Here is a 143,349-nt window from a genome sequence, read left to right as displayed (position 1 = left end):
AATGTTTCAGGTAATTGATGAAAACTACCTCAACTTTAAATAAACTATGCAAATGTCCTGGTGTGGACCAAGGCACTCTCCTCATTCACTGGTGCTTCAAACCGTCTGCACTACCCAACCGCCTCCAAGACCGGCTTCTGTACTGGGATCCTTGATACACACACACGCACACGCACGCACGCACACACACCCTCATACACTAACCACCACTATGGTCACCTTGAGTAGAATTCATAGGCACTGGTCATGTTTATGTGTGGTGTATTAAAATGTTGGTTTAAAGATTTTACAATCTGGAAATCAGTGCTATCTGCTTTAACTTTAAGGTGCTCTACATTATCACAGTGTGTCACAATTATAGCAAAAAAAAAAAATGTAATCATTTAATAACAGACTGAAGCACACAGTCCACCTTTTTGTAGCCCAATCTCAACAGGTGTCATTCATTTCCTACCAAGGATCACTTCACTTCGTGTGTGTGTGTGTGTGTGTGTGTGTGTGTGTGTGAGAGAGCGTGAGAGAGTGTGTGTGAGAGTGTGTGTGTGTGTGTGTGTGTGTGTGTGTGTGTGAGTGTGTGTGACAGTTCAATGAACTCTGCTCAGATGTCATGCAGCTTTGCTTCTCTGCATGCATGCTTTCTTATCTGTTTACTTCCCTGAAATGAAATGAAGTTTTTGTTGCAAAATGTCAGACTATGAAACAACATGGGGATCTTACACTTGTGGTCTATCTTCACACTGGATAGTGAGATGCAGTTACTTGTGTAGCAGAAGATGTACAAGTCCTGACTGGTTACTTGACACCCCTGTTATGATTTGCTATATTCTTATATTTAAGAGAACGCAACAGTTGGATGAGCTGCTGTTATGTGACATGAATTCAAAGGCAAGTGTTAAATCAGATTTGATCTAATTCAGCTCGTTTCTGGCCGCTCCTGGCTCACAAGCCAATAGCTCCTTGGCTTTGCTACTAACTGGAGCAATAACAATTGAGTTCTCTTGAAGTGCGGCGACATTCAGTGTATATCTTTCTAATATTTAACATATCAGTGGAAGTTAGTTTACTTTGTGACGGTGATCAGGCAGATTGCACCTTCTTTAAATCAATAGACCAAAGGATGAAGAACATGGAGGGACATCAGTGGATCTTCCAGCTCATGAAAATGTTTTGTTTCATTTTGAAAATAAGGTGAATTAGCAACATTTCCAGGGGTGGCAGTAATGATGAGCAGAGCCAAGTATATTTTCATTTAACAAAAAAAAAAAAAAAAAAAGATAACCCCAGATTATATGAAATATATGAGATGGTGCTCTGTGTAAACATTGTTAGCCCCAAAGAATTGTGGCCACAGTGTTAACGTTTAGTGAAGCTGAATCCAGATGTAAAAAAAAAAAAAAAAAAAAAAAAATAATCACAGTAAAACAACAGAAGATTGAACCAGTGTCTGTATTTATGAACATTTTCCTCTTCAGTTTGGTAAATCACACTACTATTTGGGCCGCAGCAGAAATATTCTTATAGCAGGATTTTTGAAACTCTTCAGCTAAATTTTTTTTCCTATTTATCTTTGCTGTTAGGAAAATGCAGGTTTACGCAAATGTGGACGTGTATGTGGAATTATACTGCATTTAGTCGTTTAATACAGACACACATACACAGTCATGCATGCAAATCCTCACACTGGGAAAACATAATGAATCATAACCACAACAAACTACTGGACTCTTTTCACACCTTTTCGTTTGCTTTCTAATTGTGTAATTTGGATTTATTTTTTTTTTATTTTTTTTTTGTAAACAATGTTTGTACTGTGAATGTGATTCATTCTCACTGTATAGTTGTGGATAATTTAGATTATTATATTTATGCTGTCAGCCTTTCCATTTACCTTGTTTTTGTGGCTTTTTTTTTTTTTTTTTTAAATCCTAAATTGTGTTGACATTGTACAATGCAATTGTGTGTGTACTTGACTCGGTCTGAAAACAATGGTGCTCTTATTTATTCTCAAATGAAAACATCAAAAAAAAAAAAGTCGAATACTTGGTGCTCTACACAGGGACATTTGCGATGCCAGTTTTTGGCATTTCCTTTCTCATATTTAATATGCTATTATCTTTGAATGCCTCGTGTACAACTCTAGACGCCACCTTTCGATGAGAGTGCTCTCCAGCAGCTGGCTCGGCGTGAACAGGTGTGACAGCCTCCGCTGGTGTTTCCCACGCAGCTGTTTTAGACATACATCGGCCCGCTTTGCTGTCACAAGTGAGCTGCTTATCCGTTAGTGAACAAGACACACTGTTTTTGTACATAAGTTTTCGTTGTTCTTCAATGTACATGTCCATCATAAACAGAAAGGTATATAAAATATGTATCTATATACAGTCTATATATAGATATATAGATATAGATATATGAGTAAATCTATATATAAGTGAAAAGGGGGGTGTTTTGGTGCTGGCATTGTGACCCTTAAATTCAACCTGTTAAACAGGAGGCTTGAAGCCGAGCAGAGCGAAGCATTGCCACCACAGGACCTTAATACATGGCGCCTAACAACACGGCGGCGCAGCAGCACCTGAATCCCTGTTTTGTTTTTTGTTTTTTTAATATGTATATGTATATGTATATGTATATATATATATATATATATATATATATATATATATATATACACACGCACACACACATCTAGAAACTCAGAAGCTGTGTGTCTTTCACACAGAGGTGCTGTGGCTTGAACACGACCAGATTCCAGCGCTCAAACTGTTCTGACTTTTATCAGATGTTTTCATGTCTTTGTGTTTTTTTTGGTTGTTTTTTTTTAACCAACCAAGATCCTGCAGGAAATACGGTGCTTCTGTTTCCAAACCATGGTGATTTCGATTTTACAAACTTGAGTCTTTCCTGGTGCATACAAGAACTACGTGTCAGCATCTTTACACGCACACACACACACACACACACACACACACGGCCTGTCTTTAGATGTCTCGAGGCCGGCCGTTCCTTGTCATGTGAGCGTATTGTGTAATTGCAGGAGATGTAAAACACTTGTCTTTGTGTCTGAGTGAGAGCAGTCAAGCTTCCTTTTTCTCTGCTACACAGCTCAGTTCGTGCGCGTGCTATCCCCACCTACCGCCCCCCCCACCACCACCACCACCACCACCAACAACAACAACAACTTGCCAGTGCATATCTAAGGGAAGATTAGACTAATATTCAAAGCTTTATTGTAAAAACCTCCTGTCCTGTGCACTCCCTCTGTAAACACGTGTGCTTCTCACCTGCGAGTGTTCCAGTAAAAAAAGAAACAAGTCATTTTAGAAGGTATTTAGAGTCTAGTCAATTTGTTACCAGCACTGAGAGGTATTTTGTAATTATTGTTGATGCTGTTTTGATTTTCTTATTCTTGATGTTTGATACAATTGCAGTTACATGTTATGCTTTTAACTGTCTTCTTATCAGTTTTTAATACTACTAGTCAGACAGACAACACGGTGCTCTCCTTCACTTAAAACAAGGAAATTGCAGCTATAGATAAATACTACTCTTCTCCTGTTGTGCTGCAGGGTTTTATGGTTTGATAATCTTCAACACAAGCTCTCCTGGTGGCTTTTCTGACGGTCGGTCTAACCTTTGGAATGCTCTCTGATCCGGAGGAGATGGTGTGGTGTATGTGCAAGTAAGAGCAGTTTGTGGAAATGGCAATTGTTACAGATTTCAACCAGTTTTGTTGTTCCATGTGTGAACAGTTAAAGGGATTTTGTCCTTTGGGGTTACGAGCATGATTTGAACTTAAAGCTTCTATGCAGTTCTCCAGCCTCCTGCATCCTGGTACATTATTGGTAGAAAATCTGAGAGCTTTGCAGTCTAGGCTGTTTACTCTAAATCCTGCCAAAGGTCTTAACTCAGGAACTTTCCAGATTGCTTGAAATAATGTTAACAATTTTGTATCAACTACTGCATGCGACATTTACTTACCATCCTGTGGCATGACGAAGTCCCTCTCCAACCCAACTCAGGACCAGGACCACCCCTCAGTAAGCATATTTCAAGTTTAAAAAAATATTTCAGATCTCCTCAGATTCCTTCCTACTGGCACATACATCCAGCCTCTTCAGTGAAATCAAGCTTTATGAGTCGGTCTGATCTCGAGAAGCTGTGAAATGGCTACAACTTTCAGCATCTTCCTCATCTCACAAACGCCTCTGTCTAGATTTGTGTCTCCAAGAGGGAGGGTCAGTGTCCTTTGTTGGGGCCCCTTACATTACCTGTGTGTGGGGGGGAAACTAACTGTTAAGGACAGACATGGCCTACAGTGTGTGTACAGTGATCTCTGATTGATGAAGCCAGGGCAGGTTTGAGGTGCAATAATGGCAAACCTACTTTCCAAAAGGCCCTGGGTTTTTCATGGAAAAATTGTTACTGTTTGATGTTGGTGCTTTTATCCTAAGATGTTATAATGAAACAAATGGAATTAATGTTTTGTTTTTTTTCTGCGTTTTATGATAATTAATAAAAATGTTTCATATAATGTTGAATTCATTTTGTTGTGTATAGTAAAGTTTGTCCGATTTGGTTCCGTTTTCCGTAATTGGCAATAAGAAGATCATGCTGAGGTTTAAACATCATGACTTCGATTTTGAAAGAAAGAAATGATACAATCCCATTTCCAAAAAAGTTAGGACAAAGTGTAAAATGTAGATAAAAACAAAATGCAATGATTTGCAAATCGTGGAAAGTCATATTTAACTTTATATAACTTGGACAGAGTCAATAAAAAGACTGGAAAAGTTGTGTAACGCTAAAGGAAAAGGCAGTTCGAACATCTCACAACTATTAGTGTTAACTGGCAACTGGTCAGTATCCCAGGGAGGCAGAATATTGTTCCCCAACTTTAAAATGCTAAGAATTTGGGGATTTTAATCATCTAGCGTACATAATAGCATTAAACTATTCAGAGAATGTGGAGAAATCTCTGTACACGAGGGCCAAGGCCAAAAAACAATATTGGATGGCCCTGATCTTTGGGCCCAGGCAGCATTGCATTAAAAACAGACACGATTCTGTAGTGGAAATCATTGCATGGGCTCAGGAACACTTCCGAAATCCATTTTCTGTGAACACAGTTCTTCGCTGCATCCACAAATGCGGTTAAAACTCTTATCATCTAAAGAAGAAACCATAAGTAAATGTGATCCAGAAACGGTGCCGCCTTCTCTGGGCCCGAGCTCATTTAAGATGGCCTAGTGCGAGGTGGGAAACTTTCCTGTGGTCCAGTAACTGGTCTCCTCAAGTTTCCAAACAAGCTCACTTTGGGCGGCCGATGAGATTTGGGAGATGCTCAGAAACAGTCGTCTAGTCATCACAATCAACAGATAGAGACGGACGGAAAGAAAGCCTGTTCACGCTCTCATTCAAGGCAATTTGTAGAATCACCAATTAACCTGAGATGCATGTTTTTTTTGGACGGTGGGAGGAAGCCAGAGTACCCGGAGAGAACCCATGCAGGCACAGAGAACATGCAAACTCCACACAGGCCCGGATTCGAACCCTGTGCTGCCCCCTTAAAATTCAAAATTAGCAAATATTTCCCCCAAAATACAAAAAAAAAAAAAATTCTCTGTCAATATATGTTGTTTTTGTTCTACTTTCAATTCAGTATAGGTTTACATGTTTTGTAAATCAACACATTCTGTTGTATTTACATTTTACATAGCGTCCCAACTTTTTTGGAAATGGGGTTGTAGTTAAGTAGTGTTAGGTTATAGGTATTTTATTTGTCAAAAACCGTCTCCTGTGTCTTTAAATCATGCCGATTATAGCTATGTACAGTATCGGGCTGAAAATAATATTTGTGAAACAGTTTGTAATGAAATGCTGCTGCATTTTGGCCTTTTCACAACAAATCTCCAAGTATTACAATTCTGAGGAGGGTGACCTTGTCTTGGGCCAAAATGTTTTTAATCTCTCAAAGAAATCCACCCATTAAGCCTGCACATTGAAGCTTTCAACCTGAAACTGTTTGTTTCCAGATTGTTGGGCTTGTCTAACATGGTGTCCCACAGTATGCAGATGAAACTAACGGACTGGGATGAACACTTCAGGAATAGAAATATGTAGACGTGTCCAAAGGCGTATCCCATCAGACTGTAGATGTTCACTACGTTTTCACTAAAATGTGGTTGAATCCGAGCCCCGATTTCAACAGGATAGACATACAGAAAGAATTTGATGTCCGCAATAAACAAATCTCAAGACAATGTTTTGGTACCTGCCCAGAAATGTTTAAAAACAGGTTGCAGCCATTAAGGAATCTTTGACAATTCCTGTCATTCCTCCCTAAAGATTTGTGATGCACAAGAATGAGCCTTGGCTTCACCTCTTGAGACACACAGCTGCTAATCAGCTCGGAGACCTTGACTGTCTACAAAACAAGACCGAAGCTCTATAGTGAAGGAGTAGTGGCTCTCTGAAAGGAAGCAGACCTTTCCGAGATCTTTTGGCGTGAATAGTACCGGACAACCTGCACACATCCCTGCCCCACTCGTCAGTGAGCTTTGGGTGTCTGTGACCCTATCAGTGGTCCATCAGTTACCCTTCATTGGACCACTTGTGGCAAGTATTATCCACTCAATACCGGACACACCCCACAAGACCGGCCATTTTGGAGATGCTCAGAAACAGTTGTCTGATCATCACAATCTGACACTTGTCAAAGTCACTCAGAGGCATAGCTTAATTGAAATGGAACGTTTGTGAGACTGTTTTTGATGAAGTGCTGCTGCATTTTGTCTTTTTCACTATTAAAAAAAAAAAAAAAAAACTCCCGGCACAACAGTGCAACCTCGTCCTATGCCAAACTGCTCACGATGTCTCGGTAAGCCTGATGGAAGATTTCAACCTGAACCAATTTATTTGACGACAATCAGGAGTAGAAAAGTATAGAGATGTCCGAAACAAGTCTTACATTAGATTTGAGATCTTTTTAGATGAATAGAATGATTAACGCCTGATTCCCACAGAAAAGACTTGAAATATTTGCTGTGAAGTTGAAGCTATTAGAGAATCATTGACAATTCCTGTCATTCCTCCCTAAAGATTTGTGATGCACAAGAATGAGCCTTGGCTTCACCTCTCGAGACACACAGCTGCTAATCAGTTCGGAGACCTTGACTGTCCACAAAACAAGACCGAAGCTGTGAGAATGGCGAAAGGAGTAGCGGCTCTCTGAAAGGAATCAGATCTCTTTCTGAGAGCAAAATTTAGTTCTACGTTTCCACCACCATACCAGACAATCTGCACACACGCCTGCTCTGAATTAAGCCGTTGCATTCAGCTCTTGTCACGACCTCTTTAGGTGACGTTCATCCAAATGCCGCTGAGTTTTTGAGCGGGCTAAATATTTCGATGGGACAAATTAACGTGTTACCTTTACAGAGTCATTAGAGCCCACAAAGCAGAAATGTTGCCGTTAACAATGAATCGGGCCTCTTAATTCCTAACAGCTCAAAGAATTTATGACTGACTATTTACTGTGAAATATTTCTACTGAAGGAATAGCTCGATGCTCAATGTCTTTCCAAAGTGACAGATTTCATTCATTAGACTGCTACTCACACACCTGTCCATCGAGTATGCAGCTGCAAGCAGCAGCACATTACCTCTGCTTAGCTCACAGACTCAAAACAGGGGCAAACGGGTAGCCGAGCACTTTTTAAAGGGTGAAAATACATGTTGCTGAGCTACTAAAGCTTTATTTTAACCGTACAAAACCCAAAGTATAAAGACGTTGTTGTTCTTTGGAGTGTTAGGAGCAGGACTATCTTCCGACTAAGCCCAGCTTGAGAAGCTGCTGTACATTTCCCGATCTCTTTCTGCACAAAGAATTTTACACAGATGAGATAAAGAAGAGGTAACAGCTCAAGTGGTCAAATTTAAAGATGGTTAAACGTTCTTTTTATTTTCTACCATTAGCCAGGCTGGCTGTTTCCTTTCTTTATGCCGTGCTGAGCTAACTGTTTTCCTGACTTTAGCTAGGACACGTCCGTGATGTGTGACCTCACGCCCCATTAGACTGATTCTACAAATAGGAAGTGTCAAATCCACAAAGCCATTTTCTGTTTGGATTTCACTCCCTTTGTTTGTCTTACTGAGTGTGACCTCCTCTCTGGTGAGAGTACCGCATTTCTGTGCAATAAACATCTTAAATAGAATCCACAAAATCAACAAGGACATGTAGTATTATTGTTTTGGCAGCCTGTCCCACAGATGGTGAGAAGGGAAGGCGGGAGGATGCCTCTGGAGCTTGACCCATATAAAAAAAGCGGTTGAGAGAGGTCTGACAGACAGTGAGGTATGTTGCCTCTGGTTGTTTTCTACACCGGAGCATTGATGCTCTGCTGGACCAGGCTCTGTGAGGTCCTGCAGGTCTCATGTGGACAGCAGCTGATCCCGGCCCACGACCCCGCCGAAACAGGTCAGACTCTGCACAGCTGAGTCATGCAGCTTTGCGCAGCGCCTTTTCATTTTATGTAGTGGTGTGTGGCATGTTTGCACGTTATCCCCGCTTCTTGCATTAATTTGTTCTTCAGAGTGTAATGCAAGTACTTTTTTTTTTTTTTTCCAATTCAGAGTACACCTTCCCATCAACAAAGACCTCGTCAGCCTCCGCGGTCCCTCACCTCGCACCGTGCTTTGTGGATGACTTGTTCGCATTGCTGCGTGAAGATGTGGGGAATGGCGGTGAACTCACAAACAGCAGTTGGACCTTGTTTGGAATCTGCACGGCGTCTGATTCATCGGGACCAGTCTTATCAGAGCTCGCTAAGGAAGTAAGGAGAACTCTGAGAGATGGACTGGAAGTCTTGCATCCAACTAAAGGTATCAGTGCTCTCTGATATGCGATGTTTTGTTTGAATGTTTCAGATTTTTGCTCTCTCAGCATGTCTTGCTTTCTCCTTTAGTCCTCGTGTCGGAGGAAGACGAGCGAGGAACGCACACGATAACCTTTGACCTCCCACAGTCTCCTTTGCTTAAGCTGAACCCCGTGCTGCTGCTGGCGTTTGAAGGTTCCCTCACAGGAGGGGACCTGGACGTCGCTTTCACCAGTCAGTCTCTGCAGCCTAACACACAGGTAAAGAAACGCCTTGTGGGAATATTGCATGAATTGTGTTCTTAGATATGTCGTGAAAATGTTCAAATTCGTTTTAGAATTTACAATATTTCTGGAGCGCAATGATAGGTAAAACACCAAAGTATTGCAGATATGAGTTGCCCACTAACCCTGATTTGTCCCATTGTTGTCTTTTCTAGTCGGTGTGCATTTCAGGAGAAACACAGTACATACTATTGACAGGAAAATCCTCAGAGGACGATGTTCCCCAGAAATGGAAGATTTCTGTTGAGACAAAATCCCCCGATACAAGTGGGAAATCATCTTCTCTTGTTTTCATTTTTTTGTTTTGTTTCGTGTGCACCATCCTCACATTTCCTCTGATTGCAGAGCAAAGCCTGAAAGACATCCTCAGTGGTGGAGAATCAGGAAGGAACATCCGCATGACGCCGCTTCTGCTTTTCTCTGGAGAAACAGGAACTGATACAAGGTTTTGTTTTGCTTTAATGTTCCCTATTGACATTGACTCAAGTCAGACTGGTGATCAGTAAAAAAAAAAAAAAAAAAAAAAAATGTTGCTCTCTTTCCCAGACTCACACAAGTTTTAGGTTCATCCTCGGCCTCTTTGCAGACGTCCTTCCTCTGCGAGCTGAAGCGGTTCCTGGGTGCTGTCCAGCCTCAGGACCACCCTGCCCCCCCTGTGCTCCAGCTGGACTCCTTGGAGTCCCTGCCTCCCCTGCCTCTCGGCCTATCCTCAAGCGAGACCCTGCTGGCTGGATTGATCAACTCCTCGGCCCCCACCGTCTTCTCCCTCAGTAGATGGTGCTCCATATTTCCAGAGCATTACGGAGAGCTGGCCATGTCCCCTGCGCTGTCGGAGGAACTCAGGCAGAGGCTGGAGCACACTGTGGTCCAGATAATGGAGATAATAAGGGAGGGAATGGTAGCTCACAGAGCCACAGAGAGGCTGGGGAGGCTCCAAGAACTGTGTGCATTTCCAAAGAAGGAACCAGCAGCAGGTGAAGTGCACATGAAAACAGTCTCATAACACAGTGTCAACTTTTCACTCCTGGCTGAACTCTCACGGTTCCTTTAGGTGGAGTGATCTTAACGGAGATGCACATTTCAACAGATCTCATTGTGGACAGTCTATGGACTGTTTCCTCAGCAGAAAATAGATTCCCATTCCTATTTAGCGTCATTGTTTTGGTCGCCGATTCTGAAAAACGGATTTTTGAATTTTAAGAGTTTAAAAAAAAATGCTGTCAAACTGCATGATGAATGAAACTCATGAGCAATCCTACAAAGTCTGGGCAAAAAAATAATAATTCTAGGAGGCTGTAAACAACCAGAGGTTAGTGAGAAAATGGGTACATGCGTGTGTCTCATGACAAAAAGCGTGATAGTTGGACCCACCTGTCATTTTCCAAATGTGTTCACTTTAAACATGATTAAACTATTTTAACCTTTATATTTGTTTACACAATTGGTATGTCAGTTGTTAGCTTAGCCTGGGTTTGTTTCCGTGCTACTATGAAGTGTGGATGTTTCTCACATTTGTCCATTTTTCATCCATTTAATTCATTCATTTTGATCAATTTCAGTTGTTTAGCCATTACTTTCTAAAATGCTAACTGTTGCTAACTGTTCACGCACTCATATCACACATTGTTGTATTTCGGTGTAATACCCGACTCACTATTTTTGAAATGAAACCCTTCTATTATATGACATTACTTCACAACCTCCAGAAAGTATTACCCCTTGTTGAACCGACAAAAAGCCCGTAGATTGTATTTGCGCGATCTTTGAGGCCTCCTTACATCACCGAACGTGTCTTTGGTATAAAGGTGATGTGCTGCCACTGATGTTTCCGTTTTTGTCTTGTGTTGAACAGGAGAGAGTCAGTACTGCGCATTTATTCTGCTGAAGGCCCTGCAGACGGTGGCTCATGCAAATAGCATGCAGAGAAGCCTGCGGGCCACCAGAGCAGACTCCGGCGCCTCGCAGAGGGGCGATGAATGCAGCTTGAGGAGCTTCACCGTGTCCCTTGAAAAGCTCGTCGTGGGTCCAAACACCGCCAACATCAACAATTGTCAAGGCTCTTGTACTGTCCCTCTGACCAATCCGAACAACCACGCCGTCTTGATCAACTCCCTCCTGCGGGAGCCGTGCTGTGTGCCTGTGGACTACGATTCCCTGCAGGTGGTGAATTTTGAGGAGCACGGGACCTCCATCTCTACGAAGCCAGATATGATAGCAAAGACGTGTGGATGCCGCTGATGCCGTTTTCATATGCTGTTGTGACGGCATGTGGCAAACACGTGTCACACTTGTGTTAACGTGTCTCGTGTGGAAAACATGGGAAACGCATGTGTTTTGGAAGTATTCATGTTCATCGAGTCAAAAATAACTGTATTGCAAGAGCCAAGAGATACAAAAATCAATGTCGTCCTCCACTGTTTCTAAAAATAATAAATAATATACGGCACATTTACAAACTATAAATATGATTTCAAGTAATTATTTGAATAAAAAAAAAACATTGTTTAATCAAAGCAAGCTTCTTATTTTTTCCAAGACCTCTTTTGTGTTTATTTACCATCATTAAAAAAGGATAAAATATTTCCCTAGAGTGACCAAATTGTTGATTAGTTGATGACTCCTGCTAATTACAATATATATTACAGCGTGTTTGTAAATTGGTATTTCAAAATTAGGCATACTAAAATTAAGGTCTGATTCTGCGATTTTAACACATTTATTGAACATTTCTGTTCTAAATGTTTCTGAATAAGGCATGTCCAGATAGACCAATTAAACGGTGTTCTCAACAATACAAAACAAAATGGATTAAATGGAACATCCTCAGCCTTGATATTAAGACTTTTTGTGTTCCTTATTGAAAAACATGCCGTTATAACCGTTTGTTGACCAGTTATGTTGGTCTCAGCAGCTGTGTGTGGTATCATTCTTTAGTTTTGGGCTTCAGGATTACTCTGCTGCCCATTGGCTTTTTTCTTCTTCTTATCACGCCAACTTCTTCAGAGCCCCACCACCACATGAAACTGTCCCATATGGAAATCTGGAGGCAGACAACAAGAAACAACGCGGTGTAATTCACACAGTAGTGGCCCAAACACACACAATAAAACAGGAAAGATGGAAACGTTTGAATAAATCCACTCTCTCACTGCGCATTTACCTTTCGTGATTAACTGTAGAGTTTTGTTTTACTTGAAGGGAAATTACGTCATGAATAGAGCAGTAATCGAATGCTATTATTGCATTTCTTAGAAGACATTTTACTGGGCAGCAAAGAGACAAGACAGCAGTGATAATGTCAAATCCTGGAGCTGATGAACAGATAGTACCAGAGGAAGCACCGCGATATGTCTTTAACACTGAAAAGTACATAATTTGAGATATACTACAGTAGTTTGATATGGTTAAATATAGCCACAATAAAGCTCACTCTTGACCTTATTCCTGATGTTATTTTAACACATTACAGAAAATTTAGAGCATAAATCAATCACAGTCTATTCACTCTTCATGAACTAGCAGCTTCGCTCAAAGGAAACAGTAACACCTTTACCAATGCAGAGTGTTTCATATGATGCACTCTTCCTATTGTTAATCTTGCATAATTTAACCTCAGTTTTGTCAGGAAGGAGAATGTACTCATTCAAAGTGCAGTAAACTTGTATACTGTTGTCAGGACTTCCTCCAACTCTCCACAAGCTTAGTGAGAAAAGGATTTAGTGATGCAATATTAGCTGTGTGCTGCAGCTGTTTTAGGAAATTAGGTGAAATATAGCCACTCTACAACACACCGCGGGAGATAAACAAAAACGGGACCGATTTGTACCGTTCTGTGCAGAGCTCCACAAAAACCTCACCAAAAGTTACCCCACACAGAAACCAATAGGCCTCGGCAACCTCCAGAAATTACAAGGAAAGACAGTACCTGAGGCAATGAACCACTTTGCAGACTTCCAACGAAAGACACGATGCCCGTCTCCTCAACAAAACTATCCAGAGCTTCTAGAAAACAGAATAATACGAAAGAGTCAGAAGGCCCGTGGACTTAAACAGAGCAGGAAGACAAAAAGGTTACACATACGCTCTGAGATGTTTAAACAATAAGATAATACAATACAAATTATACAAAGTACTGCCAGAAGAAGAAGTACAGCATCAATGTACCACATATATATACGTTATATGTTACTGCAGTAAGTCAGGAACAAACAGAGCAAAACCTTCTGTCATCATGTGCTAATTTCATCTGTGTTTCCTTACTGACTGACACGATTACTCACCATGCACTTCACTGACTCCTGAGCTCACAAGTAGCACAACCATTGCTAGCACTAAACAGCGGTTCATAGTGAATCCCTTCCATGGATTTGGGACATCATTTAAATTTTCAATGGACAGAATCCGATCATAAGACACTGCGGAGAGACACAAACAAGTCACGTACACTTACAGATGTTTGTTTTTTTTTTTATCTCCCTGATGGTTGTTTAAGGTGGACATTTTTCTTACTTGTGCTGTTTTCAGATGTCCCAGCTCTGGCTTCTAAAGTCCTGTAGGTTAAAGGTTGAGTGGAAAACTGGGTCCGGACTGAAGCTGTAAAATGAAGAATCAAGTTTTTCTCAAGTGTATTTTGCAACGTGCTTGTGCACTGCCATTTGCACAGTCTTTTCCAACTGCACTCTATGTCAGACTAATGAGACGGCTTAAAATAGGCCCATGCAGCTCCTTGGAAAAGAACAAGTAGGACTTGCTGAAGTTTAGTTTTACATTAACCTTGCGCAGAAAACGATAAACTTACCTGATATCCCCCCTCAGTTGGGGCTCACCGTAGACGTGAGAGTAAAGTAGTGTTGCTGGTGATTACTGTTTTGTTGCCCCCCCAGAGACAGTGTTATGCATGTCCTGCACTGTGCTCCTTTGCCTCTTGATTGACAGGCACAGATGACAGGAGGGGAAAGGGGGGGGGGGGGGTGCAAAATGACATTCATAGTGTTTACAAATACTGTGGATAGTTTCCAGGAGTTCGCCTAGAAGAGGACAAGAATGAGCAGCTTTAGCCTGGAGGGAGGAATAATTTGATGCCAGATGAGCTAAATATTAATCTCGCTCTGGTGGAAAATACGACAAAATAGCAAATATATCAGTGAAACCAGTCACTGTTAAAAAAATAATTTTAAAATGTTGCTTTCTATCATTCTATTATTATCTATTGCTTCCTGTATGCTGCTGTAGCGAAAAAAATGTCCCCTCGGGGATTAATAAAGTAACTACCTAACCTAACCTAATTTGATTAAATGCACTTTAAGGAACATAAATAACTTGAGGACATCGGTGTATACAGAACAATACAATATACCGCATATGTTAACACAACATTGTTGAAGATTAAAACGTCAAGCTCCACCTCACGTAAAAGCTCAGGCTACCAATTTAATGCATCACCAATAACCCAGTAATGAAATAAATACCAGCACGATCGACCCCTGACCGTCTCTCTACACTTCCTGCAAGTGTTTCTTTGATTCCCCAGTGTCTTTTAGTAAAAGTCGACACAGTCAGCCTCGTTGCGGTCCAGGCTAAATCACCAGACAACGCGCTCAGAGACACGCAACTTTAAATTTTAAATGCTCCGGTATTTAAGGGGGCTCAGTAAGCGCGTCACAGTCGGACAGGCGACGTCACCACCGAGAGGACACGCCCCCCTTTTAAATACCACAGCTCGCGAGCTCGGCATCAGGCGAAGAGGAGAGGAACGAGCGAGCTGCTGGTGCGGACGCTGGCCGGATGGTTAAATCTAACCTACAGACGATTTTGAATAGTCATTGTTTTGTTAGAGAAAAAGAGAGAAACCTGTCCGAGATGCCCGTTATTGAGCCATCCAGTAATAAACCCGAGAGTGAAAGGTACGTGGTGGTTGTAAGGCTCGAAGTTTAAACAGCCGCGGCCTGGTGTGTTTCCTGAAGCTCTTCACGCTCCTTGTTTACAACAACTACACTTTATTTTAACCTCACTCTGTCTGTTACGATATCATTAAACGTATTAGTTAAAAAAAAATAAAATAAAAACAGAATCGCTTTAAATCGGAGCATTGTGTCGCGACGGTAAAACGTTCACGGAAGGTTCGTATCCAGCAAATAGACCGAGCTAGTGCTAAGAGCTAATGCTAAGAGCTAACGCGTTAAACCCATAGACTGCAGTGTTAAACCATTAGCTAAATGCTAGCGGTAAATCGGCCCGGCTTTGCCACCGAGACAACGTTTTTACTCGTTTTTTTTTTTTTTTAACGCATCAAAAATAACAGATTGAATTAGTACCTCCTGATCATTTGGCGCGTGTTGGTTTAACTTCACACGCACGTCAAGCGTCGGGAAATGTGCTAGCCGCTAACAGCTAGCCGCTAGCTCGGTTACATCACGGATGTTTTCATGTTTTTGTCGCTGCGGTGTTTAAAAGTGTAAAAAAAAAACAACAACAAAAAAAAAAACACCGCGCTGCTCTTTGATTGTATTTCCTGGTGAATTTGACCGCAGTCTTGTGGGAAAAAAAAAAATAAAAAATACACGAGGCGCTTAAATATTCACACGTCGTTACGTAAAGTTAAACTTGAATTGATCATTTGCGGCTTGTTGTTTTTTGTTTTTTTTGTTTTGTCCCTCGAGCTCAAAGATCGAGTAACTTCTCGGAAAAAGATGAACCGATTGAGTTGGAGAGAAAAAAAACAACAACAACCTCGTGACGAGGTCAGATAGTTTAACGACGTGCAAAATAAGAATTGCGTGTTTTAATTAACAAAATTTGAGTATTACGTGAACCTCTGGTGGAGGTGGAGGAGGTGGAGGAGGTGGAGGAGGGCTCCCCCCCCCCCCAGTCAAGGCTTTTCAGGTTCACGTCCGATTTAATCGCTTGATTGTCTTGATTTGGAAATGTGGAGATCTGATGGCCGGGACATTTTATGGGTTATCGTTTCGAACAATTTGCGGAGCGATAAGCCCGACGGGTGGTGTTAGGGTGGTGTTGCCTCGAGTCGTGCCCCGACGAGCTTTCGGTCGACGCCGTTTTGTCTTGTTGTGTTGTGAAGGACTCGTAGGAAATTTCCACTGCACTGCGAAGGGGGGAGGAGGAGGGAGGGAGGGAGGGAGGTGGTGGTGGTGGTGGGGAGGAGGAGGAGGAGGAGGGGGGGGGTCCAGCGATGACATATTGCATACAGGAGCTATTCCTTTTTGTTTTAATAGGTGAACAATTGATTTAGTTTTTTCTCTTCACCCGGGTGATTTTTTTGTGTGTGTGTGTTTTTTTTGGCATTTATTGAAAGAGTACAAATGCATCTATTTAGTTGAGTTGGATTTTTTTTTTATTTTATTATTATTATTTGTTTTTATAGCACATCTAAACAAACGAGTAGACTTGAACACACAGAGGAAATAAGCACATATAAACAGTCAAATAACAACTTCAAAACAAAGCGAGGACGTAGGAGTATCGTCTGGAAAAGCCCGTGGAAATAAGAGTACACTACGTCGTTTTTAAACGGGATTTGAACGCCGGTCGGAGAAGTTGACGACCTGAGCCGGAGGAGAGGGGGGGGGGGGGGGGGGGGGGAGTTGTTCCAAAGTTTCGGAGCTGCCGGAGACAAAAATCCAGTCGGCACACTGACGGTCGGCAGAGTTGAAGGAACACGTAGGAACCGCTGGTCCGGTGACCTTAGCGAGCGACGCCGGGCGGGAACAGGTCGGACGGATAGACCGGGGGCTGCTCTGTTTGAGCACTTATACACAAGACATTAAGACTTTTAACATGAATCGCACGTATACGGCGTTGGATTAAACATTTTTGCTTCGGCTGATAACGCCAACGAGAAAGCCGTTTTTGAAAATCAGTTCCAGAGAATTAAACGCATTTTTTTTCCCTCTCTTCTCCTTCAGCCAACAGCAGGTGCTTTCATAAGCCGCTGACCCCGTCTGCTTTCCAAATGAAGCTGGTGTGTCGGCATGTTGTCGGTATGAAGCAACGACATCCCCCCCCCCCCCCCCCCCCCCCCCCCCCCCTTAACAATACTTACATTATGATATCCTCCGAGAGATGAGTGGTTCTTTACATGATATTAATACGCGGCGAGGCTGCTCTTATTCACAAAGAGTCTGGAGACACTCAGTCGCAGCTGTTTTTAAAAAAAAATTTTTTTTATCAAGACAACCGCGGGTGTGAATGCGCATCGCTGCCGTTTACACGGGTTTAAAAAAGAAAAAAAATGCTGACTGGAGAATCGGAAGAGCTCCTGCCGTATTGTTAGTTTTAGTTCAAAGAGTCACCGAGAGACGGTAATTGGCTGTTTTTCTTAATCCGCTTATCTGGATTTAGGGAGCAGCTGCGTTCGCGTACGTCTCGGATGCCGTTACGAGATCAGGCAGCGAGGCGGACGTGGACGGGGTTCGTTATGAGAACGACGCGGTTTCTCGTTTGGTTTTCGCGCATGTGCGCCACATATAGCACAGCAGCGGCGTTTGCGTAAGAGAGCGTCTGTCTGTGCGCGTGCGAGTGTGTGTGTGTGTGTGTGCGCGCGAGTGTGTGTGAGAGCGTTTGCGTCGCTCCGGTGCTGCTAATAGGTTTTGTTCCCAGTAGGAGGGGGATGCTCTGAGCGCAGGGCTGCTCTCCGACGCTGCAAACGCACGCAGAGACGCCCGACGTGAAGCGCCGGTCGGACCGCCGAATTAAAATGGCAGATGAACGGCGTCTGTCCGCCGCGGCGACGCAGCCGGCGAAGGACTAAAAGCAGGCCGATGGTCAGGCAAACGGCCCCCGTCCCCCGTCCCCCGTCCCGGATCAAAATGCTTGTTTCACGCAAATCAAATCCAAATCAGTTTATAACTTTTATGTGATGTGATTTTATGGATATTTTTTTTTTTTTTCAATATCCTGTCTCTCTGTTAAAATAAACCTAGCATTACAATTACAGACCGTTCATTTCTTTGTCAGGGGGGGCAAACGTACCAAAATCGGCAAAGGACCCAATCGTTATTCCCTTCACTGCACGCTGGTTTTGTTTGACGCGAGTTCATTAAAATGGTGACTTTTCCCACCGGGAACCGAAACGAGGATCTGAACAACGTCCTCGTGAGGAGAAAACGAAAATTTTGTGGTGACGATATCCGACTGAACGCTGACACTCTTTTAAAGTTGCGAAACCTGCACGGGGGCGCCGGTCGCGGACCGCTCCCGCTTCCCGTCCGTGGAGTTAATGTGTGCCGAGCGTCGCGTTCCCCCTCGCACGTCCGCTCTCCGGAGACGGTTACCGATTGAACCGCGGTCGCCCGTTCTTGCGAGACCCGCTCAGAATTGGCAAATGTTTCACCGTCATTTCAAAAAAAAAAAAAAAAAAAACCAAACCAAAATAAATAAATAAGTCACCGCGCGGCGTAACGCGTGCGAAGCCTGCCGTTTATATGGAGCGCCGGGTCCGCGTCCGGCCGCAGAGACTCGAGCGAAGCGCTCCGCTTTACGATGGCTCCGTCCGTGCGTGCGTCTGTGTCACTCTCCAGTATCTCCAGTCCCAGGAGGTGCTCCCGCTGTTGCAGCAACCCGTGTCCGGGGCCTCTGTGGTGCTCCTGATGCCCCCTCTCCCACCCCTGAAGATCCCAGGTGGGCGAGGGAATGACCAGCGGGATCGCAATCTTTCAGCTAAGCTGTTCTACTCTGTACGTTTTTATTTTTAAATTTTAAAAATGATTATTATTATTTATTTATTTAAAAAAAATTTTTTTTTTTTTTTTTTTTAAATTCAAACACCAGTCAAACCTCCGCGTTGTGGTTCTGTGTGCCTCTGAATTTTTTGATATCGTCTGAACGCCGTGTTTCCCCCCCCCCCCCCCCTCTCCCTCTCTCGTCCTCCCAGGATGCTCAGTTGCTGGTTCTCGAGGAGCCGCCTCCTGCGAACGGCAGAGTGCGCTTCTTGCTCTTTGAGCCCCCGCCGCTCTGACGGCAAGCACTGTGTCTGGAGGGCGGCGCTGAAAGGGGGGAACCTTTACATCGAAATCCCCCCTGGAGCTTTGCCCGAGGGCAGCAAAGACAGGTCAGTAAGGCAAAAAAAAACAACTTTTTTGGGGGGGTTTTTTTTGTCTGCGATTTTTCCAACGGGAAATCTTTTTAGTTTTTATTTCTATTTCTGTCGGGTACATTTTGAAATGCAAATAAATGAATTCCACGCTTTTGTGTTTTCTTGGTGTGTACAGGAGGCGAGCTATTGTAGTAAAAACGCAACAAAAACAAAAAAAAGTATTAATAATCTGATTGACGCTATGAGTGACTTTAAATGACGGGCCTCAAACCTTCGACTAACGTGGTGGTTTATGTCTGTATTTCTGGTTTGCGAGTGTGTTCCGAAGAAATGCACTTCGACCTTCATGCGTTTTAACATCCCCGGGATAAAACATTAACACTTTTTTTTTGTTGTTGTTGTTTGCTATGTTTCTTCAGTTTTGCTCTTCTGCTGGAATTCGCAGAAGAGCAGCTGCAGGTTGATCACGTGTTCATCTGTTTTCACAAGAGCCGTGACGATAGAGGTGAGACTTCTTTTCTTTTGTTTTTCTTCTTCTTCTTCCTCTGTCTGGGTTCGTTCAACCGTTATTGCTTAACTTGAAAACTGATATCGAGCCAGCAACGGAGCGAGACCATCTGAGACGCACTTAATTCACGCGCATTTACAATGGACAGCGTTTTGGGATTATTTTTCTTTCGTCTGAACAACCAGAGGGAATAGATTCCTCTTTTTTTTTTTTTTTTTTTAGGTTTAGCGATGGTCTGTTTTCTGAATCTGCGCCTTTCGAGCCTCTAATTCTCTTGACGAGTTGCATTATTTGTCGTGACGTTTTTTTTGTTTTTTTTCTGCCGTGTTGCGTCACTTGGTTTCATTTGTGAAGAAGACGGTTGGTGTAGGTTCTGACCGGGCCCAAAGTTCAGGGAGGTGTTTTTGGTGCAGCGAGTCTCCCGCCGACGCTCATGTCCTGACGCGTTGTCTCTCCTCAGCATCCCTGCTGCGTACATTCAGTTTCGTGGGCTTTGAGATTGTGAGACCGGGCCATCCCCTCGTCCCCTCCCGCCCCGACGCTTTCTTCATGGCTTACAGCATCGAGCGAGACTCTTCCGACGACGATTAAAATGACGCCGAGCAGTTACAAATGGTTTTTCTTCTTTCAGTCCACACCCACACATCTTTATCTTTTTAGAAATGAATATATTATCCAAGTACAGTATGGTTGAGGTTTCCTGTCAGAGGCTCCCTTTTTGTTTTGTTTTGTTTTGTTTTGTTTTTGGTTTTTTTTGCTTTACCTTTACCTACCACGTGCTGTGTTTCAATGATATTTGCACTAGGGTAAGATGTTAATATACCAGGAATGTAAAGCAAGCGCCTACATACTATCTGGGCAATGCGTCCTCACCACTGTATTACTCTCCATGATGTGTAGTGTTGACATCCTGTTCACCCGCTCTGAAACCCCTCTCCCTCCCTCCTTCCCTCCCTCCCTCCATCCATCCCCCTCTCACCCTCCCCCCCCCCCCCAGATCATCTCCTCAGTGTATTTATGATAAATTGAAATCTTACTCATGTAAGTAGCTATGTTTTCATGGTAATTATCAGTTGATTCTCCTGTTGATATATATATATTTTTTTTTTTAACGTGTGCATGATTTTAATTCGTTTTGATCCACTTGATAGAAATCTGCATGTTGTAACTGTACTAAATAAAAGTGCACACAGTAGAGAGGTGCCTCCGTGGTCTTGTCAATCATTCATACAGGCCTTTTAAAGAGCGAAGGTCTCGGCTGATAAGGTGAGCCATTTGATATTTTCGCCCGTCGGAAACGCTCGAGCCGACAAATTCTCTCCCAGGAAATCTGTTGTGCGCGTGTGGTCTTGATGTGATGAATTGGGAAGAAGGTTCCTCTCCTCCAGAGAAGTCTCCTCAAAGGCGCGCCCTGTGTCTACACGCGTATCTTAACGCTCAACATTTACATTAGGAATATTTATAAAAGTGTGTGCGTCACAATTAAGTTAAAGGTGGTGGGAAATGTTGCTCAAGTACTATATTTTCTAGACATCTTAATCGGCACACTGAAACGTGACAAATGAGAAGTACAAACATTTGATTAAAACAACCAAAACTGTCAAAAGGAAATAAGAAGTTTCTTCACGCAAGACTCAAATCATCTGAAGCAAGAAGCTGATGGAGAATAATAAAAATAAGTTGCCGAAAAGAAAAGTGTGGGGCTCCGGGTGACGTGTGCAGCATTTTTATTTGATCAAATTTTACAGGATGGAAGAGCAGTATATGAACATCCGAAGAAGGGACAGATGGATCATTTTTAGTCAAGTGTTCAGGGTGCGCCACAGCTGACTGGACACGTTCGCGACCGTCTCGGAGTCCGTGAATGACAGGTACTGCATCCGCATGCAGTCCTCCCAGTCCAGAACAAAATGATCCCGGATCAGTCCCCTCTCTGCCAACTTCATCACCAGCAGGGCTCGCCTGGTTGTCAGCCAGTTATGTACGGCGGCGGCTGTGGAGCCCGTGGGAGCGAGGAGAGGGGCGCGCGGGCCCCAGAGGAGCACCTGAAGCGTGGCCACTATGTCCGTCATTTGGGGCGCGCTGTCGCTCTGAATCACGGAGGACAGGTGAAGGAGCCCGCGTCGGTACGAGGACACGGGCGCAGTTGATCCCGGGCTCGCTTGCGCTTTGAGGCAGAACTGAATCACCGCTCCGATCTTGAATTTAACGGAGGAAAGAGACTGAGGTTCAGAAAGAGCGGAAGACTGCGGCACCAGCACGACACGAGGAGATCCTCGTGTCCTCCACAGCGTCTGGATCCTCCCTTTGTCCTCCGTCTCTTCCCACTCCCTTTCTTCTGTCTTCTCCTCGGAGGCGTCCTCGCGCAGCTCGTGTCCTCCCTTGCGCCTCGCCCTGCTGGGCCACACCAGCAGGATCTCCTGGGGTCTGAGCTCAGCTGCAGTGGCGTTGTTGTTGTACAGATGGCGAGAGCCCGTTAATATCTGCAGCAGCAGGACACAGACCTGTCGGTCATAATCCAAACGCTGCGTGCTCTTCAGCGAGCGGCTGTCCTCAACGAAGTCCTGCAGGGTGGCGTGTGGCAGGTCCCTCTCTACACTCACACAGTGTCCTCTGTGGAGGAAAAGCTGAACTGTGGGCGCACTCGTGGGCACAGTGGCGTACTCGGTGCTGCCACCTGGCGGCTTAGCAGGACTGTAGTCGGACTTCGACGGAATAGAGGCTGCTGTGGGGTCTTGAGTTTGCAATGTGCTGGTGTTATTTTTCTGGATTCTGCAGGATCGAAAATAGGCAACGCGATGCTGGACATTGACATGGGATAGTTGATGTTTGTTGTGAACCGAGGAGGCCTCCTCGGTGTGTTTGTGTACCTGCAAAGAAAGGAAATAAAACTCATGAAATCACCTGCACTGCTGCAGCATTCAGCCATATCGAAAATATATGCTACAGCTGTGACACCAGATGACAGTTTACAGGAAGTGCTTTTGGTACCGCAAGTTAGTATAACAGCTGCCAATGTAGATAAAGATCATGTTCGCAGAGCTGGTTGCTGTGTGCAATTCCCAGTGCAATGTAGCTGAGTGATATCAGTAGAACACATTTGAACTCTTAATATATAGCTCGAAGAACATGTTGTAAACAGTGTTGAGTGAGTAAAAGAGATGTAAGATCACCCTTAAACCGAGCACCCTCCCCGGGAACTCGGGACTGTGCAGGCTGTAGTATGTCATGTTTCCAATCTGCTTTGGCTTGCTGCCGTCACACAGCAGGAAATCCTGAAGCTGATAAGATCTGACATCGCCATCTGCACCCTCACCCGGCAGCAGGTTACGGGCCTCCACGTTCTGTGCCATGCTTCTAAGAAAGAGTAGTTGGCAATGCTGCATCCCCTGAGACACAACCCTCTGGTCGACAAAGCTGCTGAAGAGGTGGGCCAGATGTTCGTCTGGGGTGTCAAAAGACAGCTGGGAGAAGGGGAATAAGGGAACAGGGCTCCTTCTGGCTGGTTTAACTTCCTCTGCCTCCTCACAGATGTAAGTGTCACGTATGGGCGCCATCATGTACAGGGGGTTGTCAAAGTTTTGAGGGTGTCTTTGCAGAGGAGAGAAGGGAGACAGAGGAGAGAGCGGAGGGGCGTTGGTGCCAGGGAGGGAGAGGGTGCGAGCCAGCCTCTTCTTCGGCACAGGCGGCGGGACGCCATCGGAGAAAAATCTCTCCTGGTGTCTGGAAGAGTCTGAACGACACAGAGAGACAGAGAGAGACAAAGGGATTCAGGCTGAGTAATGAAGAGGCAACAGTTTAAACACAACATCTCCAGAGCAACAAAGTTAGTCTCACTTCCAAAAGCAGCCTGTTGGACTCGACTGCACAACGTATACTGTGTGAACATCGCATGCATTTTACTTGAGAAAGAGTTTCAGAAGGCGACTTCCTCTCTTCAGTTCCCACGAACTGAAAGGAGAACTGAGAAGAAAGAACCACACATTGTAGTGTGTCATGTTTTTTCCCCCATCACGCTGAGGTGCATACGTCAGTCACGAACCGTGGTAAATTAACATTTTACCGACTTTTAAACACTACCCCTCACGTAAACCCACCGTAGCGCTGGTGTATGGGGCACTGGGCTGCGTGACAGTCAGTGGGTTCAGCGAAGACATCATCGCAGGCAGAGTTACGACGGCAGAGTCCGACAGGGCTGAGCATAAGAAAGTCAGACTCCACACTTGACCGTCTAAAGGGGAGAATAACAAAAGCTTTTAGGATTTGAATTAGACTGAACGAGAAGCCAAGAAGAGAATCTTGTGAAAAGGATCCTAAGCCTCCGCTAAGATTAATAAGAGACAGACACAATATAGTGTTTGTGGGTCTTACCTGTGCTGTTTGACAGGCAGTGCTGGTGGCTGTTCCTCCACTCTGCTGCCACAACCAGACGCCATCAGGAAGCACACCTAACGCGCTCGTCCACCTCTTTCACAATATACTCCTGTCACTCAGTAGGGTGTATAAGGTCAGTGTCTCTCTGAGAGACGTCCCGCCTGTTTAAGTTACTCCCTCGGTCTCCCGTTCTCTGTCTCGTCAGTGAAGCACCTCGTTTCAGAGAGGGTTTTTTTTTTCTCTGCTTATCTGTTGCTTTTAATTATTTTCAGTTTGAGGTTGGCACAGGAAAAGTTGTGTCTGCTCTGAGGGTGAAGCTGTTAACCTCAACTTGACACAATGTGGAAGAGCAGCTGCAGCAGAGCGTTTTCTATTCACACCGGTTTTCTTCCTCCCCTTCTCTCTCTTAGTTTCCGTAGATCTACATTTGCCGTGTGTAACCCTCAGCATGAGGTTTTGGGTGATGCAGTTTGAGCCTTTATACATGCAATGCCCTCTTGAGGGGTTGCATGTGGGAGCTTTTGCTTTTACCGACTTTAAAGGAAAAGCAAAAAGATTTAAGACGGGTGTAAGAACAGATAACAGCCACCTGAAAGAATCCTGATGGTTAGATAGACAGACAGACAGACACTTTATTTATTCCCTCATTCATGTATTCAGTAGCTTACACATAAATCTAGGTTTAAAAGAACTGACAAAAACAGGCCTTATATACTAGAAATTCAGGTTTTGCATACAAATTCTATTCACTTCATGACCATTTTCTGTCTGTAGTCAATTTCAAATGTTTCTTTTGCAGTTTTCAAAACCCGAAGTTCACTATTAAAATATGTTTTTTTCTTTTTTCTTTTTACCAAACGAGAACAAGAGCCTGCAGCTGCAGTACAGCAGCTCTGTGAGGCTCTACCTAACCTGACATAGATATTATCAGCAGCATGGGGCGAACCTGCTAACAGCAACAAGGCTAACATGCTGATGTTTGGTTTTGCAGGTATTTAATAATAAATCAAAGTAATGGAACAAATGCAAACGTTGACGTGATGGTGGCACGTACAATTTAATGGTGGGACGAGAGAAAGTCAGGGGATCACGAGAATTCATCTTCTGTGAACATGATATGTACAAATTTAATCCCACCCCTAAGGCCCTGCTGCTAGCAGAGATGCACTGCTACTACAAATGGCGATGATGTGGGGAAAACTAGCATACTAAGCATCTTGAATATTAATTATGATTTGTATTAATATGTATGATAAACAAATCAGGTCTCACATCATGATGCATTTTATAGTACAGAGCGCGGTGTGAGAAATCCACAAATGAGTGATTCTGGTTGCCAATTTCGGATATGCTGACACCTGAGTGATGTCAGTGATACATATTACATGGCCTATGATATTTTAATATCTAAGTGCAGTCATTATCTGTGCTGTCGTGAGTGTATTCTTGGGCTGCTGAAGTACTCCCATCCCGGAGTGACTCACACATCCTCAGAGCTAAAGAGCTGTCGTCTCACAAACCCCTTTTTCAATATCAGTTATATTTATGCCATCTCATTGAAAAACAGGCTGAAAATTTGCAAACATGATGTGGCTGGCAATGAGGTGAACCTAAATGGAATACCAAATGCAGGGAGAATTTACACTTGAGTTTCAGGGTGGTGATGAAGCAGCACTTGAGTGTTGAATCTCCCCAGCCTTGTTTTTTTGTTTCTTTAAAATGAAAACTAGATTAATCACTTCCATCTCAGAGCAGAAACAGAGTCGGACGTTCACGCTGAGTCACCAGCTCTGCACCATTCTATTTATATAGCGCCAAACTACAACACGGGCTATTTCATGGCACTTAACACATTAAAGTCCTTACAGCAGAACTTTACAGTATTATACAGAGAAACCCAACAATTCAACAATTCCCACGTAAACTAGGAGGCAAAAACTCCTGGATACTTGATAAATCTGATTCATTTGAAAGTAACATAGAATAATAAAGGCAGGATGGACGATGGCTCGATGATGATGTCAGAAAGTGTGACAGAAAGGGAACCACTGAGCATCCAGTGATCATCAGTCATGTTTTTATTTCCTTTAGTTATGTAAATTTACAAAAGAAATATAATAATTCAATTATTGTACTTATTTATTATAATAATGCTATTTTATATGATTTATTTATTATGTCTAAAATTGCTAGCTCTATTTAAGGAACCATTACGGCATCAACTGGATCATCTGCAAAACCTCTGTCAAACCTTAGTCCTGAGAGTTCATCTGGACTCGCCTCTGGAAAACCACAAGTCTGGGCCAAAAACCAGAGTTATGGTCTTCCAGCAACGACCCGGGTATCAGGGTTTAATGAAAAGATTGAATATACCCTCAGTTTTCAGTTTATTAGGTACACCGAGCTAAAACTATTGCTGTCCAGTAAAAATGATCTGTAATAAATCTAAGAACTATAATGTTGTTGAAACTGTTTGAAATTGGTGTTGAATCAACTAGAATTGTATTGTTTCACCATGGGTGGTGTTATTTGGACTAATTTAGAAACTCCTGTCGGTATAAGATAATACATTTTGTGTGATCTCATGATTACAAACCCTTTTTTTTTTTTTTTTTTACTAACATCTACCTCAACTCAGGAGGGTTTTAAAGAGGCGGAATATCATTATAGCTGAAACCCTTTTTTTTAATGAGAGATCGCTTACATAACACTCATACATAATACACTTACTTGCATGTAAACAAACAACATGGCGAGCAATTATAAATTTAGATCTCCTTTATCTGTTATTGTGTTCAAGGACTCACTCTTGTGTTTTTCTGGCGCTCTGCTCTGAGCAGAGGGCGAGTGCGTAAACAATGATTTTTACCCACTAAATTTCAGTGTGGGAGAGTTATAGATGCCGGCTCCAAGGATGCATTAGGCGACCATCATCAAGGGCCTCTCCACTGCACCTCTTCATGTGTTAAATAGCAAGTGCTTGGGTTTCTCCGCCTGCGGGGCACCTCTGCTCGGGCAAACTATAAATCCGTATTCAATATGGCAGAGAATGGGAGCAGACAGCCAGAGACGGACTGACATTCAAGATCATAAAAGAGGGAGAAGAATTCATTAACCTTCAACACACGGGTGATGAGGGATCTTAAAGGTGACCCTCCACGCAAGAGTTTGATTTTACTGCAAAACAAGCCACTTAATTAACAGTAATTTATTATGAAATGTGTTTATAAAGGACTCAATACACACAATGTTGACATGATGACAAAAACGTGTACATTTTACTAGCCTTTACAGCATAATTAGACAAATATAATTGTCTTTTTTAAAAAAAATTTTTACACCAGATAAAAACTGTGTATTTCATAAAGAGATTCCTGGCAATTTGTTTTTGGCATTTTTTTTTTTTTTACAAGACTAAACGCACACTTAAAACCAGTCCTCCTTGACACTGTTGCAAGTCAGTCATACAAATTCATTCTAATGGCGGGAGATGAAGTGTTTCCTTATGACTTCATAGAAGCGACGTTTAAGCTTGGCATCTGGGTGCCTTGGTATAGAAGATGATGAAACTGAGGCTGCTGAGGCGTTGCTGGCGGAGGAAGCTTGTGACTCCCCCCTCACTAATCTCCCCTTCGTCTGTGAGTCAGTTGAGTCTTTGGATAGTTTCTTCTTGGCTCCTGACAGCTGAGAGGACGCGCCTTTGATGCTCTTTGCATTCGTCCCCGCAGATTTGCATGAAGTCTCGTCATCTATGTTCGAGCGGCGCAGCCCGGCTTGGCAGAGAAGAGCCTCCTCGCTCGCCCTCTGGGGGCTTTGGCTTAAAGTGACGAAGCCGTAAGGGGTGGTAACTTTGGTCAGGTGAGGCAGGGAGAGGGCGGCTTTGCTGGCGGGGTCCAGGCAGTGTTGGGCCTCCTTGGAAAAGCAAGAATAGTGCATCTCCCTCTAAAGGAGAGATCTCCTCTTGGTTAAAGGGTCGGAGAAGGTCCGCTCCGCTCTGCGGTCTGACACAACCAAGCCGGTGAAGCCGGTGGTGGATGCAGATGATGAGATGGTGGCAGGAGAAGCAGACGACTCCAGTTCTGTCCCAGGACTTCCCAGGCCTCCTTGTGAGCCTTCATCATTTCCCCCTGTCTCCTTGTCCAAGGTTCTTAAGCTGGTCTGCACAGACAGACTTGGTATAGTGAACTGAGGGATGCTGTCGGGTGTCAGGATGTTTGGAAAAATGTTCTCACGGCTTGTCTGGGAGTCTGTAGAACATCCCAAAGACTTTGCACTGCTGGTGGCCCACAGGAGGGCACGCATCCCTGCATTGCTGTGCTGGCGTTCTGTGGAGAAATCATCTGAAGCTTTGGTCCCGCTGCCGATAGCTCCAATGCTGAACGTCCTTGTGACTGCATTCTTATCCATTTCTAAATGCCTTCCACTCTCTTCGCACACAGGCTTGGTTCTAGTTTGGCAAGAGGAGTGGTGACAGGAAGTGTTTTATACTTGTCTACGTCCCACATTTTGTCCTCCACCAAAAGCATCAACAGATACGTAAATGTGACATAGCCAGAAATGGTTACCAAATAGGGAGCTTCTCCGGTATCGAAGCGTAATGATGGGCCTCTCTCTTTAACCTCTTCATATGCAAAGGAGCAGGCACAGCAGCAGCATCTTCCTGCCTCGCAGAGAGAATCATGAAGGATATGTGGTCTGAAGTTCACTTTTGGGAGGAAACCGTTTGACTATTTATGATGCAGGCTGCTTTTTTATGTGCAGTAGGGCTGCTGCTATTTCCCATTTTTACGACTGAGTGATATTCTGATCATGATCCTGAAATAAAACATTTGAATATAAGAAAATATTGAATAATGCCCCTTGCACTCTCCTAAACGTGATTACTTTAAAGTGTATGTTTTGTCCAACCAGCAGACAAAATCACAAAGACATGAGATGTAGTAGTGTTCATTACAATAAAGAAAAACAGCATATCTGCACTTTTGAGAAGGAAGGGAAGGATTTTGCTTGAAAAATGACTAAAAGTTGATGTTAAAATATATTTAGAGCAATATTCTTTTTATTAATTGAGCAATCATTTCAGCTCTTTCATGCAGCCTCATGGCCATGTCTAAATTTGGATGACAAATGTAAGATCTTACAATACTGCAGGATAAGTCGGAAATATTTAAACTGTTTCTGAATATCAAATAAAGAGCTGAAGCCCGAGTGTTTTCTGGAACAATTCACTGGAGTATGCACTCAGTTTCACGTTCATGTAAATAATTACTCGTCACTAACTTGAGTGCGTACAATACAAGAGCCCACTATTCAAGAATCCACATTAGTAAAAGGCCTCAATCGTCCAATGACAACATCATCGTGGGGAGTAGGTCTAATGGAGTCACAGGGATCAGATAAAGTAACTTTAGTTTGGTGGTTATAATCCCAACATTAGAAAATGATATCATTCTTTGCTGCAAAGTGTGGTTAATGTACAATTACCACTCTGGTTAGGCAGCACTTGGCATCTGTATAGGACTACACACGGTATTTATTATCCAGGCCAAAGTTTCTTTCATGAAAATTATTAGCCTACAACATTGAATTATCATGAAGTACTTTATATTTAGCTTCATTCACTAAAATGTTGTTACATGTTTAGTTGTAAAACAAGATACATGTTTGGTTTCAAATGTTTGTTTTCCTATTTGAATACGAGATCATTTTAAAAGCTATATCTTTTTCCTCCAGAGAAGTATAGTTAGACACACAGCAGCAACAGTGTTCAGTAAAAGCTTGTTTGAAAATGATTAGGAGTCCGGACCGTCCAAGGCCTTCCTCCCCCTGACGTAGATGAAAGTTAATTGGTTGGATTTGTTCATTGGTCAGCGCTGGTTGAACCACGTGCGTTAGTCTGCGTTGATTGGTTGCGCAGTGCTTAACTACCGGGTACATTTCACGCTCCAAAGCCTCCACCTGCTACTTACTGTCCGTGCACTCTCTCCACCACGTGCGGCCCGTCAGGTCCAGTTGATGGTCCGCAGCAGGATGCTCAGCAAAGAGTACGCAGCTGGCGAGGGGCTGGAGGAGGAGGCTGAAAACAAGGAGGTAATGGCACACGTCGAGTTGCGGTTCAACCCAAACCAGCTGCAACAATTCACCTCCGTGAGCAGGAAGGTAAAGTTATCCGGGGGCGGTTTTAACCGGTTGTGTGCCCTCACCTGCAGAACTCCGTTGTGAGACAAGTCGGTGTGCTCCCCTCCCTGCTGCGTGGCCTCTCCTGGCCCTTCCGCCTCATGGTGCGTAAAGCGGCTCGGTTCACGTCACCTTCTCACCTTCACAAGCAAACTAACACGGCCCCGACTTTCAGGTGCGTGCGTACCGCGGGTTTTGGTGGGTGGTGGGCTTCCGGCAGTCTCGGGAGAGAATCTTCCTCAGCCCCGCCGCTTCCCGCCCACCGGCGCCCGGCCTCGCACGCCACAGCCTCGCTGGCCGCAAGCGCCTTAACTGGGTCACCCGCCTGCTGCTGTGTATCGTGCCCCGCTGGGTGCAGGGCGCCCTGGGCTACCCGGTGTCGAGCAGCATCGGGCTCTCCTTGTCCCCAGGTACGGTTGTATTAAAAGTTTTTAGAATATTCTTTAGCTTGTCATTTACTTTTATCCGTGATTTGTCTTGGAGTGACCGAGTGCTAAAATGGCACTTACCGACAGCACTTTGTGGTTTGGCTTCAAGAAATTGTATTTTCTCGATTCCTGTTGTTCTGGGTTGCGAACCCTCATGGTTGAAACGCACTTATTGTAAGTGGCTTCGGGTAAAAGCGTCAGCTAAATGAAATGTAACGTGACAAGTGTCGGCAACAAGCTGATCTCCGCCGTCTTGTCTCGAGTCGCATGACCTCTGACTTGCTCGTATTTTTTTATTTAAGTATCGTATTTTTATTTAAGTATTTTGCAGCTGCCTCGCCTTATCCTGAAAATGAAACCGTCTGTATTTCAGAAATTAACATGTAGCCTTACGGCTTTAACCAGTTCAGGTGATTTAAAGACATTCTTTAATGTAATCTTGAAAAAACTACTTTTTCATACATTGTATAGTGTTTATTTATTTATTTATTTATTTTTTAAAATATATACCTGTTCTACTTCAGTTTTAACAGACACATTTAACACGTGGAGCAATTCATTTAAGTCAAAGCTGGACAATTTGCTTCGTTGATAGCACTGTTCCCCTCCCAGTGACTGGGTTCTGACCTCAGCCGGGACCTTTTATTTTATTTATTTATTTTTTTAAATTTAATTAATTTTTTTTGTGACTATTCTCTCCGTGCTTCTATTGATTTCTAGCTTCTTCCCTTCCTAGCCATCAAGAGTAAATTAATTGGTGGCTGGAAATTGCCTGTCGGTGTGAATGTTTGTTTATCTTCGTCTTTCTGTCCAGACCCTGTGACTGACTGGCAATCTGTTCACAGTTGTGGCAGCCCTATTTTATGCTTTGCCATGTCAATAATGGACAATTTGTGTCAGTTTTCAGAAGCATAATCTCCATCAAAGTGTAGTGATTAAATTTATGGCAACTGGTGCCAGCTCTTTGTCCTCTGCCAGGTGCAGCAGTTAACTAAGTGGATAACCAAACAGCCGGTCACATCCCCACGGTGTTCATTTTTTAAATTTATTTTTTTAAGTCAACTTTCACATCCTGTGAAAACATAGGTGACGGTATCAAAGAAACACCCAACTTCTGTCCATCAATGTATAACTTGTCTTTGCCATCAAAGTCTTTTTGTCTATTTTGATAGACCGATGATCATAACGCTTACATCCTGTGAACTTGCTTCCACACAGAAATGAGAATCTCTCCTACTAAACCGAGCGGAAAGGGCAGCAAGCGAAAACAGGATGAGCTAGATGAGGAAGATGAAGAGGAGGTGGACCCTCGGAGTTGGGTGGACGTGCTTAGCCAGGAGCTCTTTGTTGATGAAGGCCCTGAGGAGGATCCTGACTACGAGGTTGGTGCCGAGTTATCTTTGCTGTTCTGTTGGGTTTAATGCAGAGCTTCAACTTCCTTTTTTTTAAAGGTGGGGCATCACGATGTGCCAAAGGCCACTGGCTTAAACTCTTGTCTGAGGATTTCTAGTCTGTGCTCTACCACGTGTTCTAGTTTATATAACGCACAGACTCTAATGTACCAAAAAGCACCTGTATAAAGTGTAATTGGTGAAATTCAACCGTATCCTAAAAACATGGCAGCTGCTTCATGGGAAACGTCGGTCATTTCCCAGCCCAGTTCTGTAGAGACGGAGAGTGGAGAGTTCTGCTCGCACAGCACCACAGAAAGCGACGTTGATGTTTTGGGGGAAGACGCTGTCATTGAGGATCTGGACATGGGAAGAGTCATGGTGGCAAGTTTTTAAATGAGACTACTTTTTTTTTTTTCTTCTTCTTCTTCTTTTTCTTCCCCCATTATGACACGACCAATGCATTAACTCGACTGTTCTGTGTTTACAGGTTGATTCGACTGAAGTCCCTGATGTTTAATGTGTCATATTTTGTCATGTTTTTTTTTTTTTGTATGTTTATATATTTGCTAATTCAATAAAACTTTGCCCTCTGCCTTGACATGACTGTGACTTCTCACTAGATGGCAGTAATGCTTTTTCTATTCATTTGAATGAGCTGAAAGTATAAGGGCGTTCTGGTATGGAAAAATGCTTTTGGCACTCTGCATAAAGTTGGTTAAATACAGCTGCTATACACAAACCTGCACTTCCTTTACAACCTGTCCTTGTTTTAGCACAGTAACCATGGTGATAAAATTATCCAATGTGGTGCCTGTGAGGTTTGATTGCAAATGTACAGTTTTGATCCAAACCGTTAGATGTTTTATTCAAACTAGACTTGATCCTATTTATAAAAAAAACAAAACATTGTTCCAGCTGCTTGAAACTAGCTATGAAAGGGATATGGGTGAGACTTTGGGTTTTACAGTGTGATAATACTTAAAATACAAACCTATCTTCATAAAATCATGATTGAGAAAATGTTGAATCAAGCTAAATGTTGTCAAATCAGTTGCAATTTGGGAGAAATGCAGACTTACTTACTGAACCCTCCAGGAGCTTAATCATACTGAAAAATAATATATGCAAGTCTTAAATTATGCAATTAGCTTTTTATATGAATGGGAATTTTTTTTTTTTTTTTTTTTTTTTTTTTGTATTCATTCTACTCTCTGCACATGATTAATGCCCTTAGCTGTTTAATTGCCTCATTTCAGACTGAATAAGCCATAATGTGATGAGGCTGGTGTAAAAGCTTATGGCCTCTCAAATCTGTAATAAGGTCTTAGAGCCAGTATGACATTAAGTGTGTGAGATACTTTGGACTTGTCAGAGGAGAGCTGCTGTTGCTTCTAATGTACATGAAATCCTTGAACTTTTAAACCCTGCAAACATGGGAGGTCTCTGTCACATTTGTAATCTGCTGTGCCAGCATGAAATCTGCTTCATTTAACAAGAATGCATCATGTCACAAGAGGGCAGCATTACATTGAAAAGTATAAATCAAATGTGACACTTTTCAAATATGTTCCTTCCTGTCATCATACAAATATTAAGTGGTTGTGATGGCGGCACGGACAGCCAAAGACATGAAGTACGTTTTGCTAGATTTGTCAAGAATCTGAGGTTTTGCAATGTTTGTCTGTCGGCACTTTGACCCAAAAATATGGTTCCTACTCAAAGGATTGAGTTCATCCTTTGTGGAGGATTCTTTTGTATTTTGGTGTTCATTTACCAGGGAAACTGCCATAATTGTATTTCCCAGATGAAGAAATGGTTGTCTTTTTGCAGTAACGACATAGACTTTTCACAGAAGCTTTTTACTTCCTTACCTAAGAGAAGCTTAAAAAGTAGCACTCACTTTTTACAAATCGAGTCCACTAAAGAATAATGTAAAAAAAAAAAATATATATATACAGTGGGTACGGAAAGTATTCAGCCCCCTTTAAATTTTTCACTCTTTGTTTCATTGCAGCCATTTGCTAAAATCAAAAAAGTTCATTTTATTTCTCATTAATGTACACTCAGCACCCCATCTTGACAAAAAAACATGTAGAAATTTGTGCAAATTTATTAAAAAAGAAAAACTGAAATATCACATGGTCATAAGTATTCAGACCCTTTGCTCAGTATTGAGTAGAAGCACCCTTTTGAGCTAGTACAGCCATGAGTCTTCTTGGGAATGATGCAACAAGCTTTTCACACCTGGATTTGGGGATCCTCTGCCATTCTTCCTTGCAGATCCTCTCCAGTTCCGTCAGGTTGGATGGTGAACGTTGGTGGACAGCCATTTTCAGGTCTCTCCAGAGATGCTCAATTGGGTTTAGGTCAGGGCTCTGGCTGGGCCAGTCAAGAATGGTCGCAGAGTTGTTCCGAAGCCACTCCTTTGTTATTTTAGCTGTGTGCTTAGGGTCATTGTCTTGTTGGAAGGTGAACCTTCGGCCCAGTCTGAGGTCCAGAGCACTCTGGAAGAGGTTTTCTTCCAGGATATCTCTGTACTTGGCCGCATTCATCTTTCCTTCAATTGCAACCAGTCGTCCTGTCCCTGCAGCTGAAAAACACCCCCATAGCATGATGCTGCCACCACCATGTTTCACTGTTGGGATTGTATTGGGCAGGTGATGAGCAGTGCCTGGTTTTCTCCACACATACCGCTTAGAATTAACGCCAAAAAGTTCAATCTTGGTCTCATCAGACCAGAGAATCTTATTTCTCATAGTCTGGGAGTCCTTCATGTGTTTTTTGGCAAACTCTATGCGGGCTTTCATATGTCTTGCACCGAGGAGAGGCTTCCGTCGGGCCACTCTGCCATAAAGCCCCGACTGGTAGAGGGCTGCAGTGATAGTTGACTCTGTGGAACTTTCTCCCATCTCCCTACTGCATCTCTGGAGCTCAGCCACAGTGATCTTTGGGTTCTTCTTTACTTCTCTCACCAAGGCTCTTCTCCCACGATTGCTCAGTTTGGCTGGACGGCCAGGTCTAGGAAGAGTTCTGGTCGTCCCAAACTTCTTCCATTTAAGGATTATGGAGGCCACTGTGCTCTTAGGAACCTTGAGTGCTGCAGAAATTATTTTGTAACCTTGGCCAGATCTGTGCCTTGCCACAATTCTGTCTCTGAGCTCCTTGGACAGTTCCTTCAACCTCATGATTCTCATTTGCTCTGACATGCACTGTGAGCTGTAAGGTCTTATATATTAAAAAAAATATATATATTATTATTATTCTTTTACACTATTCTTTATAAATATATATATATTTTTTATATATGTATATATATATATATATATATATATATTCCATTAGAGGAGTCCCATTGTGACAGTGGATAAACCGCAGCTATTTTTGACTTTAAACATGTGACTTTCAGTCGTTTGACCCGAGTTCATTGGAGCAGAAGAAGAGTTGTCATCACCTGGCTCGCTGCTGCAGGTGAGTGGGAGGGCTGCTGCCGTGCGACGGCTCTCGTATGACTGGTGTCAGGAGGGGCTGTCAAGTTTGATTTTCTGCTGCCTACAGAGTCGTAGCTCCACCATCCATCTGCACACATGCAGTCTTTTCTGTTTACTGCCGTGTGCGAGCTGTACTGATGGGAGTAGGTGGCAGGCTGCTGTGAAGAGCCGCACAAACTTCTTGAAAAGGACTGAAACACCACTTGTCCTTGTTCGACAGTCAACAGCCGCTCTCCCACACACTGGATGAGTTGCTACCACTTTCTCCTTTTTCATTGTTACTGATGTTGGAGCAGAACAGATTGCTTTTGACAGACGATCTAATGTTGGAGTTTTGTTTCTTTGTGTCTGGCTTTTTGCTCTTTATCTGGTTTACACACAAAATGAATGTGAATTCAAGACTTCAGGAGGCACTTATAAAAGTACCAGTGTTGAACTGTTGTTAAGTTGGTACTTAAGGGGAACTCCGCATGTTTTCTTCATAAAGGTCAGTTTGGTAGTCAAATTTCCCAGCCAGTGAAAACGGGGGCTTTTTCAAAACTGAAACGTATTTGGAAACAAAAAAAAAAATGTAAGAAGGAGAACCTGAAAGTGTTACAAACTGAGGATGTAGCATTTTGCTTTTGGATAATTCTTGGCGAGCTAATGGAGAGGCTGTTGGTTGCACAGTGACAAATATGGGATCCACATTTCATAGTTTGACCCAGACTAAAAATCGGTGCATGTCGGCCTCTGCAGACTGTTCTTGTTTCAGTGTGTCTCTCGTGAACCCCTCCCCCCCACCCCTCCTTTGGACAATAGAAATATACCCGTTTAAGATCTGACAGCTGACAAATTGCTTCACCACAAAGTTTGTTTTGCAACTGCTTCTTTGCAGATGGAGTTTGCACAGTTGTAGAATTATTCATGTCATTTTTTTTTTTTGGACCACTTTAAGGACTTGTCATCCATGTTATCTGCTCCAGAGGTCAACAGAGAACTATATAATCCATCTGTATGAAGTATGAATATGAATAATTATGATACACATCCTTTGGCTCAGTTGGTACAGCTGGTTGCCCACTATTCCTAAGGTTCGATCCCCGGCTCCTCCTGTCCACATGCTGAAGTGTCCCCGGAAGAGACTGCTCCCGCTGGCGGGTTGCGTTGCATGGCAGCTCCGCAACCAGTAATGTGTGTTTGAGTGAATGGGTGGCAAACTGTAAAGTGCTTTGAGACGATAATGCATCTCCATTCCCTTGATAAACATCTTTCTGATGCTTATAACTTTTGTTCAGGCTGGTTGAAAGACCATAATTCAGGCTTATATCGTAGCTGCATGATGTCATGATTTATTTATTTTTTTACTAAAGAATAATTAATGTTGCTCGTTTTTCACTGCAACTGAGGTTAAATTCACTTAAAATTACCACAGCTTGGATGATTGTGTTGACGACTAATTAATAAGCTGCCGTAGGAGTCTGACGATCAGCACAATACGGGATTTTACAGAGATGCAAAGGAGCCAGATGCTTGCTGTTTATATTGCTGCCACATCTGTTGCGAAATCTGCTAAATTGATTTGGCAATGAGAGAAATCTAAAAAAAAAATGATGTGCAAAAAAACCAACAACAGGATAGTTAACATGTCTGACATCCTCAACAAACACAGAACATTATCAGGTTCATTAAACTTAACTGCAAAGCCGCATTGTCCGATCCTTCTATATTTGGGTGTTTCCACTGGCGCCACATTAACTTTAAAGGAGACACCAAATCCAGCATAAATGGGTTGTTGACACCAACATCCAGCTGCCTTCAATTCATTCTTGAAAACACTCGAGGTTTTTTTTTTTTTTTCTTTGACAGTGAACTTAGTGACTTCCTTTATTCTTTACCTCTGAGATGTTTCTCTGTTGCTGACGCTCAGGTGCAGAGGCAGCCGCCGCCGCCGCCTTACCGAAGCAGCAAAGCACACCGGTATGAATTAAACACTTTATGTTTGTGTTTGTAGGAAGGGCAGCGGCAGCGAGAGCTGGATTGGAGAACAGGATCTGATGGTCTCTGGGGGCTCCCATGGCTGTCTGAACTTTTGAAGGGCAGAGTGCTCAGCGCAGGCCGCGATGGAGAGCATCGACCTCTATCTGTAGCGTTTAGAGCCAGCTGGAGACCTGCTTTTAAACCAGGAGCTCCGTCTTTGCCTTTCGACTGCAAGGCGTCTGGAAGGAGGGCAATAACATTTCATGCACATATCCAAGTGTGCTACGGAAAGCGAGGCTGTTTGCCTCGTGCAGAGGGCGTCGTGTCGTCTTGTTCTGTGACGGATTGGCTGCTTGCAGAGTGATTTGTTGAGCTGATCAGTTTGGAATCCGAGTGGTTGTGTTGCAGGCAGCAGGCGCTTTCATATTATATCACAGGTTTATTTTTTGTATTGCTTTTTTATCTGAAACAAGTGAGCAACTCGAGTGTTGCACAGATGGTTATAAAACCTCTCTGACACACACGCACACACACACACACACACACACACACACACACACACACACACACACACACACACACACACACACACACAGCGTCAACTAGGACTTGTTGACATCGGCTTATTGTCACCTTGAATGAATGGCAGCCGGTGCCGGCTGCTCCCCAGGCCCCCAGTCTGACCTGCAGGCTATTATCTGCTGCATTACAATCTGACTCTGTAAAGTCAGCCAACAAAAGCACTCAAACTCACTCCCCTGCCTTTAACTTTTCCACTGTAATGCCGCCGCCCCCCCTCCCCCCTTCAGCACAGTCACACAGCGTGAATCACTTTACCTCCAGCCTAATGACCAGCTGTCCCCGTAGATTTCAAGAGCATCCATCATCTCCGGAGAAGTAGAGCAGGAAAAGAGGCATGAAAAATGAAGCGGACAGACGCAGTCTTCAGTTAGTCACACGCTTTGATGGCGAGGACAGTGAGGGTTCTCGGAAAATTTCAGAGGGAAAGAAAACTGCAGGTTTTGTGTAACTGATGTTGATCTAAACGCTATTGAGTGAGTGTCGAACCAACTGTTGGAGCAGCCGCCACCTCTCTCTCGAAATCAAGTTAAGTTTTTGGAAGAAGACAGAATCCAGTCGATTTGTTGGAAAGACGATGCGACACTGCAGAGCTTTTCTTTGTATATATCTTTTTATTTTTGTATTTGCTAATATGATGCTTTGAATTATCACCGACCTGGCAACATCACCTCAGCTTCTCTTATGGGTGTGTGTATTTGATGTCTCCCCGTGCTCCTTTATCAATGCAGCAGGACTGTTTTTGCTGCTCTCCTTGCTGTGGTTTTTCCTTGTTCGTCCGGAGCTCGGTTACACCTCCGAGTCGCAGCTGAGGTAGCCAGGAAACAGTGCAGGGCCCTCCAAGCGTGTGATGTCAGCCCCCTCCCTGATGGCAGTATGCAAATCCATTCACACATTTAGGATGCTATTCTGAGCCGCAGCGTAGAGGCTGATAAGATACGTAACAACTGATGGGGTGAGGGAGTGTGAAAACACAGAGAGAGAGAGGGGGGTGGTGTCAGTTGGACAACTTGTAAATCTTAATTCATAACCAGGAGCTGCAGTTCACTGACCTTCGGCAGCATTTTTTTTTTTTTTACTAAAAAATGTCTCACCAGCTGCAGGTATCCCGACACTTTCTGTTCACAGTCAACATAATGCGAATCCGAAAGGTCAAATGTCAGATCATATCCGGTTGTTCAAAACAAAAAGATGTCAAACTGGATGTGGAAAGAATCCCAAAATGGATTATTCAGAGGGTCATCTGTGCTTTGATTAAATGTTTTCAGAGTCAGGTCTGCACCCGTTTATAAATTAATAATTAATGCTGACGTGTGACTTGAGGCTCATTGTCGCCCTCTGGTGGAGTTGTAAAAAAAACGGACTGGAAACCTGCTGTTCTTTTGAACGAGACTTTTCAAAACTCGCCGAACGTTTTGGAGTATAAAGTATGATTCACATGAGTTTATGCTGTTGATTTCAACTGTTTCCATAACAGATGTGGTGTCATACATGCACTTTGGGTTCATTGAATATTTTGGACAAACTTTATTGGGACCATCCACAGGGGCAGGAGATCTAAAAAACATGTCCAACCTCAATAAATATGCTGTGTTTTTCCTTCACCATCTGGATGGATATCAAAAATATTTTGGATTTAAGCCTGTGACCTAAAAAAAGAAATGTAATAAAGACTAGATTTAAATGAAAATGTACACTGCAGATTTATTTGCAGTGTAGTAGTCCAGCACACAAGATTAACTCTTGAAGTAGCTCCTCTTTATTCTTATTCTATATTCTTTATTCTTAAAGCAAACAAATTAACCTGGATGACTCACGTTTACTTGATCTGTTAGCCTCTTCATCGTGAATACTGAGCAGCACTGTAAGCTGCTTTGGTTGAGAATGTCTGCCAAATGCTGCAAATGTAAAATAGCCTGCTTGATATTTAAATTAATATTGAGCAATTTTAGATAACAGATACTTTATTTCTTAAAGTTAGTTTTTTTTCCTCAAGAAATTATTTGATAGTCAGTTTTTGTCTGTTACCATCGAGTCTCATATTTTTTTGAAGAATACATACAAACAAATAAGAAGTATTAAATGCAATTAGTATCCCAGTAGTCTAAATATGCCCGGACCTGCACTGTGAAGTACTTTACAGTATGAAATTCACAGCACGTCAAGAGTGGGAGTGACAAACTGTCTCAAAGTCAAAGTTTGAACAGTATAAAATCTTCCAACCTGAGAAAAAAAAAAATCAAAGTGTCAACATCTCAAAGCTGTACTGACAGCAGGTACAGCTCTTGAATAAAGACACTTTGGCACTTTAAACCTTCTGTTATCTTCAACTCCAGCAGAGGTCGTGACTCCACATGTCCTCTCAGCTTCTAAATTTCCATCCCTCAGCAGGTTTTTAAACCCAAACTATCACTTCACCCACTCATTTCGCTGAGGGACACTGTACACACTTTCAGGAAGAGAGATGAGACTTTATCTGAAATTCAGTCACTCAGTTGTTCACAGCAAAAATGCACAAAATGGGAGTTTGGTGGTTTGAAATACACTTGAGAGAATTAGCTGCTGTCGTCCAAACATGGTTGGTTTGAAATGATTTTTTTCTTTTTCATATTTGTGGCCATATATGCAGTTTCTGTAGTGTGACTGCTATCCTTCTATCTACTCACCACAATGCTGCCAGTCAACCGTAGCGGTGGCATTTCCTGGTTTCAAGAAACAGACTCGAAGGCTTTATATTCCTCAAGTGACAACAAAAGGCAGCTGCTTCCTCCGACGTTGCCAACAGTGTGCCCACCTGTTCACATATTGTATACTCAGATGATTTTAACTGTTACTTTTAGATTGATTTATGAGTTTTCTGCAGTCCAAACACAGACCATCCTCTAAAGGCAAGAATTGTGTATCTATTAACATAAATATGCATAAATGCATTAAGTTGCTGAAAATTATTTGCATTGTTACAAATGCTTGCCCTGTCAGATATAGACTCTCTAAATATCTGATTTTGGCAGTCAGCAGATTATGTTGTGGTACCAGAGTTAAAAAAAAGTTTGATTGATTTATATTTTAAAATAGTTTGGCCAACACTGGTAACTACAGTTGTCAAATAAATGTAAATAAAGAAATGTAAATGAATGTCAATATTTCCCTCTGTAATGTGGTGGAGTAGAAGTATAAAGCAGCATAAAATGAAAAAGAATGAAAAGTGTGAAACTCCTGAAAAAGCCAAAAGGTCCTCTCTAGAAGCAGTGTAGAAACATGGTTTGCAACATATAAGAGGACCTGCTCCCTTATGTAAATATAAAGGGCTCATTCTAAGGTAAACACAAAAATTCTTAGATTTAGGTGATTATTTACTAATAAAAACATAATTATGCCAATAGATCCCCCCCAAATTGGACGCACTGGACCTTTCATGCAGGTTCGTGTTAAAGGAACATTTCACCTTGCTGTCAGACAGCTCTTTCCATTCGTAGCACTTCAGAATTACTACAAATAAGTGGACCAATGCCGTAAAACTGTCTGACAGCTAAGTAAACACTGAAAATATTCTAAATGTAGCGTGCATTTAAACTGATATATTTTTTTTCAATTTTATTTCAGACTGCGTCCACAGCAGTACATTACATTGCTTCGCTTTTTTAAGCCGGTACAGTTGCCTACTTTTCCAAATTATGGACCCCCATCTACTGCCAGTCATACACCAACTATGGATAAAGTACTTAATACAACCCCACTTAAAAAATGCCAACTATTGTTTTAATAAGCTTATTTACATTCTACCACTGCAGAACCGAGACGTATGCTGAAGGTAAAACACACACAAAACATGCAGTGAAAGACAGCAAAGTGATAGATAGCTTTTAAATGAAAAAAATAATAGCAGATTATGAGAAACTATTGTGTTGGACCTTGACATATTTAGTGTTTGAATACTTTTTATCTGAACCTTTTACTTTAAATTAAGAGACCCTGTGAAAACCATGGAAGGACCTACCTCGATCCCTGGTGGGAAATATTTTCTACTCCTGCTGTCTATGATCTCCGATTTTCAAATAAGCTCAACAGTGTCACCCTTCTTCTTCTTCTTCTTCTTCTTCTTCTTCTTTTTTTAAGATATAATAAAGGCAAGTGCAAAGACCAGCTGGGTTTTGATGTGCTGTTTTCATTGTGATGTTCTTCCCTTGTCTTTTCGTTTTGTTTTACTGTTCATCCTACAAGACTGTTTTTAAGCAGCCTGTCAACAGCTTGAGAGTCTCCCAAATGCCCCACTTTCCTGTTCCCACTGAAAACCGTCTGCGGCAGCAAAGAGACTAATACGCTCCAATTACCAGCTGTCTAATTAACCCATATTTCCCCACAGTTTCTTGTTCTCGTGGTAAAACCGTTTGCGTTGCAGGAGTAGAATGTACACTGATGATTCTAGTTGCAGAACTAGGACAGACAAATAAGAGGATGGAGGAACTGTGGAGGGAAAGACTTGGGCTGGGGGAGGCTGAACATCCACCTCACAGGATTTCTGCTTGAGCTTCCGTTTTTTTTTTTTTTTCTGGCTTATGAAAACAGTATTTATTTTGTGGTTAGATAACCTGATGTATCTTGGAGAAATTAAATTGTTTTTGTGCTGTCTCCTAGAAGTCGAAGCTGTTCCGTGGCGCTGGCGTCTGCGGTTCACTGTCTGCTGTCGTTTTGTTTGTCATTATGCTTTTCCCCGCAGCTCTCTGTAGTCCTGTGCTTTTTGAAAATGTGCCAGACTCAGCTGAGTGACAGTAGTGATAGCATGCAGAGTGAATGTTAAGCTTCCTCTTAGTCACAGGGAGACCTCGCAGACGCACACACACACACACACACACACTCACAAACTCACCCACTCACACGCGCGCGCACACACACACACACACACACACACACACACACACACACACACACACACACACACACACACACACAGATCGAGTCAAATCCTAAACCTGCATCTTTGATGTGGTCACTGGCACTAATGAGATTTGTCATCTTTTCAGACAGTATTACTACAGTCCTTATTCAGGGATTGTGTGTATTTCCGCGAACACACACACACACACTGAGGCACACACACAGCTCCCTGGCTGCAGCCTGAGTAACTGTTGTTTGTTGGGTGATTTCCAGTCTGTCATTTTTAATATTCCTTTATTAATGCAGTGTAGACTTTTGTGATAGGACACCCTGGATTCTTTATTTTAAATCATGTGCAAAGATGCAAACTGTAGATCTTGTTGCCTTCCTGTGTGTGTGTGTGTGTGTTATTGATTTAAGCAGTATATTAATGTATTGCTTCACCCTTAGACCTCCTCAGGCTCCTGTTGGCATCGATGATGTCTGTGATTGGTGAGGCAACAGGAAATGAAACCAGGAGGCAAGACCTCACGGGCCTCAACGTTAAGACTGAGACGACTCAAAGAGCCGCAGGCCACAGAAAAAAAACATTTCCACATAGGCTATGGTGTTTTTTGTACCATATTTCTTTACTGTCTGGAGACTTCAGCGTTTAATAGGTTTTCATTTCTCCTCACCTTGGCTGTCTGGCTACTTGTTATTGGCTGCATTGAGTTTATGCCTCCGATCCTTCAAAAGGTTTTTCAGCTGTGTGATTGATTTAACTGTGATGGGCCATGAAGGGGTGATAGCCCATTTGGTCTCTTCATTGCCTGTGCAGCCACACTGATGGAGCGTTAGAGGCAGCCGTCAGCTCTGCCGCTGTGTTTATTGTTTAAATATCAGTACTGTGTTGTGGAAATGAGGACAGAAGTGAGGCATGACAGACAAAAAAGACTGAAGTCTACAGGGGGAGCAGATACTTGTTAGGGGTGAGAGTGAGCTTTTTAAAAGCTGGCCCACAGAGACAGAGAGATGTTGCGTTGGAGAATGGTGTCAGAGTAGCTTTGTAGCAGGCACAGAACCTGGCAACTGTAGATGTGCTCCTTACATAACATAAAAAGCATGAAGAGAGTTAGCCAGAGGCATGCAAGCACAACTGATGAACTGCTGGGCAGGGAGCGCCCCTCTGATACCTGGAGGCACCAAAGCAGAGGCCATTTGACAGGTCTAAAAATAAGCCGGAGGTGAGAACAATGTGGTGACAGAGAGCGTGAGTGGGAACAATGGGAACACCTTTTTGGTTTTTTTTCTTCTTGTTTCCCATCTCCGTGAAATGAATTCAGGGACTGTGAGTAGACCAAACCAGCTCCTGTTGACTCATCAAGCTGAGTTTAGCTTGTCGCAGCCGCCTGCCTTCGATTGTACCTTTACACGTTGCATAACTTTTGATTTATAGGAGTGAGCTTCCCAATCTATTTCCACTCTGTAACTTCCCCCTCCCCCCCCATGCCCTCCACCCCCACCCCAACCTCACCCCTCTCTGTGCACTCTCTGTCTCTCCCACTCACTTCCTGACATTTGTGGTGATGTTTATGTGAGCTGTGTGCATCGCAGCGCTTGGCTTAACTCAACTGGCCACCCGGCCTAATCGGCTCTCCTGGCCTGAACTCTAACAAGCTTAAAGCAAAACGGAGCAGTGGTCAGCAAGAAATGTCAGCCAGTCACGGACATGTTCGCCCTGCCGTCGACCATTGGTGCTGTAATGTGTGTGCGGTATGCAAATGATAACGGTGCGTTAAATCCATTGTGTGTTTATGAATATTTCACCTGCCCCACAAGACATGCCGCATATAAATATCGCCGTATATTCATTGCAGCAGCAGCAGCAGCAGTACATTGTGTAAGTTATTAGTGAAGCAGCATAGGCCAAAGGTGGAACACGAACGCTCTGTTCTCTTCAAGTAATTTTAAACATCCAATTTCTGAAATGTACACTTACTGATAACAGTTTTTTTTTTCTCCCCAATCCAGCAAAGCCCAAGCATGAAAAATGTTTCCTTTTGTGAATGTCTAATTGGTTTTTATTGTATATACCCCGGTATATTCGCTTGTACCATCTGCAGTGATTTGGATTCTTCTTGTCTGCGCTGTTAAAACCGTCTGAAAACCACAGTAAAAGAGACACATAACCCCAGAGCTTTCTAATCCACCCACTATCCTCTGCTCTGCTGCAATCTGCATACGATGTGGGAGGCTATTGTGTGAACTCACTGATCTGATGCCACGTTAAACACGAGCAGCGCGCACACACATCTCACTCATATACCCACTTAGCATTTAATAAAGGTTCAAGAAATTTAATCAGATGAAGTGTGCAGGTGGAGATTTCTACATGTGTTTGCACAACCAATATTGTGCTTTTACTGCCTGCAGTTCAGTGTTTTCTTGGTATATGTGTGTTTAAATGTTCACAAACAGAAGCTTCTACTGTTATTGCAGAGATGAGGCGAATATGGCCTGAGGCTGAGGATGCCCTGGGGATGTTGATGTACTCTGATTTAGTTTTAGGGCAATGTTTGCTTGCTTTTCTTTTGACACAATGTGGTTATCTCAATAAGCCTAAATAGATGTCATAGAAAGGTGAGAGGAGACATTATAAGCAGTTGTTGCCTCTAAAGGTGCAGCTCTTTGTTAATGTCCAATTGTGGATGTGGCTTTATATCACGCTCGGTCTCACTCATTCAAATGTAAGCCAGAAAAATGCTGAGAGGGAAGGCCACAGTTGTGACAAAGCACCAGCTTTTCTCCCCAACTTTGACCTGTTTTCCCCCTTGCTGAGCATCTCAATGATTTCTAACTTACTGCGCAATATCACTATGACCAAGCTCCCATAATCCCCTCTGACACGTTCCAGAGGATGCATATTTTATATCTGAGTAGAAGTTATTTTTGTCTTGCCTAAGAAGTTGCAGAGAGTGACATCACGTCTGCCGCTGATTCCCTGAAAGAGAAAGCGCAGATGCCCAAGCCTGAAAAGATGCAGGAGTCTCCTCATAATAATCCACATTTAGCTCACGAGTTTCCACCAAGATGCATTTCAGTTTTATATACCGGATCTATATATTTTTGTTGGCTTACCCCTCTGCCTGCTGGCGTTAAGCAGTTTAAAGTCTCTCACTCTTTGTTTTTTTTTTTGTTGCAAAGGTGAAGGTGGAAATGAATTGCAGCAGAGCGGCACTCAGTAATCCTGCCCTCCATGCCTTCCAGCCACATACTCCTTATTTACTCCTGACAGCTTCAAATTGAAACTGTGATCACATTTTCCACACCGGTCCTCAGCCATGCTCACTTCTAGAGCCGACCAGCTTTTACACAGGGGAGGGGAGTTTTTTTTCCTCTCCTGTTTCTCCCTTTGCCTTTCCTTCCTGATATCTCTCTTTTCATCTAGCTTGCCCGCTGCCTTCATCAGCAGCTGACCCTGGCATTGTTTTATTTCCTGTGAGTCCTCCATCCTCCGTCTCTCTCTTGGCGGACAGGATAGTCCATTTGTTAGAATTGAGGACAAAACAGACGGAAGACTGGACATGAGATTGGATTAGGAGAACAGATGAGAGAAGAGGTGGATTAATCAAGGCCCATGTGTTTCACTGGGTGACAAGCTACAGACAGTTCTGTCATTACTGTCTGATAAGACGGGAGCAAAGGCTCTGGCCTGCTGAGTATTTATGGGCTGTTTGTCTGAACTCTCCCTGAGAACAATTTTGTTTGTACACTTTGGGTTAAAGGGGTTCTAGATTTAACATGAAATAGCCTCCAGAAAGAAGCACATACAGATTTATTGCAGAAGTTATTGAAAAAGTATTTGGCAAAAGCCACCCACATGTTCGACCTTTTAAATTGAATTCAGTTAGTTTTACTGGCACCGTTGCACATAATTTAACTTTGCAGAAGCAGATATTGTAAAACTCCAGAGTTGACAGTAAGAGTGGATAATACATTAAATCTATAGAGTGGAACAGATGGCTATGTCTGAACACACACACACACACACACACACACACACACACACACACACACACACACACACACACACACACACACACACACACTCTCGATGTGCACTAGCATCGAAACCCAAAAATAAGCTAAAACATAATCAATACTCTCCCTCTTGTTTACTCACTGTTAAATTCACAACAGATTTACTCAGTACACCCCAAACACACACACACACACACACACACACACACACACACACACATATACACAGAAGCTAAAACTCACACGCCCAAATGACACCCGTGTCCATTCACGTCCTCACTCTTAAAGGGATATAACAGACAGCCCACCCACAGCCTGCAGCCATACAAAACATTCACAGGGTGGCCGTGACAGTCCACCACTTTGTTCGTCCTGGCTTCGTGCCCAGACTCGGTCTGCCATGATGTCGTGGGCAGCAGATCGAGAGCTTGGCTGGACTTCACATTTCTCATTAGTTGCCCCACTGGCACATAGGCCAGTGAGCAAGGATGAACACGGGAACTCATGCTCAGGCCAAAGACTGCTCCCCTGCACATACACTCTACATGCCCATGTGTCTCTGTGAGGGTGTCCTTGAGACAGAGCATGAATACACACCAGGTCTTTAGTCTGTTATCAAGCCTGACCTCTGATGTTCCTGAGGAACCACAGAAGAGACATTTGTTTTAATCAGAACATGACACAAAACTGTTTTCAACCGAAACATCCAATCTGATGAATGCGCTCCTCCATCTGATACTCCCATCTAAATATTAGGTGATGCTTCTTTGAGAAAAACAAGTGGAGGTGCTAATCTCCAATTGTACGGTAGAGAGCCTGTCAAACCTCATGGAAAACCATGAGGAAAATTCAATGACAACAAGGCATATATATTTGAGTCGCTTACTAGTTTGAGGTACGTTGAAGAAGTGGTTGTGGTTCAGCTACTTTAGTATGACATGGTGCTGTAGTGTACTTTGGCTTCCACATACTTTTCCCTCACCTGTGTTGGATCAAGAGGCAGAGGATAAAGAATAAATACTTAAAGTAGACCTTAAAATACATGTTTCACATGTGCACATTCACATGCGTATGTGGTTGCACGAGTTTTTGCAGGACAGCAATCTGCCAAAGACAACTCACAAGCTACATTTTACATGACTAGCAGGGTAACATGCTTCCTAATACAAATCCGATTGGAAAAATGTCCGTACACCAAGTTCAGAATGGCTACATACATATATTCTTTCACTGTAACAAGATAACTAAAGAATAACACTGGGAGACAGCAGTACAACTTAGAAATGTTATTTTTCTATTTACCTTGTCTTTAATGTTGTTATTGTACTATGACCTCTTTCATTACATACGAATGTTGATGCTTGTCTGTCTGTCCTGGAGCCATGTCGTCTGTTCTGCCTTCTGATGTTTCTTTATTTGATTCCTGTTAATACGTTTTGGTGTTTTTCTCGTCCGCATCAGTAATCTAAGGGGTGTGTGTACATATTATATGGCCCTCTGAGACCCTCAGCTCTGAGACAGCGCAGATTTTATTGGATATAAATTTCAGTCATGGCCATCAGCTCATAAAATGAAACAACAACATCTCTAGAGCAACCAATCAAAAGTAGAGCCAAATGTTAAATACATAAATAATGCATGAAAATATCTTTAAAACAAGAAAACATCTGAGCCATAGAATACAAATGAAAATAAAGTCAGAATTCGGATGAACAATTTGTCTCAACAAAATAAGTTGAGATGGGGGACGGGCCAACTGGAAGTAATGTATCTGTAATAAGCTCACTGCTGACAGCGTGCATGTATTTTGGTGTACAAAAAAGAATTGACTTGACATCTTTCTCTGCTGACAGCAGGTAGCACGGACACAGTGTCTGCAGGGGTTACAAATGGCAAGTGTAATTATAGTGTGTATTCAACTGCAGAGGTGGCGTGTAAATCTCTGTGGAAAGCCTGTGTGCCTTGGGTATCAGCAAGAACAGATGGTGCAAATAACAATACAGCAGTGGAGTGTTTGAATTGACATGCTGAGGAGAGCAAGCATCTCAATTTCACATCATTTAAAAAAAAACCAAAAAAACCTGAGGTCAGCGGGCAAGATGTATAGTAGCTGTATATAGGCAAAAACCAACAGGCATGTGGAAAATAAGAGTCTGTAACCAACACTTGATTTACATTCAATGTTTGTCCTGCCAACTTCAGCCTTTAATATTCAATCACTGTAGGCAGCGAGAGACACACGACACTGCTTCAGTCACTTTTAGCTGAATGTCAAGCTTGTTGCTTTAATAACAGCGGGGGCTTGTGTTGCCACGGGCAAAATAATCATTGTTTCATGCATTCCCTGCAAAATGTGCATGGCAAACATGTCCTCCACTCCAAAGAGCCGAGCTTTGTGCATCCAAGTAGCTCTGAAATTAAAGTGAACACTCCACCTCTCTGATTTAATATGATCCAAGATTTCATGTAGCTCGGAAATAAACATCCAGCTGTGCGTTGTTGGTGAGTTAGCGTGATGCAGTTTTCTCTGCAGTCAAAAGAAAATCATTTCTTTGGGCTTTTTCCACCTCTTCAATAATCTGAGCCATTCTAATACACATAAATGCCATGGCTGTAAGCTACTGTGTGTGTGTCTGTGTGTGTGTGTGTGTGTGCGCGCGTGCGCGCGTGCGTGCGTGCGTGTGTTTATTTGTATGCGAGAGGGAGAACAACAAGGATGATGATGACCTGGAGCTGCCCGTCTGTTACAGCACTGGACAAATTGTTTTTGACATCATATAATTAAATATTAATGTCCTATCTGTTCAGGCTGTTTATTCTGTTGCTTCCATGATCTCAAAGTGGAATTTTCACCACTGCGATGCTGATGTCCACTCAGTGTTGATGGTTAATGTGGTCAATTAAAGTAATAGATTCCTCAGTGCATGATGTAATGATTGAGAGAGCTGAGGTTTTCCTGCTAGCGGAGCCGTGATGGCAGTGCCTACATATACCAGGAAGCGTTGCACGTGAGCTTCTGATACGTAACCCCCGAATTGTTTGGTTTCTTTTGCCAAGTCTCTCCCCTTGCAGCACCCACAAACAATAAGCAGCCAGACGATGTTGCTTCCAGAGAGCAAAGGGTGTGCAAAGAAGGTGCTTCATCATGAAGCTACTTGTACTGATCATATAGTTTAAGGCTGGCAGCCGTTGTAAACACAAACAACACAACATGTTGAGTAAACCACTTCTCCCCTGTTGCCATGTATTACAACCCTCGCCCAGTTTATTGGCCAGAAAAATAGCATAAGGTGACAACAATACTCACTAAAAGGTTGTCTGCAGTCTCGGCTCTGTTGGTTTTATTTGTCTTTTCAAGTGCATCATTGGCAGCTTGAAGAAGATCTCCAGCAACCTCTACCCAAGTGAGAAGAAAAGTTTCTTGGCGAGTAACACATACTGCTCTCTCTCGAATGGTGTCTGCCACAGCGTCCAACCAACAACTGCCCACGGAGAAGTTCGTTACAGCAGAATGACTAGGTTTCCGTTTTTATGGAGGGAAATTTGAGCAAAGACACCAGCAGTCGCTGTTAACTGTCAGAAGCTCCGTTTCTGGATGGTCCCTACTGGCGATAGACCGCCCGTAGACTTTTGGCTTGAATAAATATGTCTGAAATTATGACTCAACCAAAACCCTGTAAAATGTATCCTCTGCACCTACATTTTGAGATGCCATCTCCACAGTAGCATATGTAGCAAGCTGCAGTACAAGCGAAGAGATTTGGGTATGCAGAGCGACCTCTGGCCACCAAGACGGGTGAATTAGCCTGGAGTTAATCCAGCCACCAGCTACGTCTCCGGACACATCAAATGATAGTGCCAGAAGAAGATTTTTTTTTTTGTAGCTGCTTCTCAGAGACACAGGCAACATTCATTCATTTCAAGTGTTGTTGTTTTTCATATACCTAATTCGGATAAACATGAGGTTGAAAATCAGCAAATTGGTTTAATGGTCCTGCAGCCACTGTATGTTGCTTCCTCCTCCTCCGTTGCAGCTGCTCACCTCACTCAGTTCATTCCTGCCCACCTCAGCCTTATTGAGGCACAAATCTGTGACTGATTTCCACCTGCACTCTCATTTGCTACCTCAGCACATTCAGAGCAAAAAGCTTTTATTTGATGGATGATCTCACTGCATGCTATTCTTGAGCTGTGGCCATGTTTAGTGTACTATTTTGCTTCATTTATGTTACTGTTACCTGCAACAGTACAACCTTTGATTAGTGCTTTTTCCTATTCAGTATGATACATTTTAAACTCAGTCTCTCCCTGCGTCCTGCAGCACCACAGTATGTATTTCCATTTCTCTCGTACACACACACACACACACACACACACACACACACACACACACACACACATTTCCAAACCCCTCCCCATATTTGGCTTAAAATTAAACATTAATTTAACTTTATGACTGCATTATAAATAATTGTTGTGATTTAATTAGCTAACGTAGCAGGGGAATTTACTCAGGGGTTTGGTTTAGCCTTGATTTAATTAATTAATTCATATGCTGCCTAAGTCAGTATATGACTATATACTATGAGCAACATTCTCACACGCACACACACATGCTACTTTCTTATTGCCAGGCAACAATCAATTATTTAACATTTCATTGAGGCTGCCTGCATGGCTCTGGAGCTGTCAGGCTCAGCTCACAGTCCCGCTGTCAACTACACAGACTTGTGCAGTTATGCAGGAAAAACGAAATATTATATTTGTATGTCTGTGATTAATGAGAGATCTGTCACGATTGTGTCCTCGTGTCTCTCTCGGTTCCTCACCCTGCTGTCGCTGTGGGTGTTTGTATGCCCTCTGTGTCCCTGACATTGGCAGGAAGCTGCCGGGGTTTTTCATGTGACGCAGTGATGTGTGCAAGATTGGGGAGATATTCCGTATCGCTTTTGGGAGGCACTGACCCTCAACACTAAAGGCTAGGGACCGTCTCTCAAGTGCAGCGCCAACGTCTCGCTTTAACAAGACTGACATTGACCCAGAAACACACAGCCTGCAGTCTGTTTTATTTCACCATTTCTGTATGTATGTTGTAGTAAGAAAGAAAAAAGTGTGGGCAGGTCAGATTTCATCCTTGAATGGTTGGCCATTTTTATTTTATTTAAAATCTGAGAGAACGGAAACTGGGTTAGACAGACATCTTGACTTTCCAACACAAAGCATATTTATTACTGACTGAAGTCGGGTAATTTATGCTCATCCCGTTTAAATATAACAGGCCCTCCTCCATCCACAGGTGTACATACATATTTACATTTCTCCCTGCATATATAATGTACAGTATATAGCTTTTGAACACATACTTTGCTGTTTTATTTATTGTTTTAAATAGTTATAGTATCTTGTTCCTACTTCTTTAGGCTGTTCCTTAAACTGCTTCCTTCATTTACAAGAGCTTCTTTGAACATTTACATATATTTCATTGTAAGATGAAGTGCTGTTCCATAGTAGTTTTTTCCCACCAGCAGAAGCTCTAAATCCAGACCTGGAATGATCGGCACCCAGTTATATTACAAGGTTTTTAATAATGTGCAGCAACTGAAAAATCGACACCACTCGCAGTGTTGCAAGAAGTTGCATCTCAGGGGTGACCCTCACTAACCCTCATTAAAGGTCTTGACCTCCCTCCATCCAACTTATTAGATTTCTGAACTTATTTTTTTATCTTAAATTTTAGACCCCTTTCGTCTGCTACACCTAAAGCTCTATCTAGAGACCACTCTAATATGTTTTTTTTTATCGACCAACTATGAGTGTTTTCATTTGAGCTGCATTTTCATTATGTTTTTCTCTTGTAAGTGCATTTTAAAATGTGTGTTATTTAGCCTTTGGAGATAGTATGAAGTATTGTATTGAACTGCTCTTATATCAAAAGAGCAGCCTGCACTTATAGCTGAAATGTTTCATTTAAGTTTGCTTGGATTTTTTTTTCCATCGCAGGGCTGACTTTAAGAAAGCTTTTTGTATTAAAAAAAGACTTTCTGCAGTGATTGATCTCAAATTCGAAACAGCCAAACTGGTCAGTTCACAGTGACCATTAGGATGTAACTGCTCAGATGTGAAACTTTGACGAAAAGATTGCTGGTGTTTCTTCAACCCAGATAAATCTGAATCTACCAAGAAATCAAGATGAGCAAAATTAGTTGTACTATATTTGATATTCTTCTACATTTTCCAAAACTTAGCTTTTCTGTAAAAAGTGATAATAGTTTTTATTGACTGTACTGTTTTAAAGCCGTTCAGTAGCAAAGTTTTCACAGTGGTCACTTTCTGTCTTTGTGGATACAATATATTCTAACATTTAGCAGTATTTTGTCCAATAAATCCACACTTAGCTCCCAGGATGTTTCCCTCTCTTACATGTTAGAATGAGTTGCTTCAGGGCCAGTATTGGCGTGGGCATGTAAGTATCGAATTCCTTTAAAGGGACTCATCATTTAAGGCCTTGAAATCATTTTGGACGCCTTTACGGTTTCCTAAAACATTTGCACAACTTGCTTTTAAGTTTTCTTATTATAAGTTTGGACATTGGCTTCTTCTGGTCTTTACATCAAATAACAATCACCAGCTGTTGATGTGCATTACTTCATCAGAAACTCGCTCAGAAACACTTTAAAGCACCACTGGAGGTCAAAACTCCACAGGGTGCCTGAAAGATGATGTTTGGAGGCACAGAAAGTAAAGGAAGCAGTTTGTCTTTAATCACTGGTTATTCCCGGTGGAAACAGTTAAGCTGCATACCTTTCTACTTCGGGCTGTAATAATTTTGCAAAGCAAGAAGTCTGAAGCTGCTTGAGGCCAACAGCCACTGCAGCCCCCGGTTCTTGTTTATATAAACAGTGTTGTAAGAAAATAAAGTGTGTAATCACACACACACACACACACACACACACACAGATATATTCACAGAGCCCTCCAGTTGTCTTTGTATTTACTCGAGCAAATATGGTCCCCTGCCCACATCCAAAAGGAGTTTCTGTGTGTGTGTCTTCAGTCTCCAGGGTTCCTCCAAGCTGTCGCCGCTCTTCCTCCTTGCTGCTTCCTTCACAGTCCCCATGGGTGCTGCTTATCCTCCTCTTTTTGGTTTCTCGCTCCTTTATTTACTCTTTCATCCTTCCCTCCCTCCCCATAGGTCAGTCTTCAGGGGGAAGCAGACGTCTCCTCTTTGCCTCCTCCTCCCTCCACTCTCTGCTCACACATTTTTCCTCTCCCTTTGGGTGTTTGGGCTCCCGATAGACCTCCATCCCTCCATCCTTTCCCATCCTCCACCCTTTTCCTCTCTCCTCAGAGCCACCACTAATCCAGTATGGCTTCTCTCTTTATCACTTTGTTTTTCTTCCTGCTTCAGCTGAGCTCTGGTGAGTCACCAACCTTTGTCCAAGCCGGCGGATGTGGGACCGTCCAGCCCACGCACACACAAACACACACGCACAACACAGTGAAGCACCAGCACATTACTCACATTACTGGTTACAGCATGGAAATCCTTACTTTAAATCATCACATCATATTATTAAGTAAAGTTAAAAAGCCTTGTTAAGGCAGTGGTGAAGGATGAAGACATTACATCACAGGCTGGAAGTACAGGGCAGAGATGAAGACACAACTTTGGAGATAAATGTTAATATGTAGCCATCATATTTCATGACGTCATCTTTGTGTACTATATTTCCCTCATGTCTCATTTAGTTTCTGTCATTACTGTCCAAACATCTCTTCATCGCACCTCAGATAGAACAGAGGAGGAATCAGAAGCTCACACCAGCAGGTGTCTGCCATTTTGCGTGGTGTGTGCTTGTGTACATTCATGCCTATAGTGTGATGAATGTACTCGCTTCCTCAGTGTGTCTACACTGTTAGAGAAATACATGTGCCACCTCTGAGCTCGCCTCATCCGCAGGGAGCCCGAAGCAGAGAGACAAGCTGAGCAGCAGCGATTACTCACGCAGCTTTTTTCACGCCTGCACTGAAGATCCAACGCCGTGCTTGCATAGCTACTCATACACACACACACACACACACACACACACACACACACACACACACACACAGATGCAGCTAGTGCAAGTAGTGCGGTTGCTCTTCTCGTGAGTGCCACAGTGCGAGCGTGTGCTCGGCTGCCCGGCTGCTCAGAGTCCAGCAGCCAGAGGCCAGATGGGTTCTGCACGGCACTCAATGTAAGGCTGCAGAACACACTCCTGAACACATGCTGGTGTGCATGCAAAGCAGGTCTGACACATGGATGAACAAAATGATGCCTCATGTACATCATTTTTATGACTTACAGTTATATTGCATACTGTAGCGCAAGTACTGTTCATTATATCCAATGTATTTCTTGTGCTATATGTTGTTGCCTACTGAGAGAGAATGTGACTCCCTGGAAGAGAAATTCTCCTCCACGAATTATCCACATACTTTCAAAGCTAATACATAGAAATGTAAATGGATAAAATAAATATGCGTACTTTGCATTTCAGGAAATGTTAAGTAGGTCTGTTCCATCCCACTGCTGTGTCTCTTTTTGTCCTCCATTCACTGAAATCTGCATCGTTTGTCTTTGTTATGCATTTTGTTTTTAGTGAGTGGGCGTGTGTTAATGGGAAAAACAGCTTTAATTTGCCCAAGGCCATTAGTTTGTTGTTTGTCTGCATGAGTGTATGAGTTTTAACAATATAAATTTGTCAGAGGGGTTTGGTGAGTCTCTGCTAATGGCCTTCAGTCAAGGTGAGCTGTCGTCGTGGATATTTAAAGCTGGGAGAAATAATGCCTCGCAGCTCAGGATGCTTTTTTTCCCCTTTGTTTAGACTGATGTTGACACAGCTTGAGAGTAACTTTAAGGCTGTGATTTGTGGTGTTAAGCAAATAATCTGTCTTTTGGTCTTTTGGTCAGTGTTTGTAAGATCTCTAAGTCACCACAGTTTCTAATGCAGTTTGTCTTCTTGTGAGACAGTTAGATTCACCAGCAATTAAAAGTGCAATATATAAGATTTAAGTCTCATTAAGTAATGCCCCTTTGTACATTGGGAGGCAATAGTGCATCCAGGCAGTCTGCCTTCAGTCTAGCCTTCACAGTTTCTGCAGTCTGGTTGAATAGTTTGTGTTATAGCTTGCTCATTTAAAATTATTTTTTTTTACCAATAAAAGTTTGGTAGATAGCGAGATAAGGAGGTAATTGAGCTATAGTTACGTACATATTACACATATTACATGTACACGCATATTAACGTGATTAGTTACCTATAAGTTATTACAAAATAATCACCAATAGAATTATTAGCTGTTTACTTTGCAGTCTCGAGAAATTCTGCGAGTTTAGCCTCAAACCTCCTTCCTTTACTCATCAAGAGCTGTATCCAGTGTTGGAAAACAACACCTATGTTACCTCTTATTTTGCTTTTGTTTGCATGGAGTTTCAGTCATTGTTGTGTTTACTGTTCCGTTCATCATATCAAGAGGTTAGATATGCTATCTCCTTTTCCTCACATGTTTGACTGAGAGCAGACTGGAGGCTACAGTTACTCACCGTTGCCTTTTGTTGTGCAGGGTGGTAGTACGAGAGGTGGAGGATGATCGGGGGCCAGCTTGAAAAGACATCACCACAGTTCTTCACTTTCTGTTGATAATTTAAACGTTAAATGTTTTAAACTAAACATCTTACAAATGGCACCTTTAAGGCAAGCAGCTTCCCACTTCTAGTTCCCTTTGTGGTGACTCATTAACTAACATTAAAAAGTCATTTTTCACTGAGGGGGGAAACATAATGTTAATTACAATTCAACATAGCTGTCTTTGCAACTGTGATTAACTGTAGTTGCTGATGAAGGTCTTGGGGCCAAAAATATGCTTTAATAAAATGAGTACAAGTTAGCTAGCTTACAGTACTTTACTTTACTCACTTTATAAAAGTGATGTGTGTGAGACAGTACCATTACACTTAAGTGTTCTTAAGTACTATATTTAGATAGATAGATAGATAGATATATAGATAGATAGATAGATAGACAGATACATAGACAGATACATAGACAGATACATAGATAGATATACTTTATTAATCCCGCAAGGGGACATTTTTCTGCTACAGCAGCATGCAAGGATATAGGGTAAAAACAATAAAAATGACAGAATAATAGGGTAAAAATATAAAATATAATTAAAAAAAAAAAAGAACAGTATATACAAATAAAATAGAATAAAATTAAACAACAGTGCAATGGTCAGCAGTTTAGTGCAAAAGTTAACTGAACATGGTGATGTAATGGTGATTTCAGTAGAGTCTATTGAATCTATTGTCAATGATGTAAGATAGATTTGGCCAAAGGTGAGCCATTGTAAAGTCTTATTGTAGCGGGCAGGAATGATCTGCTGTATTGTTCTTTGTGATGTATATAAATGTACTAAAGTGTTTACATGTGTGTCTGAGCAGCACAGTTTGGAGGACCCCGACTGTGTTTTTGTGGTAACTCAGGTCCTCCCACCCGCACAGAGAAAGTGAGGGTAAGCAGTTCTTTCAATTTGACAAATGGGTGTAAAGTCCTGCAGCTGATGTACAGCCTTTTCAACCTGCTCAGCGGGCAGGTGCATTGCCTTCATGTTTTATGTATAACAGATTTATCAACACTCACCCCCTCAATACTTCAGCACTGCAGAAACTGTCAGAAAATATTCAGCTGGAAAAGCCTTGAGGAGGCTTGACTTCACCGCTGCCCTTAGGTATAAAGTCTGTGGGAGGTGTGGTGATTATTACTGATTATTACTGTGATTATGGTAAAGCTGCTACAGAGCGCTCAGCCAAGTGACATTGTATCCTTCACTTCACATCAAAGCTTTCACCGAAGCTTCCCAAGAAAATGTTTCTGTGGTAAATGACATTCATGAAGGTCACTGAACTGAACACTACTGCAGCACAGACATTTGGGCTTATAAATGCAATAACCAGTGGTCAGATTCTGCAACATAACATTTGGTTTTATGTACTTTTCGCCATGCACTATTGACACCATAGCATTAAGAGTCCACACATGCAAAGAGACCGAAGAGCCGATGGAACCAGCCCAGAAAAGCCACGTTGTGTCGGTTGAGGGCAGCAAAGCAGACTGCAGACAGGATGAAACATGACACAGCCTCCATTTTCACCAGGATATGACACTCCTGCACAGCCTCAGGCTCCGATTTATGCTCTGTTAAAAAGTGGCAGTGAAACGTAAAAGATGTGTGAGGATGCCTAAAGGAAGAATGCAGGAGTCTTCCCAGTCTCGTCGGCACCTGAGCCCTTTAAAGAGGAAGATGGAGCATTTTAAGAATGAATGGAGCGGGGAAGGTCAAGAGCCCAGTCTGCTTTAAACTTTAAATATATCTCTACATCTATGTAATTCTGAGCCATTTAATGTTGTAATGTGATAGCTCTGACAGTTTCAGTGGTGCATGTAGTATGGTACATAATAAGAAGGTTATTTTTTTTCATGTTTGAACATTTTTCTTTGAGTAATGTGTTGGATAACAGAGTAGGAGATTCAAACAATTATTTAGCATTCATCTCAAACAGCTTCCCCACCAACAATACCAGTAAAACCCAACTATTTTGAAGTGTTAACCTTGTTCACCACAGATTATGTGAAACAAGATTTCCTGGCACAGCTACAATATGGAGTTTAATTTGTCATTTCTTTTCTGAGATGTAAAACCTCATGTTTTAGCATCAGTCTTCTTGAGATTTTAAAAGCAGCAGCTTCATTCTGCACTCATCCTGAAATGAAATGAAATACTTCCCTAAACGCTTTATTGTATTTTCACGAGTTGGCACACCGTCCCTCTCTCCGCAGTCTCTGTGTCAGACAACAAACAACAGCTGTTGCTTGGTAAAGTAGGTTGGTGGTTTGCTGTTGTTTGATCTGCAGCTCTCAAAGCAAAACACTGAACCTATAACTTACTTCCTATGTGCATGTAGATTTTAAAAGTCAGCTAAATATACGCTGTGTAATTAACTATTGATATAACTCTGTTATATACAGTGTCCTGAAAAATCTTTTCTCTGATGGATATCAGAAACTGAAGTTGAACGGGAAGGTTGAGGAGAATGGGGGTTCAGCACTTATTAAACCTTCAATGATGTGTAACAGTGCGAGAGAATCAGAAAGTGGTTGTCCACATCAATATAAAGTCATGTTAATACAGTATGTGATGAAAATCCCTCATGTTGATAGTTTGATTAAAATAGACAAATAATTACCTTTACATGTGCCAAATGCATTTTTGTTAGAGTTGCTGCGGCCAGTAGACACATTTTCATGTTAAGCCACCAAAATAAAAGGAATGAATGTTGTGTGAGCCCAATAGTGATGGAACAATGGAAACGGTTGTCTCAAACGTAGAAAGACAAACAAAGTTATAATCATCCCCATAAATGACGCCTGACAGTTAGTTACACCTGTCTTGCTTCTTTACTTGAAAACATGGCAGACTTACGGATGTGTTCAAGTCTCCAAGATCTTCGTTTTGTTTGTCTTTGGCAGCACATATGGCAATTAGCGGTAAATGCAGCTGTTTTTTTGGACTTCAATTCCTCGAAGTCCAAACTGTCGCCTGTGTGACGTCAGTCAATTGGGAGTTGAAGAGTGAGCCTGGTAGCTCCGCCTATCATCTCGGACAGAACAACCACTGCATCACTAGCTTCCTCGTGATTTTTGTTCAGTTTGTAATATTGCAAATCCAAGGACTTTCATCAGAGTGCCACAGACTCCAGACCGTTGTGTTACCTCATCCGCCTTAACAGATGTGTATTTAAATTAAAGTGTTTTTTTTTTTTTTTTAATGTTTTAAATAATCTGTTATACATGAAGGAATAAAGACATCATCAGACTCGGTCATAAACCCCTCCCCCTGTCATTTTACTGATGCCTCACAAGAGATGTGTGAGAAGTTTTTAAATTATTTTATGAATAAGGTAAAGGAAATAAATCAACAAATTACCCCCCCCCAACCCGTGTTTTACATGCCAGTAGAAACATTCAAAGCTATTTTAGTAATTTTGAACCTGTATCGCTGTCCTTCTTATCCCAAATCATATCTCACATGAAACCATCCACATGTAGCCTTGATTTTATTCCCATTAAATTTCTCAAAGAGGTTATTGGCACTGTAGGGCCCAGTATTTTATTCAGAATCCAGAATCAAACCCATACTGTCACACTCTGACCTGGAAAAAGTAATTCATGCATTCATTTTCTCTCGACTCGACTACTGCAACTCCCTCCTTTCTGGCATGAACCAAAAATCTATCTCCCGCCTCCAACTAGTCCAGAATGCAGCAGCTCGGCTTCTTACTGGTTTTAACAGACGACATCACATTACTCCAGTTCTGGCCTCTCTCCACCGGCTCCCGGTTGGTTTTAGAATTGATTTTAAGATTTTGTTGATCACTTTTAAGGCCCGTCTGGGTCTGGCACCGAGCTACATTATTGAAATGTTAGCCGCATATGAGCCAACTCGCAGCCTTAGATCCTCCGGTGGGGCCCTTCTGGCCGTTCCAAAGTCGAGACTTAAATCAAAGGGTGACTGTGCTTTTGCCATTAGGGCCCCTTGACTTTGGAACGACCTACCTGAGGAGATAAGGCTTGCAGAATCATTGACTTCTTTTAAATCACTTCTTAAAACCCATTTTTATAAAATTGCTGTTAAATGATGTCGTCCTTTTATGCAGTTCTTTTGTTCACCTGTTTTTGTTTGTTTATTTTATTCATTTATTTGTTTGTTTTCTATTCCATTTGCTCGTTTTGGTTATTTGTTTGGTTTTGTCATATTCATTACCTTAATGGTATGGTCTTTTTTTTGCCTCCTGTTTTCTTAAATGTTTACCGGTATTGACGTTATGTTTGACTATGTTTTGCTTCTCTGTAGAGCACTTTGTAGACTCTGTTTTTAAAGGTGCTATATAAATAAAGTTATTATTATTATTATTATTCATAAAGTGAATTTACTGAGCATGTATCAAAAGCAATGTTTTGTCAAAACTCTGTAAAAGTATGACGTACCCATGTGATTTTTGGTGGTTCTAGTAGCCTGATTGTTGCATACTGTATGTGCAGTTAGACATTTCAGACTTGTATTCGCTCAGAAAATAGATGTTTTCTTTTGTGCTGGTTCTGATACTTTAGGAGTTGGTGGAGAAGACAAGCTGAGCTAAAAGGAGAATTTGAATGCATGGTTTTCTGTTTGTCAGATGGACGGAACTACGACTCCTGATGAATATTGTTTCATTCTTTATATCATTTAGGCAATTTTTTAACAGGGACATTTGGAGAATACAAATATAATATTGTCAAAGAAAACAAAATAGGGTCTCTTGATAATGAAGTCAATTTATTTCTAGCCTAATTGTGTTTGGATCATTTTTACCTTTCATTTTATTTATCATATCCAATGTCTGATTTATTTAATTTGGTCTCTCATGGATTTCCATACAAATCTTGCTGTCCCGACGGAAAATTGTGAGTGGGCTACAGTCTACCTACGCACTGAAGGATGAAATGGGCTGAATTTTTTTTTTAGCAGGGAGCTCTTCTTCCGTTTTTCTCCCACAGGACATGAATGCAGCACAAAGACAGCCCGAGTACGAGAGAGAGAGAGACAGAAGGAGGGAGAGAGAGCGGCAACAGCGCAGATGAGCCCCAATGAACAGCAGCCGGGTCTTCTTTCAAACAAACACACACACTGTATCCCCCACACGCAAATGCCAGGACACTCATACACATGCAATCCAATAACCAGAGCACCATCAGTCCGAGCTGCCTGCCGCTGCCGGTGGCAGCCCTCACCGCTTCCCCAAAACACAGAGCTGAGAGCCCGCTGGGAGAGGAGCTCCTGCTGCCTTCACAGCACAAAGGACAGGAGAGAGGAGAGCCGGGGACTTCATTTGGGAGGCGGTAGATAATTCAACAGCAGTGGTGGGAAGCGCAGAGAGAGGGGAGGGAAGGTGAGTGAATGCTCTCCAGTCCAGCTGCTGTTGCTGCCACCGCCGCTGCTGCTGCTGCTGGAGGAAGAGGAGGAGTAGGAGGAGGAAGCTCACTGTCTGGAGAGAGGCTGGAGGAGCAACATCATCCTGCACAAACCCAGCCATAGCAGACGGACAGCAGTGACCAGGGCACTTCCGGGCTTGTAGATGTGGCAGAAGCACAGTGCAAGTTCTAGTCCTGGGTGAGTCAACTTCCCATCTTCTCCTACACACCACACACACACACACTCTCACGCACTCTTCTGTGGTTCACTTGATTTGCTGTCGGATATTTATACACATATCTCTGTGATCCATAACCACACAAAGAAACCATGTTTTTTTTTTAATCTTTTGTGTCCAGTTTGCTATTTAACTGTCACAGAAACAGAGGACCTGATGAGTGTGAGCTTCACCCCGTGATCGTCGTGACACTAGTTTATCCCGTCAACCTCTTCTCACACTGTCATGGTGCAGTCCCGGCTGATCGATTTACTCTCTAACTCAGATGGACATCTGGTATTATTATCTCACACTGCCTGTGCTTTTCTATTGTCACCGTTGAGATGCTTGTGTAACCGTGCAGGCACAGACACTCTGTTTGTGCGTGTGTCTTTGGGTACCAGTTCTCAATTAGGTTTTAATGATCTAAACGTGGGGTAGGAATGGGAAGGCAGCCTTTGATCGATCCCTGCAGTCATCTCAGTGTGAGGGAGGCTCAGTGCCTGTCGTCCCAATGACATATCTAAGCCTCTGTCTGTTTGCTCAGCCCTCTCCCAGCTCTGTTCCTGCCTTTACTGTGCCTCTGTTCACTTCTTAGTACAGCCTCTACAAATCAGATGATTATTCTACGGAAGGCCTGATTGCAGTTTTACTTTAATCTCATTCCTCGCCTGTCATTGGCCGTGATTTAACCCTGTCCCAGCAATTCTATCATACAGTATAATGTAATTAGCTGCAAACTATAAAAGTGCACGTTGATTTTCTATTTTTAATACACCTGCTGTGCATTTGATGATGCCCACATCTTTCCATCGGTTTCGTGCGGTATTTTATGGGTCCGTTTGTTTGTTTCTTTATTCGAAAGTTCACAGAGCGATGACAGGAGGACAATGACATGCAACAAATGTCCATGGAGGGACTCAAATTGATGCCTTACACCCCTCAGGCAACCATGTTTTCACACCCTGACTTCCACATCTCTCAGCGGCAGGAGGCACTTTTAGTGTATTGATTCATGCGTTCTGCCACTGGGCCCCTTTAACATTTCTACCAAAGTCACTGCATGCCTGCCCCGATTAATTACTCAGTGCTAAACGGCAGTGTAGAGAATCAAAGACTTAGTAAAATTGGCATCTTTTCATTTTTTCTTTGCTGGCACATTTTTAAGGAACTGTCAAAAACGCTACATTTCACCATCTGCACCATGTTGCCTGCCTCTTGTGTGCTGTGACTGAAGATTGAGGTTTGCTGACCATCCAACTAAACTTCTCAGACTCATTTCCTGTGAAAACATTGTGCTTGTTAGGCACAATGGGCACCCAAAATTCATGAGAGAAATTCTACGTCTAGTTTTGCGGATTAAGTTGCTCTGGAGTTAAAGCAGGTTGTCTTTTAATTGTTTGCTCAGTCAGCGTCTTGTTTAAGCGTCCTTGAACAACTGAACCTCGAATTGTTTGTGATGGCCAGATTGGCTGCTGCTGGTGTGTGAGGCAATAGATCAATGAGCAGCACGTTGAGAAGTGCTTTGTCTGCTAAAAGTGCATCATAAGTGCATTCTATATTTCTAGACTGTATATTTCCCATCATGTGTCTTATCATGGATTTCTACAAGCTTTTTGAGAGTTTACTGTCTAAAAATCAGAAGGAAAAACCCGCAGTGAAGTGAATGCATTTATGCAACAGCACTTAATGGTACCCAAGGTGCCACTTAGCCTCCTTATTTGACAGATTTATGTGTCAGTAATGAAAAGTCTGCTGACGGGTCTATATGTCTTTCAGAAGGCATTGTTGGATTGGGCCTGTTAGTCTTGTCCGTTACTACGCCTACACTTACCTTCTCATTTTGATCTTTTCGGTCGCACATAAAGCTGTCATCCGAGCTCAATAGTGACATTACCTCAGTTTAACACTGCCAATGCTGGGCCCCATTGTTTGCAACTCTGGAGTATTTATGAGGGCAGTAAAGCAGGGATGCACACGCTGTCAGCAAGATGAGGGCATTGCTGCTCTTACGGCGAGGAGAAGGAAGGAGGGAAACAGCGGTGGAGGAAGAGGACAGAGTGCTCCTGAGAGTGGCTGTCCGATACCTGCAGGCACGCTGATATGTCAGCTGTTGCCGCTAAGATGTCCAGCTGGAACGATCGCGGGCCTGTGTGTGCTGGCCTTCCTCCCAGTCGCAGACTACTGTAATGCCATTATAGGCGTTCAGATGGGCCTGCAACCTTAATGCAGAGTTTAGAGAGAATCTTGGCCTTACAAGACATTTTATTTCCAAACATGATTGTATGGTGTTAGAGCTGTCTCATAATTCACAAATGCACACAGAAAGATTCACAAATTTATTTTTCGATGCACACACAAATACATACTGATTAAAATATATGTAATTGTGGATTTCAAATTTCCTGAATTGATTTCAGACAGGATAAATGATGTAAAAGTGGATGTTACATCATTCTTTTCATACATTTGGTATGTCATTGCCAGGCTGTGCTGGACCACTGCTCCTAGCTTCAGTTTTATTCAATCTGATTATAATGTGTAAACCATGTTTGTTTTAGCATTTCCACCAAGCAGCAACCAATAGTGACGTCAACCATTGGTTTGTGGACTGCCATTCCGAAGTCTTGAGTTCGGATTTCGGCAGTCACCATCTTGCTATTTTGGAGCCAGAGGTGACCACACTTGCCCGAGCTGGGGGGGAGCTAGTGAAGAATCTGACTCGATCTGGTAGGGAACCCAACGACATTACGCCCCACCCACCTACAGCTGAGACCTGATTACAACACAGGCCTGTCAATCAAACAGACCTCCCCCCCACCCCCCGCCCGCAACATAATGCTTTTTGAGGCCTATTTTCTAATTATTGACGGGATTCTTTTCTGATGGACGGTCAGAAAACTACTAAGAAGGAGGAACTTTAGTCGACAATCAAATTTTAACTTGTGGAAAAATTTATTGACTTTGTATTTCAAGAGAAGTTGAACGGGATTTTATGAAGCCTTTTTAGAGCCAACCACTTTTGGCCCTCGGAGATATTGCAGCTTATAGCAGTTTCAAATTGGCTTAATTTTTCAGATCCAGAAGCTACCTCCACTTTTATCGACAAGCTATGGTTTCCACAGCCACTCTGATGGGTGGACCAATGAACAACCAGTGTTGGTGGCTCAGTGCAATGATGTTGAAGTTAAGCATTTTTCGTTCTAAATGTAGTTGCAGTAGTGGTAGAGTCTCACCGTATATGGTAGTCATTGCTGATTAGTTAAAGGCTGCTCCAATAGTATCAAAATTAACCCTACGTCTACGCCCATTAGGATTGGATACAATCCTCAATTGATTGTGGCCAGACCCTTTTATTCACACAGTGAAAATGGGTGTGGTAATACCAGGCTAGGTCTGTCAATGGTTTGGTTGGTTTAGGTTTGCGTTTGTTCTGCTTCCACTTTGAGTGGTACAACATGAATGCACAACCATCTCTCTGTAGTCTATAAAGCTGTTTATCCATCAGCCTTAACAATTTCATCAGGTAGCTACGTTAAGCCAAATATTTCAACTGATTCTATCCATCACTTTTAGCTATTTCAATCATTTATCCAATTGTATTCATGTTAACTAATAGTTTTCAACCATTTATTCATGAATCACCTAATATTGAATAATTATCCATTTATTACTTAAAACAAACTATTTAAACTGTTTATAAATTACTTTTAGGTCACAATTTTAAAATTGCTTGAGCAGCTCCACAATATTAACATGTAGCCTTCTATTCTCCTTGACAGCTGCAGAAATACCTCTTGGGTACATGTGTCCCAGGTTGGCAGTCAATTAGTGAATGACGCTTAAATAATTTCTCTAAATGGCATTTAGTACAACTTAGTGAAATTGGACTTCTATGTGTTATTTACTAGAGCTTAATGGAGGCCATATGTAACCTAATGTAAGAGGTTTTTTTCCCTTATATTGTGCTATCTGACCTGTGCAAAATGGGCTTAGGCACTAGACAAATTAGTAAGGCTGTGCAGTAATGAAGTGCTCCATACTGCAGTTTGTCACTGCAGTCATTTATTTATATGGCTCTAATGGAGCCACAAGTAACTACAGAGCCTTTTCTTATGTTTTTTTTAACCAACAGAATCAAAGCCAAAGCAATGCATCAACCCAATACAATACAGATGCACTATACTGTCTACTCAAAGAATATATATGTCTACAATCTTTTTGTCTTGCATCCTTTCTTTTTATTGCAGAATCTATTTAAAGTAACAGTATCATTCAGCACAAGCACTTATCCAAGCCCATCACCTCATTTATCATTTAGGTAAACCAGGACGACCGGCTTACACTTTTCTTTTTGAGTGCTTTTTTTTATCCAGTTCACTCTATCTGTAATTTGGAGACACCGTCCCTAAACAAAACAGCCTCAATTAAGCCTTGTGATAGTTCCTATGGGCCTTCACTGAACTGGTTCAGGTGGACTGGAGCCATGGCTCAGATGAGATCCAGAGAGGAAGTGATAGGGTGAGAAAATTTTTACTCTTTGAATGCTGCATATTTTATATTTTCTGGGGCCTCTGAGTAAAAGAATATATGATGAGATGGCCGTAGCATTACATAAATACTTAAAGGGAAGCAACGGAATTTCATGAGTTTCGGTAGGCATTGGTTACACACTTAAGAGGAGTTAAGAGATTAAACCACATCTTTTGCTTCTTACATGGAAAACATTTGTTTGCCCGGTGCCCCTCAGGGTATGACGGTTTGATCCATTCACTCCACACCAGCTTTATCTACAAATAAAATAAAAAAATAAACTGTTTTAACAACCAAAACTGAAACAATTCAACTGTGTAGGTTGTAACAGACAGTAAAATGTCTCCAACTCTGAGTGGTGTTCTGGGACAAAATGCAGGGCATCTGGGGAGTTAATATACGTGTCAAACTCTCAGCCTCATTTCATTTTATGTATTTCTATTGCTGCGAGCAGCTTTAAGTGCTGTGACTGGACTGCCATAAAACAATATTCTTTAGTATGGATCGACCATCATGACTGAGATTTCTGGAGAAAATGGAATTCAGGTCGACTGCCAGGGCTCTCCTGAGCACGCTACCATCTTCCTCAGCATTAAACATGATTTAAACGGGAGCCCAAGGACTTAATACGGCATAGCACTTCTTAGTGCTGAGTTGAGTAATTGATTTTTCAAGTAGGAAAAAAAATTCTGATTGATTAGTCCGGTCTCAACACGTCATCATACCAAAATCATAAAATCGGTGTATTTGTAATTATAAATTATATTAATGAATTATAAGTGACATATGTCAGCACCCTCTGTAGCATCAACATGTCCTGATACCTAATAGACAGAATAGCTCATTTACCAAAATGGCATGCACTACATGATTTTTGGAGAGTACCAGCAACAGATGACCCTCGTTGTCATAGCAACAATAATAAACATGTGGTTAACATTGTAAAACAGTCGCAGTTTGGTTAGGTTTAGGAAAAGATCGTGGTTTGGGTTAAATAACAATACGAGTTTGTTACGAAAATAAAAAGGTGTTACCTAAGTTAAATTAAGTCAACATGGGACACGAAGATCCATGTTAGATCCATCCAACCACACCCAATCTTCTCCATACACAGACCTAGTCACTCCTTATATTTAGTCAGTTGACATCCTCCCTTGCGCCTGATATTATTACTACAGCTGCTAGAGTTTGCCTACATAAACATCGGTCATTATAACCCTCTTAACGAATCGATCAGTGTTTTAATTTTCTGCTAAGGTCAGGCTGCTCTGACTTGTGGGTAATGGCTACAGTTTCTCATGAATAATCTTATTATTTAAAGAAAATTCAATCAATCAGATAAATAATATTATATTGTATATTAAGAACAAATAGTGAACTAATAAAAATAATAATTGATACTGCCAGTTATTAATTTCAGTATTAACTTAAATGTTAAAAGACTGTACTCTACCGTGAAAGATCCTATTGTGCCACCAGCTCTCACTCCACCCTTAACTGTCCTTTCAGCGTTTCAGACAATATTCATACAGGGACATGTATAGCAGCGATTATCGGATGAAATGCGAGCTAAAGGAAACAAAAACCAGAGCGAAGGGCATTTATACTGCAGTGTAACTGTTATATACAGTCTATTAGCCCTGACGGACAACCAATGTCATCTTCACGAACACACAAACATATACCACATCAACACTTGATCCATAACAAAGGGGTCACAGCATTGCAGCTGCATTTAATTTGATTCAATAAGCTATCACCTTTCCTCTGTTTAGTGCTTTGAATATTGTAAACACAAACCTGGTTGTTTTCTGTTATGGTGTCGATGGGAAAACGGACCCAAAAGCACAACACAAATGAAGATTAACCAGATTTATTGTAAAAACAAGTTGTGATGTGGTAATTGTCCATGAGGTGAGGGGAACAGAACGTCCAGTCAGTCCTGGGCTTAGCCCGAGCTACTCGGTAGCATATGAGTGGCGAGGGCTGCGGGGCAGCGGGGCGCGAGTTGGTGCTTCTGAGCAGCAGAGAGTCAATGGCTGGCTTCGCAGGTGGAGACCCAGCAGGGAGTGGAGAACTCGGATGAGCCACCGGAGGTTACTCCTCGGCAGCTGAATAGGCAGACAGGTGCTATCAAGGACCAGAGATCTGCAGGTGAGAGACGGCTGGCAGGTAAAGCCAGAGATCCGGAGGATCTGGAGTCCAGGGAGGAGAGTGCAGTAACTCTGAGGCAGGAGCGGCAGATTGCAGGTGAGTGAAGAATTACCAGCCAGCTGACCAGGAGGGGAACCCAGGTGAGTGGGTCGAGCAGAGTCTATTCTTCTGGCAGAGTATCGTGGAAGACAGGCAGAGGTACAGATGGCCTTGCAGGAAATCCTCCAAAGAACAAAGGCCGACTTGAGCAGGACGGAAGGGCAGAACTGTGACGCTGAAGCAGAACGATCTGACAAAGTGGAGTGGAGTACCGGGAGTAGATATGCTGCTGAGGTGATAAGTGGGATGAGGATTGACTGTGTCAGGGGCCAGAGTTGATGGGTGGAGCCTAACGAGCTGCACACAACCACCAGACACGCCCACCAACACAGGGAAAACACGAGGCAGGACAGGATCCAGACAGTTTTCATCCTTGCAGTAAAATCTTAGAGATATTTGTCTCCTTTTCCCAACTGTTGTGAGTGATGTTTCATCTTCTCAGAATAGATGCCAGGCTGTGAGAAATGGCAGCTCTCTGAACAAAATTTGTGATAAAGCTAGCCTTTTATCTGATTCAACCAAATCCCTTGCAACATAAACTGCATTCACATTTGTCCGTATTCTCAAAACTAGTGTTTCTCTTAATGCATCAATGGAAAATGTAAATGTTCCTTTTCTACTACAGAGGTATTATTACTTCATATTTGAAGGGGTATCAGTCCGTCCAGCTCTGTTATTAACCTAATTTGCTGCAGTTGTGGCTTTCTAACCTCTGTGTCAAGCCACCTGTGTTCTGTGGGTTGAATCAAGTTACAAACATCTTTCATATCCTGGGCCCTGCACATGAGATAGCTCTGTAATCAGCTCTCTTCAATTATGCAACCATGAGCAAGATTAGATTAAGACATGGCATGCAGAGTGTTTTCGTTGTAAGACAGTTTCCAGAGGGCTGAGGTGCAACACATACACACATGCGCGCACACACACACACACACACACACACACACACACACATCCCATTTTCCATTATTCCTTGCCTCAATCCTCTCGTGCTTTGTGCCATTTATAAGGAAATATCTTGTGATTAGAACAGAATAGCTAATTAAACTCAGAGGCCTGTATTTATATCTTTAAGCAGTCATGCACATATGCACACACTCGTCCAATGACAGCCTATTCTAATTGATTTTTAAGGGGTTGATGAACAAAAATAACATTGTTTTGTCGTGGTGTCCCCTCAGTCCTGAACCTCCTAATGACTTCAACTCTATGTGTTGTGGTCAGGCACAATTAACACTGTGCAAGGGTATTAAGCAGTGGATTCATTAATCATTCTTCAAATGGGTCCTGTCGTCCGCAACAGTTAACAGTGTGGTTGAGTCAGCTGATCTCCGAAGCACTCAGCCGTTTGTGGGATGATGATGACGCTTTCAGATCAAGATTAGTTGAGCACAAAAAAAAAAAGAACACTCCTGCACGAGATTTACGTCTGTTTTGGTTTGTGGAGCTCTTTCAAGTACTCTTTGCCTCCCTTACTCATCCTCATTAAGAAATTGGTCTTTGAACCTGTTAAACCTATTTTAAATATCCCAGTGAACCGTCTGTATAAATGAGGATTAAACACTCATGCCTCTTTGCATCTTCATATCAGTCCATAACCTCCAATTCTCCTCTCTGTCTGCTCTGTGGATCACACTGTCAGAACTAAAGCCCCATTTTATCTCCTTTTAAGCCACTGAACATAAATCAGATAATCAGTTGATCACAACATTTTCCTGAAGTGGAGATCAGTGGAAACAGAGGGGTGAGAATGAACTGCTCAGTCAGGCTGCGCTTTCCATTGATCTTCGCTTCAGTTGACTTCTGTGTTTTTGTTTTGTGTTGCTTTTTTTGCTTCTAAATTTTTTTTCAAGTGTGCATCTGTCGCTTTGCTTTGCTTCCTGCAGAGACAAGAATAGAGATGAGTACGAACTGGGATTTAAACCATGTCCATGTGTGATTTAAAGTCAGTCATCTTCACTATTTAAACTAGAAGAGCACAGACCTCTGCCAAGGCCCTTAGTCCACTCTTTTGTCATTTGTAAATCTGAAGCGACAACCACTATATACTGTATGTCTGGATATATTTACAGTAGTAGTGAAGTTATAATTGTACCAGGGTACATGAACATGGATAGTGAGGAGTCATTGTATGTCTAGAAAGGCCTGTGTTTTGTCACCGCTGAACTTTATTTACATCGACCGGATTTTATTGTATTTAGTTGCCAAATGGGTAATATGTTTGGTAAAAGATCATTTGCGGATCTGCCCCAAAAGTGTACGTGTTCTTCCTTGTCCCTAGTTTCACCCTTCCACAGAATTCCATGGAAATCGGACTGGTAGTTTTTCCGTTGTCTGACAAACAGACAAGAAGGTCAAATATATAAGTCAATATCCAATAGCGAGTTAGCTTAGATTAGATAAAAGGCTGGAAACAGGTTGATACAACTACCTTGGCTCTTTCCAAGGGTAACAAAATCCACTTACCAGCACCTCTAAATGTAAAAATGTGCAGCCTCACACAGTGTAAAGCACTAGTCAGACTATTTCTTTCCTGGGAGCAATAATTTCCTGAAGTCTCCAGTTGTTTGCCTTCATGGTTGGAAAAAGCCGAGCTCACCCTATTTTCAGTCTTTAGGCTGAGCTAACTGGGTGCTGCCTGTAGCTACATTCAGTATTTTGCGCACTACCAGTTTTCTCATGAAGGAAGAGAATAAGCCTTTTTCCCAAAATGTGGGACTATCCCTTGAAGCAACGACCCCTGCAAATTTCGCGGAGGAAATTTGAATGATATCTAGAGAGAGTCTTTTAAAAGAAAAATGGGTAACTTTTTGTATTTTTTTTAATTTGCCCTTGATTTGTGTTTTTGCTCAGGCTACTGCTGCATACAGTCATTTCATTGCTAGAATCTCCATTTAGTCACTAAATGGAGATGCACTAAATTTTTAGTGCAACACTACCTGAAAGACTACATACACTAGCTAACTAATACTCGCTAACTACTGTTTGCTGAAGGCATTCAAAAGGCTTCATAGCTTGTGATTTTGATCACCACAGTTATTACATTATTATATCTTAATGATGTGAAGGTTACATCGTGTCCTGTTGTCGTCTTCATTGGTGCTTTAGAGCTCATAGCTTGAAGGTGAGAAGACCACGTGCCCGCTGACAAAGAGTGTAATACATGACTTAATTACGGAGATGTTAATTTGTGCTGGTTTTGTATCTCAATGTGACCTTTTACTTTGAAACAGAAGTATCACATCGTAAAAATACTGAACTCAACAGCTTAGTGCCCTGATGAAAATTAAAGACGATACTAATGATTTTATTTACAGGGTGTGTATCTCAATTATTTGACGATAAGATAATGAGTAAAATGTAATTACATTATTTTTGTTTGTGCTTGTACCATGTACGAAGTGAGTCTCAGTCCAAAGAGAGGGACAATATATTTTAGGCGATATGTTTTTCACAGCCTGTCATTTTAAAAGATGTCAAAGCTCATCAGAAAATCTCTCCCTTGTTTTGTTTCTGCATGATTTGAACTAATACGTCTGCAGCTGTATATGTCCATGTGCAACTGTGACAGATGGGTGTGATGAGATCGTACTTAACAGGCTGCAGTTCCCCTTTCTCGCTCGCCTTCTTCCTCTCGTCTGCCTCCCGTTCTCTTTGGGAACATACAGATTGGGTTTGCCTGTCAGAAGTGTTTGATCAGAATAGTCTGCTGAGGATCTTTGCTTTGAACGGACTCACAGCTGTGACGAGTTTCTCTTCTGTTGTTTAGGCCATTACTGTATAGAGGCTAAAATCTGCTCTTAGAAAAGCTGGAACACTTTGTGTGCTTGTTCCATTTTTATATGTGGAGGCAGATTGCATGCTGCTTCTGAGAAGTATAGGGTTGTTTGTCAGTATGGAGCCCAATCTGTAGATCTATGTGGCTAAAAATATTTCCACATGCGACTGTGCACACGCCGATGTAAACACGTCTGTGTCTATTTACTGCCCTCCCATCGCACTTTCCCAGTTTGACAGGTGTACTTTCTGATCTCTGCTGTTTGCCACACTTTGAGGTGAAGAGGACAAGCCGCTTCAGGACATCAGGGGGATGGTATGAATTTATCATGGGAGGCAGAAGAGTCACAGAGAGACGATGTGGCATGGGGCTGTCGCTCTACTCGTCTTCACAAGCCTGTCATCGGTTTCTGATGAATTATTCATCTTTTTCATTCATTTCTTCAAAATTGATCACAGAATCAGGGTTCGGCTTGCCCGCTTGAGTCGGCCTGTATGACAGCATACCTCCTCTCCTTCAAAGACATCCTGCCTGCTTCCCTCTGTCCTTCATTGTATACACGCATATCGTAACTATCTTTCAAAGGATTTTCTTTTCACCCATCTCGCTTTTGTCTCACAATGAACCACCTCATCTGAACCACTTTCAGTGGATCTCCTGACCGTATCAGTGTGTAGAAGGTAGCGTCGGCATGTCAGAGTAAACAGTTTCAAAAGAGCCTGTGAATAATTTGTACGTGTCAGACTGCAGCTGCGGTTATGTCTGTTTGCATGGAGGTTTTTTTCTGTTTTTTTTTTTTGCGGTGCAGTGTGTGCTTCTTACTCTCTCCAGCATGCTGTTTCATCCCAGTACATCCAATGCTGAGTTCCTGTGTGATGTCAAAACAGATCTATGTTTAATGTGCAGGCAGGGCCCAATTATCCGGTGCCCGTAGCTATACCTAGAGACTTTGAAGAAACCCCTTCGCATGCCAGATGAAAGGCCACAATGGCGTAATCCGCCTCAGACCTGATTGGTGAGATGCCGTGGCACGGTGATCCCCTGGAAGGACACTGATGGCTCACCCCTCACGCTTGAATCGTGGACATTTGGCTGTTTGCTTTGGAGTGAATCTCCCCCTAAAGAGTTATTTGAGTCTCTATCTTGGTTTCGTTTTCATTTCACAAGCTGAAAATCTGAGATGACTCTGTCAAGAGCAGAGTGAGCATGAGCCTCTTCATCCCTCTTTCCCCTCTCTTCCCCCCGGAGGCCTTTAGGGAGAGCAGCTGAGTCACGCTCTCCTCCCTCTCTTCATCTTCAATCTGCTCTTGCTCCTCCTTCCTCCACCTTCCTTCTGTATTGTCTCACTAAGTCTTATCAAGGAGTTGACAACTTGTGTCATTTGCCACGGTTCAGTTAACTCCCTGCAGAGCCTCATCTTCAAGTGTGTGTCTTTTTTGTTTTTCTTGCATTTAGCAGAATTCATGTGCCCGTGTTTACACGTTCACTGTCAGCATACATGTGCACTATTAGGCACTCCTATTAGTGAGAGCTGTTGCATGGACAGCTGCAGTAGCAGCAGCAGCAGCACACTCGGTGATGGAATCTCTTGAGTTGAGATTTACACCAGAGAGATAAGAGAGTGTGGCTGTCAACCACCCAACTGATCACACACACACTCTCACACGCACACACTCACAGTTACAGACCATGTTACTCTGAAGTGCCTCACTTTTGACAAATCCATTTCTAAGGCTGTCTTTCTTCCATGGCTCTGTCAGGATGTATAATCCCTCATCACCTTCCCTAAACCATCCCACATCTCTACTTTCTGTTTTCATCTGTCATGCTGTAAATAAAAATAAAAAAAATACCCTCTGTACTTCTTTCATTTCTATTTATAATTTCATTTTGCATACTCTACTGCTTTCTTCTGTCTGGTTGAAGGCATCCCTGCTCTCTAATCTTTTGTTTCTCTTCCTTTTGTTGAATCCTTTGTTGTTTTTGTTTTTTACATGGTCAGCACCTTTATACATACTTCTCTTTTCTGCCCTCTCCTTCCTCTCTTCAAATGCTTGACTTCTTTTAACAAGAGGCTTGTTGTCGAATTAGCTAATCTCTCAGAAGACATGGCACAAATGTAGAATCTATTTCTTCTGCTACTTCAGCTCAAAGCTATAAACAGGAGCTGCTTCCCACACAAAACTAACATAACATTTCCTCATTAATTAAATTACTTAACAAAGAGGAAATAAGGGATGATTTTATAATTTTGTGGCTTAACAAATGAATGACTATCTCCACAGATTTTGTGCAGTGATTTGTGTGACTGCAGAGCGCCGAACGTGATGTAGAAATTTGAAGACTAATCAACAATTTGCTGTTATGAGACTCTTTTTGTGTCTCTGTGCCACAAGAGTAGAATCAGTTCCAGCCTGAATGATTGCTTGAGATCCGATAATTGCCTCAAAATTGTTCCTGTAATTAACACTCTTGGATAATTACACCAGAATCCCAGACCCTGTCTTGGCTGCAGCGAGATTAAAGCTGAGTAATGGAGAGATAGCAAGTGGACCGGGCATAGTGGCGGTTCCTAACGGCACAGGATTAGAGGGTGGGACAGTGAAGTAGGCCATACAAACAGGCTCAGCTGAAATATGGACAACAGGCCATAACATAGACAGAGCTGTATTGCCCAGTACATTTCATCAGCGTGTAATTGTGCCGTAATCCCAGACCAGACTCTGTCAGACAGGGATAATTACTGGTTAGGGACACTTGTGGATTTTGCTATTTCCACCTTGATGCTCCATCGCAAGACTTTGATGTCACATGTGCCCTATTTTATCAGAAATGACATTTCTGTGCAAGATTTATCTGCTCGTGTTTGACATGTTATTGAAAAATGAGTCCATTCTAGTGTTTTTCTGCATTTCTAGGACACAATTTGACAGATAACCACTGTCTAAATGTCACGAATATTGATATATTTTTCTTTTTGAAAAACAGGTTGACAGGCAACAATCTTGTTTTTACAATGCTGGTTTATATTTCATTTATTATAGCCATGGAAGAACGACAAGAGGGAGAGACGTGTTTTTATACTCTATGGTATTGTGGATTTTCTGAGAAGCCTTATTGCTGGGTGCAAATTAAAGGTCTAAAACTGGAGCAAGTAAGTAATTTCTTAAAGATTAAAAGAAGCAAGAAGACAATTACTGAGAGATGATAATGAAAAAATGGAGGAACTCTGGCTTACCTTACACCTTGGGAGTGTGTCCAAATTTGAAGGCCTGTTCTCAGGAATGAGACAGGAAAAATATTTAAAGCAGTAGTTTTATTTCTGCTTGCTCCTCCACAATGCACTATGAAACCATATCAATATAGAAAATGTTGAAATTGGCAGAAAACTAAAACTGCGAACATTTATGTTAGTTAATAGCAACCAAGCTGGACGACTCTTTCAGACCTTTAGCCCAATGCAGGAGGGATTTAATGAGACTTACGACATGAAATGACTTAAAATAACAACACAGCACTATTGAGTCTTTCCTTTCGCTTTTGGTGAAAATGATGAGCTCGTGCAGTTCAGAGTCAGTGAGGAGTGAACAGGAAAAGGAGTGAGGAAGAGGTCACGAATGCCAGCCAGCATTATAGGTGAGGCAAAGAAGAATGCTTCAAATTGTAAATGTTTGCTCTTGAAGGGCTTTAATACTTTATTTCACGTTTCAGCCTCAATACTACAAAAAAAAGGGGGGCAGCCTGGCTCCATCCAAAAATAACAAAATAAATGTACCAGTGGAAAAACTAACATTATTTTTTTTTAACATTTTGAACAGATTAACCAAACAGGCTTTGCCTTATTGCCCATGCTCGATACGAAGATAAGGCTAGTAGCTTGTTAGCTTAGCCTAACATAACGACTGGAAACGTGGACGAAACACAAACAGTGTAAAAACCTAAATTGATGGTTTAAGAGTGCTATTTCTTTTAACCTCCTCGAGGGGACGGTGAGATTCTTTAAAAAAAACACAACCACAATGTCATATAGTTGCACTTTGTTGCTTTTGTATGTTAAACATTTTATACGTAGCATGTGAATTAGTTTTTTTTTTTTTTTTTTTTGCATTTCCAGTCTTAAGCGAAGCTGTTTCCTCTTTTGCTGTTTCCTCCTTCACCGTTTCATCCTCTTCACTGTTTCCTCCTTCACTGTTTCCTCCTTCACCGTTTCATCCTCTTCACTGTTTCATCTTTCACCTTTTCATCCTCTTCACTGTTTCCTCCTTCACTGTTTCTTCCTTCACTGTTTCCTCCTCAGCTGCAGATCATCTGGTGTCATAACTTCAGGGGTCCTTTTTTTCGCAGGACCAGCAAACACCCCTGACAACCAAAGTCACCTCCACAGAGTACAGTATGTGTTGTCACAGGACAAGCTGTGCGTGTTACAGCATGAGGCCATTTCACTGAATTTTTGTACTTGTGAACATTCAAGGAGAAGTCCTTACCAACTCCCCTTGAATGTACTAAGTATATCTTCTTGATGTCCGAGGTTTTCTCTTCTTTCATGAACTTGTTTAAAATTTTACGAGTCATTTTATGTCTGTTATATTTGATAAGAGCTGACGAACTGTGATCCGTGAGCTGTCTGTCATCATCGATCATCTTGAACTACTGTCACTGTCTTCGAAAAATTTTAGTATCAAGCTGCTAAAGGACTTCCTGTGTTTTATGAATGAGTTATAGTTCCAGCCCCAGTTATGTTTGTGGTTAAGATCTAATTTGAAATATGATAAATGACTCAATTTGTTTCTAGTTTTCACAGACGCAGCCACATAAAAGTGACATTCCCAGGATATATTGAGATAAAGTCATTTGATCATGCTGAGTGTACAGGGACGAAAGGGATTAAGCTGCTATGACTGTTTTTACATTAACAAGGTATTAAATGATCAGCAATAAAGTAAAATTCCCACAGGGAATTATAACGTAAGTCCGCACTTTCTCTGAATCTGACTGAGCTTTTTAGTTTGTTCTTGATCATTGCACCCAACAAAGAGGCAAGCAAATTTATTGAATAGCTTTAGCGTTTAGCAGCTAAAGAGTCAATTATTTTACTTCCAAGTCAGAGGAAACTAAAAACAAATCTGAAGGAGTGAATATTGGACTTACCATTAACCAACAAGTTCACAATATCAATCAAAAAGGTTTAGTGGTTATTCCTGTCTCTCCATCTGGTTTTGGTGATTGCACTTGCCAGAGGACTGAGCAGTTTGAATGCTTTGTAGACATGTGGGTGAAAGCTTAAATTGCTCCAAATGGAGGAAAACCAGTGTCTCAGTTATAAAAGTCTCAGTGAGTGATCTGTGGAAGCTTTTCTAATGAGGCTTTTGACAGTTTATGTTAAACTGACAGTGGCCCAGTCAGCTAGTCTCCTCTTGAACATTGTGGATGGACAGCAGTAGGATCTAATATGATGTGAACTCCGCCGACTCGCAGCTATCTGCTCCGTCTGTCTTTCTGCTTATAACAAGTGCCGTTTTCACTCGGGACCTTCAGCAGCGCGGAGGCTGATCTGCCTGATAACATCAGTGCCTTTCAGAGATGTCTCTTCTTGGTTTATTACATGGACAGAACTTTTTCTCCACCTCACTGCTGTAGAGTGATAAATTATGAATAGATGTGAATCCAGTGGCCCTGCCAGCCAGGCCTGAGGATTACTTTCAATTTGCACAATGCTGCCTTGGCTCCCTCGCTGACTCGCACTGCTAGTCAGACTTCTGTATCAAGGGACCTCCAGGGTAGTATTAGATTGCCACCTGAAACTCGAACCTCGCCAATCAGGTAAAAAGTTTAAGAAATTAAGCTCTATGGATGCTCAATGCACTGTATATAGTTACACGTTGTATGCTCCTTCTTACATGAGAGGAATCGCCTCTTACACTCACTTTCCATCTGCAAGGAACAGGAAACTGCAGTGAATGTGTGACCCCTCTCGGATACTTGTTGACTCCTGATAACCGGCTGTAATTGGCCCTGTTGATGAGCAGGCAGTGAAAGGGAATAGAAAGGACAGGGATCCTTTTAATGAAGCCAATGAGAAGGACATGGAGAGCCTCCGGGCTTCAAGAAGGATTAGAGCAGGCTCCAGCAGATTTTGCCTTATGATGCTTCCACAAGTCTCTCAAACCTGAGGGAAAAAGGCAAGAAACGAGGAGTCAGAATATAGAATGAGAGTTTACATCTTTTGCAGTCATTTGACGTGCTGTAGAAATCTCCTCCTCTGCTACAACTTGATCTTTAGCTGCTCTCCATTCAGAGATGTTGTAAACAGAAGGACTTTGTAAAGGTCAGTGTCCCCAAGACACTAACCTTTTAATATACAACTCACACACACATTCCTCTGCAGATTGAGGACAGTGTGTGTGAATATGCATGCTTGTCTGTCTGTTTCTGTATCTCTGTGCATTCATCCATTTTAATTTGGAACACGTAAATGTGTATGTGTGTGTGTGTGTGTGTGTGTGTGCGTGTGCGTGTGTGTGTGTGATGATGTGAAGTGCATCGACTCAAGCTATAAGTGTGTGATGCCGGCCTAATATGCCCCATCTCCGCCTGTCCTCTCTGGATGTGGCAGGCAGTGTGAGAGTGGCGGAGAGCCGAGCCAATTGGCATGGAAAGAGCCTGGGTTGAAGCGATGGCTGGTGACACGGCAGACAGGCCAGCCAGGCAGGAAATAGATGCCAGGAGAGATACAGATCACGCTCACCTCCACCTCTTGATGACTTTCTCTTTCTGGCCCTTGTCTCTCTGCCATCTATCCAACTACAAACTGCAAAGGGCTGTTGTATTGCAGATAAGCAGCTTTAGTTTTACAACTCTGGGAGAAAAACTTTAAGGGACACAGTGAAATTCTGCTGCTGGTAGCTATTCATTTGAGCAAGAGAAAATTATTTGTATTAACTTTTGACCAAAGGTTGTAACATTTCCATCATTTCCTGAGGGGTAATTTTACTTGGGATTGGAGTCTGCATCGTGATGTATTACTTCCTACATATTTCTAAAGGATAACTGTGCTGAAATGACCCAGTATTAGTTTATTTCTCTGTAAGCAGTGAAGCCAGACAATGAATTGTCACTATTTGTACAAATTTACCACCATGGAGGTCTGCTTTGTCTGATTTAATTGGTAAGTTGGGGAAAACAGTTAAAATGTTTGTGTTATATTTGCCCTCAGCTCTTTATTTCACCAGCATAATAGAAACAGAAGAGAGTGTTGTACATTAATAGGTTGAACAGGTGCCATGCATACTGAACAATTAAAACGGAGGAAATGATAACCAGCCTCTGAAGTTAGGAGTCACAAATTAATGTTTCCAAGACATTACATTTAGTATTTGATGATGTAGCTTTCAAGGGATGTGAATGTCGTTGTTAAGCGGGCTCCAGATGCCTTCAGACTGGATCTTCTTATTCTATCAGCTTATCAGTAATTGCCAGACACAATCAGGGCAGCGACCTAATAACATTTTCATTTTGTGTAAAAACTGCCCGAAAAGATTTGGACAAATGAACATTTTTGGTCTGTTCACTGAGCACAAACAATCCGTCCGTTCTCCCCAATTATGTCCTCTCTGTCCTGGTGGTCTGTCACTTCTCATCCCCGCTGAAGTCGTGTAAGTAGCCCGAGAGGCTCGTGGAGGAGGGCGACTGCTGGTTGACTGACACACTCTGATCATGGGGGCTTAAAGAGAGGATGGCCATTTAATAGGCTTGCTGCCAGTGGCAGCCTGTCCACATAGCAAGCTGGCTGAAAAGACAGACGGGTGACCGATTGGTCGTCGTTCCAGTGTGACGTCCATAAGTGAAGAACAGCAGACCCTCAACGGTTCCAGATGACTGCATATTATTTGTTCCAGTTTAGTGCCAGAATGACATGGCTGCCAATTAAAGGAGCGCCACACTCACTTTTAAACAAGAAACACAATTGCTTTCAGAAGGGTGACTTAAAAGAAAGGTTTGACATATCGGGAAGTGCACTTGTTTGCTGAGAGTTGAAAGGATTGAAGTCCCTCTCATGCCTGTTCGTTAAGTATTAAGCTGGAGCCAGCAGCACAGTTATAACACAACGAGTTTAACAGATCACTCTTTCTCTCTCTCCCACTCTCTTTTCAAACTTTCTTCTTTTCTGCTCTCCTATTTGCATGTTGTTTAGAGCGGTTTTGTTGATCTCCATAATAGAGAAATACAGCGTGTGACTCACCTCTGGACTCCATCTGTTTTCCAGCCTCCACTCGTACACACTGCAGCTATCAGTCCCCACTGTCTTATCCTTTTTTCTTTTATATCAATCGAGAAATTATCAGTGCGATGGGAAACATTCATTTATTCATTATTATTATTTTCGCTTTGGGCTCTCAAGTCTCGAGGGCATGAAATAAATAAGCAGAGGATAAATAAGTCTGCCACCCCTGTAATAGCACAGTAATGAATTACTCTTACAGAACGTTGCTGATGTAAGTGTGCCAGGTTGTGTGTTGATACGATAAAACTGTTTGATTGTTCTGTGAGCCTCAACGAGCATCACTGTGTGTGTGTGTGTGTGTGTGTACGTGGCCGTGGGAGGACGTTTCACCCTGCATTACAGTGATGGCCTGTGGCCGCTCTGAGAGTGGCATCCAACTTAATGTTCTTTGGAGCCACAGATCCCTTTGTGTTAACTCAAAATGACTGCACTCAGAGGGCTCAGATCGCATGGGAGTGTTTGCGTAGGAACCCCAATATTTGCTTTAACCTTCAGCTGTGAACATACTTCAGTGCAAATTGATAAAAAAAGAAAACCAGGTCAGACCCTGTCAACATCGTGAGTTGGTAAGGCATCACAGCCCCAACTATCCGCCTGGAAAAATAATGTCTCAATGAATATTCAGAGCACGTTAAAATAATATTGGACAAAAATAATAGCGTTTATTCAACAAAGTTCCTCCAATAGTGCATTTGTTTTGTAAGGTGAGGCGATAATTTAAGTGTGGAGATATAGCAAGGATGTGTTGTAGTTGTGTCTTGAGTGTCCCTTCTTCTGCTGCCGCCGTGTGAATCATGTCATTATTTGAACTCTTCCTAGAATGGAAACACATCTCAAAGATGCATTGCATTCTGGTCTATTGTGGGTACTGGTATTGAAAAAATATTATCCTCTGTAATGAATCTGCATCTGCATGACTGTTCAATGACAACACAGGATAGTGGGTATAAGTCCTTGTTCTCCTCAGGGAACCTAAAACCTGAATGAGATTTATTGGAGGATATCCGATGTTACAGATCTCAGTAATTCAAAGGGAAAATAAAATAGTGGGAATACTTTTGTTTGTGATTTCTCTGAAATCCTCTCAACAGTTGATATCATAGCCTAAAAACCTTAAACAAGCAAAAGGCTAATAGTATATGAGGTAGTGCCATTGTACAAGCAAAGTTTACATTTTCCATTAATGATATCAGAGATCAGTTTTATAAGACTGTACTGTATTACAAATGATTTATGATTGAATTAGAAGTTTTGAGCCTTGGGTGAATATGACAGCATCAAGAGAACGGGACTCTTTTGTTTCCATTCAAATGCAAGTTTAGTTGGAGGAAATGAGAAAGCCAGACAAAAAAAAGATTTACACCACAGACTCCTGCATGTTGCCTGATAATTTGATTATGAAAACAATAACTCAAGTACAAACTATCCCCAGGTTTCCCCTGAATGACCTGATCACATTTTGCAACATAAAACTATATTACCACGAAAAGAAAGCTATTACAACTTTTAGTACTTAAAATCGGGAACCTTCATATCAACGTTACCATTGAGTTTAATCTTAAATAGTGTGATTAATTGCCCCGTTAATCACACTAATGATCACATAAACATTTTGCAGCTCACATGACTCTTGTTTTGTGGTGTTTGTCTTTCAGTAGGTGCTTTTATTATCAAAAAGGACTTATTATTACAAGCTGACAAGAGTTAATTATGTCTGAAAAGAGAAGTAATAAACACAGGACTGTTTAATCGCTTGGATAAATACACTCAGAGAGACAGGCTGTTGTCAAATGATTTTTAGACCTTGTTTGAAGCAAAACTGGAGCGTCAAAGTTGAATAAATAGTTTTATGGCAACTCAAGTAATAAATCGGTAACTCAGCATGTTACCAGTGCTGCTGCCAGTGTTTAGGGAGGATCATATGTTTGTTTCTCTATGTCTTTGGATATGTGGCTATCACAGCTGCAGGTAAAGTCAAAGTGTCCATGTCAGTGGGTCATGACCACGCAGCATAACGTCATCAATTATTTAGGTTCGTAGAAGCCTTTACGCCCATAAGGCCTGAAACCGTTCTCTCTTATTAAAGATTCATGGCACATGGCAAGACACATTCTTAATCACCCCTTTGTGTCCTTTGGTTTCACTGTTCATGCTTTGCATAGGACAGAAATGCAATTTAAGAATCTCCCTGTAATCCATTATTATAATGAGAATCCCATTTGGCACCTTTAAACTAGTGTTTCATATCAATCTGAATGCGGCGCCGTAGTGTAATGGATATTTCCGACATATCTGATCAGTTAACTGCAGCAGTTTTACTATGCAGGTCCCAAGGATAAAACCCCTTTAAATAACTGGACTGTTTGCATATGATGCCCCGCATCCATCTTCTGATGACTTCTCCTGTCACTTCAATGTCCACAGCTGCTGGAAGAACCTCTGTGTGATCCAATAAATACATACACGCACAGCGCACACTCATGTAAATACACACCAATTCTTCTTCCTTACCTCATAACTACACATACTCACATATGCATACAACACAGGCGCTCATTCTCCATACCAGCACCCCCAGGTTTTTCTTCTTTGCCCAGCGACTGGGTGTCCTTGCCTTTTGTAGGTGGCATCATCCTGCTTGTAACATTAATCCATCACTGCACTGCAAGGTGGAAGTTACAGGGACATTAAAGGGAACAAGCAACTGAATCACATCTATCTCTGGCCTCTTTTCACTCTTACCAAGTGAGTGTGAGTGTGGGTAATGGCCTGTGTGTATGTATGTGTTCCCTGGACCATGCACTGCCATAGGCTTCAGGGCTTCCCTACACAGATTGATGGACACCGACGATGGCTTCTCTCTGTGTAAATGACTAATGTGTTTTCTCTGGGGGACACTTTAACACATACCACAAACACACACACACACTCATAGAGTTGTGCTTATGTAAAGCGTAATGAGTGGGCACGGTAGAAATCAGCGAGTGCAGCCATTAGAGGAGCTTTTGTGGATGTTGTGCCTCGGCCTGTGTGCCTTTTGCAGAGTGAATGGCTACACCTACACACTCTCCAACACACTTCCTGCTCATTTGTCAGCTGTGTTCTACACCTACAGCTTGATTATCAGTCTGGCTGTCTCATACACTTCTGAAGCTGATTCTAAATCAGGACCTTATGATAGATAACCCACCAATTAGATGCCCACCTATGTATGAAGCTTATTAGAGAAGCTTCATACATACATTAATGGAATGTGTAAGATCCAGTTTTGCATCAGCAGTGCCCTCTGGCTAATCCCATCCTAATGTCCTCATGTCAAAACATGTGGAGGCCTCACCATCTATTATTTGGAATAGCCAATAATGATACTGTTTGCATAAGACCATTAGCATAATTTGCTGTCTTTCAGGCCCTAATAGCTGCTGTTCAAACAAAAAGAGGCTGGATAGGAGGTGTGACTGGAAGAAGACTAGTCACAGAAATAATTGATGTAGTGATTTGTTTAAGAAGAGTTGGTGAGAGGAGGTGGTCAAGAAGTGGCAGAACATCTAACGGAGCCCCCTGCTGCTGCAGCTTCACAGCCCACTCCACTCCACTAAATCTGACTCTGCTATCTAACCTGCTTTTAGCTTTTTTTAGTTTAGAAGCCACACTTCTGCTGCTCCATCCCTCTCTCTGGATGTATGCGTGTTTGGATGGTAATTGGTCTGCAGTGAAAGAGCACATGTACATTCACATTCCAGGTCATCTACTCTGCTCCCTGTACTTTAGAGAGTCAGGACTGAGGATGACCCACACTGACTGCAGCTGTAGAGAGCAGACAACTGGCACCCCAAGGGTTGTTTACAACTTTACATGATTATACTTTACAAGACGTTCACATCACATCCATAATCCTGAGCACAAATATCAGAAAACAGAACAGCAATATCTGTTAAAGAAAATGAACATAACAAGACCAACAGGCTCCAGACAAGCTGCACAACAGTGCTTTGAGCTAAATGCTAGCTTTAGCATGCCAACATTTTCAGAATGATGCTGACATGCTGTTTTTTTTTCTTTTGGCAGATTATGTCTACCATATGTAGTATGCATATTAGCATGCATTTATTTGCTAATTACCACAAAATGCAATACAGACTGATGATTTGTAAATGCCATTTTTACCAGATGCTAAAAAGTTGGGGGCTCACCACCGTTTCTACACTTCATCTAGAGGGGAACAGATCTGTAGGAAATTTCATGTTAATCAATCAAACAGTGGTAGAGAAACTTCACTTAAAAAACTGACAACCGCACAGTGGTGCGACAGGAAAAGTTATGAATATTTAATTTGAACCAAAAGGTGGACCAAAATAGATCTGTGATATAAACCAGCTTAATGTCACACACATTGGTGCTGTAATGTAACCACTAAAATCACATCATTTAATCGAAATTTGTGAATAATAACAATTAAATGTGAGTTGAATAAAAACCAAATTTTTAGTTCAGGCTTTGATTCAGCAGGAATATCCTCTTCGCTCTACTTAAAGTTGAATCTGAAGTAAACTTCTGAGGGGAGAAATGTGAAACTCTAAAGAGAGTGGCACTAACAACTAATCAGCACCAATCAGCACATCTGTTTGCATCATCAGCTCTGAACGGTTGTTTACTGTACGACAGATCATGAAAGTAAAGGCATCCACAACAGCCTCTCTTTCAAAGTCTCTCAAATGAAATTTGAATCCCATCATATTCCCAGTCGTTTTTGGTCTGCTACTGCCTAAAGACTGCTCTCAGTTGATACCATGCCATTAAACAGATGTGAACTGAATATTGTAATGTGACTATTTTATGAGGCAGTTGATTCATGTGCACATTAGCATTTAGAAAAAAAGATGTCATGCTTTTCTGAGTTCTTCACTGAAATTTTAATATTCCATGTCACTTTGGTGTTCTTAAGTGTTAGATAGAAATGATAGCGAGTTTCTTGTACAATCTATTTGTAAGAAAATCTTTAAGTCATAGTTCATAGACATTTACTCTACTGTGGCTTTCAAATAAGTTCGAAACATGCCAGTGTGAGTGGCGTCACTGTGCAGGCCAGGTCAGGATTAAACTGTCATCTCTTAGATTTGTATTACTTTCTGTCTTTCGCCATCATGGTAGCACAGTTTGACTCTCTCTCGGTAGTACCTAGTGGAGGACTCAGGTGGTTCATCTCCACAGGGACACAAAAACCTATGTGTACATGTACAAATGTATACATGTGGAAACAAACTGCTGTTTTTCCGGTTATAATTTACCCACGTGTCTCACAAACAACAAATCACTCTTACACTGGAAATTAAATGTGATAATACCCAGATGAGAAAATGTATTAGTTACATTTGCACGTTTTCAGCCTTACAGAAACACTGTCTGCGCTCACAGGCCTTTTCAATGGTACATGTTTTTACATGTCATAGTAGCTCAAGTGTAAATAATAAAATTGACAGCTGAATTCCATTTAGCTACTTCAGTTCGGTGCATGCTGACTCACTGTCACAGTTACATTTAAATAAAAGAGAGCCATCTTTAATGCTATTGGTAACACCTGCTTTTCCTTCTACAAGTCAAGGTGGCTTGTGTGGAAAAAGTCTCGAGCCACCCAATCTCAGTATGATCCAATTCCACTTTATGCCTTTTAAGTAATAATGACAATTATATTAAACTGACTTGCACTTAAAGGGCACAATAAAGTTATCTTTAAGCTCTTTGGCCTTACAAAGTCAGTATTTTTTCTTTTATTTAATAATTTTACAGTCTTGTTTTTAACTGTCAGTGTTGTTAGCTGCAGTGTCCAAAAATATAAAGCTGGTGTGGCGAACAGCATAACACTTTTAACAGAAAAAAGAGCTGTTTCGAATCAATTCATCCCCCTTGTGTATAAATATTGAGGCACCTCCAGAATAGAACATTACTTCAGGCGGTAAAGTTGTTTCTAATAACGTGTGTGAGATGACTAAATGTTGCCTGGCAACAAAAATAATGAAATAAAGCAAACTTACCACTTTGTCTAATGCTATCGGATGTGCGTACAGAATGTACTGACAATGCACTCATATGTAATTAATGTGTTTGACAGTGACAGACAACTACCATCTTTCTATTGTCGCAGTTTTGGCAGCAGTTGACTGGAAACAGGACCAAAACGCAGACTCCAAAACGAAGGAGGTGAAAACACAGAGAGGCAAAAACTATAGACTATCAACTATCTCGCTATAGTAATAAGCATTATTCTATAATAGATTGTTTGTAATGACCATGGTATTTGTAAAATACATGGAAAAACCATCAGTGATATTTTTCAAAAAGCTTTGAGAAAATGAGCAACACCAGCTCAGACAGGTGACAAATGATTCGAGCTCTCAGCTGAGGTCAGAGGCGGGAAGCATACTGACGGCTTCAGAGGACAGGTGCGTTTAAGCTCACTATGAATAATAGGAGATTAGGAACAGCGTTTGAAGCAGCAGGGGAGGGGTATAGGGAGACGTGCAGGTGTCGCCATGACAACATTAAATACCTACAGTATTGTCCTCTCGAAGCCGATGCTCGGATTGGCAGAGCTGCATATTGATTTCGTCTGCAAGGCAGAGCTGGTGTAGTTTTGTTTGGTGAATATCCTGACATTTTACATAACTAAACTTTACTGAAGCGAACAGCATATTTATGCGATGAACCAGATATATAAAATCCTACTATATTCTAGTAATATTAATTATAGTCACTGTTTCTATAGTTTTATCGCTGTTTTTTTACTCTGCTTTTGAAGTGCTGTGTCCTCTTAAAAGTTTTTCTTTATTATCATTTAATGACTTCCTTCCACTACTAAATAGATCAAGTTTTACCACTTGACTCAGTGTGAAACCTCAAGAAATGTATCCTTGTAGAAAAACAAGTGCAAAGGAAATATGAGCACTAAGGGAAAGTGGTTGTCAGTCAGTCAGTCCCCTGTAAGGAGAAACTGTTCTTTCACCTCCATCAGATGAAGGTCAACGGTGACAAGCACCGTTGTACTCCTGCTGCATAATCAAAGAGATGTGACACTGACTGGTGTATTTTTGACTGCAGCTTAATACCAGGTAACAGTAGTCTCTTGGACAGCAGCTCTGTGTGGATCGGCCTGGCGCTGGCAGGAGGGGAAAGAGGGAGAGTGTGCAATGTACTGCTGTACACTACATTGCACACTGCTCTATCCACCTGCTGTTGACCTGTGATGCATTCGTTGCCTGAGGCCTCTGGGCTTATTAGTGAGTGACTGCTACCAGATATGGGTTCGCAAAACCTGGCCATGTGACTGACAGGGAAATTGGAGACATTTTAAAAATGACTGGGGGCCAGCAGATGGGTATGTGTCGGTATAGGGAGGAAGTTTGTGGTTACTGCTGGTTCAGTCACTGCCCACCTGCTGTTTACGGAAAGCAAATGTTGAACTTTTGCAGGAGCTGGTGAGTTGATATTGTTTTTAATGCAGGGTGCATGACCCCACTGTAAATCATGCTGATGAGAATAACGTCAGAATAACTAAAAGCTAAACAAATGTCAACATGCAACCCCCCCCTCCCCGAGAGCAGGAGAGGAAGTCAACCACGGTCATCTGCGCCCCCTGCCTATGGACCACCTTGAAATTAAAGGGCTGTAAAGCCAGATACCACCGAGTGATCCGTGCGTTGGTATCTTTCATGCGGTGGAGCCACTGGAGCGGAGCGTGGTCCGAACAGAGGGTGAATGGGCGTCCCAGGAGGTAGTAACACAGGGAGTCGACCACCCACCAGATGGCCAGGCACTCCTTCTCCACCGTGCTGTACCTGGCCTCCCTCTCCGATAACTTCCAGCTGATGTAAAGAACAGGGCGGTCAACCCCCCGCACCTGCTGGGACAAAACAGCCCCCAGCCCTCTGTTCGATGCATCAGCAGTCTGCAGGGTAAAGGGGAGAGAGAAGTCAGATGTGTGGAGGAGTGGTTCCCCACAAAGAGCCTGTTTCACCCTCTCAAACGCCCACTGGCACTGCTCCGTCCACTGGACCGGATCTGAGGGACCTTCTGTAATAACCCGCCAGCCCCAAAAACCGCCTCACCTCTTTTTTTGTCTGCCTGAGGGCGCACCTGCCCGCCGCCCGAGTGGTACCCCAGATACCGTCCCTCCCTCCGTCCAACTGCACACTTCCCTGGGTTGGCGGTGAGCCCGGCCTGCCTCAGGGACTCCAGCACTGCCCCCACCCGCTGCATATGCTCCGCCCAGGTGGTGCTGTGGATGATAACATCATCCAGGTAGGCGGCAGCATATGCAGCATGCGGACGCAGCACCCAGTCCATGAGGTGTTGGAAAGTGGCCGGGGCACCGAACAACCCAAAGGGAAGTGTGGTAAATTGGTATAACCCAAACGGAGTGGAGAAGGCTGTTTTTTCCTTGGACTCTGGCGAGAGAGGAATCTGCCAGTAGGCCTTGGTTAAATCCAGTGTCGTAAAGAAACGTGCAGTGCCCAGTCGGTCCAGGAGTTCGTTGACCCGGGGCATTGGGTACGCATCAAATCGTGACAGTATCAAGCAGCCAGCAAAGTACATTCACAAAACTATACCGTGGGAAAGGAAATTGTACAGATTCCGTGAATCATCATCTCATAAGCAACTATGGATACAGTCTGTCTGCAGTATCAGCAAATGTAATGTAAATGAGGAAAATTTTCACAGTGAGGTATTAGTTTTGAAAATTACTTTAGAGCCAGAAGCCAGCCCAGTGAGTGAAGAGAACAGACTTACGTTATGATATCAGTGAGCAGAGCTGTATTAAAAATGCGCATTATTTATGTCTGAACCCTGTGAACATCTGTGTTACAAGGTGATTAAATCTCTTAATTCATGGCCGATTTTTTTTTTTGCCACAGTTTTAGATACTGAGAATGTCTGAGAGTTAAGGTGAAATTTGTCAGTGCTTCCAGAACTGCTCCCATGTTGTTGTTTTTTTCGCAGTTACAAAGACCAAAATACAAACACTGCCCATGGGTGCAGAAAGATCTTCTGCTTCCTTGTCTACTGAGCCTTGTTAGACCACTGTGAATGACACAAAATTTGTGGGCAAATTTTATTCGGTGGCAGGTTGGCTAATGGGAATATTCATCTCTGAGCCAGGATGAATTGTAAATTACAGCATGTGTGGAGGTGAGTGACATTAAAGGAGTAATTTAATCATCTGTAATAGTAGCAGGTGACAATTTGAAGGCCTTGAACACAGTTAGTCCTCCTCGGAATGCCAAAATACCTGAACCTGAATGGTTGTGGTGATTTGGTGCATGGTTGTGTGTGTGTGTGTGTGTGTGTGTGTGTGTGTGTATGTGTGTGTGTGTGTGTGTGTGTGTGTGTGTTGTTATATCCCGTTGTGGTCTTAAAAATTATACCCATTCCTTTCTTTAACAGTTATGGATGTCTTTATTGTTATTTTGTAAATAGTGGGCAGTAGCTATGAAAGAAACTGTCTTGTTTCCAGCGTTTTGGTGTGTTTTATGGACGAACGTGTCAGTGAGAGTATGTACATTTATGTGAGGCACAGGAGACGTGGCTTCCCATTGTCTTCTAACACACTGTCGGCTTCATCCTCCAGTTATAACACTACAATGGAATATGTTTTCCGGAGTTACTTTCCAGCCCACTAGTTTGTATTTCACAATGGGTTTATAAAGGGATTACCACTCTGCTGTCAACACCCATCAGCAGACTGAGGCACTGGGTGGGAGAGAGGCATCGTGCGTGTACGTCCGCGAGTGTCATATGAAACCAACTCGCAGGTCAGGCTCGGCCAGCTCCTCTCATGATAGGCCTCCGAGACTCATGCAGATGATGCGATAGACTGAGTTATTGTGATGCACTGAGTCGTAGCCTTCTGCCTCGGTGGGTGACCTTGTCAGGCATTTACTCAAAGACACTAGTGGCTGAATATACTGTGATATACATCTGCCGAATGTTTAGCATCTCCTTGATATTTTATTTAGCCTGTTAACATGCTGATACTTTCTTCCACAGAGCAGTAAGTCTATTTGTTGATATTATGTTCCCTGAAATATATAAATGGGCCATTTGAGTGCATTTTCTGAGCTATTTGCTGCTGAAGCCTTTCAAGAGCCCACGATGGTTCTTGCTTTTCATGCATTTTAAGATTTCTCACGCCAGGTCCTATGAATAAAATGGATTTTCAATTTCCCTGTTTTCATTTACTATGCATAAGATAGAGAGAGCGGCTAGAGAGCAACACAACCATCAGATTTAAAACTGACTCAGCTATTAAGAGATTTTTTTTTTTTTTTGGTGTGTTTAATGGTATATGATCTTAAAACCTGACTGCTTGCTTGGCAAAACCAGCCATTGTGAACCAAACTGTTTCAACTGAATACAGACCCAGTCCTTTGAGGATCTTGGAGCTTGAGCTTTAATTTCACTGCTGTGTTGGATCAATTAAGTTTGTAATTGTAATTCCACTCATTTGAAGTGTTTGATTGCTGCTGTTTAAGGGGAATTGAGTTTAATTAATTTGTCTCACTGTCTTTTGTCTCCCCCTCTCCTTTTTTCTGCTCCCCACCTGTTCTTTTCTTTATCCCTCCCTCTCTTTCCTCAGGTGTCTGGCCCAGTGATTCAACCCCAGGCAGGAGACGGGGGAAGAGGGAGAAAGGAGAGCCATGGGGGTGAGCCAGGGCCAGGATGCAGGCTGGCTCCTGCCTTTCTTATTGTTGCTTCTAATGATCACAGTGTCACACACACAAGGCCAAGGATGTCCCCAGCGTTGCGAGTGCATTGCCAAGCTCAAGACTGTGTCCTGTTATGGCAAACGTCTGTCCGCACTGCCAGACGGAATCCCACCAGACACCAAGATCCTGGACTTAAGTGGGAATAAACTTCGTTGGGTGGAGCATGGTGACCTGCTTCCATACCCACGTCTTGAAAAGCTGGACCTGAGCGAGAACATGATCAGCGTCCTGGAACCGAATGCTTTTTCTAGTCTCCAGAACCTGCAATCGCTTTCACTGAGGGGTAACCAGTTGAAGCTGGTCCCCATGGGGGCTTTCTCACATCTCTCCAATTTAACTTTATTGGACCTTAGTGGGAATAAGATTGTAATTCTTTTGGACTTTACTTTCCAAGACTTGAAAAGTCTAAAGAACTTGGAAGTTGGAGACAATGACCTGGTTTATATCTCTAACAAGGCCTTTCTGGGTCTAGTGGGACTGAGAGAGTTGACAATTGAGAGGTGCAACCTGACATCGGTGTCCAGCCAGTCTTTGTCTTACCTGCATAACTTGATGACTCTACGGCTCCGCTACCTCAGTATCTCCACCTTAGAGGACCAGAACTTCCGGAGGCTGGGAAACCTGAGAGGTCTCGAGATTGACCATTGGCCCTTTTTGGAATACATCTCCCCGCACAGCCTACAGGGTCTCAACTTGTCATGGCTGTCTATTACGCACACCAACATCACCTCTGTGCCCACTTCTGCCCTGCGCAGTCTGGCTCACCTCACCAGCCTCAACCTCTCCTACAACCCTATCTCTGTGTTGGAGTCCTGGGCACTGCGGGACCTCATCAGGCTAAAGGAGCTGCATCTTGTCAATACTAACCTGGTCATAGTGCAGCCATACGCGCTTGGTGGTCTAAGGCAAATCCACCTTCTTAACCTCTCCACTAACAGCTTGGTGACCCTGGAAGAGGGAGCCTTTCAGTCTGTCAACACTCTGGAGACGCTGCGTTTGGATGGAAACCCTTTGGCCTGCGACTGCCGCTTGCTCTGGATCCTTCAGCGCAGGAAGACCCTCAATTTTGACGGTGCTTCCCCTGTCTGTCAGACACCTGTTGAAGTGCAAGGAAGGGCTCTCAACGCTTTCTCTGACTCGGCTCTCTTTGACCACTTCACTTGCCAGAAGCCCAAAATCCGCAACAGGAAGCTGCAGCAGATATCTGCCCGCGAGGGGCAGGTAGTGTCATTCATTTGCAGAGCAGAAGGTGAGCCAACACCAGTGATATTCTGGATTTCTCCTCAGCGCCGCCGAATTACCACAAAGAGCAGTGGCCGCCTAACTGTATTACCAGATGGCACACTAGAAATACGGTATGCCCAGGTAACAGACAGTGGAACATACATCTGCATAGCCAGCAATGCTGGTGGAAATGACACCTACTTTGCCACACTTACAGTAAGCGGGCTGCCTCTAGATGCAGCCCTCATGGCCAATCGTACCTACTACGCCGGGGATCTTAATGACACAAATCTGAATGATACCAGAGTCTTCTTGAAGTTCACTCTGGACCTCAAGACGATCCTCATATCGACAGCTATGGGCTGTATCATGTTCCTGGGAGTGGTCCTGTTCTGTTTCATTCTGCTCTTTGTGTGGAGTCGAGGGAGAGGACAGCACAAAAACAACTTCTCAGTAGAATATTCTTTCAGAAAAGTGGAAGGACCTGCAGCCAGTGGAGGACAGGGTGGAGCACGCAAGTTCAACATGAAAATGATTTGATTGTTCAGAACTCCTTTTCTTTTCAGGATTCTCTCCACAATACTGTTTACAAGCAGTCACAAACTAAGACATAAAGGGTTATTGAAGACATTAAAGTTGGGCTTGAAACATATGAAAATCAATTATTTATAGGACATTTTACTGATACAAGGTTTTGTTATGGTAAAAATTACTATATGTATGAAAAAAGGCAGTCGGTGAGGCTTTGATAGTATTTCTACTGCTTTTTGTTGTGTGCTCACATTATTGTGCAGAGTAAATCTAGATGGCTCACAATGTTGAATAGACTGTTAAAAGACAAAGCAACAAAAGCACTCCTTTCAGTCTTTAACATCTTCAAAGCTCTTGCCAACTTCCTCTTCCCTACAAGGAACTCTGTCCTCTTCATCTTTGTAAAAGACTTCACCTCTCTGCTCCATCTGAGGCAATTCGTGCACTCTATCTCCAAACTGATGGATACACAATACCAGGGTGGTGCTCCGTGAATGCCAAGGACTTGCCAATATGTGTTTGAATAGTTCCAGCTATATACTGCATATTTAGACTCATTTGCAATCATGACTTGAAGGCATTTTGCTGACAGTGGGTTTGTACAGACTCGATTACACCAAGTGACCACACTCTGCAACACTGCCAATTTGACCACAAAGCACCATGTAATATCACTGTCAGTCCAGTGGTGTGGTGGAGAAAAGTTACTTCTCACTGGCTAAAGGTTGGTGAAAGATGTTTTAAACAAAAATGGGATTTTGCAGATAAAGCTACAAATGGGACCCAATGCACAGTCATGTGGTGACAAATCAGTACCTGCAAATGCACATTTGCTAGTTAGATTTTCCATTGTTTTTCAGTAACTCTGTACAAGAATTTTCATCTGAAAAAAACTAACTGTATGTAAAAATGAATGCATGTACAGAGTTGGCTTCTTACCTTTAATAACTTGTGGTATTTGTAAATTGAACATTTTGTTGGGATGCCTTCATCCCAAACGTTGTATAGGTAGAATATAAACTGTATAAGATGTATTATATATTTTCTAATAATTGACCTTGAAATCCTTGTCGTTGTTTATAGTACCGTTGAGTGATTAATCAGATTTTACTGTTCAGCTGTAACTAAACTGTTAAAGTCTCTTTTTGAAATAAGTGATATCCAGTCCAGTTATAAGCAGAGCTCCTACAGTCTACCTAAAACATGCCCGCTCTGCTCCGTGAGCTCACACAACACATCATGAAGGACATCAGGTTTCAGTTCAGTTCTCTATTTTTGGCTGTAAATGTGACAGTGGGGAGGATCTGCTCACCAGCAGGTGAAGGGGCTAAGTGGGTTCTCATCAGGACTTCGATGTGTTCGAGACGTGCAGTGAAAATGCTAATGTGAGAAAGACCTTGCCCAAAGGTCAAAATGAAACTGAGCTAGAGAGGAGGAGTTACGATATACTGGAAAGACCTGAGCAGTGTAACAGCAAATGACTGCATGCTAACTCTGAGCAACATAAGCCATAAGAGAGGTGTATGATGTGGTAAAATTAGAAGTGATTTAGAGTAAAATGTAAACATTTGGGATCAAGAGAAGGATAAAATAGGTCAACTCTTTACACCATTCAAACTCTAAGGCATAACTCTTCATCTGTAGGTTCAGCTGGGAACCAATACCATCAGTTCACAAACCCGCTCCTTCTGTTTCACTTCAACTCTTGCATTTACAACAGTGTTGCTCTGCTGCCCTCTGTTGGCTGACTTTTCCACTATTCTTATTTTAACATCACCAAACTGTAGATTTAATAGTAAGCACTGTATTCTAAATTCAGAGATGACTGACCTTTTAGCTGGAAATGAAAATACATTTAAATATTCCTGAAACAGCAAACCCTGCCACTCTTCTAAAAAAATGGTAAAGACTGGAACTAGAATAGAGAGTGACCTCATTTAGTGTTCATCTACACAGTATATACACTGCACAACACATTTTACAAACAAAATCCTTCATAATGAACTGTGAATATGTTCCTGGACTGATTTAACATCAGTTAAGCTTCTTCATTGTATTTTTTCACTCGTAATTTCCTTGTTTTTTGCCGAATTCATCCTGTAAATATGGAAAACCATCGTGTCTGGAAATTGTACTAGACTGTTTTGTATTGTTTTGTTTTATATTAAAAAAAAAATGAAGCACACTGTTTATAAAGCATGTGATATAATCTGCTATGATGATGTCTTGTCTCCCATTTTATAATAGCAGTTATCTGGTCTCAGTCTTTATGGTGGCAGTCTGAGAAGTACATTGATCATTGAGTCTACAATAGACCTATGACCCCCCCCCCCCCCACTGTGAAATTTGTGTTGCAAATGCTGTGTTTTCTGTCTCCCCAGGGGTTTGCCATATTTTGATTAAAAAAAATTAAAAAAAAGGAAAAAAAGAAGTTTAAATCAGAAGGATCGGTGCACTCTCTACTCGACACATAAAAGATATACTGTTTAGAAGAAAACTCGTCATCATGACTCACTTTAGTTGATGATAAAAGCATGACATATTGTATGAGGCGGGTTATATTGTTTATTTTCTATGCATTCATCAAAAGTTACAAAAATAAATGAAATCTTTTGTGAGCAGATAAAAGCAGCTTTGCATTCACACTTTTATGTGTTGTTTGTTTGTCATGGGCTTAATGCTTCTGTTTAACCATGCAGCTACTGTGACTGTATGGTAATTTGTGTAGGTTTAAAACCAGACTTACCAACATTATTCATCACTGGGAAAGTAAGATGATATTGTGCTGCTTTGAGTGGGAGCTGTTCAAGTCAGTGACAAATAAAAACCAGTGTGCAGTCCAGGGACGGCTGAAGGAGGAGAAGTTCAGCACCCAGTACACCCAGTGATCCAAGCTTCATGATAATCATGTTTTGGTTATAGTTACTTGGATGTTTGACTTTTACTTACTATTTAGTTTGAATATAAAACTCAGGGTTCACGTTTATCCTTTAAAGGGGAAATTTTCTCTCCTCTCATCTTAAATTTGAGTTTAACACGTGTATGTACGAGAAGATTTTGTGACATAAATACTAGCTTGGAAGACGGCAGTGTTCCGGTATGCAACTCATCTTAACTTATCACAGCACTTAGGTGTCATCTGGAAACTAAAGGCCTACAGTGCACATACACTCAACATTTTGGGTTTTGTAATAGAGATGTATTGTTTTTCCATTTTGTCTAGTAGATAATATTTGAAAATTATATTTGCACGTTAATTTTAATCATTATCAACAAGGTAATTTGACTTGTATGTTTGAAGATGATCTTGAAAATACATTTTTGTACGAGGGTGAGCTGAACAGGTAATGACTTACAAAGATGTTGCACTGCCACGAGCCTCCACAATGCCATCAGTGTGTGATCTGGCACAGATGACAGCCTCTGCTAGAAACATGAACATCATTCTTTCAAAAGAGTTTCCCTGACACATTGAACCAAACAAGTCACTATGGACGTATTTGGTTCACATCATAATTCACATAATGTTTGTTAAACCACCAACAGCTCGTGCCTTGTGGATGCTCATATTGTCATGGCAGACATCACTCGCACTAGCAGATGTTTCATCCATAGATGAAGGTGATCAGTCAGATTAACTTTGATTCCCTCTCAGGAGACAGGTGAACCCAAATCAGGAAGACACGTCCAATAACAGAGGCACCAGATCCCGTCACTGTGTGGGTCTGACATTCACGCGAATGCAATTTTCTTGGTATTTACCACTCTTGTATCCCCTCCCCCCTCCCACACACCTTATCAAGAAGATGGTAAAGAATGACTCACTTGAGAATATGACATCTTTCCACACCTCTGTAGAGCGGTGTGGTTTTTGCACCTGTCCGATGTATTAAATATGTGTTAAACTTGATCTGCTCATCAATGATCTTAGACATCAAAGTCATCTGGGCCTGCTCAGCACTATTATACAAGGAATGTCAAGATGTGAACTGCTTCATTGTACCACACAATGCCCAACGTAGAAGCCTAACATTTGTTATGATTCTCTGCTCAATTATTCAGGTGTTTCTTGGGATGTGTTACGAATGTAATGGCTTCTTACCACTCGTTGACCACTTTTATTCTGAAATTGGGGGGACAGATCTTAAAGAATTGTGGTTTATATGAACAAACATAATTAACATTATGGTGGGGTGGGGAGCTCTTCTTCTTTGTCACAATCTTGGCATGATTAACATTAGCTAATGATATACTGAAGGCACTGCAAATACTCTAAAGGTCATTGTTGTCATGTGGCTATGACTAAGCATCACTGTGCATTACAGATTACACTGCTGGGTGTCTAAAATCTTCCTCCTCGTGAGGAGAGCTTTCAATAAAACCCTGTTAAAAATTGTTACCCCCCCTCCCACACACACGCACACGCACACGCACACCTTTTGGTAAGTTCTGACTGTGGGTATCTATGCAGAGGTGAGGATCTCTAAAGAGAAATTATGCATGCTACCAAAATTTCAGATGAGCCACTGAGAGATGTGTGTCATCAGCCGAGTATTATACACCAGAATCCCACCATGAAGTTACATCATTCACCAGATGGGTCTGCCCTGCCTTGTATCCATTTAATAATGTATTGCCTTGGAGTAGATAGCAGTGGTAAAATGTACAATGTGCCCTCCCCTCCAGCACCTCTTTCATTTAGTGAAGACAGGAAATGATGTCAGAATGCACTTTGACAGAGATAGAGAGCTTCTGCTTCACCAAAGCTATTTCCAGCTGTACGATAGGAACATCGATTGGGTGGCTGAAATGATGTAACGTAGCCTCTGTATGTGGGTGTGTGGGTAGGAATCACACATTTTTTTTATGACCATGGGGTTTAAATGTCATGGTCTAAATGGGATTATAGTGGTTAGCAGTTGTTGAACCAACAATTCACCTTCAAAGAATGTGTGCGCTTCTTTTTATCTGCTTGCAGAGCAGTAGATAAGATGAAAACAGTCACTTGCAAAAGCACAGTCACTTAACTGTGCTGTGAGGAGGCAGTTTATTAATTTATGATTAATGAATATTCATTTGTGTTTTACATTCAATCCCTGTAGAAACATTTATAAGTTGGATGTTAAATCAGCTGAAACTTGATGACACTATGAGCTCCAGGTTTACTTCATTCTTCATATGACATATGTCATGTAATTCACCACTTGAATTTACAACTTTGAATCATAATCCAATGACTAGACTTTCTGAGTAATTAGTTTCAACCCAGAAGATTCAGTATCACTGGTGAAGTACAGTGTCTCCTGCCGTATTGGCTTGTTGATGGTGAGGCTGTAAAAGGATAAAAAGATATTGTTAACAAATTGTAAGACCAGGTAGCCAGTTATAAGACTTGTATCCAGGTGACACATGACAATCCAGATTTTAAAGACAAAGCTTTTTTTTATTGGTTCAAAAACACAAAATACTAGACCTTCAAAACCTATGAAACTGTTTTACGATGAATAACACAAATTAAGCAACAGAGCAAACATAAAAACAATATTGGTGCTGGTTATAGTTACGTTTCCCATTAGACCGAAACAGGGATCATGCAGGAATTATGCATTTTAGGTAAAACACGTTGAAAGCTTGTGACAGCTGATAAATAGGGACATGCTGTGTTTGTAAAAACACGCAATTTTAGACAATTTGAATCTGTAAGATGAATGTCCGCCAATGGATATGAGTGTTTGAACAGGATCATGTGTTCAAATAATTCTCCTTAATAAGTAACATAAGTAACAGGTGTTTGCTCTGGGCAATGTAGCCCTTATGGAGTCTTTCTGAGCAGAGGTGTATTGCATTTCATAAAGTGGGATTTCAACTGTTTAAATAGACTTTGAATTAATAGTGTTTTACCAGGCAGCTTTTATTATTATAAATGGTACCATAATATCACATGTGGGGTCAAACTCACATACAGTATGTCATCTTGGGTTAGGCAGTAGTTTGCCATTGAAAACAGGATAAGAGACAGTATACACTATCTAAAACCTGCGGAGAGTTGATAAAAAAGAAAAAGAAAATAAAGCACCCATAATTTAGAAAAAAGATGTGCTGACGGCCTACTGTGGGCAATATGAAGATATGATAATGTATTTTTATGTAAGATTCTGGACTGTCTGACAGGTATATCGCTATGTGCCAGAGACAGAAAAAACTTTTTTTTAAGTGCCATGTACCCCCGGACGTCATTGAGCCGATGGGTCCTGATGTTATGCTGAATTCCGCCTACGTGTCGAGAAATGCATGCAACTGGCAGGACCACGCACAGATAAAGTAAAAACTACCAGACATTGTAATGATTTGGCAAAGTAGTGGGCCTGCTGTATAGAAACCTAATTAGAGCGAATTTTCTTTATATTGCGTCTTTAGGTTCACCACTGATGACATGACAAGTCTACAGTTTTTTAACAGTCATCAATGAATTTCAAATAGCCTATTATACTAAACTGAGTTTTTCAATGCAGACAAACAAATGTGGAGTTTCATATAATGTATAAGACTGACACGTTCTGTGCATTTATTTGATTGAGATGTGGTCCTATATTTTCGGAGGGCAGGCAAAACTGAACATAAGTAGAATTTTTTTCTGGCCTTCTTTTATCTTCCCCATTACCCACATGAACGCCGGTGTGTTGGTGCAGTCCAGTCAATAAATTGATAGCCAGATAACACAAAAAAAGAGAAAATGTGACCCTTTACATGATGCATTTATTGATCTGTTTTTTTTTCCTTTTCAAAAGGCCGAGTGGCCACAGCGAAGCCCCTGGACCTGACCGGGCGCCAACTTGGCTCCGCAGCGGAAGGGGCGGGGCCACCAGCTGGAATTCAAATGGGTCAAATTGGCGACTGAAAAAGCAGGAACTGTTGCCGCGACCTCAGCCCTGCACAAATTCAAGTTGTAGGCCTAAAAGTGTTTTTTTTTTTTTTTTTTCTTCCCAGTAAGTACAACTATTGTTGTCGATTAGAAGCCATCGCGATTAATGTGTGCGTGAAACAGTAAAATGACCACTCAATGCCGATTTTCGCTCCAACATGAGCCGTGATGGCCTCCGTAGAACATGTTGCGTTCACTGGTGGAAAGATACGAGGGTTTCCGTCGCTGTTGCTAAATAACTAACAATTCACATGTCCACAGGTGAGGACCCAACACGACCAGTTTGTCTACTTCGTCCCTGTAACGCTTGTAAGTATATCTCACTCTGACACACTCTTTCTCACTCGCTTTTATAATAAATAGATACGTGTTTTTGTTACGAGCCAGCTTACCTGCTGCAGTTTTGGCACGCAAACAGGTGTAGCACCTGTTTCAGGTAAGTAACTATTTGACGTTTGCTATTTAACCCACAAAAAATGACCAGTTTATTGACATTATACTGGAAACTGTATGGAAAGGAGTATTAAAGCGAAAGGACAAAAATACAAAATATTAGAGAAACAATTTGATAAGCCGAATTTCAGAAAAAAAATGTTTTATAAATAGGCATGTAAAGGCATAATGTAGTATAATATAATGTAGTATAAGTAAAAATGATAGTATTGCTTCCGATAACGTCAGTACCTGCTAGGCTCTGTATATTAGGGGGGGAGGGGGGGGGGGTTGTTTAAATTGCTTAATGTCGATCCTGTGAGGAATTACGTTAACAATTACATTTTAAGAGTGGGAGAATATATTTTAACTTTTAACTGGCTGCATGAAAAATTTAAATTGTTTTTCCAAGATATTGCTGTGTTCAATTTAGCTTGGATCTGCTCGTGGGCTCTTAACTCCCTGCTGTAAATGGATAGATAGATAGTTACTTTATTAATCCCACAAGGGGAAATTTTTTTCACTACAGCTACTGTACACTGTGTCTTCGGTTATGCGTGATAGTGAAACCCGCAGCAGCTGATAAATTCTTGTATTTTACATAAAGATTTACTCAGTAGTCAGCTGCTGTTTTCCTGTTGGCACTGACTGTTTCTTTTGAGTTTGTCTTTGAGCCAGCGGGACTGGCTGTTTGCCTGGCCGGCAGCAATGTTGCCATCAGCTGTGTCTGTCTATGAGCCAGCAACCTGCTACAGCCTGGGGTGCCGCTGACTCAAAAATACACTGAAAGAATGCCAAAGCTCTATTTCTAACCTGATGTCACAGTTTTACTTTTGCTCTCTGTGAGATTAGACTGCCATTTGTTTTTAGCACTGATGCCCACCAGTCTTCAGTCTGTCCATGGCAGCATTATGGGGCTAGCATCTGTATGGGACACAGGTTATATATCCTCCTATAGAGATGGTAAGAACATGATAATTTAAACATCTGTTTCTAGGTTATGGAAGAGAGGATGAGGCATTTTTGGACCTTTGCAAGCTCTGCATTGTTAAGATTTGTAAGAGGGGAAAAAAAGGGCCGTATTCACAATGTTGTAATTCAACTGTTTTATTCCTTTTAATATACAATATATTCAACACAATGTCATTCCCAAGCTTATTGTATTATTTGAAGATCATACTTCATTCACTGTTTGCATTTTTGAGGGACAACTGCATTTCATTATACACATGAAAAAGGAAGAGAAATGTGCACTCTGTCAGTCCAACACGTCCTCACACCTGAAGCCAGAAAAGGCTGTTATCACTGCATGTATTACACTGACCATAAGTATCTCGTATAACACGACTTAAACCAATCCGAACTATCCCTTCTTTGTTAGCCTTACAAAACTGAACAACACAGACAAATGGACCGTTGCAGGTTGTGCAGAAAAGACTTTGCCAACCACCAGTCGCCTTTTGTCACTTTAGCATTACATATTAGTGGTGTGAATGCAAATAGAAAAAAAAAACCTTAAAGGTACATCGTTTCTGCTTGGAGTGGTTTGGACAGTTAAGTCCTTTTAAGGTGAGACTTGAAAGCTACAATGAGTTGGTACTGTTGTTAATCATCCATATGTGATTATCAACCCAATTTTGAAGTGCTCAAGAAAGAACGCACAGGAGAGGTGAAGTAGCATTAGAGCTCTGTTTCTGTGATGCAACATGGTATGCTGTGAACAACACGAGTGGATTCTATTTATAATTATTTTTTACTGTGGCTATAGTGTGAATGATCACCATCCAACACAGAACTGTCAGCGGTTCCTGTGACAGAAGCAGTTTGTGCACTCGCACGGTATTACTTTAAAAGCAAGATGCACCTTGTGCCATCAGTTCACAAAAATACAGCTCTTAAAGTTACATTGTCAGCGAGAATATTCAACAGTGCAGGAAAAGGAATGAATTTGTTTCTCTGTCAGTCAATGTTGTACACGGTGTGCATTAGATACACCCTGATATTGTCTTTGTGGAGAGATATTCTTGCCACCTTTGGTGGTGATTTTGTGAGGTGGAGTAGAGCAGGACAACGTCCCTGGCACCTGCTGCTCCTCTTCTTCATCCGAGGTCGCTCTTGTAGGAATGGGCTTCAGTAGGGGAGCTCGAGGAAGAGGTGAATTGGTTGGCAGGAGATTTCGAGGGAGAACAACAGGAGTCAGGACACCAGAGCCAGTAGTACCAGAGGGATCATAGTATGAATAGCCTCTCATGGTATGGAGGGCATATGCAGGGATTAGAAGAGGGTGAGAGGGTTGGTGGATGGGTACAGCAGAAGAGTCTACAGCACCCCAGTAGTAGTTCCTCTGCGTGGACTGGTGGTGGGTGCTGGTGGCAGTGATGGGCGGGGTGCTGCTGTGGAAATGGCGGGGCAGTTGGTTACTTTGGTGACCGGTGTACGCTGCAGGGCGGACCAGGCCAAAGTGGCGCTTGATTGCCATTAATTCCGCACTAAGCTTGGAATTTTCTTCTTTCAGAGCCACGAGATGAGTCTCCAGCACATAGTCGTTCATCCTCCTCTTCTCCCGGGACCGTTTGGCTGCCTCGTTGTTCTTACGCCGTCTCTCCCAGTAGAGGGCGTCCTTCTTCTCTTCGGGTATGAACTCCCTTTTGCGACGGCGTACCAGCTCATGTTCTACTTGGTAAGCGTGGTTGTCGTGGCCGCTGTGATAAGGTTGTGATAGGGACTCCATGGTAAATGAGTAACAACAGAGACCTGAAATCCAAAAAATATAAAGGATAATTTTTAGTAGAGCTGCAGTGATTAGTTGATTAATCAATTCGTCCACTGGCAGAAAACTAATCTGCAATCATTTTACTCAATGAATACTTATTATATTATGGGAAAACGATATTTCATAAACAAAAATTATATACATTTGCTGGTTCAAGTTTGTTAAATCTGAGGATTTGAGGTTTTTCTGCGATTGTAAGATTAATATGTTTTGGTTTTGAATCTAGGTCAGACAAAATAAGACATTTGAAGAAACAAAGAGACGCAATTGTTAATCTATCAACTGAGAAAACAGTTGGCAGAGTAATCAAAAAATGAAAGTAATCGTGAGTTACAGCTCATTTTTATTATCTTGTAGTGGAGGTTGAGTAGAGGCACGTCCCTCTTGTGTGACGGTAGCTTTATCTGATTTCGGCTTCACCTCGTCTTACTGTATGTTGGCTTGTCTTCACTGAGAGCACTGGTATTTCTGAATGCGGTGATGATTACTCTGCTCACTATCTCTTTACATGTGTGCTAAAAGATATTCAGAGTCCTCAGCGGTCACCTACAAAGGAGAAAAAAAATAAAAATACCAGAAGTCAACAACTGCTCATTTTCGTAAGAAATGTAAAAATGTATTTGGGTTTTGCTGTCATAAATTATAGTAAGAATAGTAAATGTATATCTGCATATGTGATAGTGTTATATAGCCCTGTAAAGCCAGTCCATCTAAAACAGTCTCTTGTCACTCTAACACAAACCCAGGGACCCATCAGGTGGCTTGTTTGTTATTTATTCTCTAAAAACCTGCAGACGCTGCCACAGACCACTCGGTTTATTCAACTTTGTCTGTAGCCCCAACCCAACCCCAGCCTCACCTCCTGCCTCACCATGTGAGAAAATGTGATGGGAAACATTAAGTAGACAAAGAAGAGTGTGAACTGATGTGTTTGCTCCAGGTTCCATTTTTAGAGTTATGGTGCTGATCTGTATTTGCAGTGAAGTCAAGAAGCATTTGTGAAACCATTTAAAACATTTCTTGGTATTGCAGAAATGCATTTTGCGCCGGGTTTTCTGTGCCCAGAAAGTTGCCGTTGCAGCCAGCTTTTGTTTTTTTGGGTATTTGAAGCTCGTCATATTGTAAACAGCTTTTCACCATCAGCGTCAACTCAATTCAGGTTTTCAACAAAGGCCATTCTTTAGTTTACTTCTCCCTCTCCATCTCTTTATTTTCTTGCCTCACTTCTATGTGTGGACAAAAAGGCAGCCGTAACGGCTTTATCTATTTTGTTACATAAAACCAAGCAGGACGATATTTTAAATACCCACCCTGAGAGGAATGCTGGCATCTTTTAATAAATTCTCTTTCATTCACGTGGGTTTGTGGGTGGATTTATAGGAAGCTGTGCAAGGAGGGTGAACACTGTGTTGAAACCACAGCCAGCCTCCCGTACGTGCTATCAGAGGCACACACGATAAGCTTACACTCGTGTCTTTTAATTCCTTCATGTCTGCTTCACGCCTTATTTCATGTCATGTGGCACTTTATGCTCGCATTTTCATGTGACACCTTATAAAAGAGCTGCAAAATAAGCTGTCACACAAGTAGCACAAACTATCACTTCAACCTTAAGAAATGATCACGCAGTGTCCTGTTTAGTTTTACTACCCCTTTTTATTTCTGTTATCTACACTTGGAGCCCTTTCTTGGCAAGTTCACCATTCTTGTAGTCATACTTAAGCGTGCCAGTCAGACTGAGTGAGACGCATCAAAGGAAAAGTTTCAAAGAGACGGTGCACCTTGTGTATGGTGGTGAGAACGCACATCAGGTTAAAAATAATCAAACCAATGCCCACTAAGAATGTAGATGCGTTTGTATCTCTGAGAGAATAGGCACACCTGTATGTTGGTGTGATACAGACTCGGTGTCATATAGTCAAAAAAGCAACAGCAGGAAGAGAGAAAACAATAATCACACAGGAAGACACAGACAACGAAAAAAAAAAAAAAATGGAGGGTTCCTGAGAGACATCTCTCTTGAGGCTGAGCTATCGTACCACTCTTGCACATTTGCACCTGTTTCTTATAGACTAATTATAGCCAGCCTGCTTTTTAGTAAGGAACTCTCAAACTTCTTCTTTTGCTGTCTATCTGTTTTCTCACACTGTACCATCTGTTGTTGTGTGTGTGCTTTAGGCCATTGTTAAAATAACTACTCACAGGAACAATTGGTCAGTTCATATATTGTGGCTTTCCACCTCAATATATTCTGTTCACGTCTCCTCTAAACTGTCACTGGGGAAATTAATTTGAATGAATTCCCTCTTGGGGGGGTGGAAATAAAAAAAATGTTCCTCCACCATTAGCTTGAATTGACTGTTGATACATATGTTGAAGGGTAAAGCTAATAATTCAAAGCACTATCTTCCTCAAATGCTTTATGTATTATAAATAGAAAGAATCCTAAAAATGCAATATCTGGCCTTTTAAACTACTAGACTAGAAATGATTAGTTGAGTGACGGAAAATTAATAGATATTGTGATAATCTAATAATCATTTGAATGCAATTTTTTTTTTATAATCTAGAATTCTCAGATTCCAGCTTCTTAAATGTGATTATTTCCTGGTTCCTTTAGTCGTCCATTATAATAAACTGAATATCTTTCGGTTTTTGACTGTTGTTTGGGAACAAAGAAAACATGTTGGCTCCATCTTTGGAACTGGGAAACACTGGTCGACATTTTTCACCATTTTCTGCCATTTTAAAGACCAAATAGCTAGTTGATTAATTGAGAAAGTAATTAACAGATTAGTTGTTGATATAATTAATCAATTATTTGTAGATGTACTATCTATGTATTGAAATTAGCCTGTGAAAAAAGTATTACAAATATATGAAATGTTCTTGTCCTCTAGACATCAGTACAGATACTAGGACTCGGCGGCGCAGTGGTTAAGCATTGTCGCCTCACAGCAAAAAGGTTCCGGCTTCAAATCCGGTCCTGGGCCTCTCTGTGCAGAGTTTGCATGTTCTCCCTGTGCTCGCGTGGGCTCTCTCCGGGTGCTCCGGCTTCCTCCCACCATCCAAAAAAAAACATGCACATGCCCAGGTGTCCTTGAGCAAGACACTGAACCCTAAATTGCTCCCAATGGTGTACCATCGGTATGTTGTAAGTCGCTTTGGATAAAAGCGTCAGCGAAATGTAATGTAAAGACTCAAATCTTATCCAGTAATTAATGGATAGACATGAGCTTTTTAAAGTTTCCTGAATTGACTTTTATCATAACAAAATAGAAAAGCTTTACTATGAAGAGCACATACAAGATAATTGCTAGTATGGCGGTGACATACTGGATTTATACTTATAACCATCCTATTGGGATGTGCTGTGCTGTGTTATCTGTCAGACAGGCGTGTGAGGGCTAGTGGACTTGCAGGTACTAATAGCATAAGAAACTGTGCATACAACTGGGCTGGCTACAGCAGCTACGTTTACGAGAGCCTGTCACAATCTCAGGCTCCAGTACCAGTTATATAGTGCAAAACAATTAAACATGGGTTCCTTATATGATTCATTCTGAGTGACCAAAATGCAATGGGATGCAGTACAGTAGCACAGCAATAAATACCACTCTGTTTAAAATGTTCACTTTTTGATGCAGCTTCAGCTCTTTGTCTGTTGGTTCAACTCTACATTTTTATACTAGCCAGTGTTGTTAATATTTCATTCAACCCATCACGTATATGCAAGACTGAACCTATACAGACAACAGTACAGTGCAATTTGAAACGACTCCAGAAACTCCTGCCTCCAATGACTGTATATTGTTTAATCAACACTTCTCTGACACATTGCTAACAAAAACTGAACATTATTGGCTTCAGAAAGGATTTATTGCTGTTCTTTCTCATAAAATGTATTACAGGTTAGAGTTGTTGTTTTTTGTTTTCACTTGGAGAAAAAATATCCCAATATTGAAATATTAATATGGTTTAGATGAGGCAACGAGGAGCTTACTTTTGCATCATCAAAATGTATACGGCTACAGGAGAATTTATATCATTTGAGTTCACGCTTCACTGCAGTTAAAAAATATCACAGGTTAAAGACCTTCGAGTCCCACTATACCTCACTCTCGCCCCAACTGATTTGGAATATGTTTCAACTTTAGGTCACTTTATACACAAAGTGTAACGCATCAACAACTTGAGTTAATTATTCCTTGCTTTGGTAAGTTAGTAAAAAAAATTATATTTGTTTTGCAGTCAGGTCGTGTGTGCAACTGTCGTCCTGAGTAATTCTGGAGATATTTACAAGGTAAAACTACTTCCTCTTCCTCAAACAATTCTCACCTAATAAGAGTAGCTTTATCTGATATTATCAGTAACAAAATGTTCCTGTTATGATGACAAATTATATAAAGAACTGACTAGTGTGTTTACTTTGGTTACTTTGCATTTGGCAACATATGAAATATAATGAATCAAAAGCTTACTGAGCTGACCGTCAGTTTGGCAGCGTACATCATAGCGTTGTACTGTGATCGACTCAAGCGAATAGTAGAGTACGTGTGTAAAAAAATAAAGTCCATCTTTTGCTCACCAACAGCTCAATTATTTCCTTTCCCTGAATCCGTACGTGAGCCAAACCTATTAACATGAAAAACTGAGTGAGGCCTTACCTTCAACTCTCCACAAAATCCACTGCCGCCGAGCTGCCAGCTAACTATTTGAGAGAGACCTCGTTGTCACGCAGTGCTAATATGCAACTTATAGCACTGAACTCTCCTGTTGTGTCAGGCAATTGTGGTGTGGGGGGGCGGGGGTGGGGGGTGTTGGGAGAGATCACTTGTTGCTCTCAGTCCTCCCTGCTCACCTCTCTCTTTCTTTGCTTTCTGTCACTCTTTATGTACCATTTTCCTGTCTTTACCTCAGACTGTCCACCCCTGTTGTTGCATAAAAAGCATATGATAGCCCCCCCCTTGATCTAGATCATGTTGTGGTGTCTGTGGTTTGCCAACACAGCAGTCTCCCCTGTACGACGCTGCTGTCAGATTCTGTTGGCTGCTAAATCGGCACAAACATAGTATACCTTTTTAAGATGAACCTAGTTACATGACGCCACATGATTACTTAATTCTTCAAGTAAATACATCGCTTTACATACATTGTTTTGCTTCGCGGTTTTCTGTGCTGGAACTGCATTACGATGCGCTCTTCAGTGTTCGGTGTAACATATATTAGATACACATTTTACATTTCAGGCACTTGCCTATAGAAGAAAATCAAACCTGGCTGCAGTAGATAGTAGTATTAGTGATAGTAGCAGTATTAGACACACCCATGCAAAGATATGGCAGAGTTATTGTGTTCGTCAGATATTTACAGTCAAGCATAACGGAGGAGAAACAGAAGTGACTTTTTTTTTTTTTTCTGTGAGTTTTAAATAAATCGTTGACACCTCGGATTCACAAAAAATATAGACGTGTTTGTCACTTATCAGTGTAGATGTTCGAAGTTGAGACGTGTCTCTTCACACTTAATATCCACTTGTAATCATCTTTTGCAGCGTTTGCTCACTTTAGATTCACTTATTACAACAAGAAGGCAAAATGACTTTAAAAATGTTGTTGAAATAAAACCAATTATTTTGATGTGACTCGAATTTTTTTTACTTTAACCCCCATTTCTATTTAAAGACGGTGTCACGTGTCCAAAAAAGATTATGTAAGTCAACCAGTTTTATTTTGAAGCTCTAAAGTATATTACATAAACATTTGCATGTGACATTAGACGATGTAGAATATATTTGTAAACTGTATGACGCTGATTTTATTTTAGACATCCAGAAAATGTTGTTTTTCTGTTTTAATCCATGTTGGGTTAAATGTATGGTATATCCTTTTACATGTGTATGTGTGCAAAACATGCAAAATGTTCAACTTTGAGGCGTCTATCCCTTTTTGAAAAAAAAGATGCTCTTCCTTTGGGAGATTTGGACATGTTCAAGAGTTAATATCTTTAGATACACATCAGAAGATGCTGAAAACAAATCAATGTTCATATATTTCCTGTAAAATCTGTGTAAATGGGACATGAATATGCTGTAAATAAAAGTGTGTTTACTTACTCTTTGATAGTTGCTTGCTTGAAAAATACAAGCAAGCAGGGGCAGAAACGGTTTTACAACATTTTTAAGCAACTGGTTGTTTGAGCGTTACAGCCACTATTTGACAAATGCTGCACTGTTTGTGTTGTAGCGTCCTCTGCTGGTGTCTTTAGGAACATGCTCCCTATTTTAGAATCAGATACGATGCCAACACCAAAGTATTTTGATATGATGACCAGGGGCAATAAATCATGTTTATATATGCTTTTAACAGCAAATCTTTATAGGAAATGAACGAGACATTATAAAAACTAACCCAAGTTTTGCAGGGAGTTCTGGGCCAAAATTTTACTCTTGAAAACTGAAGCTTTTGGAAGCTGCTATATATAATTCATAGAATTAATCATATTTATCAGCCTACAATTTATTTTTTTAAGATTTGAGCTTGTTTGATAATGACAAGAAGAGAAGAGAGATGGATTTTCAGATCATGTAGAGAAAAGCTCCAACGTTATAGGCCTACATTATACGTTTCAAAAATGAACAATAAATAGGTTGAAAATTATTTGACTTTACAACATCATTGATAATATATTTGATTATTAATATAAATAAATTTTTAAAAAAAACCCGTCGGTGTACTCTTCTCACTAGCCATAGCCACATTTGTCCGATTTCTCGAACGTTTTCTAATGCAAATTTTGCAGAGAAATATTACACCGACATTTTTAAAATACCCCACTGCTTTTTATAAATTTTTTATTCTTAAATGCAAAATATATACCTACATAAACAATATGCATGCATTTAATTATATTCCCGATTTTAACAACAGTAAAACGATTGCAGATGTAGTGAGACTTGTATCTCACTTTCTTGTTGGCCTACAAATACAACGGTTCCACGTTTGGTTTTCCATTGAATCGATGAAGGGGAAATCACGCAGTGGAGCTACAAGGGGAAAACCAAGTCAGCAAGTACCCAGTTTCGTTGGCGCAGCAGGATGTTTTTCATCACACGGTAAAAAAAAAATAAAAAAAATGCACAAACAATAAACACTCACAATTTAACGAACCCTGATATTATGACGTTATGCCTGAACTAGGATTAGTCCTATATGTTTTAAAAATAGTTTAGCACCTCTCAGACAGCATCGGTCCGTGCAATTGGACTGAAACAGCGTTTACGTGACTGAAACTGTTTACTCTGCACGTAAACGCCGTTTCAGTATAATTGAAACATGAAACCACAGGCTGTAAGATAATAAACCACAGTATAGGCTCAAAATGTTATTTGATCTTTCAGGAAATATACATACAAACAGTTACATACCATTGTCAAATTGAACGTTTATTTCCATTATAACACATTTAATTAAGCCTGTTACGCCTGTTGTGTTTCACTGCCAATAAAAAAAAAAAATCTGGTGTAATTACATGTTTGACTACTTTAAAATAAGACTGAAGAAAGTTTTTTTTTTTCTGTTTTTTTTCTTTTTTTTTTACCCCCCGTTCCTTCTTCACAGATAGTTCTTTCAGTGTCCATCACGATGCATCAGGAGTTGAGGCTGTCCTGAGGGTGCACTGCCGAACCGGCTCACGAATCCCCTCTGGATGTGGGCCTCTCCATCGAAACCTGGGCCCTTTCTCACGTGCAGGGCCAGCCCGGGGTAGACGGCCGGTGGTGGAGCCTGGTAGGACCACCAAGGCAGCAGATGGGGCACCAGCCAATTTTGAGGTGGGTACGAGAGGGTAGGGGCGTGGTGGAGTGTGTCAGTTGCGGGCAGGAATGCTGGGAGTGAGGAGAAAGGTTGGGAAGGTGCATCGGTGGAGACGGGGGTGTCATCGCTGAAGGATACTTGTCGCTGGGCATCCATGTCTACCTCCGCTGACCTCCCGCCCTCCGGGGCTTCTAGGGAGAGGACGCGGGGCCCGGAGAGGGGGGAGATGCCTTGGTGTGTTCCATAACCGTGACACCCCATCGGACTGCAAAGTCCATTTGTGCTGAAACAAGGGAGCTTAGCCTCAAATTGGTGCATTTTTTGGTGCCTCACGCCCATAACGGAGGCTGAGCTGCCCCTGCTGTTGCTCAGGAGTCCTGGCCGGAAGAGAGCAGGGCTGTGAGCCGGTGACGAGGACAAAGTGGAGGCAAGAATAGGAGCCGATGTTGCACAAGCAGCCTTTCTTTTTTCCATAGTGTGATGCTTGAGTTGTAGCACATGAGCCCGCAGCTGGGCGTTCTCCTCACTCAGAGCCAGCAAGTGGCCCTCCAGCATCAGGTCGTTGAGCCTCTTCTTCTCCCTGGACCGCTTGGCCGCTTCGTTGTTCTTGTGTCGCTTGGCCCAGTAGGTGGCATCTTTCTTTTTAGCGGGGATCATCTCCCTCTTGCGGCGCGTCACGGGGCTTAAGGGGCTGCTGTCGTAGGCCCGTAAACGCACGAGACGTCGAGCCAGCGGGGAGGACCTCGTCACGGGGAAGAGTCCGGAGTCTGGATCGGGCTCCGTATATCCGCTGCTCTCCACCGTGGAGGAGGAGGAGGGCTGGCGGGGGGCAGCGGTACCTGCGCCGTCAGGGCTTCTCGGGCGAGACATGGCACTGGTGATGGGGAATCAGAAGTGTCACTCAAACCGTCAGTAGGCCTACATCTATAACATCGCTCTGTTAAAAGAGGGATGTTTCTACCTGCTACTCAGCTGTTTGGAAGGTAAATTATTAAGGTTACATTTGACTTTGACGTAATTAATAGACGTATTTAAGCTTTATCCGTAATAGATCCAGATGGTAAAAGCCTCGACCAGCTACATTGATTTTATATTACCTTATAAGCAATCAAATTCAGTCGCCCTTATTTCCATATGAAAATGAAAGAAGTGAGCGTGCATAACGAAGACTTCTGCTTTGAACGGAGATACTTTTTTTCTGAATGTACTGTAGCCTACATATTTGACTTAAGCGGAATTATTTTAACATGTGAACTGCATTGTGACGGGCCACTTTAAAAAAAAAAATAAATAAATCGGAATACTTCCTCCACCACGTAAAATCGGTCACAGAAAAGACTTCAATGAAAGGTAAACATTTTTTTTTTTTTTTTTTTGCCTTTTAACAGCTTCTAATAAGCGCAAAAGTTTGTGATTAAAATCAACCCAATTAATTGAGGAGATGATAGCCTGCATGTTCACTGAAGTTGTGTCGAGCATGACGATAACGGCGTTACAATGTTGAATTCGGCGCACTGAACTGAACGGAGGGATGACACCTGTGGGATAATAGCAGGATCAACTTCGAGCGAGTCCGGTTGCAGTTCGGTAACAGAGCAACATTCAACTCAGATAAGCGACTTAGTTTGATTTATACCAAGTGTCGTTCGCCTGGGAGAGGGCTGCACTTACCTTTCAATCATAGTAAGCGGTGCTGAAGGTAGCAGAGCTGCTGGGCGGCGCGCACATGAACCGTGCTGTGTCTGTAGTGCTGTTGAAACTCTTCTGGCAACTTCACTTGGAGAGCGGAAGTCTCAGTGCACTGTGGCAAAGACCTAACCAACAGGTGATAGAGAAATGAGTCACTTTGGATTAACTGCGCTACACTATATTGTTCAATTACTGTACGTTGCCTCCAGAGCAGAGCATTGACACAGCAGCATTCAATACACTTGTCAAGGTGTTATCTTTGCTATAAAACGTGAAAAATATAACGCAGCCTGGAAGTGGAAATAATAAATGGAATAGTAAGATGTAAAAATGTGCAAAATCAGAATCTGTGCATTCTTTGCAATCGACGAAAAACACACACAAAAAAAAAAATAGGCCATACGTTCAGGTTATGTTTATTTAATAAAACATAGCCATCCTCCGACCTGTTCTCAACACAGCTTTTGTCGCTCAGCATTGAAACGATATGGCTCTTACCTCTCTACATGGGAGCTGAATTTGCACGCTAACTTGTACCTTTTTTTTTTTTTTTTTCCTCCAACTCATCTTATAGCACGTTACTGCAAAAGTGCCACACAATTGAGGGAAACGAGTCTGTCCATATGTCAAGTCATTCTTGCTTTCCAGTATTTTCAGAATTAGGACATATTACTCTAAGATGTCAAATATAATGCACTTGGTACCGTTTTGAAACAACAGCAAGAGGTTTTTAACAATTGTTTGCTCAATTTGTTAAAAAAAAAAAAAAAAAAAAAAAAAAAGAACCTGCTTCATTCTGTTGATTGGTCCATCCATCTGTACAAACTACACCTCAGAGTGATTATATGTTGGCCTAAGAAATATTGAGTCAGCCACACCTGTAGTTTACAGTGCCAACATGTTCTGCTAATGGTTAAATATAGCCTATGATGGGATGGATAGATAGGGACAATTTTTTTTTTTTACCGGAGTGACATGCAACCCAACCACAAGAGAGGCTAACATTGAACACAGTCATCTAAAAACTAAACACAAAAGGTGGAAATGAATTTACTGAAGGACCAGAATTGCATGTTAACAACATTTGTACAAAGGGTGTACGAGTGCCAAACAACGCGAAACATGCTAATATAAAAAAAAGTGAGTATTTTAACACAATTAGAAGCAAATATTTGATCAACTAAACACTTTTTGTCTAGCTGTGAGTCGCTCTCAATTTTTCATCTACTCAGCAATGTTGTATGGTTTTTAATGAGGCTGGCAGTGATTTTTAGTTTTTCTACCTGTGTCATGTGACTCTGTGCTGTCGACATCAACCCATTCATCTTCACTGGTCTGGACTCCAACTCCTGCATCGTTCACGTGTCTGAAATCTGCTTTGCTGTAGCCCTGAAGGCAATTAACGTCAGTACAGGACAGGCGGTAAAGAGATGTAGAAATTCACCATAACACACTACAAGAAGGTCTTGATTTGAGTCCTCTCCCACCTCAACCGTCTGGGCTGAATCACTAGGACAGGGGGCAAACTGTAACAAGCTATCTTGTAAATGGAAAAAAACCCAAAACAGAAACACCAGATGAAAGCCTGCACACCCATCAAGACCTGAGCAAGCTTAGGCGAATACAAGAAGCACCATTGGAAGCTTGATCCACCTCTCCCGTCCTGGCCAATTCCTACTTCAGGCTCTAGCATTCTGATGAAACCCTGCCTGCAATACAGGAAAACAGCTTCTGTGGTGAAAATATCTGAGCAAAACTGCACAACAGCACGAAACACGAAACACCACCACCAAAATGGAAAACCACACCACATTGTACTAGATCACCGTTGTGCACTTTGAGCTAAAGATTTTCTTGTGGTGTGGGGGCAGTCCAGATCGGTGTGAGAGAGAGGGGGGGGGGGGGGGATGGGGGGGTGCAGATGGGGGGGGGGGGGGTGTCCTACGAGTTCTGTGTTTGTAGAAAGCTCCAGCAGTTTTTTCTTTGTGACTCACGATAACCACAGTCAGCCATGTTCCAACAGTCACTACACTCTTTCAGTGAGAAGATAGTCTCCAGATTTTTTAAAAGACAGTACCACAGCAGGTTATATTGATCCCTGATGATTAGTTTGATGGCTTTGAAAAGAGGCAAAACAATAACCATGAACACACACACACACACACACACGCACACGCACACGCACACCGACATCGAGGAAGGGTACAGAGTTAACACCAACTTGTTGCAGCAACAGGATGGTGCCTTTTTGAACGCTATAGCATCAAAATATTACATCTTAGGATTCATCAATAAATTTAGGACTGATCTGTCAATAGAAGATTTGATTGAATGTATTGTACAGAGCTGACCGAATCTGCACCTTTTGAGGATGACTCATTGACATTGTTCAAAAAGCATGCTGAGAAAACATTGTGGTTTATCATAATGGGCCTGCATAATTTGTTGCACTGCCACGTTCTCACTGTGGCATCACCCACATTCTGACTGTATGTGTTGCAGAAGATTTGTTTACGTGCAGATGACTTACCTAAAGCAGTATATGACCTGTTGGTTTTATAATAACTACTATTAAGACCAAACCACACGGGTGATTAAAGCCTGACCTCATCTATACACCTCCTGTACTAATGATTGTCTGATTAACAGCCTGCTGCTTGTAGCCCTGCTCGTTATCCAAAATATGGATGCTGCTGGCCTTCATCACAAGCCTTTGTGAAAGGATACATAATATGTTAATTTTTATTTATCTTATTGTCAACAAATCCAAAAGACCAAAACCAACAATGCTTTAGTCTTTCTGAATAGTTTTTATTCACTTTAATACTTATTTACCTCAGCCTGTCTGTGACACCCTGCCTCAAACTCGTGTTACTGAACTGATCACAAATGTCTAGTTTTTATTTTTATTTTTTTCAATAGGACTATGTTAGATTTAATCTGACTTTTTTAATCCCACAGTGGGGACATTTACTCGTCACAGCAGTTTAGAGAAGACAAAAAAAAGTGCACACAATATGAACAAAACATATGACATAAATTCCTTATTCGCTTGGGCTGCCGATCTTGACAATGCAGCTGTAACTATACTGTTTGTACTATTTAGACTCTTATGTATTCCCAACCATGCTTGTTTGTTTATGTATTAGTTCTTTAAGTGTAGTATTGTAAGCAGATACTCACCCAATTTGAATTTAGCATTGTGTTTTGGGACATTTTCCACAACTTTCTGGTTAATTCAAAACAAAGACGGGCATTGTTTAAGTTCAGTTACTGTTAATGGATTTATTCTGCAATTGATCTCCGTGGTCTTACTTACCTGTACTTGCTACATTCTCCACGACTTAAATGGATGCCAACCAAACCTGCTTTCATGCTCTCTCTGATGTCATCGATGATATCGTGTTTTTATATGAACAGGGGAAATTGTGTTGGTTTGAATGTTATTCAGATTTTCATGAAACTTGGTAGAAGAGTTCATCTGCTTCTCCTGCTCAGTGAGTCAGATGTTTTGGTCTTCCTCCACCTCCTTTACTCATAATGGCATAACGTAGCCCTAGTTAACCGTCCCCCAGCAGGTCTTGAGCAGCCTCCATTTGTACTAATGACACTCAAAGTAGCCGTTTACCGGTTGTTGTTGTTGTTGTTGTTGTTGTTGTTGTTGTTGTTGTTGTTATGAGAGTTATAGACAACTCTGAGAGAAATATGGTCCTGCATGAGCTGATTCTTCATTGGCTTGATTGCTTGTTTTAAGGCAGTTTTTGTTGTCAGTCAACAGAGAAGGGTGTTGGTGGTGTTTAGTTTGCATTGAGTCGTCTGTTGTTTTCTTTGTATTTTGATTTCGTATGATCAGGTTATTTATTTATATATAAATCATAATTTTAGACTTTGACAGCTACAATACAGTGGTCAGCTGTACAGAAAAGAAAGAACATTTTAGCCAATTTTAAAGTGTGACTGATTGATGTCCTTTTTTTTTCTTCTTTTTGGACAAAACTGAGGTAACTGGCACAGGTGTTAGTTAAACATACTTTTTGGTAGGACCAGCTCATTGCTGTTTTTTTCTGTTTTCACAGGATTTCTTAAAATAAGAAAAATGTAGATTGCCACAACTTTTAATTTCTTATTTCATTAAGACAGTTTGATAACTTGTCAATCATGCAGTGCACAGTACAATACTTGTTTTTCTTTTATAGTTTAGATTTTTTTTTTTTTTACAATTTTGGCACCATACTAAGTTTAATGAATACATCTTTAACGATGAATGATAATATTAAAGCTGATCTGCAAATGTTACATTCAGTGATATAAGGGAAACACTTTCCCCCATGGATTTGGGTCATTTTTCACAGTGCAGGAGGCTTTGTTGCCAACTGCTGTAGATTCAATAAATGCTGTCAAAATATCAGTTGAATTCTTTTCACGTGTTTTTCACAGGACCACACTCGCCTACCAATCCCCTCTAAACCACATTTCAGTGCTCCCACACCTTTCACTAAATGAAATGATACCACCAAGTGACTCATCACCGGTTTTTAGTCGCATCAGTTTGCTAGTCGACTTTCATGTTGTTGTTATTGCACCCCCACTCCTCACACACAAACACACACTCGCAACGTTCCTGCGCTCCCAGTGAATGTTCTACTTTCAACGAGCTGCTGTCCTCTTTGCTGTCCGCTGAGCTATTTAACATCTTTTTGTATATCCTGTCGAACCCCCATGCCTTTTGCCACGCTTCCAAGGAGGTCATTTGTGTGATTGTTGGGGTCAACGTCTGCTGGCCTGATTCCATCTCCTTACCTCACAGCTGTGCTGTCGACCACTTTTTACAGGAAGTTGAGTCTCAGCAAGCTCGGAGAATATCACCTCCTTGTACTCAACAGCAGTGTGACTTTTGTACAGCATCACAGGATGACCTCATAGTAGTAATGTAGGCCCTGAGAAATAACAGCACTGTGCAGCTTCCCACAACTCAGAGCTTTCTCACACTCACTTTACTGAAGGCAGGGGTGGTCTGAGGTTCATGTACTATGAATCCTGTTACATATAAGATGAAAACACATGTACATTAAAACGTCTAGTGGCAATAAGGTCTGGAGTTTTGATAGTGTGATCAGTTGCAGCGATAATAATAGTGTGTATTTTGCCAAATGTGGTTTATTTTCATTGTAAGATTTGTATGAGAAATAGATGTTGGCCGAAAATGAGCTCAACAGTGCTCATTAATGCTGTGTTGTGCAGCAAATAAACATTTTAAAAGAAAAATTCTGCACTTTTTATGTGGATGTCCACATAAAAGGTAAGTGTAATCAATCAAAGCATAAAATTCCTCAGTGTTTTTTTGTACCGGCTGAAAACACTGAGTTTTCCTGCAAGTGGAGCTGTGCCGACAGTGCCTACATGTACCAGGATGCTGTGTGCACGAGTGTCAGGCGCCATACTGCCAAATCCTTTTTCTTTCCTTGTCCAAGTTCCTTCCCATGTTGCATCTACACAACAAAAAACAATAAGTAGCTCGTTGATATTGTTTGCAGGCTGAAAAAAAACAGGAAAGAAAGTAGTTATTAATCATGAAGCTATCAGTACTGATTATATCATGCACCAACAGCAACACAAACGATACAACATGTTGAAAAAAAATGCTTTTCAAACAGTGTTATGTGCCAAATTTTGGGATGACCTTTTCACTGTTGGAAACATGGTTAGTTGTAGTACAAGCAAAGAGAACAGAACTTTGTTTTGGTGCAACATCTAGAGCTTCACCTGGAATAGCAGACAGCTCAATTAGCCTGTTATTACAGCAGGCTTCGCAGCTACGTCCCAGAAACAAAGAATTTACTGAGGAATTTATTGCCTCATTAGATTACATATACCTACAACATTGATTGGACATCCATATGAAAAGTGCTTAATTTTTCTTGTCACCAAAATAAATGAATTAAATAATATATCCAAATTATTTTCAGCACTGTCTCATTTAATATAACCTAACATAAGATTACAATCAACAAATTGCTGTCTGTTTGATGGAAAAATAATGAACTCATCATACTTGTCAAATATTGGTCTACCTGTTGCACAACATGGTTCTATAGTCTCAGTTACAACGTCTCTGTACCTTTATCCTGTGACCTACGACCTCACTCAGTACTATCTACAAAATCAGATATACAGAGGAAGTGGGGATGACTGTCAACTGTTTGTCACACTGTATAAAAGCTGAACTACGGAGAAGAGACTTTGAAAAATGCTGGACACCTCTCTTTGAGTGTACATGTATTTGCTCCTTCTTGCAAGAATAAATGTCCGATGTGTTTGATTTTGAATACAGCCTCTGAGTAATTTTTCTAACACTGTTCATGGTACATTTCTGACATGTAGCATGCTGGTTACTGCAGTGGGCATTGCAGCGTTGAAGCTTTAGAAGTTTGTATACATTTCTATTTTGTATTGAACAAAATATGAGGAAGTTAAACTTGCCACCTCTGCATCTTGTAATTTTCCTCACTGGCTGCTAATGCTGTATTAGGACTGTGAATATTAACTAAATGTTACCCAGATTTTGTTTTTGTTTGATATGATGGCATAAACATTAAAGTTATTTATTTGTATCTTTTAGACCGCACATTTTTGCCCACAACATTCAGATGTAAGTAAATCTTCTATTTCTCTATTTTAGCAAAGAATGTTAGGCATGGATATATTATTACTTAAATTTAGATTTTGTGCCTTTTTATTTTGAAATACAGGCCATGACTTGTAATATCCAAACCTTTAGAGATATTAGCTCGATCCTAAATCCAAGCCCACAAGCTTGTAGACACTAAAGTTTGTTTGTGTTTATGGTTGTGAGTTTTAACAGCCCTGTTTGGGCAACGGTTAAATTGTGGGAGGAAAGGTCTGGCCAGTTGGCTGTCATTTGTATGCGGAGGCCTAAGAGCAGCCGTGCCACCAACTGGCGCATCACGCCTAACCACTCTGCTGCACAACCCAGCTGTAAAAATAGATAGGAAAGATTGCCTCAGATATGAACGCACACTCACATACAGACACATAAGAAATAAGATACGCATACCTTCAGGTGTTTCTGTGTGGCCTTTGTGGGGGCGACCTCACTTAGGGAAGAGAAATGAGACAAAGAGATATGAAACCACAAATAGTACATTTAACTGACACTGAGTGAACGTCAGCTTAGTGAGCTGCCTTTTGTTCTGAGCTGCCATTGTTTACAGGCTGACCCTTTTTGACCTTCGTCTGATGGCGATGCAGTGGATGCTCACATCCACCAGGTGGCATTAGATTCATGAAGAAGACAGAATGCTTATTATAGAGGCCTCAAATAACATGAGACTTCTATGTAACGTTAAAGATTGGTTTAAGTGAATAGTCATATTAAAAATACATACATTAACTCTCACAAGTAAATGAATTCGACAGAACTTGAACACAAGTAGTTTAAAAAACATTACATACAGTGTATGATGCATATTATACAGGATATGAAGGGAAACCTGCTGTCATTTCCAACATTTTGGTTTAATGTTTAATTGTAATCTGAAAGTACATGACTGATTTAACACTTAAAACCAAGCCACATTTTATTTCTCATGTTTTTTTTGTTTTGTTTGTTTGTTGTTGATTTGTTTGTTTTTTCATGCAAGAGAAATTGCAAAAAATTATATGTAGTCATTTATGCGTAGGATACTTTGTGTCGTGTTTTTTTGAAGTGCACTGCTACTTTGTGCAGAGGCACTTTTGTCATTCAAACAACAATCTCTGACTCAATCACTCTAGAAACTATTGTCAAATATAAACTAGACTGGAAGCAATGATTGACTTCTATTGTGTGTGTTTAAGCAACGGTATGATCAGTTTTCATTTCTATATTAAAACAGTGATAATGTTTAATAGAACATAGATTACAGGGTATTTAAACTGTGTGAGAAACAAACAAATAAAAGCAGTAAATAAGAACTATGGTTTGGTGCATGCCTTGTCGGAATGCAGTTTCACTGCTTTCACATTCCTGTAAACCAATAATCCCACTGCTGTTACAGTGAAAAAGCAACAGTATAATACTGTTCATACTGTCACAAAGACTTTCTGGGACACCCAGGTATTTAGGTTAGAAAAAAAAAAAGACTCAATATTTCTGTAAACTTGACACACCCCAGTCCAGTTCCAGAAACGTTAACACAGTGATGTGGTATTTAAAATGCTTAAACTGGCTTTGCTGCTCCTCCACCTCCTTATTTTTTGTTTCCTCAGGTAAGGTGGATGGGGAGTACAGTGTTTGATGCTAGAGTCCTCACCTGGGAGCAGGAGAAAGGTGGGGCCAGCGTCATGTTGCGGCAGGACAAAGGACGGAGGCGGATGAAGCTGTTTTGTGTTCGGAAAAGAAGCTGAAGAATAGTTGTGAAAACGCTCATGGTAATCTCTGGCTGTGGTCAGTGGAGCTTTGATTGATGGCTCTGATATGACAACTAGTTGCAGGTGATTTGCAAGGACTCGAGAACAGTTGCAGCATGCAATGAAGGTAAATGCACGACTCTTTCTTCAGCGTGTGGGGTATTTATATGAGGCTGTTTATGAGTAATTTCAACAACAATGTTACTGTTAACAGTTAACTGTTAACAATGATTTAGGAATAGTCAGAACAGATTGGTTTAATGTTCCCCCATGCTTTACTCTCTTTATCAATTGGTTGAACAATGTGGCTCAGCTACTAATGACTAAGCAGCTGGTAAATTATAACTCTTGTGCTGGTTAATCTGTCACGACTTTGTTGCAGGTCTGATGCAGATAGTTGGATCTGAGCAGCTGTGGGTCTCTCTCACCAGGGTTGCCCATTTAGCTTCCAGCAAATATTCAGCCAAAAGAGTTGGTAAATTCCTGAGTATTTCATCATATAGAAGACAAGCCCAGAGTTGCCTTCTGTTCAGCTCAGTAACATTTTGTTTACATCATGAAGTAGTTAATAGCAGGGTTTTGTAGACCTACAACTGGCAGAGGAGTCTGTTTAGATCAGCAGCAGTGATTTATATCCTTCTGTCTGTTGTGCTGTAGTGTTAGTAAGCATGGTAACAGCGTAATGAGTTACAAGACTGATGAACGTAACTCAGCTGAGGGAAATAAGCAGCTCTGTTATCTATTTCGTGCAGCATAACCCGAGTCTATTAACGTCTAAGTCTCCACCGCATCATGACCAAGGAAAGTCTTGAATCTGGTACGTTTTGTTTGATATCCATACTTTATTTTTCTCTTGCTAACTATTGTCTTACTGCTTACCGTTTTTAATAAGATCCACCCAGTAGGGAGTGAAGTTAAGTGTTTTTCAAATTGAAAAGTACAGCATAGTACTGATATTCATTGCCACAAAATGTCAGTGTTGTGTACCTCTAGATTTTTATTTTTTGTTCCTATATAGGGGATCATGTTTCTTGAGCGGATGCTCTAAGATTAATTTTGGCCTTCTTGAGGCTCTAACAGGGGGACTATAAGAATCCCTTTGAGATATGGTTAACAGAATTACACTACATACGTGCACTTGCATATTAACACAGCCAGAAGCATGCACACACATTTACCTGCGGTCTCTAGATACACATTATATATGAATCATTGCCCGCTAATGATCTCTGAGAGCTTAGAGTCTGTTTCACAGGCTTCACATGGGAGGTGAGGGCAAACAGCCGCTCCTACCACGAACACAAACAGAAGAAATCCTTCCTGTGCTTCCGCTGGGGGCGATACGCGGTGAGTCAGGGACACGTGTGCTTCCACACGATACATTTGGACACAGGTTAATGTGTTGATATGTCCCTTGTGCTTCTCCTCTCCAACTCTCTGTGGCTCTTCACATTGGTTGCCAGGACAATGTTGTGCGCAGCTACAAGTACTCTGCCTTTACTTTCCTGCCCCTGACGCTGTTCGAACAGTTCCAGCGAGCGGCCAATCTCTACTTTCTCCTCATGGTGGTGTTGCAGGTCAGATGAAGGCTCTGCTGTTCTCTCTCACTCTGTTCAAATGTTTTCAATCAAAACATAAATCATCCTTTGGGTGCCAGCTTTAGCCTTCATTAATTGTTATGGTATTCAGATACAGTCTGTGTCAGCATTTGTACTTTTTCTGCTTTATTGGGATAAAACTGGATTTCCTCTAAGTGTGCACACAAACGAAGATATCCTGTTCTTTTACATTACATCATGTTGTCTTTCAAACTATTTGTTTATGTAAATATTCTTAAGTCTCTCTGTATAAAGGAGGGTGGACACAAACCATGTCACATTTGTTTAGACAAAATAACCATAACTCATTTTGCACCGACAAGCTTTTTCCAGAGCTTTCAATATTTGCATAGATCACCATACCTGTGGGGACATGTTTATATGTGCATATGTTTTTCACCAGATGTTTCCTTTTTCCTTCTTTGTTTGCGCATGCCTGTGTGTGCTTTCCAGTGTATCCCTGCCATCGCATCCGTACCATGGTACATCACCATCATCCCGCTGACTATCGTACTTTTTGTGAGAGGCCTGAAAGACCTCAGCAACGACATGGTGAGACTGTCTTGTGCTCGTTCTCTCAGCTGGGGCAATTTTGAGTGGGATTAGATCTCTGAGATGCATGTACACACTCACACACACAGGTGCATACGCGTAAGCACAAATATACTGTATGACCGGCCTCACGCATGCATTTATGCTCTTGGCATTTGAACATGTATGCACTCTTTTCTCCCCTTCATTGTCCTCATTGACTCCTTGTCCTCTCCTCATTGACTAAACCAGTCATCCCAGCAGCATTAATTTTCTGTCCTATCATTAAAGCTTTTCCTTTTAAATGCAGGCGGGATGTTTTGCATGGAGAATTCTCTGGTTAAGTGCATCACTGAGTTACGGTCGTTAACAGCTCTGGGTGAAACGCTTGCTTGACCCCTCTCTATTGACTAATCATTTAGTGGAGGGTGTAAATCTCCCAGCTGGTGTCACTGTAGAGCCCCATAATGGCATTTCTCCTTTCTCCTTTCTCCTGTTCAACCTTTCCCGGCCACTCTCACTCCCTCTCACATGCTCCTTGTCCATCACTCTCATCCGCCGTCGTTGCCACGCTTCTCAACCTATCTCTGTACTTTCTCGTTTCTCTCTTTCTCTCTGTCACTGTCACTCTCTGCATCTCTGATCCAGGCGAGAAGACACTGCGACTCTGAGATTAACTCCCGACCCTGTGACGTACTCATTTCCCAGAGGTGAGGACAAAGACAGTGGGTTATTCTCTCAGGAGTCAGCACAGCTCCACTTTGAAACAGCCCTCTAATGAATCTCTAATGAAGTGTGAATGAGTGAATCCCTGGATGGTCACTTTGCGAGTTAGAGCAGGGCGAAAACACAGAGCGTTTTCTGCACCTATCAAAGACAAGAACTGTGGTCAACCTCTTCTCTTACAGTATGTTCAGATGTATTTTTACGACGTTATGTTACTCATACATTCAAGATGCTGTGCTTTCTCCGATAATTTGGTAAATTTATTTCCTGATATTTTTTTTTTTGTTTAATGGGATTTCGTTTGGTTATCATAACTGATTTTCTTTTCATGTGAAATTAGTCGGGTTTATCTTGCTTATTATAATATATGTTAAATGATAAATAAATGCTCATTCTTCATCTGTCTCAGTTTCAACCCAGTCCAATGGAAAGATGTGTGTGTGGGTGATGTGCTGCGGATCCACAAAAACCAAGTCATCCCTGTGAGCCTCTCAAGTAATAAAACATAGAAGTCAGCACTAGTCTTTTAAAAACAGGGTCTAATTTGTTGCTGTTACTGAATGAGGATGAGAGTACACATTGTTAACCTACAATATAAAAGTAGTATGAATAGTATACATTTGCACATTTTCAGCATAGTAGTATTTAGCGGTTGAATTTAAATGTAAATACTTGTAAATAAATTTAAATTTATATTTCCAGTAATTTTCCTCTTTGCCACCTCTCCAATTTGAGTTTATATTTTCTGCCTTTCCTCCCAGGCGGATTTTCTTCTTCTGTGTAGTTCAGATCCGCATAGTCTGTGTTACGTGGAGACAGCTGATATTGATGGGTGAGAAACAAAGTCCTCCGAATCAATTCATTCTGATACCTCTGTGAAAATGTATCGCTTAATTCATCCTGAAGTCATCAGAAACATTTATACACCTGTACATATATACAAGTTGTTATGTTTATAGTAAGGGTGGTGCATGTTTTACAATACATTAGGATTATTAAAAACAGCTGTACGTACTGAGCATTAAAAATATGAAAAGACGAAAGACCACCAAATACAGATATGTGCTCAAAAAGCACAGGCTGCAACAAAAAAAATTCTGGGGGACACTAAAAAAGGACAGATATGTCTGGAATGTGTTTGTTGTTGCTGTGGTAACTCATAAAATTATGGAAAGTGAGCTAACATTTTAGATGGACAGTTTCGGACAAGAAGCAGATGTGAGCTAGCCTTTTTATGGTTTGTGCCTTTTGGTTAAATGCAGAGTAAAGACAGTTGTATGAGTCTATAAGCTTTAATGAATTACTCCTGTACTAAACAACATGTAAATCTGTTTACTGAACTTGTAAACCAAACACATTAAGACTGCACGACTGCTTATTCATATATGTATTAGCTACACATTGCTTTGGCTTTCTAACTTTTATTGTTTCTGTTGATTTGATGTACTGTTTAATGTTAACGATAAAGTTTGAGTAAAGTTTTTTTTCTTCATACAGAGAGACTAACCTCAAGTATCGGCAGGCTCTCAGTGCTACACACAATGAGCTGACCTCTCACCCTACCGAGGAGGCGCTCGGTGCCTTTGATGGTGAATAAATGTTTTGTGTTCCGAATCCAGATTCCAACTGTGCTCATTTTAAAGTAGAGCAAAAGTAAACTCGTAAACTAACTTCTTACAAAAGGGTGTTCTTGTAACTTCTCATTTTACAGGTGTTGTGCTCTGTGAGGAGCCCAACAATCGCCTGTACAACTATAGAGGTCAGCTGCAGTGGCGAGGAGAGTGTCTTACCCTTGACAACGAGCACATCCTCCTGAGGGGAACAGTCCTACGCAACACGGACTTGGCATATGGCTTGGCCATATACACTGGTACTGGTAGAAGAATATAATCAGTTTCAAGAAGCAGATATGATCGTAGATTTTTATCCCCGCGAGAGTAGAAAGATACAGATTTTGTTCATAAAATGTATACCAGCCACGGTCAAACTTGTCTGATGAGTCTAACAATGACCCCGATGCAAAGAAGCTCTTATATGTGAAGCAGTCTCTCACAAAAGTAAAAGAAAACTATTAAAAAATATTTCCAGACCACCTATCCTCAAGACACCTTGTACTGTGGCCTCCACTCATTTCAATGACGAATTTCAATACATAAAATACAGTCTACTGCTAATTATGGCACTGAGTACTTAACTCTCGCAGCTGTGTCTTAAGTGTGGGTGTGTTAACGTCATGCAGATTACAGGCTCCTCCTGTCTTTTAAGTGATCATTGATCGGATATTACTGGACCAGGCAGAGATGCTGTGGATCTCTGAGATATGACCCTTTCAGTTCTTGTGAAGCAGATCAATAGATCAAATTCTTCCTGAGATGGGTTTTACACATATCATCAGAAACTGTCTATTGGTGTGACCCCAGTTCAGCCCGATTATAACTCTAACTAACCTCACACTTGACATAGCGTACTTTAAATTAAGCAGGTTCAAAGTTGACATCTTAATGCTTTTGTAGGGCAAAGTTAGAATCAGTTTTCTGCCCTTGAACGGTTTTGTCATTTTTACACATGAAGTTCAGCGTCTTTCGACAGTCTATGTGAGTTTGAAACAACATCACCAGAAAACATAATGCGATACTTTTTATTGATCCCTGCAAGGAAAATTCTGTCTTCCCCTGACCTCTCCACACCGGGGTCAGACACCCCCGGCGCTGGTAGGGATTCAGCATCTTGCTCAAGGGCACATCAGCAGAAGTTTGCTGACACGAGGGCTTGAACTCTCACCCTCTGGCTGCAGGATGGCCCTCTGACTCACTTGGCCAGGCCGCCGCAGCGATAGCGTCTGATAGTAGTCTGTTTTATGCCAGGCGCGGACACTAAAATCCTGAGAAACTGCGGGAAACTGAGAGTGAAGACGACTCGAACAGAAAAAGTTTTCAACAGAGTGGTGATCGGGGTGAGTGAGGAAAGGGCAGGGGGATGACAAGCATGAGGCATCTTATGGAGTTATGTTATACAGTGTGTGTCTATATTCTGGATTTCTAGATAGTCCTGGCAGTGCTGCTGGCGGCTCTGTTCCTTGCAATCGGCAGTGGCGTGTTTTCGAGTCAGGTCATGAGCCAGACAGAGGTTCTGTCTGCTCTGGTGGTTAACAGCAATCCATCTTACACCGGATTCCTCGTCTACTGGAGCTACATCATCCTCCTCAGCCCAGCCATGCCCATAGCACTCTACATCTCGTTAGTTCCATATTCAATACGACAATCATTTGAAAATAGAGATATGCGTTTGTGTGTATATGTTGCATTTACTGTGTATGTATGCTCCGTGTGTCGTGTTCGCAGGTTTGAGGTGGTCCACACAGTCCACAGCCTGTTCATTGGCTGGGATATGGAGATGTATTGGCAGCAGGCAGACAGACCGGCACAGGCCAGGAATACCTCACTGACTGAGGAGCTTGGCCAAGTGGGATACCTGCTGAGTGACAAAACTGGGACACTAACCCAGAATCGTCTGCTCTTCAGACAGTGCTGCATAGTGGGGGAGATCTATGGTAACATTCTCTTAGCGATGATGAGACTGAAACTGCCTCATGACCTGGTGATATCATTTTCTATATCAAAAGCTACATTTTCTTATGTGATGTTTTAGTTTGTCAGTTTAAAAGAAACAACAACACAGTACTAAGACTTAAAAGTGTTTTTTTTCATGATGCACAGATAATTTACAACCTACTCTGTTTTTTTTCTTCATTTCATTCAGTTTCAACACGATGACATCAAATAAGGATGTAATATACTCTAAAAAATTCCTTCTTACAGGACATAAAACAACTTTGTCATCTGATAGATACAGTATATCAGGAAAATGTCATGTTGACTGTAAAGTCAAGACAATATACAGAACAATAAATTGCTTACTCTTGTTGTTTTGCAAAAGTCTTTAAGTTATAAACTCATTAAAAGGGAATTAAGACCTTGTAGACTTCAGGGAGTACTTAGTAAGTGTTTTAAACTATAGTTACAAAGTATCAAATTGTAGAACAGTTTATGATTTTAAAAGTGGAAAAATAATGTAAAAGATTGACCATTCATTGTTGACGATAGTAAATGTAAAAATACTTTATAATGTCCCCATTTCAGTATGACATAACAGTGATAGCAATGAGACCGTTTTTAAAACGCGTTCTCCTTGTTTGGCTGCTGAGCTCAAGAATGTGTGAAACTACAAGATTGCATCCCGTAATTACAGCTACACAGTAGTCACTTTGTAATTTGTGTAACAGAGTTTGATAATGACCAGGGGATACGATCTTACATAAACCCTGGAGGAATGAGACACTTTGAGAGACACTTCACATCTACTAAATATTTAAAATTGACTCTGCCCACAGAAGACATACTGTAACTGATATCATATCAGTGTCACATCTACCATATGTTGTATGTCTGAGCCACTTCCTGGTTCAACTCGTATGTCTGTTTCCTGTCTTTATTTTTTTTTTTTTTAAATGTTGTCTCCAATTTAAAAAAAAAAATACTTGTGTGCGTTTGACTGATAAACCTTACCTCCTATTCAAATGCTTTTTCCAATTCATTAAACAATAATAATGTCTCTATTTCTTTACAGGTGATGCGTCAGTCAGGGCAGAGGATGTAGAGGTACTATGATTACACTCTGCATCTTTGAACTGTGTTTTGTCCTTTTGCTGCCTCGTATCTTTCCAGCCCAATTCCAACGTATTCTGGAATCCGATCTGATAATGTCATTGCACACTGACATGTGGTTCACCTTCGTTTTCCCTTTGTCTACACAGCCCATGGATTTGAGCTGGAATCCGTTCTCCTGTGGTGGTCTGTTCATGTCTGCTCCCAGCCTTGTGGAGAGACTCAGGGGACAGCAGTGTTCACTCAGCAGACAGTTCTTCACTGCGCTGGCTTTATGTCATACTGTCATGGCAGAGTGGAAGGAAGGTGAGGCTGTATGTGTGTGCATTCATGTCGTTTGTGATTCGTCACCGAAGTAGTTCATCTTTCAACTGATAAAAGTGTCAAATCTGAGACAGTAGCTGACCTCAAGTCTGATATTTGCTGAAACCTTGTGACTAATTGGGTTTTTGTTATGTGCTGACTGACTGGATGGGAGTGCTAAAATTACAGGTCAAAATACTGTAATTCGCTTGCATATGTAACGTGTTAACTACAGGAAAGCTTACGTTTTTCAGTTATTTTCCAACCCCTTAATCACTGGTCTGAGTCTGATATAATATGTATGATGGAGGAACAATGAATGGTCCATTCCTGGAAGACAACATGTTTATTTCCTCCTTGTGAATTTACCACATTCCAATAGAGACTCCAGTTTATCAGGCTGCATCCCCAGATGAGGAGGCCCTTGTTGGTGCAGCGAGGGAGCTGGGCTGGGTCTTTCTTTCCAGGACGAGAGACTTTATTGTCGTCTCCGAGCTGGGTGTCCCTCGCCAATATCAGCTACTGGCACTTCTTGACTTTACCAGCAAGAGGAGATGCATGTCTGTGCTGGGTGAGAGTAGACCTCTCAACACACTGATGTAATATATTTTCTTTTCTGTTTGGATCACAAAGCTTTGATTCAACTAATCACTCAACTGAAACAATCCCTTGTCATATTATTTAAATCCACTTATATCCACGTCACGTATGTACGGGCTGTGCGTTTTTTCTTTCAGTGCGGGAGCCAGAGGGTGGCTTAAAACTGTACTGTAAAGGGGCAGATATAGTGATCCTGGAAAAACTGCAGAAGGACTGCCCAAATCAGGACAGCATTGAAGAAGCTCTGGAGGTAAATTATTGCACTTTTCTTTTGAAGCAGTGTGGCTGTTACTCCTGTTTGCAGTCATTACTCAAAGCTACGCCCACCCCCCACCCCCTCCCCTGTTTACAGTTATAAGTCAAATACCGTAGAATTATTTATAAAATCTTTTTTCTCGTTGAGATGAGTACAAGTCAAATTGGACTCGATGTATAATATCTAATAATTGAATATCTTCAATTGTCTGAACATCAGAGCTTCAACACACTGTACTGAGAGTAGTTGAAGATCAATTAAAAGTTCTTGACCAATGATCAATGGGGTGTTTAAGAAAGAATCAGGCCAGTCATCTCCAGTTTAGTCCTACTTAGACAGATGAGGCATCGCTGTCATGACAGAAATATTTATCTCCTGTTTTTTCTCTGTCGATGCTTTAGTTCAGCCTAATGCTGTAAATGATGTGCAGCCTATCAAAAACTATGTTAACTCATCTCCTGTCAGCTGTTTGCTGAGGCCTGTCTGAGGACACTCTGTGTTGCGGTTCGATCTGTTCCTGAGGCATTATGGGAGCAGTGGAGTAAAACTCTGACCCGGTCTGCTGCCATGGTGACCTGTGACCGTGAGGCATTGCTGGAAAAGCTGTATGATCAGATGGAGAGAGACCTACAGGTGGGCTTTTCCTCAAAGGGATTTTCTATGTTTATTTTCAATCCTCCATTTGAAGTGGTGTCGCTGATCATTGAAACAGCGGGACCAATAAGGATAACTCTGTTGTGGAGCACAACATAGACATAATCCCTGTTCACATACATCTTTGTTAATCCTATGCGTTGCTTCTCATTGCGAGGATGAACTTCACTGACATCACCTTTTTATAGTCTTACTACTCTGTAATAAAGTATGAATGCTGAACAGAAATGCTATTGCAGCTTCTGGGGGTGACAGCGATAGAGGACCGGCTTCAGGAGGGCGTTCCCGAGACTATTGCTGTTCTTCAACAGGCTGGGATTAAAGTATGGGTACTGACTGGAGATAAAAAAGGTATTGTGACTTACTGTAGCAGGAGGCACTTTGAATGCTGTGCTGTAGCCGCATAAAAGCAAAGTATCTGTGTGGTTTGTGTCTTTGTCTCTCTCTTTCCTGCCCTTGTTACATTGTAGAGACTGCAGTGAATATTGGATATTCTTGCAAACTGCTGGATCCTGATGCCAGATTACTGGAATGGCAGGAGCTGAGGTTAGCAATGATAAAAATAAACAAATGCACACAAGCACACACACGTTCACACACTCACACCATCCCATTGATCTTTGTTTGTATGCCCCTGCAGACAGATACTCCAGTCCCCAGACCCACGGGTCAGTTTCTTCAAGGCCAGACAGACAGAGCTGTGGGCTGTAGACAAGAAGATGGCTGGAGCAAAGACTTCTGTGGTCCTCACCGGACCTGAGCTGGTAAACAGCAGCCTGAGCAGCAAATAGATAACTTACTAAGTTTTAAAAATGGACCGATAACTTCGGTCATATTATTTTCATGTGATTTATTTTCATAAAGTGTGGAAAGCAGAAATAAAAGCCTAGAATGTTCACAGTGTAATCACACACTGGATTTAAATTTGCTAAATAACAGGTTTTAGGCGGTAGTTTTTTTCCACCAAAAAATATTGTACCTCTCAGGCATTAATTAAACCAAAAACAATTAATTTCTGTTCATCAAAATGACACATTTAGAAGTTTCCTCCAAGAGAGAAAAATCCTCTTTGCTTTTACACAGGTGTGGTTTTCAGGTACTTTAAACACCACTGGTATGCACAGATCCTTGTCCTTGCCTCAATCCCCCCTGCCCCCTATCCTCCTCTCCAAAAGTGTAAATGCTCAGCCAGTGTTTACTGCTTATTTCAGTCATGATATTTAAAGAAACGCTACTAGGCATGTATAAAAATGTTTAACAGGTCATCAGAGCCCATCTCAAACCCCAAATCAAAGATGGCGACTTTTTCAAACATCCATGAAGGTAGGTGGGTTTAAAGTCAGCACCTAAGATGAGCTGTTTGATGGTGTTTTACTACAGGCAGAGTTTGACCAGAGACCTGAATGGGGGGCCACATTCATGAGCCTGGCAGAGGAGTGTCAGTCGGTGCTTTGCTGCCGTGTAACACCTGCACAGAAGGCTGAAATCATCAAGTTGGTCAGGAAACACACCAGCTCAGTCACCATGTCTATCGGTGATGGAGCCAATGATGTAAACATGATCAAGAGTAAGTCAGGTTAAATGAAAATATGTCTGACTAAATGTTTTTTTTTTTTGTAGTTGTAAGATGTAAACAAAGCGTGTAATGAATCGGCGTGTTCTGATTTCTGTTCACATTTTCAATTTTTTTTTTTTCTACCTCTTCTTGTTCTCTGTTGTCCTCCCACAACGCCAGCGGCTCACATTGGTGTTGGTCTCGCAGGGGTGGAGGGAGGTCAGGCAGTGCAGAATGCAGACTTCGCTCTGTCACAGTTCAGCTTTCTGCAGAGACTGCTGCTGGTCCACGGCCGCTGGTCCTATCGTCGCATTTCCCTCTTCCTGCGCTACTTCCTGTATAAGACCTGTGGCTTTGCACTCGTGCATGTATGGTTTGGTCTCTTCAGTGGCTTCAGTGCTCAGGTTAGAAACACATGGATTATATAGAGCCTTACAGTCACATTATGAACATGGTGACAACTTTCTGCCTTATTCCACTGTCTATTTTTCCCGCAGTCTTTGTATGAGCCTTGGTTCATCGCTTTCTACACTGTCTTCTACACAGCATCCCCAATAATGTGCCTGGCCATTTTTGAACAGGTGAGATGGAGTTTTATCTTAACTGGATAGTCAGATAAAGATGAATAATATAACAGTGAACCCTGCCTGTTTGTGTTGCAGGATGTTAATGCAGAAAGGAGCTTAAAATTGCCTGAGCTGTACAAGTGTGGACAGAGACAGGAGCTTTCCAGCCCTCTGATGTTGTCCTTGTCGCTCCTGTATGCCGTCTACTCATCGTTTGTGCTCTTCTTCATCCCATGTGGAGTTTTCTACAACACTGACTATGACTACCAGACCATGGCAGTCACTGTCGCCATGGCAGCCACGTTCACTGCCACAATTGAGGTCAGCATCACCTTTTTCCACAGATGCGAGTCACTTGTTATCCCAGAGTAGAACATTTTTTATATGATTTTGTAAAGATGATGTCAAAGTGTGAAGTAAAAACAAATGGGGAATATTGCACAGATATTGAATTATCAATTTAATTTTGTGATGTTATTATATACACACTAAATCATATCATATTCAGAGTAAAGAGTTTCATTCACACAATCTTTTTTTTTTTTTAAATAATATGTAGGTGATTTATGAATATATTCAGTATAAATGTGATGTTCTGTTCTATTCTCTTCTCTTTTACTTCATTGTTTTCTATTTAAAACAAATCTTGCCGATTTTGTTGCAGGAATGTGGTGTATCAATTTTACATTTGCACCTCATTTCTGAATCAAACATTTTTTAAGAGTAGCTTTCCTGATATCTACTGTTCTGCTTACTCAGACATACTGCTCTCCTCTGATAACAGTTGTTCTGTTTGTCAGATTGTGCTGCAGATCAGGTACTGGACGAAGTTCAATATAGCAGCGGTGTGTGTCTCCGTGGTGCTGTTCTTCATCTGCAACAGGATCACCCACAACTCCCGCCTTTTTAAGAAATCACCCAGCGACTATTTCTTTCTCGGTACCATTCTACAGCATCCAGCGCAGGCCTGTTCTTTGTTGTTGCTCCTGGCTGTGGCCATTTTAACACCCAATTACTGGAATAACCACTGAGTTCAGCTCAGATGGAGACCAATAATATCAAATGCAGACAACAATATACAACCGCACAACAAGACAGATCACTTTCACTGGTTATTTAATCTGGTTTTCTGTTGATCTTGAAGGAAATAAGGATCTGTCTCTACTCCTGTGGACAGGTTTAATTGCTCCCCATGTTCTTTTCATCAGGTGTGTCTGATAAGGCCTTCATCGATCCAGTTGTGTGGCTCACAGCTGTGCTCACTGCCTGGACTGCTGTTTTGCCGTCAGTAACCGCTCATGCCCTCAATATCATTCTCACCATTCATGACATACACAAGGTGAGATATTCTGCATGTGTTGGTGCATTTTAGAGTACAATAGAGTTTCACATCTGTCTCATCATTTCCTGTCACATGTCTCCTTGCAAAATCTCTAACAAAGGCATTAAAGCCCTCCCCCCCCCCCCCACCTAAAAAAAGAAAAGAAATGATATAATAATAATCATTTAGATTTTGATGGGACAACTAAGCACCCACAACAGTGGTCCTTGTAGTACAATTTCAAACAGTCTGGAAAAAATTCACCAATTACCTTTTTTTTTTTTTTTCTGAATTATTCTTGGTTATCATTCTCATGTCAGATGCTGCTCTGCTCTGAAAGGAGACTGTGCTTGCTGCTGTTGGGTACCGTTGTCATGACAATGTTCATTTTGGGGGTCAAATTACAGAATTTTGCAGTCTGTTTTTGTTAGTGTGGGAAAAGATTTTAGCATCCTGTGTACTAATTTGAGTTTGTGGTCTAGGTCCACAGCATATCCCCCCAGCCAGTGGAACTGAGGTCAAAGTTCAGCAGAGGGACGTCTCTCCGCCGTTCATCCTATGCTGTCTCTCAGGGAGCCGCGCCTGGACGCCTCATCACCTCGGCGACCAGCATCAGCAGCACAGCAGTGACAGTGGATGAGAAGGTGACTGCAGCTGGTAACCTTACTGACTCGCAAGGCCAATAATGATGCATCCAAACGGTGCATAAATAATGAGTAATACATTTAAAGCTTTCTATTGAACACTGTGATCATATTGAATATTTCTGTAACATACAATCGAATAGGGGACTCATTATGTTTCTGTATTTCAAACATGTTTTTGTGGGCAATTCTTAGTGATGCCATCACACTGCTGTATGGCTACTGTTTTCCAATAAAGTAAATCATATAAAATACAAAATATATGATGCACCATGAATCTTGTTTATTACCTTTACATTGACAGTTCACCTCTGTATGAATATCTCTTATATTTGCTGTGTAAGACTGTTGGGGTAAAAATCTAATTTCTAACACCTCATGTCACCGGGAATTTCCTATGAAGATCAAACCCAACACAATAAACCATCAGCAGCGCTTTGTTTTACAATTGTTTTATTTGTTAATTTATTTCAAAACACGCAATTTACCCATATTATCCTTTTAAGTTTTTATTTTTCTGTAACAGTTATTACTCAGATTTTTTTTCTTCTCAAAAGTCTCAACTAGAGTGAAACTAAAAGTCCTCCACAGGCTCTCCGGCTTCTGCAGTGGGAGGAGGGAAAAGAGGCTCCCTGATCAGACGTGATTTATCCCTCGTTTCTGTGTGGGTGGAGGTGTTTGTGTGTGTATAAATGGTTTCCACCAGGGTAATGTGAATGCACATAAGTGTGTGTGTGTGTGTGTGTGTGTGTGTGTGTGTGTGTGTGTGTGTGTGTGTGTGTGTGTGTGTGTTTAAGTGCAATACGTGGAATGTCCACATGGCCGGTTAATAACAGGACCCGTAGAGCAGCCCAGAGAGCTGAACATTGTCTTCTAGGTTTGGCAGCCAGATTGTCATACCTCTGATTTCATCTTTGGTTTCAGCAAACACTCTCAAAAGGCAGACTCACCCTCTCCAGCATGTGCCTATGTCTGTTTGTGTGTCTGTCTGTCTGTCCAAGTGCAATATAAGCCACCATCTCCAGACAACTTTGTAAACTTAAGTAAGTACAATGTAAGTGTCTTTGCATTGATTGTGGCCCTTCCTTGGCGCTGGGGACAAAGACAGTCAAACATTGTCGAACAATGGAGCCATGAGCGGGGGAGGATTAGCTTGCAAACATCTGCATGGACTCCATTTTGATGTCAGTGGCAGTTTGGGGCATTCATGTAAAGCTATGTGACATCAGTCTGGTGAAACATGGGGCGCTGTAGTGCTCTTCTCTCCCCAGACACTCTCTACCATACCCTGAGTGACTGGGGTTGCTCCGCCCACACTGGGCTCATGGGATGGGTGGGTGGTTGGGCGGTAAAAGGTCATGGAGGTCAAAGTATAAGGGAAGTAAATGTCGAGAGGTGGGGGGGGGGTTGAGGGTTATACACTCTGACCCAGCAGCAACGATTAAGATTGGGGGGGTCAGGTGTTTGCATAGTTCTCTGTGCAAAAGCCACCAACCGGAGCCATTTTTATTCCTCGCGGCTGGTTACATCATCATTAGATTAGCAGGAAGTTGTGGGTGATGGGAAATATGGTCTTTGCACCACAGCTCTTCTTTTTGTGTGTGTGTGTGTGTGTGTTTGTGTGTGTGTGTGTGTGTGTGTGTGTGTGTGTGTGTGTGTGTGTGTGTGTGTGTGTGTGTGTGTGTACTCCTGCAGTGCACTACACAGCAGCAGGAGGTGAAGCAGAGCAAAAAGTGAGAGGGGGAATGAGGGTGTGGATTTAACATGTCTAATGAGTGTTGGTTTTGGAGCGTCCCATTTCTTGAGTTTGAGCACTGCGGTCAGATTTGGCTGTGATGGGATGTGAGATGAACGAGTGAGTGGGGGATGGGCCGGGGCAGTCGTTTGGCAGTCGGGCACTACAGCTCGTCACGATCCAGAGAGCCTCTTTTCCCGTGATTTTGTTCGTCCATCCTCCCCTTTCCTCCTCCCCACTGGCCTGCCCTCTCTCTACCTTTTTTCTTGTTTTGAAACTGATTGTCTTCTACCATCACAAAGACACTTGGTTCTGATTGATTAACAGGTAACAGAAGAGGGAGAGCACAGTGTGACTGGGGGTGTCCACATCAGTCCCATTGGCAACCTGTTCGATCCCACAGCGAAATGACACACGCACATGCTGTTTGACAGTAAATGCTGGCGACATTTCGGGTTGGATGAGCAGTTGCCGGATGGTCCTGCGGTCGGTTGGTCGGTCAGTCAGTAAGAAATGGTTTCAAATTTTTGCATGACAAATATTGCAACCCATAGCAAAGGAACATAAAATAGAAAACACTTTGTCTTCCACATAGGTACAAATGAACACATATACACAGATTGAAGAAAAGCATGTAGACAGACATACAGGTATATTCAAGGCCGGCTCGGGTCTGCGTGTGTCCCTCTGATTAACTCCAAGTAAACAGCCCGTCTTTGGAAAAGCAAGACACACTTTGCAGGACCCGAGTGAGGACCACAAGCTGAGGAATGAAGATTGAATGCTATTGATTGGGAGGAGAGGAGTTTGACCTCCCCCAGCACACACTGCCCCCTACTGTCTGGATTTATATACATCAAAGAAACATGGGGAAAGAGGAAGGGTTGCAACAACACATGCACACAACCAGTGAATCCAACAGTGACGGAAATTCTAAAAACAAGGACCCCTCCAACGCCTAAAACCCAAATCCTCCCACCCTTTTTTTTTTGTGTTTATTTTGATAACCAAAATATCCCCCACCCCTTCTCCACCCACTCCCAAGTCTTTCCATCCTCCTCTCCCCACAAAATCACAGGTCATTCCTGTTGGTTTCTATACAGTTATACAATATCCATGCACAAAAGAAAAAAGCGCACCTTCTTTTCAATAGGAGGTGCTGGTCTTTAATATTCTAAGAACATCAGGAGCACTTGAACACACCCAGGAACCTTCAAAAGTAACTGTGAAACTTTTTTTTTTCTTTTTCAGAGAAAAGACAACTTAAAGGCAGAAGAAAGCTAACAAGAAATATAAGGTTATTCCTCCTTTGGTTTAACATCAAATTTTTGGTTTTATAATTCAGCCCAAATCATATTTTTGTCATTTCTTTCTTTCTTTTTTTGTGTTTTTTTTTCTTTCTTTGAATGCACCCGCCTGTGAGAGAGCTTTGAACTACACATCTGAAGTGAATAGCTCTCGCCCATCTCTCTCAGTTCCAGCCTTCTTCTTCTGTATCTTATTTTCTCGTGTAACCCTCCACAGAAACATTCACAATGTCTTTTCCTTTATGAAAACAGTAAGTACATGCCGTAGCAAAAACAAACGAGAGAACGTACGAGAAAAATAAGCAAACAAATAAAAGGAATTTAACAGTATAAAGCTTCAAGTCACAAGTTCCAAAACTAACTATCATAGTATCATAGTTTCATAATCATTGTTATCATTAGCAGTATTATTTTCAGTTTAAATTACATAAAGTTTACATGAAAGGTTTTTGAGGTATTTCAGAATTAATTGTCAACACACGCCTACCGAGTCGTAGCACTAGCCAGGGGGAAAGGTTGACTGGACAGACAAGGTGGAGGGAGGAGAGTTTGTGTCTATAAACTGTCAGTGAGTCTTCCACACGTTTCTAGTGCAGCCTCTGTGCTTGCACAAAGTGGAGAAAGAGAGAGAGAGAGACACATTTAGTGGTAAAGTTTTACAACTACAGCCCTCCAAGTGCTTAAAGCCACGGCCTCTTTTACCCCCCTCTTTCTCTGTTACACAAAAATATCTCTGATGCGAAAGAGGTAAAGCAGCCGGGATTGTAAGCACACCGGGCAGAGAGCAAAAAAGAAAAAAACACCAAGGCTGAGAGCTATAGAAGAAGATCAACGATACAGTAACAAAGACTCTGACAGATCGAGGAGGAACATATAATTTTGTTTCAAATAAATAGTGTATAGAAAATGTTTTATAGACTTTCTACATGATAAAGTGCTTGTATTCTAGTGTATCAAGATGGAAAGTCAATATGGGAGGAAATGCTGACACAGCCCCCACTCTGTGTCCCTCTCTTTGGCCCCCCTTTCTGTCCATCCAATTATGGGTGCATTGTCTGTGTGAGTGCATGTTTGTGAATGGGTGTGCAGCTCTATGCATGCATATGCATGGCTGTGTGTGTGTGTGTGTGTGTGTGTGTGTGTGTGTGTGTGTGTGTGTGTGTGTGTGTGCGTGCGCATGTGTGAGCATGTGTTCAGTGCAGTCCCACCCGTGGTTGAAGGGAAAAGGCACTCAACTCTGTCTGCAAGGCAGCCACCTCCTCCAATGTGGCATGATGCAGTCTGACTGCGCTGTTAGTACAAATGTGTGTGTGTGTGTGTGTGTGTGTGTGTGTGTGTGTGCGCGCGTGTCTGTAATATTGTCAATGTATCTGTCTGTAACAGTTTTTGGGCAAAGAGGGGGGCTCTTATTTTTGGTTTGTGTCCCCCTAGGCAGTTTGTGACTGGTAGGCTGCAGTATCTTTGGTATTAGTGGCGGTTTCACAAACCACTCAGCTTAGTGAGGTAGCCACATTGGTTCTCACTACAAACAAATGTCATTTTGTCAGCTTAATACCTAGAGCTGAATCTAGCTATTTACCTATTCTCACTGAACTGTATACCACAAGTCAATTTAAGCTCGTCTTCCTTTGGCGACTTTAACTCACTGCTTACAGCAACGTGAAGTTAGTCAGTACATCCTGATCAACTCCTCTACAATGACCATCTCTTATCTAATCTGCAACGCTAATCTGACTACATCGTTGGAAATGCTACAGTTGCATCTTAAGACCATACAGATAACTATTGAGTCCCGAGCTTCAACCCCCTCCCCCCCTCACACACACATACACACACACACACACACACACACACACACACACACACACACACACACCACCACCACCACCACCACCAACCCCCCACCCTTCAATAAAACACTGAGTCAGCCAGGACATTTGGAGGTCACGTTTTGTTCCACCTCTCCGTTTTGCCCCATTCTTGGGGCTCAGCATAAAGGGGGCTGAGAGTACCACAGTTCTGACATGAAATGCCAAAAGAGAGAAAGCGTCCGTCATTTATTCTTCTCTTCAGCAGCTCCCTGTTTTTCTTCTTTTTTTTTTCTCTCTTTCTTGTGGTAAATGTCTCCTCCAAGTCTATATTCACACAGACTTCAAAAATCAAAAGAAAAAAAAAACGTCCTTCATCGGCCTCGGTCCTTGCATCCCTCTTTTTTTTCTCCTTTTAAAAAGTCCTTCCTTTTTTGTTTTTGATTTATCAACAAGGTGCCTTACTTATGCACAACAGAGCACAATAGTAACAAGAAATAGAAACTTTGTGTCTATGGTACTAATTAAATACCCGCATCAATAGAGAGAGGAAGAGGGAAGGGAGAGGGAAGGGGCAATGGGGTTCCAGGGACAGAGGAGGTAGAGAGAACCAAAGATAGAATGAGAGATTTTCTGTCCAGCTATATGTTGGAGACATTTTCCATTGTGTTTGTAACCCACACTGTATGTGTGGTATCTTTGTCATTTGAGGTTTGGTTATTGTACGCCTTAAAATCTGATTCTTTTTTTCCATTTTTTTTACTAAAAAAGTATATTTTAATTCAGTTAAAAGCTGATTGTTGGTTGCTATGGCACACACACACACCGCCCGTCGTCAGTGGGGGCGCACTGTAGCTGTGTGTTAACCCTAGTACCATATTCTCTGACTCGCATTAAGGCAGTAAGCATTGGCACTAATTGTTGTAGCATTTGAACAGCTGAGTGTGGTGGTTAGCTTTGGGTTAGCTACTGATAACCCTTGTGTGGGAATAACCAGAAGATTTGCTTTGAATCACATCTGTCGACAGCTTTTGATGAAATGGATGAATGGAAAAATGATTTGACAAAATATGAGGCCTCCTAAAATAAAATTAAAAATTAAAAAATTAAACCTCCGCTGCACCTTGGATGTGTCTGTATCACTATGCCTCTCCGTTACATTTGAGTCTATTGTACTGTTCTCTCCCCTCTTTGTGTAATTTCTATATTTTGTTGATTCTTGTCAGATCTGGATTGCCTAAAATAAATCCCTGCCTTTGCTAAATCCCTGCATTTTCAGCATTCAGTTTAACCATCCCCCTCCTCCGGCTTCACCAGTGCTGGTTGGATGAGGAACAACAATAGGATAATGGTTGGCTATTGATCTGCCTTCAAAGAGCTGTGAGGGCCTGAATGTGTTGTGCCGTGACTTCTCCTCAGCATCTAGTGGCTCTTCCCTCCCTCTCCTCCACTCCGAAACCCCCTCCCTCTGCTGGATACAGGTCTCTGCTATCAACAGCAGGGGGCACTGTTGCTCTGCCAGCGCAGGCAGAACCGGGATGGAGAAGTGTGCTGCTGCTGCTGCTGCTGCTGCTGTAGTAGTAGTAGTGAGGCCTTTGTGTCCCCATCTCCACCGGGTTCCATGTGCTCCTCTTACATTCTGCTTTTCATATGCAGCTGTAATGTAGTTGGCCGGATGCCCGAGCGTGTTGTTGTCATCGTTTGGTTCTCAGTTATTGATTAGAGGGAAAGCTCCCAGCAGAACAAAGAGCATGTCCAGACATCTCACCCGCCTCTCCTGTTGGTCAGCGAAACACAGACTCTAGGCTCAGGCTAAGAGTAACAATGACATGTCTCCCTACAGGCCTCCAACATCTGTGCAAAAAATATAGACCTGGGCCTGGAAGACCTGAGTATCTACTGCCAAGCGTCTTGAGTTTCACCTTCAGGAGGGGTCAAGGCCCCGCTCTCTCCGTCTGCATCGATTCATTTTTCAATTCATTAGTTTGCTGTATGATCAGGCTGAGCTGCTCTCTGAAATGGCTGGCCATCAGGGAATACCTTTGGCCGAGGAATGAAGGAGACTACAGGAGGAGGGGGAGGTAGAGGCGGAGAATTGGAAAGCCTTGTTGTTTTTTTCATAGGCTGCGTTGTTTTCTTTATGACGGCCTTGTGTGTGTGTGTGTGTGTGTGTGTGTGTGTGTGTGTGTGTGTGCAGGATGGGGCTCTGATAATAAGGCTATGTGCTGTTCTCTTGTCAGATTTATTGCCGTTCTTTCGCCCTTGTTGCTTCCGTGTGCCGGCGTAGAGGGGATGCGAGAGAGAGAGTCAGGAGGCAGACACAACGGAGGTGAGTTGAGAGGGAAAAAGCAGAATCAGTGGCTACTTGGGTGGTGAGGGAGGAGGCCGGCCGGCATAATGCAAATACCGTCCAACAAAAAAAACCAACCAAAAAACATCAAATCTTTGGTGTCTCTTTACTTTGTCAGATGCCATAAAAATGATTTTCTTTCAAAAAAGACAGAATCAATGATTGTCCTTGTGTGAGTAATGCAGAGTGGACCTGACTTCACAATACACCTTTTTAGATTATGCTTGTTTCAGGTGAGAGCTTGAAATCTTGACTGACAAAAAAGATGATTGCATGGCACAAAGGATTTTTCGGGCAGAGGACACATTCAGGTGGTCCAGGCCAGGCAGGGTTGTTACAGACAGGTTTCACAGCCAATTTCCCATGTAGCCTGTCGTTCCAACCTGGTTCCCCAGCCCTCTGAAGGCCCTCTCCTCCTCTCAGGCCTTGGAGAAGGTGGTGGCAGATGTGCCCGGCTGCCCGGGGCTGGTGCCATGGTCATCGTGCCAGCGGTCCACGCAGCGGCGGCGCGCATTCATGAAGAAGTTGCTGACGGTGCTGAGCTCCAAGCCGAGCTGTTGGGAGATGGTGATCTGCATTTCCTTGGACGGGCGCTTGTTCTCCTTGAAGATGGCGATGAGCGTGCGGCGCTGCAGGTCAGTGAAGACTAGACGTTGTTTCTTGGGCGCCGTGTTGCGGTCCTTGTGTTGCTCCTGTTCTTTGCGCTTGCAGGCTTGGTGTGGATGGCAGCGGTGGGAGGGATGGGGATGAGAGTGGGAGGCAAAGAGGAGAAAGAAAAACAAAGCAAGGTAAATATACAAAAGTAATTATTTTCATGTCTAAATCACGAACAAAAGGAGGTGGAGGGCAGTAAAGTAACTAAAAGTATTCATCAGCTAGTACTTAAACACATAAAAACTAGGTTATACACCAGCAGAGATGCTACAGCTCCATCTCTATTGCCATATTAAAGTTGATTTAAAGCTAATCCATGCCTCCTGCCCAGTGGGAATATTCCTTCCATCCTGCAGAGTGCAGACAGGGAGCCAGCCTGCGGTGAGAG

General features: G+C 41.9%; 9 protein-coding genes and 1 long non-coding RNA gene across 13 annotated transcripts in view; 6 read left to right on the top strand and 4 right to left on the bottom strand.

Moving 5' to 3' along the window:
- dot1l (DOT1-like histone H3K79 methyltransferase) overlaps positions 1-4,545 on the top strand; it is a 25,905-nt gene extending 21,360 nt beyond the window's left edge. The window contains 1 exon segment of the mRNA XM_069150252.1: positions 11-4,545. The gene's annotated coding sequence lies outside the window, so the exon portion shown is untranslated.
- A 3,527-nt stretch (positions 4,546-8,072) lies between these two features.
- amh (anti-Mullerian hormone) lies at positions 8,073-11,447 on the top strand. The gene is made up of 7 exons (XM_069150247.1): positions 8,073-8,479; positions 8,635-8,883; positions 8,967-9,136; positions 9,316-9,427; positions 9,506-9,605; positions 9,707-10,134; positions 11,013-11,447. Exons 1-7 carry the CDS (start codon positions 8,359-8,361, stop codon positions 11,396-11,398), a joined length of 1,566 nt encoding a protein of 521 aa, XP_069006348.1. The 5' UTR covers positions 8,073-8,358; the 3' UTR covers positions 11,399-11,447.
- A 410-nt stretch (positions 11,448-11,857) lies between these two features.
- LOC138198680 (uncharacterized) lies at positions 11,858-14,733 on the bottom strand. 2 transcript variants are annotated; one of them, XR_011178293.1, is made up of 6 exons: positions 14,629-14,733; positions 13,959-14,187; positions 13,670-13,753; positions 13,441-13,575; positions 13,086-13,162; positions 11,858-12,200 (listed from the first exon to the last, which is right to left on the bottom strand). It is a non-coding gene; the product is annotated as an uncharacterized lncRNA (long non-coding RNA). The 2 variants fall into 2 exon arrangements; XR_011178294.1 differs by having other exon boundaries at positions 13,959-14,083; positions 14,629-14,645.
- Positions 14,734-14,872: 139 nt separating this feature from the next.
- On the top strand, positions 14,873-20,922 carry oaz1a (ornithine decarboxylase antizyme 1a). The gene is given in 7 exon segments (XM_069150251.1): positions 14,873-15,063; positions 18,706-18,763; positions 18,766-18,852; positions 19,050-19,118; positions 19,120-19,226; positions 19,631-19,716; positions 20,180-20,922. Coding segments are annotated over 7 exon segments (657 nt in total). The 5' UTR covers positions 14,873-14,944; the 3' UTR covers positions 20,311-20,922.
- Positions 20,923-21,429: 507 nt separating this feature from the next.
- On the bottom strand, positions 21,430-24,252 carry LOC138198676 (inactive tyrosine-protein kinase PEAK1-like). The gene is made up of 4 exons (XM_069150246.1): positions 24,091-24,252; positions 23,817-23,950; positions 22,893-23,452; positions 21,430-22,589 (listed from the first exon to the last, which is right to left on the bottom strand). The coding sequence occupies exons 1-4, from the start codon at positions 24,153-24,155 to the stop codon at positions 21,522-21,524; spliced, it is 1,827 nt and encodes a 608-aa protein (XP_069006347.1). The 5' UTR covers positions 24,156-24,252; the 3' UTR covers positions 21,430-21,521.
- A 5,845-nt stretch (positions 24,253-30,097) lies between these two features.
- org (oogenesis-related gene) lies at positions 30,098-32,690 on the top strand. Of its 3 annotated transcripts, none has more exons than XR_011178292.1 (6): positions 30,098-30,183; positions 30,303-30,374; positions 30,446-30,680; positions 31,917-32,080; positions 32,359-32,473; positions 32,580-32,690. XR_011178292.1 is itself a non-coding variant. In XM_069150249.1 (6 exons), exons 1-6 carry the CDS (start codon positions 30,109-30,111, stop codon positions 32,607-32,609), a joined length of 696 nt encoding a protein of 231 aa, XP_069006350.1. In that variant the 5' UTR covers positions 30,098-30,108; the 3' UTR covers positions 32,610-32,690. The 3 variants fall into 3 exon arrangements, 2 of the variants coding, with proteins under 2 accessions (XP_069006350.1, XP_069006351.1); XM_069150249.1 differs by having other exon boundaries at positions 32,354-32,473; XM_069150250.1 differs by having other exon boundaries at positions 32,359-32,690.
- Positions 32,691-61,686: 28,996 nt separating this feature from the next.
- Positions 61,687-95,864, top strand: lingo3a (leucine rich repeat and Ig domain containing 3a). The gene is made up of 2 exons (XM_069150245.1): positions 61,687-62,271; positions 91,766-95,864. Exon 2 carries the CDS (start codon positions 91,827-91,829, stop codon positions 93,657-93,659), a length of 1,833 nt encoding a protein of 610 aa, XP_069006346.1. The 5' UTR covers positions 61,687-62,271; positions 91,766-91,826; the 3' UTR covers positions 93,660-95,864.
- A 6,256-nt stretch (positions 95,865-102,120) lies between these two features.
- Positions 102,121-108,471, bottom strand: LOC138198496 (nuclear factor interleukin-3-regulated protein-like). Its single transcript, XM_069149934.1, has 2 exons — positions 108,445-108,471; positions 102,121-103,758 (listed from the first exon to the last, which is right to left on the bottom strand). The coding sequence occupies exon 2, from the start codon at positions 103,733-103,735 to the stop codon at positions 102,968-102,970; it is 768 nt and encodes a 255-aa protein (XP_069006035.1). The 5' UTR covers positions 103,736-103,758; positions 108,445-108,471; the 3' UTR covers positions 102,121-102,967.
- A 13,619-nt stretch (positions 108,472-122,090) lies between these two features.
- On the top strand, positions 122,091-135,282 carry atp8b3 (ATPase phospholipid transporting 8B3). The gene is made up of 28 exons (XM_069149932.1): positions 122,091-122,164; positions 122,442-122,506; positions 122,945-123,036; positions 123,153-123,266; positions 123,741-123,839; positions 124,467-124,528; positions 124,954-125,026; positions 125,306-125,376; positions 126,042-126,133; positions 126,256-126,414; positions 127,409-127,497; positions 127,587-127,780; positions 127,886-128,094; positions 129,171-129,202; positions 129,358-129,514; positions 129,894-130,082; positions 130,249-130,361; positions 130,833-131,000; positions 131,261-131,372; positions 131,492-131,567; positions 131,662-131,785; positions 132,402-132,588; positions 132,757-132,980; positions 133,074-133,157; positions 133,239-133,463; positions 133,943-134,081; positions 134,351-134,481; positions 134,946-135,282. The coding sequence occupies exons 2-28, from the start codon at positions 122,482-122,484 to the stop codon at positions 135,147-135,149; spliced, it is 3,444 nt and encodes a 1,147-aa protein (XP_069006033.1). The 5' UTR covers positions 122,091-122,164; positions 122,442-122,481; the 3' UTR covers positions 135,150-135,282.
- Positions 135,283-140,061: 4,779 nt separating this feature from the next.
- Positions 140,062-143,349, bottom strand: part of onecut3a (one cut homeobox 3a) — an 18,764-nt gene continuing 15,476 nt past the window's right edge. Inside the window, exon 2 of the mRNA XM_069150243.1 lies at positions 140,062-143,019. Coding sequence (XP_069006344.1) covers positions 142,727-143,019 — 293 coding nt within the window. The 3' untranslated portion in view covers positions 140,062-142,726. The remainder of the gene's footprint in view (positions 143,020-143,349) is intronic.

The sequence above is a fragment of the Embiotoca jacksoni genome, unplaced genomic scaffold (assembly GCF_022577435.1).
Source record: "Embiotoca jacksoni isolate LCO1_2020_lvr unplaced genomic scaffold, fEmbJac1.0.p SCAF_16, whole genome shotgun sequence".
In the NCBI taxonomy this organism is placed as follows: Eukaryota; Metazoa; Chordata; class Actinopteri; family Embiotocidae; genus Embiotoca; species Embiotoca jacksoni.
This window is presented reverse-complemented; position numbering and strand designations above follow the sequence as displayed.

Coding starts and splice junctions, on each gene's coding strand:
- amh (XM_069150247.1), top strand. CDS start 8,359: ATGTTGCCTCTGGTTGTTTTCTACACCGGAGCATTGATGCTCTGCTGG. Junction 8,884..8,966: donor AGTCTTGCATCCAACTAAAG/GTATCAGTGCTC, acceptor TTTCTCCTTTAG/TCCTCGTGTCGGAGGAAGAC. Junction 9,428..9,505: donor GACAAAATCCCCCGATACAA/GTGGGAAATCAT, acceptor CTCTGATTGCAG/AGCAAAGCCTGAAAGACATC.
- LOC138198676 (XM_069150246.1), bottom strand. CDS start 24,155: ATGGCGTCTGGTTGTGGCAGCAGAGTGGAGGAACAGCCACCAGCACTG. Junction 23,951..24,090: donor CTGCCTGTCAAACAGCACAG/GTAAGACCCACA, acceptor TCTCCCCTTTAG/ACGGTCAAGTGTGGAGTCTG. Junction 23,453..23,816: donor CCCCATACACCAGCGCTACG/GTGGGTTTACGT, acceptor TGTGTCGTTCAG/ACTCTTCCAGACACCAGGAG.
- org (XM_069150249.1), top strand. CDS start 30,109: ATGGTCCGCAGCAGGATGCTCAGCAAAGAGTACGCAGCTGGCGAGGGG. Junction 30,184..30,302: donor AGGAGGCTGAAAACAAGGAG/GTAATGGCACAC, acceptor CCTCACCTGCAG/AACTCCGTTGTGAGACAAGT. Junction 32,081..32,353: donor AGGAGGATCCTGACTACGAG/GTTGGTGCCGAG, acceptor GTCATTTCCCAG/CCCAGTTCTGTAGAGACGGA.
- lingo3a (XM_069150245.1), top strand. CDS start 91,827: ATGGGGGTGAGCCAGGGCCAGGATGCAGGCTGGCTCCTGCCTTTCTTA.
- LOC138198496 (XM_069149934.1), bottom strand. CDS start 103,735: ATGGAGTCCCTATCACAACCTTATCACAGCGGCCACGACAACCACGCT.
- atp8b3 (XM_069149932.1), top strand. CDS start 122,482: ATGACCAAGGAAAGTCTTGAATCTG. Junction 123,840..124,466: donor AAGACCTCAGCAACGACATG/GTGAGACTGTCT, acceptor TCTCTGATCCAG/GCGAGAAGACACTGCGACTC. Junction 126,134..126,255: donor GGCGCTCGGTGCCTTTGATG/GTGAATAAATGT, acceptor CTCATTTTACAG/GTGTTGTGCTCTGTGAGGAG.